General features: G+C 35.3%; 3 protein-coding genes and 1 long non-coding RNA gene across 13 annotated transcripts in view; 2 read left to right on the top strand and 2 right to left on the bottom strand.

The window, feature by feature from the left end:
- Window positions 1–35,689: 35,689 nt before the first annotated feature.
- LOC125650251 (uncharacterized) lies at window positions 35,690–96,129 on the bottom strand. Of its 8 annotated transcripts, XM_056166730.1 has the most exons (16): window positions 95,835–96,129; window positions 95,400–95,461; window positions 82,739–82,938; window positions 77,061–77,103; window positions 71,922–72,135; window positions 71,543–71,626; window positions 67,263–67,372; window positions 66,814–66,938; window positions 60,519–60,662; window positions 49,528–49,689; window positions 41,198–41,362; window positions 40,996–41,072; window positions 40,319–40,466; window positions 39,017–39,936; window positions 37,355–37,390; window positions 35,690–36,700 (listed from the first exon to the last, which is right to left on the bottom strand). In XM_056166730.1, exons 3-16 carry the CDS (start codon window positions 82,926–82,928, stop codon window positions 36,155–36,157), a joined length of 2,964 nt encoding a protein of 987 aa, XP_056022705.1. In that variant the 5' UTR covers window positions 82,929–82,938; window positions 95,400–95,461; window positions 95,835–96,129; the 3' UTR covers window positions 35,690–36,154. The 8 variants fall into 8 exon arrangements, 7 of the variants coding, with proteins under 7 accessions (XP_056022705.1, XP_056022706.1, XP_056022707.1 ...); XM_056166731.1 differs by lacking the exons at window positions 95,400–95,461; window positions 95,835–96,129 and adding an exon at window positions 91,493–91,621; XM_056166732.1 differs by lacking the exons at window positions 95,400–95,461; window positions 95,835–96,129 and adding an exon at window positions 90,312–90,613.
- LOC125650252 (uncharacterized) lies at window positions 64,892–71,652 on the top strand. Of its 2 annotated transcripts, none has more exons than XR_008803415.1 (3): window positions 64,892–65,110; window positions 67,647–67,750; window positions 71,526–71,652. It is a non-coding gene; the product is annotated as an uncharacterized LOC125650252 (long non-coding RNA). The 2 variants fall into 2 exon arrangements; XR_007360951.2 differs by having other exon boundaries at window positions 64,892–65,159.
- Window positions 96,130–109,872: 13,743 nt separating the features above from the next.
- LOC125652796 (ceroid-lipofuscinosis neuronal protein 6 homolog) lies at window positions 109,873–123,342 on the bottom strand. Of its 2 annotated transcripts, XM_048882196.2 has the most exons (8): window positions 123,193–123,342; window positions 117,715–117,759; window positions 114,792–114,894; window positions 114,388–114,486; window positions 114,093–114,281; window positions 113,598–113,653; window positions 113,360–113,488; window positions 109,873–110,848 (listed from the first exon to the last, which is right to left on the bottom strand). In XM_048882196.2, exons 1-8 carry the CDS (start codon window positions 123,258–123,260, stop codon window positions 110,581–110,583), a joined length of 957 nt encoding a protein of 318 aa, XP_048738153.1. In that variant the 5' UTR covers window positions 123,261–123,342; the 3' UTR covers window positions 109,873–110,580. The 2 variants fall into 2 exon arrangements, with proteins under 2 accessions (XP_048738153.1, XP_048738154.1); XM_048882197.2 differs by lacking the exon at window positions 117,715–117,759 and having other exon boundaries at window positions 123,193–123,327.
- A 5,248-nt stretch (window positions 123,343–128,590) lies between these two features.
- Window positions 128,591–144,179, top strand: part of LOC125649655 (thioredoxin domain-containing protein 16-like) — a 36,240-nt gene continuing 20,651 nt past the window's right edge. Inside the window, exons 1-7 of the mRNA XM_048877329.2 lie at window positions 128,591–129,018; window positions 132,643–132,725; window positions 140,942–141,096; window positions 141,948–142,069; window positions 142,813–142,903; window positions 143,290–143,446; window positions 143,906–144,069. Coding sequence (XP_048733286.2) covers window positions 128,838–129,018; window positions 132,643–132,725; window positions 140,942–141,096; window positions 141,948–142,069; window positions 142,813–142,903; window positions 143,290–143,446; window positions 143,906–144,069 — 953 coding nt within the window. The 5' untranslated portion in view covers window positions 128,591–128,837. The remainder of the gene's footprint in view (window positions 129,019–132,642; window positions 132,726–140,941; window positions 141,097–141,947; window positions 142,070–142,812; window positions 142,904–143,289; window positions 143,447–143,905; window positions 144,070–144,179) is intronic.

The following is a 144,179-nucleotide window of genomic DNA, read 5'->3' as shown; positions in this document are numbered from 1 at the left end:
TATATAAAATAATCTGTCATCAGAAATCACAAAAATTAGGATTTTAAAAAGCATATTTTAGACAATATTAAAATTTTATTAGAATAAAAATTTTCATTATTCTTACCCACAGATGGATATGTTAGAAAAAGATAACTTGAATTATCAAATCAAAAGTAGTTTTTGATTCTTTTTCTTTTCTTTTCTTAATAACAATCCGTAATATAAAAGAAATACAGTCAAAATGTAAAATATAGATGCTAGAAAAACAATGGTACTAATTTGAAAATTTCCCCCTTTATTTTTTTTTTTTACCCTAGAAATCAATACCCCTAGCACACGATATTTTCACTGTGCGGAAGTCTTCTACATTAATTTACCGTGTATCATCAGGTGCTTCAAACCATTCTAGCACAAACTTTACCTTTCTATATTTTAGTTATGATTAAACTTTCTTATGTATATTTTAATTTAATTTTTTTTCTTCTAAATTATTCAAAAGGTAACTCATAATATAAATTATTTCCTCAAAAGTGAAAAGTGTATTAATTGTGATAAATAAATTTTGTTTATAAAAAAAAAAAAAAAAAAAAAAAAACAAGTCCTTTACCAATGATCATCTCTAAGATTTTCCTCTTAAAATTACAATAAAAATAAACAATATCAAAATGTGTTGGATCAAAAGATTTCAAACAGCACTCTTGATATAAATTACAAAGACAGCAAAATCACATAATTCACATACAATATTATCGAACACAATTTCTTAATAAAAAATATATGTGACACAAATAATTTACGTAAATATATGCATTTTTCTTTCCAATTAAAACGTGTAATTTATTTTGAAATTATCTTTCATTAAAACTACTGTCATAAAACAATATTCATCTTGGCGAATCAGAAAATCCTACAAGTAATTATAATCTATTTTGTAAACTCTAAAGTTCGATGTACAACAAGTGCGGGGATAGGATAAAAAACATGTCTCATGCCCTCCTTCCAGTTATTAAATTATTACGAGATTCTGTGCTACAAAAATTTGATAAAGAAGCGGTCTTCTAATCAGACCGAGTGCCATATTTGGCCAAGGATAATAATTCGGACGTAAAACGCTGGATTTCTGATTTTATAATATCCCCGCTGTCTTTAGGATCTTAACATCGAATAAAGGAAGATGTTACATTTTGTTCTTAATCTAATATTTTCTCGTCAAAGTTGATATCGTGTTAAACCTGCTTTTTTCGTTTCGAATTCAGCAGCAACAACAATAATAAATAAATAAATAGAATGATTAATTGATAACAAATAAGTAAATAAAAAGCCGACCCTAGTATTTTCTGTTAGATTTAACAAATTTGTTGGGGGGAAATACAACAATTATTGAAATAAATATCTTGAAATTTTAAACAACATTCATATATGAAATGAAAAGAATGAAACATTAGATTATATGTAAATAAATGGGTACCCCAGTGACAGAAAAGTAAAAGACGTATGTTTCTATCCTCGGGATACCCTGTATATTTTTCACTTTTTGATATTTCACGTTTCAGTGTAAAATATCATACAGGTATTATAACATATCTCAAGGAATATTCCAAGGTTAAAAAATATGTATGACTCATCCCGTTTTGGCCGGCAGTGACCGCAATCAGTGCACGATTATCAGGGCCGTAACTGCCGATGAGGCAGACGAGGCAACTGCCTCGTCTGATTTTTTGGCAAAAAAGAAAATAAAATTATATAAATGTTATATTATAGGATATATGTTTAAAATGAAGACAAGCACCTTTGTCTTTGACACCATATTACGATTCTTTACATAGTACAAATGAAACACAAACATGATAAATTGGGATTTAAAAAGTGTCATTTTCAGTCGTAAAGTCAATCGGCGGCCCCCAATCCCCTGCCTCCCCTGATTTAGAACCCTACTTACGGCCCTGATTATGCAACGTTAAATACATATCTAATTTTGAAAAAAAAAAGTAAGGGAACAAGAACACCAACACGCGTGCATCAGCCCGAGGACGCCCGTGACATTGACGCGAATTGCAATCCACATTACCCAACTTTCACATTTGCAGTTGAGAAGAATAAGACAAAACGCATCTGTGTGCTTTTCACATTTCTTGGATCAATAAAAAAAAATAATGAAACATTGTTAACATCATTAGCTACCCAAGACACGTGTTTGCATACCGCTCGTGTGGCCTTCACGTAATTTCGCGGATTTGTGGATTTTTGTTTCCATCCAACACGAACACTGCAGAATTGAAGAGGGGAAACTAGTGACATGTTATCAATTTGTGTAAACCAGATTCTTTTCATTTTGCTTTGGAAAACAACAACATCTCACATTTTTAAACATGGTCTTGCTACTTATTTGCAATAATCTGGGGCAACAACAAACTTTAAGCTAACTATATACATGTAGTTAACGTTTTATAACGAGATTTATTTGGACAAATTGTATTATGATTTTACTTTGCGCTGTTGTCGTTACCGCTATAAGATGGCAAAAAGACATAAATGATTACTCGTAATGATACTTGGAAATAATCAAAAACATGTGTTATCGTCATTTCAATAATATGGCTAAATTTGGCAAGGTACTATATTTTGAAGTCCTTCATTAGCACGGTACATACATTGTTGTTTGAAATGTGATGAGTTTCATAATTACTCCCGATATAATATCAGAAACTTTGATTCAATCATAAATCTTCCGTTAATGAGAGAACTTGTTTTATCTTCGGTGTCATAAATTGACTGCGGGGTATTTTCAAGGACACGTTTAGAATCTTCGAAAAGGCAGTGTCTCATTAAGATGATTTTTCACACCTTTTTGCAAAGTTTTCAAATATCATAACAATGGGTCCGTTAAGAATTAATTACAAGAAAAACATTAACTTAAGGAAAGGTCTTACTTGGGCATTCAATCTGCTATCTGATCTTATGATTTACATGGAGAAAATATTGTTTATGAGAAGGAAAAACAAAATATCGCTGTTTTTAGAACTTATTAAAAACATGTAATTGACGACGAAGCTGGCTGTGACCGTCTGTGTATGTCAGAGAACCCTGCGCCCTGAAAAACCAATTTCCCGCAAAGAAAACAGGAACCGAATTCAAAGTTTAGTCCCCTTTGGAAATGCACACGTTCTGTCATTTTGAAATACAACAATTTTATCTTCAAAATATTGATAGCAATGCACCAATCTGCTTCTTTACCGCCAATTTTTTTCGGAGGCAAGCTTTTGAATCTGCATAGGGATCTAATATTGCTCAGAATTGAATATTATGTCTGTGAACTAAACTTTTACGGAAACAAAAGCCACTGATCCCCTGTATGTGTCAAAAACTGCTCGAAATTCACCATTTTGCTTCATTTAAACTACAAATAACTCTTGGAGCAAGCCCCTAAAGAAGGGTTCATGTCTTTATATTCATATTTTGCGTTCCCAACTCATCCCCACCTTGGTTGTGTCCGCATACCCCACTTGGAAAATCCTGGATCCACCACTGCACGCCCGCGAATGTCATGGATATGACCACGTGTACTAGGAATCCACAGCCATTGAACGTAACAAGGAATTAGTTAAATGTTCCTTGGAGATTCATAATGGCACTTCATGGATTGAGGGGGGGATGCTTTTGTTGTCTCAGATTGATGGCATGGCATTTGCCATTTTAGAATCAAGATGATGTATGCATTCGGTTCTCCCGCATGGGCCAAAGGTATCTTTTACACATCAGGATTTAAGATATGAAAATTAATGTCAAATTAAAATACATATACAACGGATGCACTAGATAGCCAATAAATAACTAAACGGCCAAGAGTCGGCGAATTGTTTTCGTCCTACTGTGATGCCGGTAGCGGTCCAGCTTCGCTTTCTCCGACTTTAGATACATCATCTCTATTTATTACAAATTTATGGGATTAATATCATCATGGAGTGCGATAGCAACTTCTCGCATTTTCCCTCGTGTCGTGCGGACGGCCATTACAGTCAAAGTCTCGCGCGAGGGAATGTAAATTGCGCATGATTTAGTGTGGATTAGTTACCTCCGAAAAAGAAGAGCAATCTTCTTGTCATAAGATCATCATTTTCATTTACCAGGGAAAATCTATTTATATTTTGAGATTCATATCGTAAATCTTTATCACATAAATAGCCCCTGACAACATAATGCTGTAAACTACATTCATCTACATTCTCGCGATAGTTCATGCGATTTGAAAATTAAATCAAAGACTGGTTTGGATGCAGCAATTTGTGTGACGTATGTACATCAATCCTTCAAATGACTGACCGTGATTCGAAATGATGTCTTCCAAGTAGAATTTGATGTCAAAATATATAATATATCACCAGTTTCTACCAAACACCACAGTTAATTACAAGCACGTTTTATAATGTCATATTTTCATGTTTATTTTACACCTTATACCGGGTAGTTCCTGTTGCCACTGACTTACCAAAACGACCCTGGGCCGGTATGATCACCTGAGTCACATATATACTCATGGGTTTGGGACACCAATAGTGTAATACTTTAAACTCCTATTGTAATTTAAACAGTTTTTTATTATGAATAACATAATAAGGATTAGGCAGCAGGCAACGCCTTTATAAACCTTCTCCTATTATGGTCTGCTCTATGACCTTCCATGTATGGTTTGATAAAGTTGGATCAATTACACATGGCAATATTTGCATACTAATTTGGAGGGGGAGAGAAAATGAAATATTTTTCCTATACCTCTGCATTTAAAACTTAAAACGCTGTTGTGGCCACAGTCCAACGCCGGTATCATGGATTATGGAATGTACAAGCGTGAGGATACTTACTTTTTAACTTGCCAGCTTGTGCCCTTGTAGTTCTTGCAAAGATTTAGACGTTATATATATATTCCTTTGTAAAACTTGAAACGGCTTTCGTGGTGACCTGGGAATTGTGTGTTGAGCAACTTAGATTTACACTACATGAGGATGATTGTATATTATTTTGAAAAATTGCACACGGGTTGTTTTTGGGGGAAGATTGAGTGAAAAATTCCCGGGGTCATGGTTTCAAACTTGAAATATACACGAATTTTGCATATTAATTAGACATATTATACCCTTTTGAATCATTGGAAACAAATAAGAGACCCATAGTTCTTATCGGTCCCCCGAAAATCAGTGTTGCATGACACGCAAAAATATTGTACATACACTATAAATTTTGCATGTTGACGGTGCAATGACCTTGATCCCTTGCTTGCGTAAGAGGCGACTAAATGGGACAGTCCTTCGGATGAGACCGCAAAAACCAACACAGCAGGAGTGACACGATAAAGACCCATCCCTGCTCAAAGGCCGTAAGCGCCGACCATAGGCCTAAATTTTGCAGCTCTTCACCGGCAATAGTGACGTCTCCATATGAGTGAAAGATTCTCGAGAGGGACGTTAACAAATTTACATGATCCCATGACCTCGACACACCACCTGGTTAAAATCAATCTTCATGCCTATTATGAACTTCTGATATCCAAACACTATATAGAGTTATGGCCCAGAGAGAAGATGTTTTATTTGCTCATTTGCTGAATTTCCAATATGACTAAATATGCACACAGTTTGTCTGTTACCTAGACGTCCAAAGTAAAGAATTGAATCATTTACAAAGTTTTGATCCGTCCCTCCGTCTCCGAATGACAAGGCCATGAAATTTACACACTAATTCTGCATACTAATTTTAGTAAAAATGAGCCCAATAGTATTTGAGAAGAAGATAAAAATGTTAACGAACGACGATGAATAAAACATATCGCAACAGGGTACTGTTGTTTTGTGTTTCACACAATGTCCTGTACAGATCAGTAGAGAATGACCCCCTCCCCCAACAATTACACAGAAATGATACAAATGAAAAAGCGTTTTCCCCCACGAATGATGAAAACATAACATTTTCGCAAGGCGTGTGCTAATTTTTTTGAACTTTTTGTTTCTTTCAGTAAACATAGAGCGCAGCTAATATTCCTATCACTTAATATGTGTGAACTGGTAAAATAGATTTATGGCATGATTTGTCCAAGCCCGCGCTCGATATGTTTTAGAAGAAAAACGGCGTGAAAGTAGCCATTCTAAACCAAAATACCGTATATGGCGGTAAAACATCATGCTTATGATATCATAATTCTGATTCTATGATATTTAGATCAACTTGAGAATAGCAACTAAGTTCTATAAAGATTCTTGCACAAAATACACTTCATCTCGAAACAAAAGCACGACTCGTAATTTGGATGGGCAAACGGAGCCCTTGTCATTATGAAAATCTCTTGTTTTCTCTTATATTTTGCTGTACGTCTGATGTGCAATTCAATTTTGTGCTATAACGCGGGTTATGAATTTTTTTCCTGCAATGCTTGCTACCTTCATCACCCAATGAAATAACAAAGAAGCATTTTATTGTTTAAATAAATACCAATGCTTTCAAATAATGCCTTGAAAATCAAGATGAACCAATAGCTAGTGTGATCATTAAGGTCATGGGATATCCAAGATTTTGGACACATCAGATGAAGTAGGGTCTTGTGCTTACGTGGGATTTCTAGTATTTGATTAAACAACAATGTAAATCGGTCATTAATACACATGTAAATGAAATGCACCAATATCAAGAATTTTTGAAGGATTTCAATTTTTTGAGTTATGTTTTTCCATTGAATTTTCAAATTACGATTTGTAAATACATGTAATGCAAAAATAAAGGTGGTTTCTTAGGAATCTTTTGTGGTAAATATGGGTTTTTAGCTATATCAAAACATTTACAAATAGTTTTACATAATTCTATAACAATTCTGTTTGGAACACCCGTGTCCTTAACAGAAATACAGAGAATCGGGGCCTCCATGGATAATTCAAAGTTCAAGGATGGTTTTTAAATAATCAGGAGCTAGATATGCGCTTATGAAAAGGTTACACCACAAAATGTGCAAAACGACATGAAGTCATAATAGTGCATAGTTTTAGTGGGTTTTTTCTCTCTTCTCTTCTTTTTTACATTTGATAATTGTATAACGTATTGGAGCCTGTATCAAGGGTAACGCTTTTGTCAAAAATGATCCAAACATCTGTGTAATTTCTGAATATGAAAAATCCCCTTATCATGTAATTCTTGATCAATTGCTGAAAGTTCATGGCAATCATTGCTATCGTATTTTTGTGCTTTCCGAGAGAGGTTAATATGAGCTGAGATACATTTACTTTTTCACAATTATGACCTGAATTTCTCCTGTATTCAAAGGTCCTGAAAATAGTTCATAATGCACAAGGCTGTTGTCACATCTGCGATTACAGAGTCAAGAACCATTAATGTTTTAAGCCCATTTGCTTGTCATAAAAGGATCACAATTAACCTTAAACATTAATAATAACATACTTTTCAAAATCAATACTGGCTCAGAAATGTCAACTTTACAGTTATTTAAAGATGTATATTGTACAAAATATTTATAAATTACTGACACGAAATAACAGAACATTGCATAGTTCGTAGGAACAACGTTCAGAGAAATGACTCCCCATGCAGACTTCATTGATTTGTAAATGCGTGTCCAAACAACCAGTTTGAACAGAAATTTTTAACATTTTCACAGTCTGATAGTTTTCCTGACCACAAACTGAGTTTTCCCTCCAAAAAATGATAATAAAGTGGAACCTGTTTTCTCTATTGCTAAAATTTTTACTCGAAAAATAGTACATAATCTAATATTATGATGATCAAAATGAACAAAGCAGAACGGTTACGACAAAATAATGCAATAATAATACGCAATCTGGACCATAAAACAAGATCATAGGCGAGGTTGAAAGAGGAACACTGATTGGCCTTACGTGACCTTATGAATTTGCCTTGATCTCCGCATGCGCAGTTGCTGGAATTCTTCCTTCTAATTTGACCAAATATGTGACTTATGACGAAGCTTACCTCGTATCGGAAAAGGGATAACTAAATCCGCTTTCTCGGACTCTTTCTCCATTTTCTGGCCAAAGAAAATAATCTCTTTATGATTCTTCATAAGGGATGATTTCATACAGTGGAAAATCCAAACACGATGCTTTTGTCAAATATTCGCTATGCGACAAAGTTTCAGTGGTGGAACAAAAAAAAAACAAAGCGGAGTTTATCGATCGTAACACAGCTTCACAATTAGCCATTGACGATCTAATTCGACAAACGGGCCGCAACCGTAAAGTGGTTTCATATTCATAATGTTTACAAAGTTTAGCACAATATTTCCAGATTTATCGTTTACTGGTTGATCTTGCCCAAAAAAAAACAACAATGCTTCTATATGTCTGTTTGTTCCAGTGAAGGTTTTCCTCGAGTAGGGCATAATTTCCGTCATGTCTGAAAGAAAGGTATGGTGCCATAACAGATTGAATTTCCGTAAATATCTAAGGGAAACAGAGAAACAGCGACAAAATCTTTATCCCTTAGAACCCCGAAGAACAGGAAATTGAACTTCACGCCCCATATGCCTTTGTCAATAAAATTATGATTTTGTGAGAAAACAGCTCTTGAAAAGATAACTCCATTCAATTGAGGATGCTTTTAATATTTTTCCTTTTGTACATGTAAAAATATAGATTACCGTTAAAATAAATTTTATGGTGAAAATGGAGCTTATTGTATGAAACTATAGAAATGTAATCACCGAGAAAACGGAATGACAAAGTTTTGATTTCTTTTAAAAGCCAAATATTGATGTTGAAGAAATTAGCAATTATTGATAAACACTTAATATAAGAGAGTTTACGGGGGTTTAACTTCAATGTCCGTAAATTATCTTGTCCAATTAATGAGATCTCGAAATTACGAACGTATCGTTTCATTTCTATAGCTATGGTTTATGGGGAGAATGATGCCATTTCGAATATAGGAAATTACTAAATAACACGACAGACCCAATAATATGATCATTTGATATTCGTACAAAATGACAGGTTACATAATAATAACGCGATCGTATTTATCAATATAAAGAAATACTTACTAAAATAAAAATTCAAGAGGCAAATTTGATAAGGTTACGTTAGAATTATCCCTTTATTTTACAAAAGAAAAAAATATCAATAGATATATTTTATATGTGTCCGTGAACGGGTACTGCTGTCTGACAAAAGAGACACTTCTCCCGGAAGAGTGGGTATATAATGACATTTCCGGTCAGAGGAAAACCATGATATCATACTTTCCGCCTCTGTAACCGGAAGTTCGGCGATATAGCAAAACTGTTCACCTCGACTGTAACTTCCGGAATGATTTTGTGGATTTTCTTCAGAAAATAATTATTATATAATATCATTATACAGTAAAAGGCTTGTCCGACATCGGAGTGTAATATTCTATTCACTAATTAAGTATTGACTATAGTACTTATGTACTAATGAACATTAAACTCAATCCCTCAGAGCGAGAACTGGGGAGTATTAACAAATTAAAACTCTGTCACTATGATACTCTTTATAGGTTTTTAATTCAGAGCTCAGACCGATTAACCAGCCTCCTAAAATAACAAAATAGATAAAAATAAAATGAAGAATATAAATGATAAACTGATATGTTCAAACGTTAATTACTACTCATTAAAGGATTACCCTTTCAATATTACAAGGGCAAACAACTATTTGTAACTATGGCATGACTATAAACAACTTTCCGATTTCACGTACTTGCCTTACATGTATGTAAGATAAAGTTTCAAACAGATTAAATCATTCATATATATATATATATATATATATATATAGATAAATATATATATATATATATATTGTGTGTGTGTGTGTGTTTTGCCAGCAATATTCTGTTGTGTTATTGAATTTCCTTTTTCTATAACATCATTAACCTTTCAGCTGACATAAATGCCTATATTCTGAGATTTGAATAAATGACTAGGTTGTTCCACTAAGGGAGATATAAAAACAATGGAACGATAGGAGTAATTTCTTATTACAGTTTTAAAAAGTATAATATGTATACATATATATAGATCACGGAATTTATCATAATCTATATCATAATGATTCATTTATATTATTATATTTACATCCACTGTGGGTTTTTTCCTTGAAATTGTTAGCAATTCAAACCGATGGTTATTTCCATTTTTGCACAGGGATTTTTGAGATAACTGAATGAGATCATAATGATTCTTCTATATTGTTATGGAAAGAAGAAGAAAAGAATGCTAATTGTAATGAGAGACGTTTAAGAATTCTGATCCTTGGTTAAAGTCAATGTGAACTTTACAAGGAATAGCATAATTCTACAATTACTCATTTAGAATGATATAAAAGACATTGACAAATAGTCACATTTAAAAATGCCTTTCTTTTTTATTTTTGTAGTCGTAAAATACATACTTCTCTGCCGACTTGAAATAAAATATTAAAAAATCAATAGCCTGTTATTCTCACATTTTGGATTACCACAAATGTTTCCTCTTTCTTTATCTATATGAGAGAGAGAGAGAGAGAGAGAGAGAGAGAGAGAGAGCGAAACCAAATTTCTTAGCTGCATGTGACCATATGTGTATATATATTTTTTTTTTCAAGAACAGTACCATAGTCACAGCAGCCGACAGGACAACAATACAGGACTGTCATAGTCACAGTATCCGACAGAACAACAACACACAACAGTGTCATAGTCACGGTAGCCGAAAGGACAACAACACAGAACAGTGTCATAGTCACGGTATCCGACAGTACAACACAGAACAGTGTCATAGTCACAGCAGCCGACAGTACAACAACACAGAACAGTGCCCTAGTCACAGTAGTCGACAGTACAACACAGAACAATGCCATAGTCACGGGTTCCGACAGTACAACACAGGACAGTGTCATAGTCACGGTAGCCGACAGTACAACAACACAGAACAGTGTCATAGTCACGGTAGCCAACAGTACAACACAGAACAGTGTCATAGTCACAGCAGCCAACAGGACAAGAACAGTGTCATAGTCACAGCAGCCGACAGTACAACACAGAACAGTGTCATAGTCACGGTAGCCGACAGGACAACAACACAGAACAGTGTCATAGTCACAGCAGCCGACAGTACAACACAGAACAGTGTCATAGTCACAGCAGCCGACAGTACAACACAGAACAGTGCCAAAGTCACAGCAGCCGACAGTACAACACAGAACAGTGTCATAGTCACAACAGCCGACAGTACAACACAGAACAGTGCCAAAGTCACAGTAGCCGACAGGAAAACAACACAGGACACTGTCATAGTCACAGCAGCCGACAGTACAACACAGAACAGTGTCATAATCACAGCAGTCGACAGTACAACACAGAACAGTGTCATAGTCACATCAGCCGACAGGACAAGAACAGTGTCATGACAACAACACATGACAGTGTCATAGTCACGGTAGCCGACAGGACAACAAAGAGCAGTGTCATAGTCACAGCAGCCGAGAGTACAACACAGAACAGTGTCATAATCACAGCAGCCGACGGGACAACACAGGACAGTGCCATAGTCACAGCAGCCGACAGGACAACACAGAACAGTGCCATAGTCACAGCAGCCGACAGGACAACAACACAGAACAGTGTCATAGTCACGGTAACCGACAGGACAACAACACAGAACAATGTCATAGTCACGGTAGCCGACAGTACAACACAGAGCAGTGTCATAGTCACAGCAGCCGACAGTACAACACAGAACAGTGTCATAGTCACAGCAGCCGACGGGACAACACAGAACAGTGCCTGGAAGCCTGGCCCTTGAAAGTGGAAGACTGATCACCTTCTGTCCCGCCACATGAGGACGTGTCCAGTTTGGGGATTAAACGTCTGGACCCAGCTGATGACTTGAAAGACCAGTAGCAGGAACATCAAAACTGTTTTCATCATCATCATCATCATCATTGACCAGAGGGAGAATGCTTACAGTCCTTCCTATCGAAGATTTTCTGCATATGAAATGATATTTACTTTTTATTTTTATTTGAATATCCTATCTATAAGCATATGGATGGTTCAATGAATACTTTCTAGCAACTAAATATATTGAAATTGTTTGGCGTAAAAAGAAACGTCACGCCATCAGTTGTGCCTTGCTTTATGCAATGCCGATACTCTGTAATGGCGAAAACCATTCCCTTGCATCAAAGCATTTGAAATTAAAGACATATACATCATTTTAACAAAGTAAATACATACGCTCCAAAATCTTGCCTGTCCACAAAGTTGTCTGATCATCTCTCGTACAATACACATGTGTTGGGGGAGCAGTAGCCGCTTTTTTTGGGACCATCACGTGATCCGTCTTTAACCATGCAGATTGATCTCTCACATGAATTTATTACAACAGTTCGCCACATATACTAACATATTGTGTCTATAATAAATAAAAGGGGGGAAATACATTATATTTTGTCGAGGGGTTCTTTTTCATATCTTCATGAAAAATACAGATTGCAGTTTAATAATATCTGGTTTTTTCTTTGTTCGTGTGTCGAGTATAATAAAGAAAGCTACCCGTATTATTACAGAGTAAAGCTCAGTCTTTTTAACGGTATTTCGTGATACAATATATACACTATAGTCACACTGTGGTCAGATTTCAAATTTACGAAACAAGTCAAATGACTATCTTGAATCATCAATGACTGATTTTTCATGCCACGAAATGAAATCTATGTTTATGATGATGTCTGGGTTTTTTGGTTTTTTTGTTTTGTTTTTTTTTTATAAATTTTATAACAGCGTAACTCTTGAATTAAACAAGACAGATTTGGTAAACTAATAGGTCAAGGTCAAATATTACGCTAAATCAGGTGAAGGCCATCAAATTCGCCACCAATCAGATTGACGAGCCACTATATAGAAATATAAAGGGTATGACTCAGTTTGGTATAGTGTTTCATTTAAACAATAAAATGTCTTTCTTTGTTGTTTCATCAGGTGATGAAGGTAGCTAGCATTGCAGAAAAAATGCATAACCCGCGTAAGCGAGTTACGCAGGTTATGCAATTTTTTTCTACAATGATTGCTACCTTTATCACTCGATGAAACAACAAAGAAAGACATTTCATTGTTTATATTCATATTCTTATGTATTATTTAAAAATATAAACTAGAATTAAGATCTAATGTATCATATGGTTGACCCATTTGGTACGTTAAAGGGAACAGCCAATGCACCATTTGACCTTGATGACACTCCATATTTGGTAATGATTTTGCAAACATGTATTTATTGCATGATGAAAGCAATGTCAGTTTCAAAAGAAATATAAGAGAAGAGATTCAGTGAATGTAGATATATAAAAACATGAATTTTAATGCTTGAACAAACAGAGTATTTTGTGACCAAGTGTTTTGTGACCAAACTATTTCTCCCGGCAACGTAGTGTTTTGTTTGGTTTTTTCTGACAATTTTTGAAAAGTTATCTCAATTGGTATTCGATCTAATATGTCATCTACGTCCACAATTTTTAAAACAGTACAATAACACCAAAATAAATATATCAAGTTATTCCAGTGACCTTGGCTTATTTTATTTAAACTTGACAAATAGTATGAACGAATATCATGGTATAACATATCGTCCTTGTAAGTGTGCACGAAATCAAATCCCCAATGAAAAAAGTAGTTTTTAAGGAATTAACCCTTCAGTGACCTTTGCCTTTTACATTCTTTTTGAATACCAATTAAGACCCACATCTCTATGCAAAGTTTCAGTCCTGAAAGTTTGATAAAAAATGAGTAAGAAATGTAACTTGAAGCTTGCTGACGAATAATTTAGAAATTTCTCTTTCTATGACCTTCAACTGTTAAACCCATGGAACTATATTCCGGTGTTAAATATCTGAACCATGTTGTGGCCCCATCTTGACCCTGGGTCTTTTATCATTAGTGGGGGGGGGGGGGGGGTTGCACTGCATGGGGATTCTTTCACATGGCAGTCGGCACGTAGTCGGCTCGAACACTATGGACGATGAAGTAACTAGCAGTGATCAATCTCATAACTCCTATAAGCAATACAAAAGAGAGAGTTGGGCAAACACGGACCTCTGGATATAGCAGAGGTGGGATCAGGTGCCTAGGAGGAGTAAACATCCCCTGTCGACCGGTCACACCCGCCGTGAGCCCCATATCCCAAACAGGTATATCTTGATCAGGTAAACGGAGTTATTCGTAGTCAAAATCAGTGTGCCAAGAACGGCCTAACAATCGGTGTGAAACACGTCAGACAGCATTTGACCCAATGATAGGTTGTATTGGCAAACTAGATCGTTATGAATTGAAAACACTTTTTAAAAAATATGCCTAAAATTTGCTGTTGTATTCTTTAAAAGATTTTTGAATTTTACCCGAATTACGCAAAACAATACCCTCCCCCACATCAACTGTAAGCGAGCGTTTGTATAAATAAAATCTACAGTCATTGTGAATTAACAATGGAGACAGGATGAAATCTAGTAATGCTCCTGCTGATAAGGTGATCGTTGTGGGTCTCGCCATTCCACACACTTTTTACATGGGACTTTTAAATTCATAAAACTTTTTCATTTGACATTGGTATTTACCCTTTGCCAGGCAATAAAACGATTAGTGACCGTTATTGTAACAATTTGTCATTCGTAATTTCCCGTTGGTTCTTCTATGATACTTAGGTGTGTTGACAAAGAGTTGATAAACTCTAGTTGAACGCCATTTTAGAAATAACACTGAACGACTTATGGCATTATCAATTGACCAGGTATATTGACTGTGTCAAGACACCTTTAACCCCTCTTGATCTTTCGATATGTTCTGAGTGTTCACAAATCTCGCGAGGGTTACGTGGGAAGTACACCAGGTCGCGAGCTGGGCACCACTTCTGACCAGGCAAGTCTAAGTTCAGATGCCTATCAATTTCGTGTTTGTATATACTTATCACTTATTTGATACCTGTTGTTTGATAAGGCAGTGGTTCAAGGCAAATCTCATCGCTCCGGCTGTCCCCTTCCATTGTTAAATACACCTTTAAGTTAACAGGGTTATACTAGGGCACTCTTAAGGTCACGACATTTGGCGTTTAATCTGAAGTTTCACAATAAAAGGGCACCTATAGTTCACCTATCGCCTTCATATCAGATGTACAAGATATTTGAGTTTATCATCTGATTTATTCGAAGCTGTCGTATCTTGATGAAGAAATTTTGCAAATCCGTGAAGACTTGACTTATCATTATAAAATGTCAGCCCGGATGAGAGACGTGTTAAATGTTTGACCACAGAATATACACCGCCCATGCGACATATGTATTGTTGATTTTAACATTTCGTCACCAAAAAAAACATAACGTTACCACTGACCCTTATTTGATCCTGTAAGATGTATATATACAGGCACACACACGCGTGCGCGCGCACACATACATGTATATACACACACAAACATACAATACATGCAGAATATATCAATATAGAAGACTGATGTGATTTCATTGAAGCGCAATAACACGCATCGTAATAGCTAGTGAGTTAAATTTCATTCATAATATTTGAAATTATTCTTCAAAAGGAGAAAATGGTTCAAAAGGTTTGGTCATCAATTTACGACATTGGATCACATCACACTGGTGCGTGTTCTCACTATAATACATGAAGATGTAAATAAATGAAAAAAATTTACATTGTAATATCCAGTATCCTAGAACTATCTGTTCTTAGAACTACCATGGATTCTTTATTCAACGTAATTGGTTGGCTGGCCTTGTGATGTTATTGCTACACAACGAGCCCTATAGTACACTCCATATTCAAAGTTTTTCTGTCCTGGCAAATCATGCTGGAATGTAGCGTTACATCAGAGGATGAGGATGAAATGTATTTGGTGTAATTCTTTTGCTCAATAAATGCTAAAATGATTTACATCAATAGGTTTAAAACTGAGATTCAACAAAGCCGACTCTGTATTGTTTCGTCCCTTTACAGGAACGTTTATTGAGCTTCATAGAGGGTTCACTTTGTAACACGGCGGTCGTGAGTTCAAGCCCCGCTCCTACCATGGCCGCTTCAAACCCAGGGCGTTAAAATGGGTAGTAATTGCTCCTTCGTCCATAGGTGCCTAGGTCAAGGATTTTGCACTACAACCTATATGTAAACAATGGAGGAAATTCGAACCTCGAATAAATATTTCTCTCCGGTGTTTCTTTATACAATTTTTCATGTTTCAGGAAGCTTAAATACACGTGACATTATCACAGAACACTAATTTATCCACGTTTTAAATATATATATAGATAGATAGATAGATAGATAGATAGATAGATAGATAGATATATATATATTATGAATCGGTGGGATAAGACATTTCTTAAAACGTGGATAAATTAGAGTGAAAACTTCTGTATGGGACGTTAAAACAATCAATCTTTCAATCATCCCCCCCCCCTCAATTTGAGATAATCAGATTTCAGATTATATTGACTATTCATGATGAAGGATCATTTTTATGTTGGGTAGTCTTTTTGAGGCAATTGTTTTAAATGTTCATTTTTCATACACTTCAAACATTTACTTTACAACTCATACCATTTTATACAAATGTAGAATTGCATTTATAAAAAAAAAATGATTAATCAGATTGTTAATTATGGCGAATAGTTCGATTTCAACAAATTGACATTAGATTTTCAAATATCATCAATCATACGACGACAAATCTACAAAACTGCAGAAATTTGTGACATTAGGTGACACAAACCAAAATCAAGCGGTCATTGCCAACAGTGTAATCAGCGTCTTTGAATGTCGGTGATCTAACTACAGCGACTCATTCCTGAAAACACATGACCACGTGATGATCTGTGTTACTTCCTGAATTCTGAATATGTGCAGTGTCAAGGCCTTTGACCACATTTCTTCACTATGTAAGGAATAAATATAAATATTGTAAGTACCAAAATCTGATACAGAATGTAGCCTTGGCATATTTCAGTTCCAACACTGTATTGAGATTGAAAAAAATGTATTTATTACTAGTATACAAACCTTATTCTCTATACAATAGAAAATTCATACCAGCTGACCTCATCGTTTCTCTCTTTATCATCTTAAAGTAGCATATAATTTTTTTTATCTGGTTTTATATGGCCATCATTATCCGAAATACTTCCCTTTCTATTGTTTTGGATTCCAATGACGGTGTTTACAAATGAAAACTAAAGGGAAGCATTACCATTCAGATATTCACCGTATAATAGGAGTGGTTGTATCAATAAAAGCCATGGAAAAATTCTAAATGTGCATATGCAAAATTAATAAAGCTACTCAACATATTATAAATGTTTCATTAAAGATCTTTTGAGTAATCATTTTCTGTTTCATAGCCCTGAAAATCATTACTGGGATAAAAAAAAATCCATAGAGATACCAAGCTATCAAAATGAATATTTGTACTATGGCTACCATGAGAGTTTTTTTCACTCTTCGTTTTCCCTTTTTTTTCAAGAAACATACAAGTAATATTTAATCTGTATAAAATTGAAGACCAACCAGGGCCCCGGTATAAACCTATGTAATAAGCGCTAATTTGACCTTGACATTGTGTCCTAACGTCTAACTTCGTCTATCTAAGTATGTGAACACGTTTGACACACTGCTGGATTCACCTTGTATCCATTGAACACGTTAAGATGTTTTGTAAGCAGCAACTATAGAATGAAGATATGCTTTTGACCAAAAAAAAAAAACTGGATGTCGTGGTCTTTGTTTTTGTGTCAAGGTTAATTCAAGGTCATGATCTCTTCATACATGTACCAGAGGACCATGAAATTCCATTAGATCTGACATCAGTTATATATACTAGTGGTTTATTACAAACTACAGATATGTTCTAATTTGCAGTATTACACAGATAAATTGCTGGATCCAGTAAATGTTCTACCAAGCCACTATCTTTGCTCCTCACGAAAATATTAACAGATGTGAAGGAGAAACTTCTAACGTACTGTGCCACTACAGACGCCAGAAACCACTTTTCGTAAATCAAATGTGGATTCTAAAACATTCTAAAGAATTTTTAGTAAATTTGAAATCGCAACGCTTTTCTCAACTCAACAACATCTAAACGTATGGTTTTTCAACACTACACGACCATTCCTCAAGATAGATTAAAAATTAGACTATTTGACATCATAGACAGTTGCTTCTTCCACAAAAATGGAAAACAGTAATATCGGTATCTAGTGATCAGTCATCCAAAAAATTACTTTGTTAAACACCACTCTGATTCCACGCACAAGTACTCTGAAGTTGAAATTAAAAATATGCTGGAGTTCTTCATTGACAATATCTTCGTAGTCTTTGGTGATCCTTTGTTAGCTGACCTATTTTTATATTCTTATGAATCAGAAATTATTCAAAAACTTCTACGTGAGAAGAAAAACTTTTCTTGCTGTGACCTTCAACTCGACATTTAGATATATCGACGACGTATTTTCTCTTAACAATAATAATTTTCATTCACATGTCGATTCGATATATCCCTGTGAACTCGAAATAAAAGACACCGCAGAGTCGTCCACTTCTGCTTCATACTTAGATATTTTATTGAAAGTAAATATTAACGGCAAACTAACAACTCAACTTTATGACAAACGGGATGATTTCAGCTTTTCCATCGTCAACTTCCCATATTTATGTAGCAATATCCCATTGTAACCTGCATGTGGTGTTTATATCTCTCAACTGATCCGATATGCAAGAGCTTGTTCTGCGTATGGTCAGTTTTTAAGTCGAGGCAGGCTACTGACAAACAAGTTGATGGTGCAGGGGTTTTAGTCTCGTCTAAAGTCAGCATTTCGCAAATTATATGGTCGTTATAACGATCTAGTTTGCCAATATAACCTATCACTGGGTCAAATGCTGTCTGACGTGTTTCATGCCGATTGGTAGTCCGTTCTTGGCACACTGATTTTGACTACGGACAACTCCGTGTACCTGATCAAGATATATGGCTCACAGCGGGTGTGACCGGTCTACAGGGAATGCTTACTCCTCCTAGGTGTGACCAGGGGTCCGTGTTTGCCCAAATCTCTATTTTGTATAAATGTTTATAGGAGTTATGTTTGTTATCTTCACCTTTCATATTAACAATAATAATTTTCATTCATATGTCGATTCCATATATCCCTATGAACTCGAAATAAAAGACACTAGAGAGTCGTCCACTTCTCCTAAACAGAGTACGTTAGAGTACACTGGTGAAATTTAATCAAATTTAATAATTTAATGCAATTCAATTGTTTATCTATATGTATACCACTTAAATAAACATTATTATAAAATAACGTTAACATTTCAACATTTATCAAAAGTAGTGGTATTTTGTAGCGATATTTGGTCCAGAAAACAACCATTCTCTCACCAGAGGGCGTGTTACGGAAGCTTCACTTACACTTCTGTCAACGCTTGGAATCACGTGACAATATAATCACATGATATAAAAGGCATTCTCGTTTCCTATCTCTTTAAAAGTTCTGGCAACAGGTGATACGTCAGGCTCTTTTCATTGCCCACTGGCATTATTTTAAGTACATTTTTACCATTTAGCTGTTGGTCTCTTATTTTACACGTTTTATCGTGTTTTTACAGCCTTTCTTACTTTTGATTCCATGTTTACATTAAATCTCCACCACGTGAATGTCCTACTTTCATGCGCATGATACGAAGTAGCTCCAAATTTAGGATCAGAAAACAGCAATTTTAAACAATTTACAGTAAGCTTCAATTTAACTGCACCAAACGTATTTCATAATATGACTAAATATTTAGTCCAAAACATAAATGTTGGATATTAGAAACTTTTTCGAGATTTCTGTAGATTTAGCGTTGACAGGGGTATAGTACGAGTAGCGCACGGAACTCTGGGTAGAGAATGGAAAAAACATAGCATACCGATTCCGTATGCTGCTAGACTTGAATTAAATTATGAAATTTTACTATCGTATTCTAACGTAATCTAGCGTGCTCTGTTTAGTAGGACCGTTGTTACCCTGGTCTGTCCGTCCGTCTTTCACACTTTCTTCTCCCTCAAACTCCTCTTTTATTTTAAGCATGCAGTAACCAATTAATCTTTTGGAATATGATAGGTGGTGTCCTGTAGATGTGCAATAAAGTTTCAGAATTTTCATTTTCACCCGGTAGCCAAATAGGGTTCGAAAAACGATGTTTGGTTTTTTTACAGAAACCAGATTCCCAGAATTTCTCTTACATTTTACACAGTAGCCAAATCATCTTTTGGAAAATGATTGGTGGTGTCCGTTAGATGTTCAATAAGGTTTCAGAATTTTCATTTTCACTCTGGGGTCCAAATGGGAATCGACAACGACATTATTTTCTTTAAAAAAAACAACAACTCCTGGTTCCCAGATCTCCATTTACAATTTACACAGTAGCCAAATCATCCTTTCGAAGGTGATTGATGGTGCACTGTAAATGTGCAATAAGTTTCTGGAATGTTCATTTTCACCCTGGCGGCCAAAACACGATGTTTTCTTTACACACACACACTGGTTCCCAGAACTCTTACATTTTACGCAGTAGCCAAATCATCTTTTGGAAGATGATTGGTGGTGTCCAGTAGATCTGCAATAAGGTTTCAGAATTTTTATTTTCACCCTGGGGGCCAATTGGGGGTTGAAAACGACGTTTTCCGTAGAAAACCCTGGTTCCCAGAACTCTCCTTACGTTGTATGCAATAGCCAAATCATCTTTTGGGAGATGATCGTTGTAGTGTCCTGTAGATGTGCAATAGATTTTCAGAATTTTCCTTTTTACCTTGAGGAGCAAATTGGATGGAAAAACGACGAACAAAAACCTAGTGCTCAGTGCATTGTGTAATATGCAACAATAATATATTTACATTAAGGGTTTGAATCTCAACCATATTTTAACAATAAAAAATGATGGGAGTTGGGATCACCCCGGGCCCATTAGAATACTCAATGCATCTTGGTATATATATGCAGCAGGAATGTATATAGTTTAGGACCATCACCTCAATAGCTTTGCCTAACTTTTGCTGCCCTTCACCGGCTATGGTGACGTCTCCATATGAGTGAAAAATTTTCGAGCGCTAAAATACAACCAACCAACCGTTTTTATACATAGAAAATATGGCTTCCAATGGGAAGAGGGCTATGGAATCCGTATAGGAAGAAATAAATCTACAGCATTTAATTGGGCGTTTTGAGGAAGAGAAAGTTACTATATTGATGATATTAAGTGTTTAACAGACTCGGATGTAGTTTGTCAGGGCGTGTGAACAATAGGGAACTGCTTGCTTCTCAGAGAAAAAGCAAAATACATGCCAACACCAATTTAACCAGAACCAACTGTCTTCTGCAGTTCTACATCACATAATGACAGAGGTCACAGTACCACATCAGATTACTTCCGGTAAATATATACTTTCTTTTACAGTGATGGAATAAAATTATGTATTTATATTGCAAATCACATTTTCCTCTATGAACCAACCAATTTCAGCGCGCGACACAATCCGTTCACATTGACTATGAACGGAAATATGAACTAGCTTAAAGCACGCGACCGAGAGAGCGTAATGGTTTGAAAAAAATAAAACATCTGTTACAAAGATCTCGCAAGTCACACCTTTGGATTAAGATTGTAAACTTACGTGGATTATCATCCCAATCTTGCGATCTCCTACCTCCAAAATACAGTGCACCTTGCAATGATGATAAAAGGCAGGGTGAGACGAAATGTGACGTCATGTCTATGTGTTGACGTACGTCACAATAACTACAGTGACAGAGGCTAGGAGTTCGTTTTATGCAACAAAATAGAAGCAATGTAAACAAACGGTGTTTTAGTAAATGAATATAAATATAAGAAATGAACATCACTTTTGAGCTGTTCACGGTCAATATGAACGGATTTGGATTTGAGGCAAATTCTCTGTGAATCGCTAGCGCGATTCACAGAATTTGCCTCAAATCCAAATCCGTTCATACTGACCGTGAACAGCTCAAAAGTGATGTTCATTTCTTAAGTGAACCCTTTTTGTGTGTAAACACAACTGTGTTCGATGTAACTGCATCACAATATTTAGAGAGATCAGTTGTTTTTTCAATTCAAATATAACATTTTACTTTTAAACTTGGAGTTATCTGCCTAAACGAGATACCGGAAGTGATGTTATTCATGGCCACCAGGACAAACTAGAAAATGAGACCAAAAGTGGTCGCAAAAAACTATCGAATACTCTTTGTTATATGCGTTGATGAGAATTATTTCATGGTGGTGAATCAATGGCATAAATATTGAAATAATAATTACTGGATCAGAAGGAACTTTGGGGACGATAAAAGCAGAATTCTAGAGCTATTGTGAATCGAACTATTCGTGGAAAAAATGTTTCATTCCTTGTGTTATTTATTAGGGGTTGGTGTGGTATACACCCTACTATTATTATCAGTACAGATAAAACCATTGGTTTCTGTGTATGAATACATTGTACTTTGTGTCTCTAGAGAGGGTTCTGAACTTGATGATTAAACTCTATTAAAGTTTCTTCCATATTTGTGTTCCGTGCAACTTTCTACACCGAAGAATACTTTGTGTCAAGTTTAGTTGAAAGAAAATGAACCACTTCTTCAACCCCCCCCCCCCCCCCCCCCCCCCCCCCCATCCGCCAAAGGAACACCAACAAACAGCCACACGTCCTCTCTCATCATGTCAGGAGGTTGCCGATGCAAGCTATTGTAAATGTTGCAAGGTCTCTTGAAACGTTTGTTTGTAAAAGCGACTCCAATATCAGAATAACAAACAAGAAACCGTCATCATGAATCTTCCCTCCTCATGCGATGCACGGTTTTTACGCAAATGACAATTCTTCATCCGTTATATTTACCTTTTAGGCACCTGCGGTGCACAGGTGAAAGCTTCCACTTCTTTCTTTTACCTCAAAACAGGTAAAGCCTTTGTCTATAGTCTACTTCACTTTTCTGACACTAATTTATTACAATTTTATTATTTTTGATTGTACATCCTGTCACCAAAGCAAATACAAACAGCAAATTTGGTCAGATATTAAATTATAGGAAAAATAAGTCTTAAAACCTTTAACGCCATGATGATCTCATCAGTATAAATTAAGGTGTATCAAATGGTCACGACAGTGCAAACACAACGTTAATTTATAATGAATCGTGGGATGGAAGACGTATTTCTAATTATTTACCACAATTTTTCTGTAGTGACAGAATATGCCCTAAACAAGCATATCGTTTGCATTGGCTTCTGCGTTTGTTAGGCCTACGGTTAGGGAGATGTATCAAATAATGCAGATGCAGTCATTTGCAAAGCAAAATGGATTTGAGCTCGTGTTGATACAAAAACTTAAAAATCGACATTCATTGGCCATTTTATCTGAAAGGGGGATGCATTTCAGAAGTAAACTCATATTCAATTTATTATCATTCAATTTAGGGGAAGGGGTGGATATAGAAAAGGAAGGAAGACAAATATTTAGGAACTGTGTTTTGTATTACAACGTTTGCTTGTTGGATTAAAATGTCTTACTTAAACATACGTATACTCCCATATCTACCGGTGGCAAAGCTATACATTCCAATTCATAGTTCATCAAAGTTTTCCAACTATATTTGTATTTTACACATCACTGAAGATTTTTAAGAAATAAATTGCATTTTTGAAAATATTTGAGGGTGTGAATTGTTAGCACTTCGTGAAAAGTATAAAAGTATGTCGACGTGAGGCGTGGCTGTTCATACCCTCATCTTCAGAAATGATTTTTTTTTTTCATATTTACAATATGCTTTCATTTCTGTCCGAATTCCCGGCCGTAAAAATAGACGTACTACATTATGAAGATTCATACCCGCATTGTTTCCAACAGCAAAGCATTCATGATGAAATGGCTATCACTACAATTTGCAGAGATATAAAAGGCAAAAACATTGGAAATGAAAATCTTCAAATAGATCATATTCAAACCTAAACGATGTACAATGTACCACAGTAAAGTACAGCAAAATAAATACCTCTGGAATTTATTTATTTAGAAGAATCAAATCTATCATACACGTTATTGTTTTCAATTTACGTCAACTGATTATTCCTTATCTTATAAATGTACACCGGTATACTAAAAGGAATGGAAACTTCTTGTGAAATACATGTATAACACGGATGTAATTTATGATTTATTGGACGAATGTTGAGTAACTAGATATCGCAACAAAGCTCTCGCAGAGAGGTGTCAAGTCAATCGAAAGGATTACCTCAAATTTCATGAAGAAAAAGGTCGTGAAAAAAAGGTGAAAAGGTTCAATGTGTCCGAGTTCCTAGTGATCCCGGATAAAGCAGACCGAGGTGACAAGTGTGGGGCGACAGGTACCGGGCTATATCGACGTACACTTTGTACAGCAGACCGACACAGAAATGTTCTGAAGCCAGATATGTCTCATTCAACATACGTGCATCTTAATTGCCTTTTAATACATGCAGACGTGACCCCGCAGAACCCACAAATGGATTTTTACAAAATTAAAATATGTAAATTGTGTATCAGTTTTGACAAGATCAATTTATGACGGCTTAAGAAAACTAATTAGTGTACAACAGTGCATAAACACCTCATAAATCAATGGTGATTTTTTGGAGGTTATTTATATGGTAAAATGTGGAGGGAGAGCGTGCATGAGATTTTGGAGGAATTTGTAATGAAACGAAGTTCACATCGATCATTAACTCAAATTTATCCACAACTTACATTAAGCATGTGCATTGGTTAGTCAAATTAAAAAGTGCATTTTCATCTGTACATCTGCTAGGTTCAATCTAAACATTTCAATGTGGTATCCACAGTCTGAAACTAAACATTCATTAAATGCTAATCACGTTATTTGCAAACATTAATGGTCACTAATGCCCATCGTAACTGTTCACAGACCTTTGACACCAAAATTAACATAAGCCTTCAGGTGTCACAGAAAAAGAACACTTTCCAATCTTTTAAACAAATGTCAACTCATAAATGCGAATGGAAAAGTGCTTGAACTTCGACCCAACAGTGGGCAGGGTGGCACTTTCGAACGTCACGTTAACAAGAGAGGGAATTTACGACCGTTTCCGAGTGACCATTCGCAGTCTCAGACTCTGATAATTCTCATAATGAACACACAAAATAAACAATTAATCAAGATAAAACCCACCACGCTCATGATGCTAATTTAATGGAGAAATATTTGCCGCTATTCAGTAGAGTTTTAAAAACTGACCGCTGGTGCCCAGCGTAATAACGGTTGTAATGACGAACATTTGGTGCGACATTTAATGGACGTAATATGCTAAATGGCCAATCTCACAAACTGAATGGTGAGATATGACTCTCTCTCTCTCTCTCTCTTCCTCTCTCTCTCTTTCTCTCTCTGTGGCTGCAATCAAAATTTTATTTTTCCCCTCAAATCATAATTTTCTATCAATTACTGAATAAAAAAGGAAACTTTACGCAGCATGAACTAATCTAAGACTATAACTCCTGAACAAAATATAATGACTTTTCCTGCAAAAAGATCGATGCCGGCAATGATTGAGATTCTTGCAGAACATAACATTTGAAAAGGCAAAAGGGATAACAAAATTTGTTTTTTCTGAGTTATTCTATAATTAGATCTCCAGCTCGCCATCTTCCCATTAGGGTTTCCATGTGAAATATAATTTATTTCATTAATATTTCGTCGTATGTAATGTCGGGGATAATAGAATATACGGAGGCTCTCGGCGGCCGACTGATCGCGAGCCCGACTTTTGTGACATTCTCCTGTTTCCTTTTGAACTACGAAGTCTCCAGGCTTGCACTATGAATAATCAAATTATGCGGATAATTTTCTTTGTCGTGTCGTGTAAAAGCACACACATTTTCACTTTATGAACTAATACATTAAATATTGCGAAACAGATATCAAAAGCAATTTTTCTTTTAAAAAATCATGACAAATCATTGTTCCAAATGTCTACCGCTGCATGGAAGTTAAACACTTTTTATTTTATTACAAGACCTTTTAGAATGTTTAGGAAATGTCACATACAGTTGCAGTTTTTAAACTGGTCAGCCGTACAATTTGAATTTAATCGACTTGACTAAAGCATAATGAGTTCCGCACGGCGAGCGTAAGAAAGCCCGGGATTTGACAAGTTTATTACATGGTTCATGTCAAGAATGATGGTCAATATATGGCAAATTTCAACACCAAGTACCTCATACTGGACACTTTTACTTTATTAAGACTACTATGTAATCAGGAACACGTGACATTTATTACAACACAATGTGGTTACCATCAGACACGATAAGGTATTAATTTGGTTGCTATGGCCTTTTCTATATTCCGAGAAAACAACCTGGTTGTGTGTTTTAATAGTACTTGTAATGAATTGAAAACCATATAAACAAGAAATAAAATTGCAACATCTATTGTACGCCTTTTTAATGGAACACATGTTACCCGACATGCTGTTGCAAGAGAAAAGTATATTTACATCTCCATTTTCGATAAAATTGGACCTTATTACTTATTTGATATACTAACGAATGGCATATTCAGGTAAATTTCATTTTCCGAGTATCTTTCAAAACAATTCGGAACAATATTCACCTAAAAATAAATTTGATATAGTCTTGATATTTCGTGTACTTGTGGGATTTCAACAGACTTGAGGATGAATAAAAATGAAATGAGAATTTATCTTTAAGAAATGTAGAGTATCGTTTGAAATCGTTTCCAAGTGTCGAAACGAATGCATTTAATCTGTGAACATCTTCCCATTTCTTTCTTTTATTATGTATCTTAGGCTGCAATCAAACAAGTGATAAAATATGAATCATGGACTGATCCAACACAATATTTACAAAGTTGAATTAGAGCAATTCATTTGACCAAATTTTTTTACTACGATTGTTAGCTTCAAAGTCGAAGAGATTAGATGCGCTTTTTGTACAAATTTCTTTCTGTCTTGTGTGACCAGCAACTTGTCAAGTTGACCTCATAGATGGGTGACAAAATGTTAAATTCGATAGGCAATAACCCGCATATACTCATACAGTGCAATTATAACCCCAGTTTATAGAAAAAGTTTGACTTTTTGACATTGAATGTTTTGAGGCAAGATGACCCACCGTATCTGAATTTTTATTCTCTCAGTATCTTTATTAAGAAATTTAAAAAGGGCTAAACATTCCATCCGTGATCAGGTGCATACGACAAAAATAATTGTCTATTTAAACCCCTTAGAAAAGAATAGAAAGAAGGAAAAAAATCATCTCTTTAAACTATCTGCTGACAAGCCACACAGAATTCTCAATAATGCGAGGTGTCCGAAGATGTATGGGAAAATTAAAATCTTCCCTTTGAATTTAAGGTCTAAGGTCAACTCCGGCGTATTGGTCAGTCTGATGCATCTGCAGTTCCGGTCAAGAAAAAGTAATTCAGTCGTGAAGTCCGAAATGCCAAGCATCGCTTTGATAACTGTGGGAATATTGCTAAGCAAGTATCAATTGCAAGAACATTTTGAAATTGCGATTAATTCCGAGTCGATATGAATTCTTTCTGGTCAAAAGCAAAACATGTTTGATGTCCTAAGGAATGGATCGAGCTATCAGCGTCTTGAGTGGTTCGTATCAAAGCTAGACTGACAGGCAATCATAATCAATTACTGACCGCGACGTTGAATCCTATTTAATTCCTTCATGCCTGTCAGCTTACATAGGTAAAAAGGTATAAAATAAATGAAATCCCCCTCGTTTTTTAATCGCCACTCTATATATTACATTTCTGTAACCATGGACGTTTACAGGTGTAAAGTGTTGAAGAAATTACACACGCTTTGCATATTTTCAGACCAGTTTTAATATCTAAAAAATCACAAAAGACAATTCACAGAATTCGCTCTCCAACAACTGCATGTATGAGGAAGTCAAATTTATACAAAATTATTTCATTTCATGTTTATTCGCTTCAGGTAAGAAATAAAAATCATTGAACAAAATTGGACAGAAAAATTCAGGCTAAGCTCTGCTCCTATACCTTATCACAAGAAAAGTCTTTCGTGATACTTTCATGTCCTTTATAAGTGTACAGGTACATCATCATAGGTCAGCTATATCGTTACACCTGACATCGGAAGTGTAAGGTCATGACCTGATGTCAGATCTTTTTCTCACCCTTCCAAGCATTGTTGCAGGTTTATTTCAACAGCAATAATCGCCACAATCAAAAAGAATGGCAGGGAGAGAAAATGAGTATTCTTCACTTATTTTTCTGCCTGTAACGCCTTTGGTCATTTTTCGGTGGTCACCAAAAGACTTGGCCCGGCCGAAATGTCAACACAAGGGCAAAGCAAAACAAATGATGCTGGCATAAAGTGCAATTCAATAGTGTGAAATGTGCAAATAAAATGGAACACCCCTTTGTTCGAGCAGATTGTTTGTGGGAATTTTTTTCTACCCGAAGAACGTATGGGTCATGACTCAGAATTAATTGTATAGATCTCGGACTTTGATTATCTTAATGTCGGTAGATTAAAGGCTTAGAAGAGGTCTTAAAACTGCTACGTGTTATCTATGTGGTGCAATTTACATGTATTTAACGGGGAATAAAGTCTCACAGCGCATGCCTCGTAAGAAAGAAGACAGATGACGACAATGTTCGTGTACGGCACTTAAAACAGAAACAAATCAACATAAACTCCCCGTGTCATTAGAACTTTCCCAAAGGAAGCTCTTCCGACAAATTCAAATGAGTTGCAATTCTAAAGTAATCTCTTTAAAATGCAACGCGAAACAACAAAATCGTACTTAAAATACAATATACATACAACAAAGGACGTGATTCGTACCTTATTGTTTAAGACTAGTTGGAAACATGGTTTAAGACTAGTTGGAAACATTATGGTTTAAGACTACATGTAGTTGGAAACATTATGGTTTAAGACTAGGTGGAAATTCAAATGTAGTTTTTAAGGAGGAATAATACGTCTTCATAATGGCCGACTTCCTTTTGAAACTTGAATTAAAATATAAATATCAGCAATACATGTATATGTTCCTGTCGTTCGTGAGTTCGAATCTCGCAGGGATTTTAAAAAACATTCCAGATTACTTTCTTAAATTGCTTCTTTTTTTTCACTTAATGAGGTAAATTTGAAACTGTTCAATGTTCATATTCTTCACTTTTCATGCATATCAAATTTCTCAGGTGTGTTGCAGGCTAGGTTATATAATACAAGATAACACACATGTCCTAAAGACGATATTTACCAGTCCATGTGGAATATTGTAGTACATATTGTACGAGTTTCGACTTTATGCAGCGAGTCACGTGGGTTTGTACGTGTTCACTGCAAATTATACATAATAGTTCTAAAAATTACATTTTCCATAAATGCGAAACAGATCAGGAAGGACGTGTTCTTTCTTTCATACACTCAAGAAAACTGCGCGACAATAAGGCTACTGAAAAGCAGAACACCCCGTTTTAACCTATTCGTTAACGTGTACATGGTTTACTGGTTGAGGTGTACAGGGTGAAGTGATATTTCAGTGTTACTTAGGAGCACTGCAAATATTCAGCCAATGTCATATGGTTTCTAATTCAACTGTCATCATTGCCAATTTTGTCATTTATTCACCTTCATATCTGCTTGAACTCTCTAACCCCCACAAACCCAATCAGATGAACTTTCCTTCTAATCAAAATAAATAATCCGTGGTCAAGATAAGTTTTTGTTCGCTGACCAGCTGAGGTCATAGGTCTTTCGTCCGAAGGTCGAAGGTCTCCGGACAAATGCTGTCGACCCAAGGACCAGCACGCCCCTTGCTGCGAAACTGACCATATGAAACAAGTTTTTATGGTTGAAGTTATTGTGTTTTGTGATGCTCTAGCGGTCATCCATCTTCGATCAAGTCAGTGAGAAAAGACGGCACCAGAACTGGTTACTGCCATATTCTGCATTTTCTCCATCTGCGTCATATCGCACGCGCTCTGGAATGATCTCTTGTCAATGGAGGTCAAAAAAGTCACCACTCAACAATCATTGTCTTAGAAGTGTTTTTCATGTGGCTGGAAAACGATTATAGGCGATGAATAGGCTTGACCGCTGGTCAGCAGTGCCTTTCACCCAGTTTAAACTTCGGTATTACAAACCAGCGATCGTTTTTAACCTTTTTCATTATGTAGGTAACCTCTAAATCTGTCGCACAATTTTTCGGTACATATGGTCAAACTCCTCAACTTCAAACAATTTCCACCTCGTGCAATTTTTCCTACCGACATTATATTGATACAAGCAAATTTCAAACATGACAGATGATTCAAATTTCGTTTGAAATCTCAAGTCTTATAAGTAAAACACATTATTTTCAAAGATAATCGTTCTAAAATTGCTAGAAACCTTGGACATTGACAACTTTTAAAACAATATTTAAAAAATGACTTATTTCACACAAAACGATAAAAATTGATGATTACAAGTTAGTATGCAACAACTTCGTAATGCAAAGAATGGGGGTGGATTGGGTTCTTCCACAACAAATCAAGGTTCTGGGTGGTGAATTAAAGGTCTTCTGCAGGATGGAACTTCGATAAGGAAGTCGTATATTTACATAAAATAAAACTGTTTTTTTATTAGTCCTCTACCGGCGGAGACGAAGACAACTAGCTTGCACTCCGTCTGTTACAACTAAATTTTCAGACTTTTTTCACCATGCTTTTATTTGAGAAGCTGAAATTTGGTATGTGGTTTACGAATGTCCGATTACAGATCAAGTCTTAAGTTTCGTCACAGTGGATTGAGTTTTACAAGATTTAGGGAACTTTGGGCCGAATGTGGTTTTCTGGACATTTTCCTACAATGAATTAACTAAAATCTGAAATCTGATGTGTGGTTATCGAATGAGTTGATACACATTAAATTTTCACTTTGTCACATTTCAATTATTCTAACAAAAATCGTAAAACTTAGTATCATGGTGGACTGAACTAATTCTTGTTTAGTTCTCTGTATATTTCTAATGTGCGAGATCTGTATAATTTAGGGCATACCGATTTGTAATCGAGGTGTGGGATTTGCCGCATCTATTTACCAGAGATCGAAATTAAAAATACTTCAAATAATATTCACTTGCTTCTCCAAAAAGATTTCGACTTTTTACTCAAGCGACCCTCTTTTAAAGTGACACATACACGGGTAGAACACTCCTGAAAATGCTAGAAAAAGGGAAAATACCGAGTTTTATATGCTTCATTGTTCAAAATACTGAAGGCGAGGTTCTTACTAGCACAGCAATAAAATTCGAGGCTGAGGATACGAAGCGTCGCTTGATGCGATAAGAGACATATCCGTGTGTAGAGGATTGATGACCGGTTTTTAATATAAAAATTAAAGAAAATGCAAAAAGCTATACAATTGTAATTTCAGACTAGATATGTAAATGCATACTTCTTGAATTCTATTTTCCTATATTTTTTTTGATAATTTATCTATTCATTATGCATAAACTGTTGACGTAAAAAAAGTCTTTAAAGGCCCCTTTAGAGCTAATGATACTGTTTCTTTACATGTCCGACTTTAAATAAAGAATATTTGATCTGATTTGTAAATATTTACATTTCCAATGTTTTCTCTACAAATTGCTACCACGCTTAATGAAGTATGCACCGGTCGCGACAACTCGGTGGTATTGTGTTCGCTTTGTGACAGAGAGGTCGTGAGTTTGAGCCCCGCTCGTGCCATGCCGCGTCAAACCTAAAAGGTAACCATAGGTACTGATTGCCCCTTTGCAAAAACGCTCGGCAATCACGGGTCTTTTGGATATGACCTTACAAACGGAGGTTCCGTGTCACGGCAGGCGTTGTATTGGCACGTTATAGAACCCGAATAGCTATTGCCTTGAGCACCAACCATAGGTCTAAATTTGTGGTATTTCACATACAGCTGGTGACGTCTCAGCACGAGTGAAAATGTTTCGATGAGACGTAAAACAAATTAATCAGTATTCCAGCGTTAGCCATAGCAGTTCATACCTTCATGTATTTTCAAAAATGAAAGTTATTTCTTTAGGCAGATCAATATGCAGATGACTTGACAAGGGGCTGATGGAGGACATGTATTGCTATGCAATATACTTGATGCTTGTAACTGAATTTACAAAGGAATTGGGCACAAGTTTTTCAAGCTAATTTTACTGGCTACTTTCCTTCAAATATAAGATAATGTGCTTCAATGATTCAAACCTTTACGATTTTCTTAGAAATGGAGTTTGGATTAATACATGCTCAAAAATTATTTCGTTGACATTAAAATGCATAAAAAATTTAACAGCAAACCAAAAAACATTGAAGTTCGTTGACTTTGCACCCCACTTCCCAATGGATACAATAACAGTTATTCAAATGAAGGAGTCAGAGCTAGTAAATACAAACTCCTATAGGAGGCCGCACTTCCGACATATTGTCATTCTTCTTTTTTTAAATTTCCCACTGGAATTGAACTTATGATTCTGACTTTTTACAGCAGTTTTGCGCATAAATATTTAAATTTTCAACCAAGCGTAGTGCGACATCCGATATCTTGAGGCGTGCGATATTTTATTCATTGTAATCAATTTCTCTAATGTTTTAACACCAACTGTTATAGTCAAAATTGTCCTTTTCAAATATCAAATGTACAAAACGGTGTCGTATCGGGCCATTTCAAATTCATTAACTTTTACATCATTTGGCCGACTTTTTAAAAAAACGATTTCATGGAAATATCAAATAACACAATAAATTGATTTCTCTTTCTTTCTTGAAGTTGTTACTATTCTGACACTTCACCATTCCGTATATCTAATGAATTTCTGTAACTGTTTTGCTTCCAGTTAACATTGTCCTTTTGTGACAATTTCGTAATTGAAATGCTTTCACAAAACTTTGATTTTGGTCTTAAATTTTCACATCTGCTAGCACGTTTTCTTTCTTCATGATCACAAAGGAATGGCGTCGATAAAGATCATGGCTTAAAAGCATGGTGGCTGAAGAAATATATATACACATATCCAAGAGTAAATACATCTGTAAAACTGATCACCAGAGGAAGGTGTGTAACGCAGACGATTGGAGCATTCTTGTCACGTGACCGATGTGCGACTCCTGCTAGTGTAAGCCATGGTTAAATCCTTTGCGCAAAGCTGTATTAGGGAACGGCAAACATCGTCTCAATAAACTCGTTATTAAATTTACTGACTGTTTCAAATATTAGCAGTGAACCCCACATAGTAATATAACATTCAAAGGAGGGCAAGTACTGTTTTCCTAAATAAAATTCACATGAAATTGAAACTTTACATACCATCAATATGGTTCGGTTTTAGTATATTCGAGCTCCCAAATCGCAAGCATGCCATCGTGTAACCAACAAAATTCAAGACTTTTGATCCGCGCCACCTTCTGAATGAATCTATGAAATGGAGCAAACGCCCACAATTTGTCCCTGAATTAGTTTAATATCGATACTGATGTTGTCTTATTTCAATATACAATACTAAGCTTTACATTAAAAAAAAACAAAACTCCCCGACATATTATTACCGAGTAGTTATCCAATCGATACGCAACTTTTAAGTCTTGAGGTAGGTGAGGACCTTTTGACTTTTCAACAAATACCTTAACCATCACGTATATTCTGCAAGAGAGCTGAAATCTCTACAACATACCGATAGTTTATCGATATTCTCTGTATGACATAACCTCTGCACAACTCATGTCCAAGACAAGGAAGAGGATGAAGGTCGAGTTTTATGGGCATCAGATTATGATGTTTGTTTTGAATAGAATGTGAATTAATCATCGATTTATTTCAACACCATAACCATGTTATCTTTTTAATAAAACCTCAAAATAGCAACTCTCCTGCAATTGCACTACGAGCAATTCAAACCGCATCTGTTCCGTACCAAGCATGGTCTTTGTTAGCGACTATCCATTTCATAACAATCTTTGGGAAACCTATTCATCCCGTAATTCAATTAAAACCCACTATCTCCAAAATAAAATACAAAAAAAAAAAACAATTAAAAGAAATAATAATGAAATGAAATAAAGAAATTAAAAAAAACAAAACCGTTCAAAAACATGTCGAGAAATAAAAACTGAAAAAGGGTCCATCTGCGTTAATTAAAATCTCTTCAACACGTTATTTAACTATTCTTTAAATAAAAAGGTAATTAATATTTCATCGAATGAACTTTCCACTGGATAGAAGAGATTCTGTTTTGTAAATTACTCTAAAGACGACACAGATGGGATCTTCTTTTACGTTTTCAGTTCCTGGTTTCTAAAGGAAAGTTAATTAACAATTCTTTTTTTTTTTCAATGGCGATTGATTTTTTTCCCCTTCAACAAACCAAAAATATTAATCTCAACTGAAAAGTGAAAATATGAAGAGAAAAAAAAATCCGTAATAGGATTACTGTTCAAAACTTGAATGAAGACTCTCACTCCATAAAGACAAAAGAGAACAGTCAATAGCAATACATCGCGATTCCACTGTAATTATTTTGGTTAAGGCAGTATTATATCCTAAATTCGCCCATCAAGACAATTTTATGATTCGTGCGGTTTGCGGTTGCGGCGAGACACACGCGTATTTTTCTTCGGGAGTTCTTTGTCGTTATTATGCAAGCACGTGGGATTTTGGGTTACGATAATTTTCAAAAAATGTAATTTGCCATATGGCGGTTTTTGTATCCAAAAATATAATGGTTGTCATGATATACGTTCAGGGCATGAAAATTTACAAAAGTGATGAAAGTTTTAGAAAATAATACCAAGAGAAAAGAAACTCATTTTGCTCCCACTAAAAAAATAACTAAAAAATGAAGAAGAAAAAAAATACTACGAGGGGAAACAAAGGAAATGAAGAAGACTATCAAAACCTTTTCTTCTCACTGAAAAACGACATGCTGTTGACGTGGTCTTTAATTTTCCAAGACAAGAACAGGAAAATCTTGGTCGCACTATGTCTCCGAGCATGCAATTAAGATTCAATAGTTGGTATTACTAAATTCTAACATCTTTTACAGACTGCTATTGATCTGATGTTAATTTCGCGGATTGGGGGTATCTTGGAGGTGTCTAGTTTCATCAGACCGGGCCACTGCTTCCTCATTTTCGTTACAGCTACAGACTTAGTATTAGCCGTAATTACGTGCGTAATTGTCATGGTGAAAACACAAGTGACAGAACTCTTTATTTCTTGTGATTTAGAATTTAAAATGAATTTTCCTTTGTTTTGGTTTGAATCACGACTCCAATAGACCAAGAAAAAACACCATGCTAATTCAATTTTCACCATCCTAGAGGAAATCATTCTTTTACCTTGTAGAATATATGCAAGCCACGAAATACTTGAACTCATCATTTAAAAGTTTCTGATGCACATGTACTAGTAATTAACATATACTAGATACACCATATCATTGATTTCAATTTACAAATGAATTTCTAGTATATTGTTCACAGTTTTTCCCTACCTACCCACTTTTAAAAGTCACTTTTGACAAACCTGCTAACTTCATATTAACAATCCGGAAAACACAAACAGAATTCATTTACTTCGTGATATCATTTGACAAACTGAATTTTCAAACTTCCTATCTCGACTTTTAAAGCTCAACTTTTGTAATTATTAAGTAAATGTTAATTGGCATCTCATGAGTGTCATGCTATAACACATAATAAATTAGTGACACAGCCACAACAAATAAGCAGGGGTATTAATTCATAAAGGCAGCAAACCAATACATAAATATATGTAATGTTACACTTTTCGCATTAGATATCAATGCTAAGAAAGCTCAAAAATGGCCTAGTGTTTTATTGGATGACATCAGTGTTAGTTTCTGTAGCTGTTTCTCCAATGGAGGCGAGCGGGTTAACACACATCGACCACAAGCTGAGCGGGTCGACACACACCGAGCGCAAGCTGAGCGGGTCGACACACACCGAGTGCAAGCTGAGCGGGCTCGGACAACCTGTAAAGGACTCCGAGTCGTGCTCTAACTCGACTGGGTTACCGACATTCTTCCGTAATCAGACATGGTCTCTTCGATGCAATAACCATTTTTTGAATCCTCTTCACTCTCTTTTCCATTGGAAGTGACATTTTCACGCAAGTCATTTTCTTTATCATGTCCGTTCATTTTTAATTTCTTTTCAAACTTTGTCCCATCTTTTTTCGAGTCCACTGATATCATTAAATCAGTTTTGCTTTTCATGGCTCCATTTCTCAAGTCCTTCATACGAGCGAGATCGCCCCTGTCTTTCCAAGAGGAAGCGCTCGAAAACATGGCCTGTTTAGGCCCAGTTTCACCTTTAATACAAATGTCCTCAAATTCTTGAGTGAGATTTCCCCTGCTGTCGGGAATACTGACATTTCTGGGTGTCTTAAGACCAAGCTTAGCTTTCTTTTCCTGGAATTTAGTACTGGTTGACGCGGGGTTGTGAACACTAGCATATCGCTCCATCGGGTTCAGTCGCGGAGTAGTATTTTTCTTAGGGGCTCTCAATGGGGCAATGACTGTGTCGTTGCGGGAAATTTGAAGCTATGGACATAAGAAATATAAATTAGGATTATTTCATTGCAGTATTTTGAATACCTATCATTTTTTTTTCATCTGAAAAACTGGTGAAATAAGAGAAAGAAAACTGACTTTCTTCAAGTTACATCAATACCACTTTTCTAAACTCTGCCTAAATAATTTTATGTTTAAAATTTGTGCAATTCATTTTCAAAGAAATCTAGCAACATTCTAAATACACACTATGCTAGAAAACACAAGCTTCACAATAAATCAAAATTTGCAGTGATGATATTGAAAGTGATGCCTCTTTAATCCCAATACTGAAGTCTGGTAACCTCTTATATATCCCTAACTTTAATCAATTAAGGAATATTGAATATACATAAAGTATGAGTAAGAAAATCAGCATAGAATAAAATAGAGAAAAGAGAAATCAAGAAATATTGAAACTACATAATATTTGGTCAGTAAAGTTATGATATACAGTTAAGAATAGTTTAGAAGTCTGTGAAGATGACAAATTACTAAAAATATTATTAAGAGTTATTGAACATATATAGAAAACAAAATACAAAAAAGATAAATAAAACTTATAAAAATAAAGTTTTTTTAAAATAGAGTTTGTTTATTGATTGAAATTTGACAAAGCTAGCTCTACATTTTGGAGGGACAGACCTTCTGCCGCAACAAATATCCAGATATTACTGGCCTCTGTTTCAAATAAATTCAGAAAACTGGTTTAAAAAAAAATAAACATTGCAAAATTCACTGAAATATATAAAAACCACTGGTAATTAATTAGACCCTTTAAATATAAAGCTGATCATTCTCAACTTTTTTCCAAACTTCATTCAGAAAGTGATCCTTGTTCAACAAATCAAACTTACCCTTTTCTCTAAATAAGGAAATGGCATTGACATACATTTGTGTCAAAAATATTTCCTTATCTACTAGCTACAATTTACATATAAGGGAAAAGCAATTTTTGAAAGAAACAAATTATGACATGAAGGAAATAACAAGGCAAGATTTAATCTTATCTCTATATTTTATTTATTTATTTTGGATCTCCTAAGAAACTTGTACACAGCACACATGATCACAAGTTAGAACTGATGCACCATAATGATGTAACCAGAGAAGGATTTAAAAGGGATGGAAATCGAAAAGAAAATTACCCTTTTCATTTTCCTCCAGATCTATTGCGGTAAAATGATTTTTAATCACAATTCTTATGAATAATGAAACCCAAGAGAAACATTTCTAAGGTCTAAAGAAATAGTCTGCAGGTACATATGTTGGTGAGAACCTATCATTGATGTAAAAACAAGAATCTGACAAACACTCCCTGTGAACATGAAAGAATATAATTGTTTAAGTATCTTTCTGTTACAGTTTACACCTGCTCATGGCCATAAACACTGTGCATCCTTATTTCATAAAATGGCACTGACAACATTCGCATGATAAACAGTTGACGAACTCAAAACAAAATGACAGATTATGTAATATTTTATGAAATTGATTAAAAGCTCTTTTCATATAAGGTATACAAGAAGTGTTGCATGATAGATGGAGTATCAGATATGTTAAACTAAATCAATCGCTTGTCAAGTTCTGTGTATATAGTGGGGTATTTCTGTTCATAAACATGAACTCTTTAAAAAAAAAAAGAACAGTCAGATAGATTTCCCTGTGCATATACTATACATATAATTCAGGCATAATTTACTGACTAACTGGTGGAATTGAAAGCAGTATTTAAATTGTCAACTTATAGGATTTGAAGTTAATTACTAACCAGCTATTTGTGTCAACTCCGACTTAAAATACATGTTTGATAGATGATTTTTATGCTTGTGTAAAACTATAAATTGCCCCATTTCATTCACACACACACAAATGTGCAGATATTCTTTATGCAAGTTTTGACATATTTTTCTGAAACAATTTATACTGTGTTGCATGCTACCACAAGAAACACTTTGATGATTGTGCTCAACATACTTCAAGAGGTACAAACCATCTTTATATAAATCAATTAATGCCCAATATTCTATATTTTCCACAAAACTGCATAAACAACCCAAAGGCCCTGATGCTGACATACATGTTTACGTAAATAATCCATGCAACTATTGACCCTTTTTATTTCACAATCCCTGGTTTCCTTTTCACCAGTTGAAAAAGCAACATCTTACCTTCTGTGGGTACTTTCAGTAAGCAGAGAAGACAATGAAATCATTAACTACATTGGCTCTAAAGTCAAGTTGAAGTTTTTTCTCATGTTAAAAATTTATCTACCATCACATTTCAGACAAAAGAAAAAAAACTTACAACAAAATTGGCCTCTGAGGACTTCTTGCTGGGTATGCTTCGACTAGGAGTATTATTTTTAGGAGGTAGTCTGGCAGCCCTTCTGGCTTCTTCCAGAATATCACCATTTCCAAACTGGCGTCCATAATCCCCAAGAGAGCTTTCTATGCTGCGATTCCATTTCGCTGGAGTTCCATCCAAGACATTATCATAGCAATATAAATTCACTACAGCAGTATCACTCATTCGACCAGACCTGGATGCGCCTCGACTAGCATTACAATCTTGGGTAACAGTACGCAACAGGGCATTTCCATTCTGCATACGTCCAAGAAATTCACGTTCACGACTCTCGTTTAATTTATTTATCCAGTATAGTTTTTCACTAGATTTAGATGAGTTCACTGCCCTTGCATACTCCACATCTGTTAAATCAATTTGTCTGCTAGTAAAGCCAGTGTTCTCCCTTGGCAACACAAAATTGTCCGCAGTCGACTTGCTTAACTGTATCACAGTGGTTGAGGGTTGTTTGCACACATTGGACCTCTCTCTGTCTGGCGGGGTTGTAAAATACTTGGGCTGAACACTCGCTTTTGTATGAGGTCTATCGGATCTGAAGCTACCAGAATGAATACTGTTCACAAATCGTGGATCATTAGGAGCCACCTGCAGTGGTTCCAAGTTCACCTGAGGCACATTCTTAACTTTGGCACTGACTGGTTTGGCAAGAACATGTGGTGTCTTAGCACCACTTTGACTCTCGGAGTCCGAGTCACTAAAAGGAATGGGCGAGGTAGCCACATCCACGACGTTGTTGGATGGTCTGGGGACTTGAACCACTATACGAGATTTTGCACTTTCTGGCTTGTCCATCTGTGTTGTATCTACTTTCAGATTATCACTGCTGTCCTCCATTAGAAATGCTGGACTAGGAGCCTCTCCTACAGCGAAACCAATGATAACACAGTGATATGTTATTACTACTACTATTCACTTCCAGAAACTCAATACATATTGAATATTGATGAACTTAACTGTACACACTGATTGATCGACTGAACATACACATTGATTGATTGACTGAACATCTCAATTTCTTTCCACAAATGTATGAAGATATCATTTTTAAAACTTCTGAAAAAAATTGATATGGATCTCCAAAATAATCCAGTACTGCTTATAATTTCATTTAAAACCAGTTATTAATTGATTTTATCTTAAGTAAAAACGAATAACAATTAAGCTTAACAAAGTCGATTTTGCATTTTGGCAGAGAGGTGCGGATTAAACGGTAACTAATCAGAAACACCAGTCCCGACAAACCTTCATTGGAGTAGACGTCTTGCCCCGAGTAGAAGTCAGCAATGCTGATCTTGCTTGTTTCCTTGTTAGCAGTAGGCTCCTTTTTCACCGTTATCTGGGGTAACTCTGAAAAATCTCCCTCACTCTCTGAAGAAGTGTCATGATCCTCCTGCAAATAGTTCTCTCCTTAACACACATTTACAAAATATAAATCTACATATATCTTATCTAACTGGAAGCTTGATCGTAAATAGAATGCTCCTTCAGATTCTGTAATGGCATTATAGGTGAAATGGTCTTAACACATACAGGTAAAATAATAAAAAAAGCTTACTGACCAGGGGCTTTAATACAGGTTACACAACTCATACCATACAGTTGTATTCATTAAGTATTACTGCATGTGAAATTATATACACATTCAGATAATCCTTGCTACTTCATTTTAAACGTTGAATCGGTGACTTAAAGGCTCACACTCTTCACTCCGAGAAGAGCATGAACTGGTTGCTATGATGTGAGGAAATGTCAATATTAACCTGGTCACTTTACAATTTCAACCTTCTCACCTAGAGGTATAATTAATGTTGGGATAACACACATTTGAGTGGGTAGGTGCAGCAGTAGTAGTATTAGCTATATTTATCATGAGGGAGGGAAAAAAATGACACATTTACAGTAAACAAACGTGGACTTACATGAGCACCATTTACTGGAGAAGCCATGGGGGAATCTTGGTCAGCGACTTCTGACGTGTGGAACCGTGTAAGTGGTGCTAAGACAAAATAAAACACGAACAGATCACCGTCATTAGATATAATGAATACGCAATCATACCAGGGAGTTCAAAGAAATCCACTAAAACTAGATATATGAACTCTAAAATAAATGTATCTATACCTGGACGACCAGCAATGGCTGCAGCGTGCCAGGCCCCACAAACCACCTCTCGGATGGGTCTCAGCCCTTTGTTGATGTGAAATGGCAGCCAGAACTTGGAATTGGAAGGCTTGTCAGGCCTAATAACATGGCTGTTCTTTCCCCATACAAAAAGATCACCATTCTCTGCAAAAGAAACCAATGTCTTTTTTGCCCCTTCAAATGATATTATGTTGTCACATTTGGCTTTATCAATCTACAGAAAGGAGATTTTTCATATGGAGTGCTTGCCAACAAAACCTCAATTACTTTTTTTTCCATAAATTACATGCACTTACAGCTGTTTAATGGTGAATTCAACACCCGGTCAAATATTCGAAGGCAATATGCCTTGTGTCTATAACACCTATATAAAATGACAGCATTTGTATTAAGTTCTTAACACCTATTGAAATAAACAAAATTAGAGTTATACATTTTATCAGCATCTCAGGTCTTTGAATAAAGTTCTGTTCTGATCCAATTGATTAAAAAATTGCAAGTTTAAGAAAAATTCAATAAAAGGGTTATTTCAAATCCGTGTGAGCTTTTAATTTTACGGATGAAAGTTGAACAGCCTTTATTCAATAGAACATTTATGTAGTGTGATCATTGAAAGGTGGGGTGCACAAACTAAATAAGATTTCACTTCGTCGTGGAATCAATTTTATCTCAATTCTAAAGGCTTGTGATGATAATCAAATTATTAATCAAAATAGAATAGTGAATGGAAAATTTGGAGTATGAAATCTCAGCCTTTTTTTTTTACAGCCCCCACAATACCATTTAAATCTATAGTCAATGCTTCCCGAATCACACCGAAAACTCGAAACGTGAAGAGCGTCAAAATCGTTACGCCATCCTCTTACGCGGCTCTATTTTATCTGACCACAGAAGAAAGCTTCTGCCATTGTGATTGCAAACACAGAGGATTATTAGTTATATCCGATAGTTTCATCATGATTAATAGTCCTGTCCCAGAGTGCACAACACTCTAGTTGGAAATCTGATGTTCAGTATCTTCAGCCTGGCCAATGTTTTTTTCACTTTGATAAAATCTACCCACTAATTGATAGTAAATGAATTGCTCTCAATTAGCATTGTGGTATGCCATTGATTAGTGATTTCTGGTTTTCTATGCATTTACTTAATGGATGGATGTATAAAAGATAGGGACTAATCAAGTCAGCCTCGGTGATGGTTGGTGATAAACGAGCTGAAATTCACCACCTTATTACGCAGGAAATGGATGATGAAAACAGATGATAGAAAGAAAGAATAAATAAAACCAAATATGCATGAAAAATCTGTTATCAATATTTGTTTACAAATCTATCACGGAATTGCTGTTCACTTTGTACAGCACTCATAAATGACAGATATAAACATGACTATTCAATTATAAAGGGTGGCTCTCTCTTCAACTTTCACATTTTCAATTGTCAAAGCACTAGATACAGAGTTGATTATAATTACTGCAATGTCTTTGCTTTGCTGGGATTACAACAATTGTAATGGATGATATCAAAATAATACTTTTACTTTAACCAAATTTATATCCTTTTGCAATTACCAAATCAAATCAAAGCCAACCATTTTCAATATTTTTCATTAAAAAAATCCAATAATTTGCATTAGATGCTTTGTACATAAAAGGAGGTTCTTTAAAAGGTTTAAGCCCATGTTTATAATTTCAATACTGTTATAATGTGACTGATAAAATCAAAGTAACAATTATCAACTGGGGTTATAGAATCTTTTATAGATTAAAGTGACCTTCCATAACTGAACAAATAGTTTGTTTTTCCTATGTCAGTATCACTTTATTTGACAAACAGAGGTTAGAGTCAAGTCACCCCCTTCAAATAGCAATGCTGAAATCTACTATAGCGCTCTGTAAGGCAGAGGTCTGTCATTCTAATATTGGTAATTTAATCAAACATTGTCTCTTTGGTTGTTGGTTGTTGCTATCCAGCACTGATGATGTTCTAGATAATGACGACAGGGATCAGGCTGTAGCCTAGTAATACCTTGCTACAGTCAATCTCTCAGCTATGAAATATGAGAGAGATCAATGGTCCCATTCACATATCTCATTTTAGTCCAGACCTATTCTTGGTGCAGACTGGAAAAGGTCATAGTAACACATTAATTGTAAGCTTGACTAGAGCAGGCCCTGTCATGGGAATAGTACCCAGTTGTACCGGCCGGTATACACATAATGAAACTAAAATACCATGGGGAAAAACTCGTGTGTAAGATGGCAACTCTGCATGGGTAAAATCTCACAAAATGGTCGCATTCAAATAGCGAGGATGAAGAAGTACGGAATCGTCATTATGGACTTTTATTTCTATTTATGTCGAGAAAAATATTCAAGAATACCTTTCAGATTCAAGTCTTGAACACATATTGCCACCTATCTTTACTTTTGTAATCAGTAGGATGTCAACTGATAGAGTCATTAGATTTAGCCTTCATAAAAATCATGATAAACAGAAAACATCTATACTATTAATTGCACACACTTTATCTTATGACATCAGATGCTTGAAATTGAAATGAGATTGCACAAAACTAAATAAATCTCTGCAAACAAAATCTATGAACATGCATGCAAGCTGTACTCAATCAATTTTCAGTTCCATAAAATTTAATGTGGCCCAAGATTTGGTTTATGCTTTGCTGATGTGTAAACTGGGCCCATGTTTAATAATTTACCAATATATTTGTGTGGTCTGAAATATTTTAAGATCATAGTCATTGCACAACATGAATAAAGACATGTACCTTCTGTGAAACACTCAAAATGAAGTTAATAGATCTACATCAATCGCAACATTGTTCAGCCTTTCCATCAAGTCAACAACAAAAAAACAACCTTAGATGTAATATGTCACCATAATGGACATACTTTGGGTCACATGACAAGAAAAATGGTGTGGCCTGCAGTTTGCACACTGTGTGACATACTCTCCCAAATGTCACCATAAAGTCATGTAACTGGATAGGACTCTACTGAACAAGGATTCACATCATATTTCTTTTAAAAATTTCATCCTATTTCTCATATTCTTGTATATTTGATACCTCTCATTTTCAAATGAAAATTGGCCGATCGGCTTTCGAAAGTGGTTATTTTTTGTTTACAAATTACCATGTGTAAAACTGAAGCAGCTATTTCTATAATTGCATATATGTACTTATATAAAACAAACCATCTTAAGAAATTTGATTTTAAAAAGATGAACAACAAGAGGCCCATGAGCCACATCGCTTACCTGAGTTACCGTGTCCCATTTTTAAAGATTTTACCTATATATTTGCATGCCAAACTTTGATCCCTATTGTGGCCCCAACTTACCCCCTGGGGGCCATGATTTTTATAAACTTGAATCTGCACTATGTCAGAAAGTTTTCATGTAAATGTCAAATTCTTTGGCCAAATGATTCTTAAGAAGATTTTTAAAGATTTACCTACATATTTGTATGTAAAATTTTTATCCCCTGTTGTGTTCCCACCCTTTCCCGGGGGGGGGGGGGGGGGGGGGGGGGGGGCATAATTTTAACAAACTTGAACTGCACTTTGTCAGGAAGCTTTCGTGTAAATGTAAACCTTTCTGGCCCAGTGATCCTTCATCAGAAGATTTTTAAAGAATTTCCCTACATATTTGTATGTAAAACTTGGATCCCCTATTGTGACCCACCCTACCCCTGAGGACCATGATTCTAAAAAAAAACTTGAATCTGCACTATGCCAGCAAGCTTTCATGTAAATGTAAACTTTTCTGGCCCAGTGGTTCTTGAGAAGATTTTTAAAGATTTTCGATATATATTTGTATGTAAAACTTGGATCCCTTATTATGGCCCCATCCTACCCCCAGGGGCCATGATTTTAACAAATTTGAAATTGCACTATGTCAGGAAGCATTTATGTAAATTTGTACTTTCCTGGCCCCGTGGTTCTTGAGAAGAAGATTTTCAAAGATTTTACCCATATATTTGCATGTAAAACTTTGATATCCTATTATGGCCCCAACCTAACCCCAGGGGTCATGGTTTTAACAAACTTGAATCTGCACTATGTCAGGAAGCCTTCATATAAATTTCAGCTCTTCTGGCCTTGTGGTTCTTGAGAAGAAGATTTTTCAATGACCCCACCCTATTTTTACAAATACGATGTTGATATCGACAATAGCATGATGTTATCATGTCGATATTTTCATCTGACAAAGTTATTGTTTACCAAATACAACACTGTTTTCCAGTGACCGAGTACAATGTTGATATTGATGATATTGTTTCCATGTCGTCAATTCTCAATGTAATAATTTACTATATATAAGACTGTTTTCAAGGGCCGTAGCGATGATATAATGTTAGGTTTAGGATTAAGTTTAGGGTTAGATGATATAATGTTAGGTTTAGGGTTAAGTTTAGGGTTAGATGATATAATGTTAGGTTTATGGTTAAGTTTAAGGTTAGATGATATAATGTTAGGTTTAGGGTTAAGTTTAGGGTAAGATGATATAATGTTAAGTTTAGGGTTAGATGATATAATGTTAGGTTTAGGGTTAAGTTTAGGGTTAGATGATATAATGTTAGGTTTAGGGATAGATGATCAAATTTTAGGTTTAGGGTTAAGTTTAGGATTAGATGATATAATGTTAGGTTTAGAGTTAAGTTTAGGGTTAGATGGTATAATGTTAGGTTTAGGGTTAGATGGTATCATGTTAGGTTTAGGGTTAAGTTTAGGGTTAGATGATATAATGTTAGGTTTAGAGTTAAGTTTAGGGTTAGATAATATAATGTTAGGTTTAGAGTTAAGTTTAGGGTTAGATGGTATAATGTTAGGTTTAGGGTTAGATGGTATCATGTTAGGTTTAGGGTTAAGTTTAGGGTTAGATGATATAATGTTAGGTTTAGAGATAAGTTTAGGGTTAGATGGTATAATGTTAGGTTTAGGGTTAGATGGTATCATGTTAGGTTTAGGGTTAGATGGTATCATTTTATGTTTAGAGTTAAGTTTTGGGTTAGATGATATAATGTTAGGTTTAGAGTTAAGTTTAGGGTTAGATGGTATAATGTTAGGTTTAGGGTTAGATGGTATAATGTTAGGTTTAGGGTTAAGTTTAGGGTTAGATGGTATAATGTTAGGTTTAGGGTTAGATGGTATAATGTTAAGTTTAGGGTTAGATAGTATAATGTTAGGTTTAGAGTTAAGTTTAGGGTTAGATGATATAATGTTAGGTTTAGGGTTAAGTTTAGGGTTAGATGATATAATGTTAGGTTTAGAGTTAAGTTTAGGGTTAGATGATATAATGTTAGGTTTAGAGTTAAGTTTAGGGTTAGATGGTATAATGTTAGGTTTAGGGTTAGATGGTATCATGTTAGGTTTAGGGTTAGATGGTATCATTTTATGTTTAGAGTTAAGTTTGGGTTAGATGATATAATGTTAGGTTTAGAGTTAAGTTTAGGGTTAGATGGTATAATGTTAGGTTTAGGGTTAGATGGTATAATGTTAGGTTTAGGGTTAAGTTTAGGGTTAGATGGTATAATGTTAGGTTTAGGGTTAGATGGTATAATGTTAAGTTTAGGGTTAGATGGTATAATGTTAGGTTTAGGGTTAAGTTTAGGGTTAGATGGTATAATGTTAGGTTTAGGGTTAGATGGTATAATGTTAAGTTTAGGGTTAGATGGTATAATGTTAGGTTTAGAGTTAAGTTTAGGGTTAGATGATATAATGTTAGGTTTAGGATTAAGTTTAGGGTTAGATGATATAATGTTAGGTTTAGAGTTAAGTTTAGGGTTAGATGATATAATGTTAGGTTTAGGGTTAAGTTTAGGGTTAGATGATATAATGTTAGGTTTAGGGTTAGATTGTATAATGTTAGGTTTAGGGTTAAGTTTAGGGTTAAATGGTATATCTATAGGGACTGCCTTACCCTAACTGATGGTGCCACATTTATGGGGACCAGCATACTAGAAGTGTTCACTATCAATACGATATCAACTATACAAACCCTTAGGATTACAGCCTTGGTGCAATATCCAGTATTGTTCAAATAATCGATATCATTTCAAAATTGTCGTTATTGTATCTACATTGTGTCTTGGACATAACTCCCCTATTGCAGCCCCACCCTACCCTCAGACACCATGATTTAAACAACTTGAATCTACTCATGTCAGGAAGCTTTCATGTAAATTTCATTTTTCTGACCCTGTGGTTCTTGAAAAGATTTTTCATATGTATCTGCATGTACAATTTTGATCCCCTAATGTAGCCCTACCCTACCCCTGGGGGCCATGATTTGTACAAACTTGAATCTATTCTATATGTCAGGACAGTTTCATATAAATTGTAACTTTTCTGGCCCAGTGATTTTTGAGAAGATGATTTTTAAAGATTTTCCTTATCTATATTTGCATGTAAAACTTTGATCCCCTATTGTGACCCTATCTACCCCCAGGGACAAAGATTTGAACAAACTTGAATCTGCACTGTCAGGAAGCTTTCATGTAAATTTTGGCTTTTCTGGCCCAGTGTTTCTTGAGAAGATTTTTAAATGACCACACCCTATTTTTATCTTTTCTTGATTATTTCCCCTTTAAAGGAGACAGCACCTTTAATTTGAACAGACTTGAATACCTTTCACCCAAAGATGAAGTTTGATCAAATTTGGTGCAGTGGTTATGAAGAAGATGAAATTGTGAAAAGTTTACATACAAATGGACAGACAATCCAAACAAGAGGCCCATGGGCCACATAACTTACCTGAGCCACCTTGGCCTTGCTGTTGTTCAAGGTCACAAGGTCAAACATCAAAGTATAACAAGGTCTTGACATAGAGAATCTATATACATTGTACAATATATGAAAGCCCTAGCTTAAATAGTTCAATAGATATTTTAAAGATTTTTTGATTGAAATTGGCCCAGTTGTTATGGAAAAAAAGATGAAAATGTGGAAAGTTTATGAACAGACAGACTGACTTACAGACGACAGACAAAAGGTGATCAGAAAATTATGTTTATTATTAACATTGCAACCAGTCTGAGACAGGAAATAATGATCACCAAACAAGCCAGTACCCTACAAAAAGTTTGTCACCCGTACAAGTATTATTTAGTTATACCTCTGGCAAGCAGGAGACCATGCAATAATCTCTGTTGATCAGCACTGCCCAGCCTCTGTCAGTAAGGACTAAATTAGCACTGTAGCATCATCCAGTTCCTATCACCTCTATATTAGCACCACCTTGTCCTATCTACACTACATTAGCACTGTACCATCACCCAGCTCCTATCTTTACTATGTTAGCACATGAGCACTGCCTAGTTCTATCTACACTACCTTAGCACTGCCTAGTTCTATCTACACTACATGAGCACTGCCTAGTTCTATCTACACTACATTAGCACATGAGCACTGCCTAGTTCTATCTACACTACATGAGCACTGCCTAGTTCTATCTACACTACATTAGCACATGAGCACTGCCTAGTTCTATCTACACTACAGTAACACATCAGCACTGCCTAGTTCTATCTACACTACATTAGCACTGCCTAGTTCTATCTACACTACTGTAACACATTAGCACTGCCTAGTTCTATCTACACTACATTAGCACTGCCTAGTTCTATCTACACTACTGTAACACATTAGCACTGCCTAGTTCTATCTACACTACATGAGCACTGCCTAGTTCTATCTACACTACATTAGCACTGCCTAGTTCTATCTACACTACTGTAACACATTAGCACTGTCTAGTTCTATCTACACTACATTAGCACTGCCTAGTTCTATTTACACTACATTAGCACTGCCTAGTTCTATCTACACTACAGTAACACTCTAGCACCACCCAGCTCCTAACTATACTATCAAATCAGCACAGTGGCACCATCAATGGTCACAGTAGCTTAGTGGTAGAGTGTTTGCTACATAACCAGAGGATCTTGAGTTTGAGCTCAACTCCTGCCACATCAAACCTAAGACGTAAATATAGGTAGTGATTGCTCCTTCACCAAACACTCAGCATTTAGAAGTGAAAATCACAGGTCTTTCGCATATGGCCTTAAAAAGAAGTACCATGCTGCGGAGGGCATTGGCGAATTGAAGAACTCACTTCTATGCCCCCCCCCCCCCCCCCCCCCCCCCCCCCCCCCGAGTGCTAAACATAGATCTAAATTTGTGGTACTTCACATTGAGCTGGTGAAATCTCAATTCTTGAACATAAAACAACCCACCATGCAGCCAGCTCCTACTTGCCCTACAACATTTGACATTTCTGGTGCCTTACCTGTAAGAGCAGCACTGTAGCTCTCCCCAGCTTCTATCTGCACAACATTATTCTTCAATTTGGAATGTCTTAGTTTCTTTGGAGAACTTTGAAATGTGACAGTGTTGCCTAGTCCTAGCTGTCCATCATAACCACCACCCCAGACATAAACACTCCCAGATCCTGAAAATGAAGAATTTAGTAGGTGTATTGCACAAGTATTAAACAAATCCTGTAACTAAAAGATGGTGAATTCTGACTGACCTGTATCTAGATCTACATGCTTTAGTTACATAAAAGATAAACAGTACATACAGATGTTCATTTAATGGACAAGATCTACAACATTGTACAAAAGTGCCAGGCCATGAAGTATTTCATTTTGATGTTAAATTGCATGACATAGATCGATAAGATTACACAAAAATGGGGTGTAATTACACATGTGTGAAGCTAACAAATACCAATGACTTCGTGTCCAACACGGCTTCTAGATATCAAATTTCACTCACTATTGGAGAAACTCTAACTCCTTGCTGCTTATTGACTGATAACATATATATATATCCACGATGAAATCATACACATTAAGGGAATTAAGAAAATCAGTGCGTCCACAGTTTGACCTCCAAGAGTAGACTATTTCTTTTGATTGTTTAAATGCCGTCTGGTTTAAAAGTCTATCATAAGATCCATCCAAAAGTACACAGAATTAAAATGATGGGATCAGAGATTTTTAAACTTCTCATTAATTTACAGAGAGGTAAAATTACAGGCAGTCGTCGGATTAATTTGCAGATTATCACCCACTCTGGTTTGCCAGAATGTGTAATTATAGCCAAGCAAATCAACCTAAAAAATATAATCCATCCCATTTATTATTCATATTGCAACACAGAAATGATTTTCAAAGGAAGCAATCTTGAAAGAAGTGAATTGGAGCAAACAAAGGTTCTTTTTTTTTTAAATAGCTGAAAATTACATAAAAAATAACCGAAATACAGTTTTCAAGGTTACAAATTAATGGTAGGTGTCCAAGATTGTTGGGTAATTTTTTATTCTGCTTTTTGAGCAGTAGTTGCACATGTTTGATGGTATCTTCATTTGCATTATATCTACATTACCATCAAACAAAGAGACACTATAATAGATTAATTCAATGCTTGAATAACTATTTTTAAAAGGTACAAGAATATTTCTAGAGGTACAGGCACATGAAAGCACTCCACAGTTAGGTAGGGCCCTGAGAATCAATAACATGTCACCAACAGGCAGCATATCAGCCATCTATATCATATATTATAAAGCACATCAATGGTTATTTAAAGCAGTCCGTTAAATAAATTTATCCCTGATCTGTCGTTAATCTACAAATTAACTCAGGTGAGGGACATGGCATGCTCTGTTGTGGATATTGCAAGCGAAAATAAGGGAAATTGTCACAAGTGTTTTAACACAAATATTCCTACTTAAGATCTTCCCATTGTGTGGTGAGGCTCCATTATAAGGTTTGATGGTATTTACCAAGTTATGATGACAATTTTGGATTGTCAATGTGACACCTGGTGGACATTAAAATCCTGATTTAACGCCAATGATCCCTACAACATAACAAAGCCCCTGAAACACGTATTCCAATTATCTGCCCCTCCGATTATTCATTTTATAGATTCGAAACTAAATTATGAACCTGTATTAAATTGGTATTAGAAATGTTCAGGTGTTTCTGCTTCATTAACACCATCATGTACGTATACCGACCAGACTTCATTGTTAGTTGCTATACAGCTTCATAATCAGTTATTCATAGACGCAGCATTTAACGTAATGATTATTCGGTCAAGTAGACGCAATCAAACACACACACAACACAATTTAGACCATCTCACTGAAAACAAATTCTACCCAACGATGCAGGAAAAGAAAAACCACATATGAAAGCTAATATCCAATCTGCTATGTCATGAAAGGACCTATGGGAAATAAATTTTCATAAACTCTAGCCATATGTGTGCAGTACTGAAACTGCATTTATTTTCCCCACCTAAGCGGTAGTCCCCAAATGCCTCGCAGTACCTTTGGGACCATGGTGTCTAAATGTTTCAATTGTTTTCATGATGTAATCTCTGATCTATACTTCTGATAAAGCATGGCTGTTATATGCCAGAGAAACTGACACTATCCCCATAAACATCTTATTTTTTGGCTCATTATTTCAAAGTAATTGGGATCCATTTTTATAGGGAAATAAATGGCATGGCATTATGTAATCAAGTCCTTTTCTCCTATTAGCTAATGGATGGACCTTATCAGAAAGCCCATCCTGCTTTGTGCTTCATGCACGGGAGCCATGGTCTTTATAAAAATTATAAGAATCAAACTATTTTCCCTTATTTTAGGATTAAGCTAGTCCCATGACAACAATATAATAATGAACAAATTTGCAAATTAAATTTGATGGGTGTGAAATTTTTTGCTGTCACATCCTCATCATCTTACTATACACTAATTATATATATTACTACACTAATTATACATATTAATACTCTAATTATACATCTTACTTACAAATCATGATACTCACACACATATAGACACATGATCAATTTTCAAAATCATATATTTGGCAATTTTGCAACACACAAATCTTTATCAAGAATATTTATTACAACCCCCCTACCCCTTGCCCCAAATAAATAGCATACATAAAAATAAAGCAATGAGGAAGACTGTCAATTTCATTTTTATTAAATTGCCTATCAAATGATGGACAGTACTGGACCACAATTGTTTCTGGTAAAATGTCACATTTCTCCAATGTCTGAACATTCTGACCACTTCTAACTGTCAGGATTACTATTCACAAAGACTGCTCTTATGTCCCTCAACAAAAGGAGAGCTTTCTCAATCCTCACAGCATTGTGCCCACCCTTTTCAGGGGATAATTTTCCCACCATCCACACGTAATTTGGCCAGGTCACACAAAGAATGGTGGGAGTGAAGGAGGGAGGGATTGAAACTCCCTCACCGTGCAGTGAAATAATGACGGCGCTGGAAAGAGTCTCGATCGGTGATATATGGAGAAAAATTCTTATAGCAAGCTCCTACAATCAACATTGAAGTTTGAAATCTCACAACATTAATTTAAACAATAAAATGCTTTTTTCAGCTTTCTCCATTTTGGTAATTTCTGTACAATCTATAATTACTACAGTTTAGTGATATTTTCAATGTAAATGCTTCATTGTATGAGAATTAGTCCCCATTTGCAAATTCAGTACATCCAATTAAATTTTCACACTTCACTGATTAGAGCTATATAACTGATATCTAGTCCATAAGCATTGCCATCACTTAAAAAAATTGCATTTCTCAGCATCCATTCAATTCCTTTGGAGACCTAGCTATCAAGGCAAATTATTCTTCAAGATGGTAACAAATAATGAGATACATGTAGACATGAAATTTGTCAAATTCAAGCGGAGTTAAGTCAATAATTTGAACAGTTGTAAACTTAATTGGAAAATGAATTAATATTAATTAGTGATATGAATAAAAAAGTTCTTAAATCTGGTGATTATGATTTTGGGACACCCCCCCCCCCCCCCAAATAGGTGAAAAATTAGCATTCCGCCACCAAAAATACCCTCAACATAAATTGACCCACCCCTATAATCCTGGAATATTTCAGAAATCATACTGACTTTACTGACCACAACATTTTTTCAACATGAGTATTTGAAGGTTTGCATGAATCTTTTGTTAACAACATGTCATGAGTTGCTCTAGATTTTAATTCAAAGTCTTCAATAAAAGAATGATAAAAACCACAATGCTATAAATACAGAGAGCATGAAAATCACGAGGGCCATTTTTGTTATTCATTCCTTCAGAACCTACAATCTGTGCCGTATCAACCCAAGTCTAATGACATTTTTATGTACTCAAATTGTATTACAAGAATAGAAAATGAGCTTCTTGACTTTTTCCATCTCTCCCCATCTGTGTTAATTTTCCCCTTCAAATTGGCAGCTGTTTTGTCGTCATTGCCTAATATGAGCAACGTGAATTTAGCAGCTCAAATGTAAGAAAACTTTAAGTGTCCATTAGAATGACAGTTTGAGCTGTTCAAAACACTGTAATGGTCCCTCGGAAGATTTTCTCTCAAGACAAGGAGGCGAATCTTTCCGAGAAAGCAGTGATTTTATTATCCTGGAGACTGTTAGGAGGGAAACTTGAACACTGCACAGACTTGCCCCAGGGCTAGATAAATCTTGTGTCATAAAGCCAGAAAATTTGAATCCTAACAGGGAGATTATGCTGTCAAGGGCTCTACGGAGACTTCCAGGAGGCTCTACACCCATAGACAATGTATTCTCTACAGAAAGGTTATCCATAGCAGAACAAATATAGCCATTTTTCCTTTTAATTTCTCTGTTCTCCCTAAATGTATACTGCTTTCTCCATCTTGTCTGTTCAATACATGACCATAAAGGAGTAGAAAAATTTAATTGCTTTTCTTGTTAAATTACTCAGGGAAAACAAAATCAGCAAAACTAACAGATATTTTCCAAAAAATTATTGAAATGCATACATTTGTTAATTGAGAAGCTATGAGGCAATATTTGTATACTAAGCAATATTTCCTGCAAGACCATGGCCTTCATAAACCCTGCCTAAAGATTTGGATCCTAATTAAAACTTCTATAAAGTATAATCAAAATCCATTAATTAAGAAATGAGCTTGGGCAAGCAGTATACTATTTTAGGTACATGCATTATTCCTGAATGATCTGAGCCTTGATTGACCATTGGGTTATGTGCAAGATTTACATTTAAGTTTTATCAAAATTCATGGAACAATAAAAAAAAATTAGCTTCTACATAATACAACTTGAATTACCTTGACCTTCGATATGTCAATGTTTTAGGTTGATCAAAATTGAATAAACAATTCAAAAATATATACATGAACTCAGACAGACAGATGGACTATAAGTAGCAACTAAATTCTTCCCATGAGAGTATACAAAACTTAATGGTGATAAATATATTTCTGTGAGATTTTTTTCAGCTTCACATTTCAATTTCCCAGGTTTAATTTTCAAAAAAAAAAGTATTTACTTGAATACAAGAATAGCACACCTGCATTAAGTGAAGGACCAAACATACACTCTACTTAGAGATAATTCAAATTACTGATGGCAAACTGCTCGCTCGTGAAACAGGAAGACCTGGTAAGCATGGATGGCTTCCACACAAAAAAATCTCAGACATGTTAAATTAACCTTTAATTCTCCTTCATTAACAAAGGTGATATAGATGTCAAAAAAGTGCGAAGCTCAACAAAACAGGTCAACACACTTAGGGGTTCTGAAAAGGAAAAGTTTCAAAGAAACTGCTACAAGAATCAGTGTATTAAATCGCAACTTTCCTTGAAAATGTTTACACAAGATATCAATATCTTTCAATCTAATCTGAACTTCAGCTATTACTTATATGATTTCTAATTCCAGTGCATGTAAAATATGTTGAGGAATATTCAGCAGGCTATTGAAATGGTCTTGTTTTTGGGGTGTTTTTTTTTAAGGATTTTTTGTTTGAGTGTTTTTTTGTTGTTGTTTGTGGGTTTTTTTTACCCAGAACTTACTTTTGTTGATGCCTTTTTAAAGCATCTAGTGAAAATTTAAAATTACTGACAGCTTCAGAATTGCAGTAATCACATCTTGTCCTCTTAAGTCATTCCCCAAGAAACATTCAATAATCACGTAGATTCCTGGTATACAGGTTGTACTTCATAAAACAACACTAATTCAATAATAAACCAAGATATTACCCAGAAATAAGATTACCATACATTTGTATACAAATGATTCCAACAGTCAAGTTCAATCCATACATTGTCAATCCTGGGTTAACTTCCAGAATGCATTATTTCCCAAAGGGCCTCAAATTTTGACAGAAACTGTACTTGATCTTCGCACGGGCCATTAACAGGTTTGCCAAGGGTCTATAGGGGTGACTGAAAGTCGGTATACAAACTGACACTTCTTGTGATGCTTAACAAACAGATATAGGATAGAATGCATCAACAATTGAATTAAGTGAACCCAGAGTGTTTGGTATTCAACCTTCGACTTGATCGCTTGCTCCTAAGGTTACATACTCTAACCTTTAGAAACATGGAACTTCCTCGTGAAATCTAGCATTTAAAGAGGTACTGTTCACACATTTTATAGCACCTTTCACTTAATTCTTGCGTTATTCGATTTTCACTTTCAGTATCAGAAACATTTCTCTTACCTAGTATTCCCATTTTGTGCACAAAATATTGATTTCTCATTGCCATAGAAGAGAATGTGAACAATATAGTTCATATTCACAGAAATACAATTTTGCCAAAAAATGGAGAAATAAATTTTGAAGAAAAAAAAAAACACTGGACAGTAGAAAGGCATTGCCACAAGGATAACACAGGTGGACAGATAGATAAACAGGACAAAAACTACATGTCCAAAAATTTTCTTTCAATATACATTTCCATTTCATTTAACGTCCCTCTTGAGAACTAATTACTCATATGGAGATGTCACCATTGCAGGTGAAGGGCTGCAAAATTTAGGCCTATGCTTGGTACTTACGGCCTTTGAGCAGGGAGGGATCTTTATCGTGCCGAACCTGCTGTGACACGGAGCTTCAATTTTTGCGGTCTCATCAGAAGGACCGCCCCATTTATTCAACTCTTACGACTAGCAAGGGGTACTGAGGACCTATTCTAACCCAGATCCACACTCGATCATTTCATTTAAGGTATTCAATGTACAATGAAAGGAAATCAAACGATTTGAATGATTTAAATCAAAATAAATGCATATTGTTAAATAATGATAAAAATGGAGTAGATCAAATTCACATGACTGGTAAATGATTAGAAACTGATCTTTTTGCACTTGAGATTCTTTGGAAGAGTTATCCGCCCTTGGTAAAAATACTAAAAATCCAATATTCTGAATATATGTGAAGAATGATTAATTTCATACAATGAGATCCATAGAAGAACAGACAGACAAATGGACAGAGTTGGATAGAAAGACAAACAGACAGATGGACAAAGAAGTAAATAGGATAGACAAATATTGGTAGATGGACACAGAAGTGGATGGAAAAGCCAACAGATAGACAAAGAAGTAGGATAGACAGATAGATGGACACAGAGAAGTGGGTGGAAAAGCAAACAGACAGATGGAAAGATGTGGATAGAAAGATAGACAGATGTGCAAATGTAAATGGATGGACAAACAGATGGATAGTGGTGACAGACAGACAGACGGACGGGCAGAGAAGTACACTGAAGCAGCGTAAAACAAATGACTATACAATCAACGTCATAAGAAGTTGAACTGTACGAAGTTTCCTTTCTTAAACAAACCATTCCCAACTAATGCATTGAAGTTCATACGAAACTTTTAAAATTCCACTTGATGACAAAAACTAAATTCATCACTGAATCATACTGATAAAATAGTACTAGAATGTAAATAATGAAAGTCAATTTTCCAAAGTGTTGTTTGTATACACTGTTGTTAAAGTTATTGACTTCCAACTGACATATCTTTATATTCACACATTCGATAGTGAGCAACTTTAACTACCCAGTACATGGGTACTTCAGCAGATTTATCATGAGGTCATTTCTTCTAAAATATCTACTGATTTTCATAATTCATTTTAATTCTAAAAACAATTATCGGTAAATAATTTTTCAAAGTTCACAAAATGTACAATAAGTTCTTTCTGCAATTAAAATATCATATCCGCTATAAATATATTGATATACATATAATTTTTGAAAATGTTGTTGATACAATGCTCCCAGTCTATCAAATCGCCCTCTTTGGAGCCTTCAGATTTAGGATAATGAAAGTCTAAAATCTGATGATCCGATACATCTTGGAGGATTAATCAAATCAAAATTCCCCAAATCATCATAGTTTCATTGCCAGAAAACTCTCTCTTCCCAAAACATTGCCATTTTACACACCTCGTTCTTGGTTCCGAGTTTCGTCTCGATCATTTTATTCATACCATATTTGGTACAGAATGTCGGTCAATCATCCCACATACATAACAATCAACCAAAAACAAACGCAACACAAGTAAGAATTTTTCTATCTGACTGGTTTAGCAGTCTGCCGTGTTAAACAGAATTTTTCTATTTGACTGGATTAGCAGTCTGCCCTGTTGATGAATTTTTTGCATCTGACTGGTTTAACAGTTTGTCGCATTGAAAAGGTTAAGAAAGAAGAGATGACACTTGGAAGAAATTGGTGGTAATGGAGAATATTAGCTACAGAGTTACTTTTCTTGAAGTAACATGCCTTGGCAAGCACTAGATATGCATCTGCATTCTCACATATTTAGTTTCAGTTCTGCTCCATAAAATTTAACCTTGTTACATTTCTTTAAAGGACAAACATATATATGATTGTTCTACTTTCACTCCTGTCCACTTCTTTTTATCTCGAAACTAGTTCATAGGTTATGGTGGGCATTTTTAATAGTAATAATTAAGTTTAAATATACCCCAAAACTTCTTGACATCTCTTGATTTGTGTGTCTGGGTAGTGAAATGAGGCAATGGGGATACCCCCCATAAATGGCCTGCTAAAGTGTCAACGGCATATTTTTATCTGACCTAAACAGAAAAAACTTTGTCAGCCGAAAAATGCAGCTCGGCAATCATAAATGTGCATCAGTGGGAGAGATCATTATAGGATTAACCACACTGAACTGTAAACTGTCAAGGGCTGACACGTTATGCAATCTCAAACAATGCCTCCGTAACCCGATGAGGAGGCACCATGCCCGAATCGCCTGGCAGGGCCAACGTTAACAATCCTCAAGCCCTGTCTTTTCCATGTGCACATTAATTCCCCTTCGTAATCTATGACTGAAGATGCGAAAGGCGATATGCAAAAATGCACTTTCTTCAACTACCCCTTTGATCCAATGTTAGTTGTCCATAGTAATTAAAAGCAATTTTTGCTCTTTTAATAATTTTTGCACTGCAGTATCATTGGCTTAGAGTTTTCAATGCTGAATTATAAGTGGCGGTTTTAGATAAGTATAAAATGACATAATTTGGATAGAAATGGGATATGCATATGATACCCATGTTCAGGACAATTACAAAGGCCCAGACTGACACTAGAACCTGAAAAATTGCAGGCCATTAATTTTAATGAGATTCAATACTGACAACTGAGCTGCCAGTTATTTTGGTCTAGAAACTGTACATGTAGAAACACTATGAACTATTGCCGATATATGTAATGCATACAATTTTAATGTAATTGAAACAGCTCAATTACTCATCAAGAAAACAAGAAAGAAGCCTCACATTTCATTGAAATCATCATAATACATTATAAATGTAAGCCATCACTCTCTTCTCTTAAAATTTTTTTTTTTAAAAATTGCATTAAATTTTTTTTTCCAACACCTGCATACTACTTAAGCATATATATACCTTTATCAATGTCTAGGTGAAGTGAAAATTTTCATATTAATGAAAACATTCATCACACAGTAAACCTGGGAGTTGGATGGAATTTTTTCCACATATTTCACAATTTCCCATTTTCAATAAAATTATTTGACCAATGTCCATAAAATTATTTGACCAATGTCCAAAGGAATGTCATTGCGAGTAGTTAAAAATATTAAAAATGTTTTTAGAAGGAGACGCTTGTGCTTAAAAATTTCCAAAGGAATTTCTAATGGCTTCAAGACGGATTTTCATTAGTCATAATCCAGTTAGCAACCATAAACGCTCTCAAGCAGTGGTCAGTTCACTCCGTCTCCCTGCTGCTCTGCACAATATGGGTACACATTAAAGGGGCGTGTCCCAGTGGCGTATGATAAATATCCCTCTAAATTCTCAGGCCATCTATTCCACCTGGCCAGTGTTAAAACAATAGATTTGATGTACATTTCTGTGACCCTCAACAGCCTGTCAGGCTGATTTCATTAGCCTCTGGGATTCCCCTCCGCTCCCCATTATTAGCACCTGATTAACAATGTCTGTTAAAACATTCTCTGCCATGTCATAGACAAGAGCAAGGGAACTGCATGATGGCAACTTCTGAAGACCTTGTCTGGCAGCTTATGAATACATATAAGTAAGAATGAAAAATGAGAAACAAGGGAAATTATGCACCATAAAGACTTTTTATGGTAAGCATAATCACATAAAATTTCTCACCTTTAAGACTGTTATGATCAACACTTTAAGATAATAGTCCTAAATCCTTGACCTCAACATCATTAATAAGTTTCAAATTTTTATTTCTTGACCCTAAAATAATTGAGAGCAAGTTTCATCTGTGGAAAAGTACTTTTAACTGCAAGTCAGACAGATTTTCTAGAAATTTCTTTTATTTCTTCAACAAATGAAAAAGCTGGACATCTTATGACTCATCAATCATGTCACAATATTCTAGATACTTTTAATTATACAGAATGGTCATATCATAATTATAATTCATCTGCCTGTTTTGCTACTACTTCCTCCCTCAGGGTGTGACTGTGGGCTATTCCTCCTGCTACACCCCATCCCCTTCTCAGGGTCAGATGTAGGGCTGTTCCTTCTGCTACACCCCCTCCCCCTTCACTTCTCACCTGCCATGGCCAGGCTGTGGGTTATTCCTCTTGCTACACCCCCTCCCCCTCCACTTCTCAGGGCCAGATGTAGGGCTGCTCCCCCCACTACACCCCCTCCCCCTTCTCACCTGTCAGGGCCAGATGTAGGGCTGTTCCCTCTGATACACCCCCTCCCCCTTCTCACTGTTAGGGCCAGGCTGTGGGCTGCTCCCCCACTACATTCCCTACACTTCTCACCTGTCAGGGCCAGATGTAGGGCTGCTCCCCCCGCTACACCCCTCCCCCTTCTCATTTGTTATAGGGCCAGGCTCTGGGCTGTACTCTCTGCTACACCCCCTCCCCCTTCTCACCTGTCAGGGCCAGGCTGTGGGCTCCTCCTCCTGCTACTTGTATCACTCTCTTCCTTTTGAAGGGTACCTTCTCTGGCGAAATAATATCTTTGTTTTTGCTGCCGCACCCTTTCCCATATCCCCACACGTACACTTCTCCTTCATCTGTTAAAAGAAGCGTAAGGGCCATAAAGCGTCATCTCCTCACATATAACATTTCAAAAGAACAATATTCAATTAGACAATCTTAAATGACCTCATTTAATGACATCTCTGTATTTTATATTTGTTAGTAACACGTAAATGCCATTTCTCCATTTTATGACTTTAAAGAATAAGAAACCTCTTTCCAAATATCTCTACCATAAAACTGTGAGCTACATTATATCTAATTAGTAGCAGTAATTCATATTCCTTACCATTCTATGTTTTAAGAGAGAATTTTTTTTCATGATATATCCAACCTCAACAAATTTTTTATCGATTTAACGAATAAGGATAAATTTATTTGTTTGATGATTTACTGAACCAGTAATTGTCAAATTGAATGACATCTAGTTTTAGCTTTCAGAAAAAGAGGTGATAAAACTACAAAAATCCTTCTAGTTTATTATTCATATGTTGGTATGACACTGATATTGTCCATTTACTTTTGTATACACCTGATTTGCAAATCATATGTATTTGTTTCCCTATATGCTACATCTACATGTAGTTAATGTAATCTTTTCTGAATTTTTTTTCTTTATAAACTGTCTTTACTGTTATGCCCGCTGGGCCTAAAATTGGAATAAACTTATCTTAACTTATTCACTTTAACTTCCGAAAAAGATCATAATTTTAAAAACTGGAATCACTTCGATATTTATACTAAAGTTTATATGCTGTAAATGTTGTTCAACATTTTTTCAAGTTGCAAACCTATACAAACCTACAGTAATGATTAATATTTTCTTTCGAAGGCAATAAATTTTTAGTATCCAAAGAACAACTGGACTATTGTCCGGAGAATTTTTTTCTTATTCTGCAGTTGCTTGCAAATTTTCCAGACACCAGGGTTTTGCATAAAGACAAAGCCTAGTTTCTAATTGAACCATACGGACTATAAATATTGTCTTGCTATGTAAATCCTCCTTTCAAATACTCCCTCATTTGATTAATTACATGGCAATCTATTTTTTTTTTTAAGTTCCAGACTCCAAGTTTGGATGACCTCTGCAACCTGATTTGAATGCCTGTGCTGTCAAGTCGAAAGTCACACCGCCAACCCACATAAATCATACAGTTACACATCTTTCTCATTATTGTCGAAATTGAAATTAACAAACATTAATTTTAATCTTCTTACAAGATATGACCCCTTAATCTTCTAAGCTTAGTCCAGATCTAATTAATAAAGTTTACCTCATGGATTTTTGTTTTTCTTTGATCTCAGGTGATAAATGGGATATGGTGAAAATTATCAACACTTTTTCCTGTGTCATACAAGTATAAAAGGATTATGTAATTTACGAAAATGTTCTCTAGGGTGGAGCAGTATATCTCTAAAGGACAAAATGTACAAAAATAATGCAGAACTTTGACTCATGATGATCTCAAAAGCTTCAAAATACTATGATGTCCAGGATTTGAAAATATGGCACTGTTGAGGAACTATTAGCACACACCACTTAAACCTAAAATTGATGAATTTATAAGCAGATCAGGAATTTCTTAATGATTATCTCACGCTTGCAAAGACAGAAATCAGATATTCAATGTAATTAGTCTTTTTTAAGGCGATAAATCCTGACAATGTAAGACTTCTACGCTTTCCTCGGAATTTTTTTTTAAAGAAATTTGTTTGCACTGTTTCCTTCTCACTTGCTTCTATATACTAATGGCCCTGTAATGAAATCATAGTGCACACAAAAACTTATGATCGGATGACATGTTCTGCGTTCTTCAAACAGATATACATGCATCTCAGCATGAAAACGCATCGCAGGGCTCTTTTTCATACTCTGCTTGATAGGTGATATGATTAAATAACTATGAAAGATGAAAAACTTTGAGTCATCAATAGGGTGTATCAAGATGCAATCTGCTCCTCTGTGCATTAGCCTCACTACATCTTTTAGTAATTCTTAACACCCTTCCTTCTATCTCCTTCATAAAATGTGTGTGTTAACAAGGAAAAAATGTGTAACCTGGAATCCAGGCCCCGGCATGAAATTTGGAGACATTCATGCCACTGTAAATTTCCTTGGTTGGCATTTTTATGAGAAATTGTTCTTTAATTCTTAAAAGGTGCAATATGTTAAGAACGTTCATCAAAATCTGTCTGTAATTTGGAATGAATCAAACCTGTCATGAAAGATTACAATGGCCTGACAATTTCTCGATGGTTGGTTACTCTGTATCTAATGTTTCTACATGGACATTCATTATCGGGAATACATTTAACATCATCGATTTCGAGAGTGTGCATAAATTGGATAAAACAGGAAACATCACGACAGTTATGACAGTCGGAATATAGTACACTTTTAAAAATGTTTGCAAAATCTCACAACTAATTCACAATTAATATCAAGTTCTCAAATCCATTTGAAGACAACGAAAAGGAGTGAAAACACAAAAAGATGCACATTTTAAACATCAAGGTGCATGAATGCATCACAGACCAATTTAAGTCATATTTCTTCCAAAACCCCTTATCTACATAAATAACAAATGTGACCCAAGACAAAGGCTCAATTAACTTCCACATAAATCTAATCATTTAGAAAGCTTCATCAGAACAGAGAAGAAGAAATTACCCAGCACCTGTGACATTTAGCCTTCTTACACCTTGCGGCTAATGGTGGTTTTTGACTTAAAACCTCATTTGCTGGGTCACTCGAAAAAACAAAACTCCCTGCGCCTTTTATTGGTGACATTTTTCATATTTAATGAAGTAATTAATCTTTGTTGGACTTTTTTGCCTTTCGAAGAGATTAGAAAATAACTCTGACTTATCAACTACAGAACTTGTCATGTCCGACTTCACTGTTGGAACTAGGGTTTAGAAGGTGCAGGAAATCTTGATTTAGGAATGATGGCCCTTAATTCCTTTCCTCCATGGAGATTTTTGTTTTTTAAACTCTTGATATATGATAGAGTAACACTTGATGAACTAGATCATTTTAAAAAAAATCATATGGTCGGGGACTAGATTTTGAAAGGAAGAATGTCAAGAGTTGATATGAATTTAATACAGTTCACAACTAGAATGATATGGATGATTATCGTTGATAAAGAAATTTCAATATTCATATTTATATATTATATATATATATATATATATATATATATATATATATATATATATATCCAATGGTTTTGGTTTTGATATCTTTCGAAATGTAATGATAACCATTATATCATAAATGCATTGCAGTTGTGAACAATGCATGTATAAAAATCTTCACACGTCTATTTTAATGGTTGGAAACTCCCAACAGAAATGAAAGTAGAATGTGAGTATAAGAAATTAATCCATGCATGAAAGTATAAACTGTAACACTTCACATCAGCATATTTTTCATGAAGCACTAAGCACTTAATCAAATACGCTGGCCTAGAGCGTTTCAGTTCATACTCTCTTGTATTATAAAAAATGAAATTCATATCTTAAACACACATTCACTTCTTAAACACACACACACACATTTCAAATATATTGAACAATTAATAATTTATTAATACTCATTGAAAATTTGAGTGAAAACATAAATAAAAAGGAAATCACAGTTATTGCCCAGAAATTCTGACAGAGATGAGTATATTTTTCACCATGATACGGGGAAAACACGACTGTAGTGTCAGAGATCACGTTTCTTCACAGGATGGATGAGAAAATAAAAATCATTAGAAGTTCTAAAGGGTTGTGTCAAACTTTGATTTACTTTACAACTGAACACAATTTTCATTTGTAAATAAAAAACTTAACCACATCTACCTGTACGGTTAGAGGCTACAGTTCTAGTGCATGGTTTCTAGTCATTTGATGCTTGGCCTTGCACAAGGAGGTAGTACATGTATATTGGTTTTGTCGATAGAATGTCTCAAAGTAGGAAATTTTACACAAAACCCTTCCACAGTAAATTAAATTTCATCAAACATGCCACTACACATTAGAAACACAAGTTTGTCATTCAGTATAAATGAACTACTAGAAACACAAGTTTGTCATTCAGTATAAATACACTGCTGCTTTACTGTCAGTGATCATCCTGTAAAATTATTTCACTCAGAGGCAGCCAAAAGTAATTTGTACAGAAGTACCTATTACAGCTGAAAGCTAGTCCCCATACTTTATTGCCATTCAGTTGGTTTGCAAAAATGTTCCTCCTTTTGATCCGAAAAGAGGGAGCTCTAACTAGCTGTTACATATACATGTATATTATCAAACAACTCTACGTTTGCTGCAGTCATTTCCCCTTGTTTTTTCGTTTAGCTATTAAGAATCGATCTCCAACAGCATTTTGATGAAAATTTCTCTCTTAACACATGCAATAGCAAATAGCCGCTGGAGATATACTGGTGATATCCTGAACAAGTTGTGGAGATGGGAAACGAATAGACCCTGGGTGAGTTTTTCTGGAGATACCGAAACTTTAACAGATGTAGAATCTAGCTGTGAGTATCCTTCACAATCACTTTTACTTCTCACCCCTCTTTCAATAATCACTAAAATCATGTATTTCTTTAGCAGTTTTCTTACAAAGGACAACAGTTTGCTCAACCATTCAATGCATTGCTGAATTTAGGAAAGTGAATGAAATACAAAGACTTCAACCAAAGAGAACTTTTTACCCCTCAATTAAATAGCAAACTTTATTTTAAGTGAAGGAGCTAAAACATATTTATCAGATTTTCAGTTGTGAAGTATTGCAATTCATCTATTGAATAAAATTAAACTTTACACTGGGGTTAGTTTCACCAAAAAAAAAAAAATATGACAAATCGAAAGTGATATGAAAGACAGGATTTTTTGTAGGTATAATTTCAGTTTGTGAAATATCAAAAAATCCCATTCCACACAATTTACATGTAACTATGTTGTCTTAAATATCCTCGATTTATCTCCAATCCCAAAGTATAATTACCAAACAATTACATGTATATACAAAAAAAAATCTGAAAAGATTTTACACAAAGTATGACAAGAATCGTGATGTAGAGATTCATAATTTGCCATATCGAGAAACAAGAGAAACAAGATGGCTGGAAGGTGTTACATCTCAAGTCTTGGCTCCACTGACATATCTAGAGGTGGGGCCAAGTATACGATACAGAGGTTGAGCGTATTCTGTGTGACCTCTAACACCAACCACACAGTCTGAATCGTAACATATCATAATATGACACTAAAAGAGCAGGACTGGAAGATGAATGAACATGTGTGGCTATGCTGCCTGACAAACGGACTGTCACTGTCTTCTCCATTATATTTTGCCATGCACTAACAATTATCCCCCCCCCTTTTTTCATCAATGTAATTAATAAGTCTCCATGGTAAATAAAACAATCCAAACACCACTGCTTCACATCAAACAGCTATGTATGTATAATTCATTTTGACAGTCAAAGCTCTAAATTTAAATTTCAAACTAGGAAAAACTCATTTAAATTTATAGCCATTAAAGTATTACTGTGATATAAGATTTATAATACTCTTGTACAATGCGGCATGCATTTCCCAGAAAAATCAATTTATTTGCCCAAAATAAAACATTCGCCTGTCCTTTAACAAAGCCAGCATGAGACAAAAAATACCCAAACCCCACATGCACTTCTCCTTCATTAAACTTCTCAAAAAACAAAGACAGTTCTTTTGAAATATAATAAGAGCCTATCGTGTACTAGTGATGTAGAATTATAAATTAGATTTCACACCTCGTATCAGTGACAAGAGAAGAGTCTGGTCCTCGTCATCGTTGGGGTCTGGGGAAAAATAGCACACGATTATATGGTTTTGTGGGATTCTATCTATGTGCTGGGCAGGTCACACCTGCTATGATGTAACACTATCTTGGTTCTGAAAATGACATTCAACCCTCCCCTTGCAACAGATTGTGCATCAGCTGTGTCAAATGCACATTTTGCATGTACTTGCACCATTTTCATTCTAAATATTTTTATATGTAAAGGGAGGTAATTCAAAAAAAGTATGAGGAAGAAAACATTGTACTATACACAGTTCTCTCCTTTTAGTTTTTGAATTGGGCCTAAATTCATGAAGATATAGTACACCTGTAATCAGTGTACCACTTACTGACCAGATACTGACCTGTGATGGCCAGATTGTGGTTGGCTCCCGAGGCCACACATGTGACCGGTCTGGCAATTTCTATTGGGACAGGAATAGTGGCCTCCTCCAGATCTTCCCTCCCAATCTGACCATTATTATTGGACCTAAAAAACCAATCAAAATTGCATGGTAAAAATAACAAAGAAATGTACATGTTAATGTCAATCTGTATCTGTCAAAAAGATAAGGAACAGTAACAGGTTGTTATCCTTACAGATCTTAGTCTCAATACATGAAGCAACACTTCTGAAAAGTCGTAATATTTCCCTGGAGTCATTTTGACATGCAATATTAATTTCTTGCTTAAGAACAGATAGAGCTTTATCTTTTAACATGACTGATAGAAAGCTAAGGTACTCACATGCAGTTAATACATACATATACATGTACAAGCCTATAAACTGTAGATTTTATGTCCAATAACATACCCAACACATGCAATTGTTCCTCCCTGAAATCTGAATACTGAATGCTTTTCTCCACAAGAAATTTGGATGACTGGTTTGTGTACAAGAAACTTTAGAAGATATGGCTTCACCTGAAATTAGTTTAAATCATGATTTAAAATCTTAAGAGAGCATTTTGCTTTTGTTTTTCTTTATAAAATGATAAAAGGGTATTTTTTAAAATCAAATTGGGTTTCTCATCAGTATTTCTTTACGGGAGTGGTTAAGAACTGTACATTGGACAAGGGAATGGTACAATGCATTTTTATCATTAAAGATAGATGACAGAAATTGTTATGAATGTATAGAAAAATTACTAAATTGATCACTTTTAAAACTTATATACATTTTTCAATCACATCCTAGGATCAATGGAATTTTGGGAAGATGCACTTTTAAAACTGATGGACTGTCACAAATAGTGTGACTGGATTTCAAAGCAGTCGATCTACGGAATCTGGTCCATGAATGTAAGTCATTCGTTATGTCACCATACTGAAAAAGTTTGAAAACTGTCAGTCAAATAGTTAAAACAGAAATTAGTTAGCTGTCTTGACGGTCAAAGCAGGCACATTCATTGGGTTATAACGAGACCTTACGCAAGAAAACTCTGTATAAATTAATACCAACTAAGCACTAGTGTATGGGCGAAGTCATCTTGCTCTCACAGATATGCCACACATGGAGACTCTTACGACAATATCACAATCAATGCTTGCATGTTATTTTAAAGGGACTGGTTCACGTTTTTTGAAAGAAATGTTTATCATTTTATATGTTAAAAATTAAAAATATAACTCATTTAATGTTGACAACCAAAATTTGGAACGTCTGAATGCAAGGATAAGAGCAGTATCTTAGCTTTGGTTCTGCGTTATGTAAACAAAGACTCGAATTTTTGTAATTTAAAGCATCTTCATTTTGTACAATCACAAATTTTAACTTTTAAATGATATGTTTTACCTAAAGTATACTTGAAATGTGATATATCTAATAAACTTGGATCAATATCCCTTTATTTTGAAAACTTCGTAAACAATAACACACCTCAATCTTTGTTTTCAAAACAAATAATATACTCTCTATAATGAGCTTCTGTCTTGATGAATAACCTTAATTTTTTTGTGAAACCTTCTAAACATATTATACTATAGATTTTGATCATTTAAAGTGAAAAACAAAATTTGAGGGGAAATCGTGAACCAGTCCCTTTAACACAAGACACTAAAATATGGATTCCTAACAACAACAAAAAAAGAAGCCAAGAGTTGTCAGAGACAACGTAGCTCACCAGGGAGCAGGTCTCATTTTACCCTATCCCCCTTGGTTCAAAAAGATATAGCAGTAGCCAAGGGTTAAAGTGTTTGAAAAGTAAATTAAAGTCCAAGGTCACTAGGTCAACAGTCTTGTGAAAGCCCTGGTCATGAGGAATCTATATGTGAAAAATCAAAGTACTATCCCCCTTGGTTCAAAAGATGAAGCCAAGGTTAAAAGTTTTTCCTTAAAGTGTGATGCTGACACTAGGGTCATGAAAATAGCTCTATGGACATTCATCTTAGCGAACTAAAAAGTACACATATAGCATTGAATCTTTTGCAACCCTTCTATGCTTTAAACAAGTTCGATTTTACACTACATCAAAGTCTAGTCAAATTAATCCGACACACTGTATCACAGTTACTGGGAAGAAATGTCAGATATTTCTTCGTATATTCCTATGTTAAACTGTGCAGTGACCTTGCAGTGGCTTCAGATCAGTCCAGGATTAGAGCATACTTGGAATGTACAATACACAAGGATGCTTGCGTACTATACTGACTACTGTAGAATCATTTGATTTCGTGGAGGCCCAATTTTCGTGGATTTTATTGGTATCCCTGTCCTACAAATTTCAAACAACAAAATACTCAAAATATTCCATGTTTCACTGTACAGAAACCATATCCGTAAAATTACATCCCAACGAAACTGTAAAATCTCCACAATCTACAAAATTACATCCCAACGAAACTGTAAAATCTCCACAATCCACAAAATTACATCCCAACAAAACTGTAAAATCTCCACAATCCACAAAATTACATCCCAACGAAACTGTAAAATCTCCACAATCCATGAAAATTACATTCCAACAAAACTGCAAGATCTCAACAATCCACAAAATTATATCCCAACAAAACTGTAAAATCTCGACAATTCATGAAATTACATCCCAATGAAACTGTAAGATCTCAAAAATCCACAAAATTACATCCCAACAAAACTGTAAAATCTCGACAATTCACGAAAATTGAACTCCATAAATTTAAATGACTCCATAGTAACTAGGCTTCTCGTTGTTGATAAAAGATATAACAAAATATTTTCCTACATGTTCCCTTGTAAAACTTTGAACCCTATTGATGATGAGAAAATATACATCAAACTTTGAACCCCTATTGTGGCCCCGCGCATGCCTCTTGGAGAGAATTTAAACAAAATCTGAATCTATACTACATGACGATGCTTGCTTATTGTTTTGAACAAGACATTGTTGTCCTTGATAGGAAGCTTGAACCCCTATGGAGGCTCACAGTGGTTCCCGGTCTCATGCTTTGTTGTCCTTGCACGTGATGAAAAGATTTTAAAATGACCCCACTCTTTCTCTGTTTCTTTTTTTAATACCTGTATATCCTAACTCTGTCTAGAGTGTTAAATACGATCCCTCAGGTGACTGTTGCAAAAAGATTTCATGTGAAAAAATGACGAGAAACTGCTGTATCAATACAGCACGGGGTTAAGTATACTTCCCCCGTCGTATGCATACTCGGGTTTCTTTAGCTTTTTTTTTGTTTTTTTTTTTTTGGTTGGTTTGTTTTACACCTCTTCAAGATTCACTCATATTGCTATGTCACAAGCTGTGGGTGAAGAGATATAAATAATTTAGACCTCAGGGTCATAGCGGCATGGATTCTTCAGCGTGCCAACACCTGCCATGACACAGGACGTTGGTTTTTAATGTAATTTGAAAGACCAGGACTCTCAGTTCTAAATGCCAAGCACTTGGAGAAGGAGCAGCCACTATCTATATTTACGAACAGTGCTGCACAGACATAATGTAAACAGAATCATGTTTTCCATTTCAAGATTATGCCACCATCATGGCTTTTGATCCAATTTCTTCTTAAGACTGTTTTTATGAAATTTATTTACTTTTATTTTGAATTTTTCAATCATAACAAAAAAAGAGAAATGGTATAGGTAGATGATATAGGTAATTAAAAAAATTTTGAGCAACAGACTGTAAAAACAATCATACTTCAGGCAGCTTTACTGACAGTGAGACAAGAGCCAGCAAGGTCAAGGTCATATGAAAGAAGGCATATAGATGGCATACTCAGGTTTTAACAAGGCCATGTGAAAGATAACATACTCAGGTTTTAACAAGGTCATGTGAAAGATGACATACTCGGGTTTTAACAAGGCCATGTGAAAGATGACATACTCAGGTATAACAAGGTCATGTGAAAGATGACATACTCAGGTTTTAACAAGGTCATGTGAAAGATGACATACTCAGGTTTTAACAAGGTCATGTGAAAGATGACATACTCAGGTTTTAACAAGGTCATGTGAAAGAAGGCATATCAGGTTTTAACAAGGTCGTGTGAAAGATGACATACTCGGGTTTTAACAAGGTCATGTGAAAGATGACATACTCGGGTTTTAACAAGGTCATGTGAAAGATGACATACTCAGGTTTTAACAAGGTCCATATGAATACAAAATTTAAAAAGCTGCAGTTTGAAAACTTTCAGAGAAACTAAACTGTAGATGCAAGTCTTCCTAATATAAAGACATTGCCAATTTATAAACATGAACTGCTTTGTAATCCAGTCCATGGGAAATATATGTCAGAGAAATCTTGAGTTGGTTTTGCAGCAACTTGGTAAACACAAGTACTGTTATAAATGCTGGATTTGTGCACTTGGCATTTCAAACATTGACAGGTGATTTCTGGTGGGAAAACACTAGTAAGAGTATGAAAGTGATGCAAACTCGGGATAATAAATTTACACACCATGCATATAGATTTATATGTATTGTGCAAACTGTGGTTATTCTCATTTCAAAAGCACACAAAAGTACAGAGCTTCCTAATCAAATCAGAGAGCCCCAGATTTCATCACCTAATAAGAATTTCCGACATTTTTTCTTTTAAAAAAAATAAGCAAGAATTTATAGTGTGCTGTTGAAACATTTCAGTGACCACCACTCATCACCATTATTTTCCTGCAATTTTGGGGCGACTTTCTGTTAATATGGAGATTTTCCTGCACTCCATTGATAGCAGGTAAGCGAAATTCCTAATAAAACACACATTCACATTCAGTCACGAACATTTTGTTTAAAACACAAACCCACATAACTTAAATATTAATCTGTAATTCTTGAATAAATAACAGTAATTTCAGATATGTGTTACAGTATTATATTTCTTCCAATTTTTATATGACAATACAAGAAACTCATTTCACTACAATGAACAAGAAATTAGCCATTATGACACATGCAGTACTACTTTTCCTCTAAGAGACTACTGTGGAAGAAAGGTATCAAGAATTCCAATCCCAGTTATTATTAATACACAGAATAGTTTACCTGATTTTCTTTGTAATGTTTTGATCTGTAATCGTAACCGAGTTGCGCATGAAAGTTGTTGCCAAAGCTGAACACGTTCCCATTGGACAACCAGACCATGGAGTGTCTGCCTCCACAGGCTACACCAGCTACCTCGGGAAAAGTCTCGGGGTCATTTTCATAGAGATGAACCAGTTCCGGCTGCCACTGGAGTTCCTTTATATTAGTACCAAGTCTTCAAAAAAAACCAACAAGATGACCTTTTCTCAAAAAAGAATGTATATTTATATCTGAAAAGGATGAGTTAAGGTCAGTCAAACCTGGATGAGTTAAGTGCAGTCAAACCTTGTTATCTCGAACACAATGGTGCTGAGAAAAAACCTTGAGATATTCAAGGGTTCGAAATTCACAAAGAAAATGTAGTTGAGACTTAAATTCCCACACACTTCAACATTTCCATGGTATTTAAGATATCAATGTTCAAGATACCGACATTCAACTGCAAATTCATTTACAAGGTAAATTTACATATCAATTAGGTTAAATACACTCAAAAAAGTTCATTTAAAGCAGATTTTTCAATTTTCAAATTAATTCTGAACACAATTAAATAGTTTCTAGTGTTTTTCACATCTCATTTTGCTTTAATTTAAAACATGATATTTTCTATTAAGCTGTATGTAAATAAAACCATGGCACCAGCCTTGTTTACATAACAAAGAATTGTGAGTGCTCTATCTCACTAGTAACTCAACAACTGACATTCAAAGTTTTGCTGACCATTAGAAATACCTTAGTTAAGCATTGTAAACAATAAAAATATGGAAATTTTAAGTTCAAATTGTGTCCATGCTCCTTTGAAAATATGTACTGTGACGATGTGTTATTCCTCTTCAAAATGAAGGGTCTAAAACTACTGTAATTGCCAACTTTTTTCGCAAGAAAGAAATTTTCGCTAGAATAGCGAGAACCTAATCATCGTGAATATTTCTCACTGCAAAACAGTCCATTAATGTCTCTTGTGTTTGTTTAAGATAATCTCAATCGCAAAAATTAGTCGCCATGACCTAGTTCATCTCTGGTAAATCATGAAATAGACACAAATAGAAGTTGGTTTACACAGTATTCAAAATTCCAGTTTAATTAAAAATACTACAGAATTTGCATTAGAAACCATAAGAAACAAAATTTAAGAAAAACAAATTTCCATCATAGAACCTAGTAGAAATTGCACTAAACACACCAGAAACTGCATCTCATCTTCATTTAATAACGAAAAAGATCTAATAGCTGCCTGCAAAATAACAGCTCCAGATTGACACAAGGAAATTGAATACCCAGTCTGATTCAAAGGAAGATGATTTAGAATCAATATTTTAACTACTCTGTATTTTTTGGTGATATGATATAAACCGAAAATCAAATTAACTTGAGCAAAAAATGTCCTGCATTAATGAGACAGGCCTGAAGCCTGCATCTAGTCTTGCCTCAGCATGTGAGAAATTTCTGACAAGTACTGTGCCAAATTTATAGCTCTCATAATTTTCAACCAGAAATGCACACTATGAAGTGGTCACATGGGAGGCGAGATCTGTCATCAAGACTGAACCTAATCAATTTCATCTCATTTACAGTTATCCGAGGTATCACCTCCCCATGTAAGGGGAGCTGGTGCTGCTTAGTCCTCCCTACAGCAATAATTAGCCTCCTGTGTCATTTGCCGTCACCAAGATTGCGTTAGTGGCCTGACCTGAAAAAGCCCGGTTAGACACTGCAGTTCTCCGGGGACTGTCCTCAATCATGCAACAGAACAGGATTCGTGTGGAAGCGGTCATAAATTTGTACACGTTTTTTGTTTAATGGATACATCTCTATGAACTTGCTGACATTTATAACCTTCTGTTATAAATTGACTTAGCAGTACAGAATATGGATTTGATCAATATTACTTTATGGCCTGAATATACAAATGGTTATCACGGAAACATTATATTTAAGAATTCAAGGCTTCCCTAGAAAACTGCAACCTTTAACAATAGAGTTTTTATCATTAATAAAGGGACTAGGAGACCTATTGCTCACCAGAGATGCGATCAATTTGTTCAGTTTTTACTATTACCACAACACTAATTCCAACAGGTACTGTAAATGTATATTTTTTTCCCACTGGACAATACTTCTGGGAATTTCTGCTGCAGTTATAAAATTTCATGGCAATGTCTGACTTCATGTATATTTCAGATAAAATTAATTCCCACTAGCTCCTAAAGATGGGTCAATTTTAGACCTTTCAACCTATGGTGACTGGTGTTGATAGTTTTCTACATAACCTATCAGTAGAATTCAAACTGCAGATTTTTCTATATGGAAAAAAGCACATTATTATACTGCATGTACCTATTAGAAAATTTACATTTGAAAGACTGCATGGCAAATTTTATCACCAAAAAATAAATAAATGAAAAATAAGAAGTACAAGTACTTGACATCCTCCAAGAAATTTTTTGCTAATGATTTTTTTTTTTTAATTCTCAAGGCATACTAAATCTTTCCTGAATTTACTGTAAGCATATTTCTCACCATGAAACCATAGTATATTACATTTTTTGGTAAACATAATAATCCCCCCCCCCCCCAACTATCTCTTGTTTTTCTTTTTTGCCAAATTATGCAAATTAGTAAGTCTAGAAATTCAGAGAATGCCCAAAAAAGAGAAAAATATGCCATCCTCACATTGCAAAACTGCATCTCTCTAGAATACATCTCTAAAAGAAATATTAGTGTTAAAAATATTTCCAAACATGCTGATGTGTGTCCTGCTAGTGCAACCCTTACCATGTTGGAACTTGAAATTTACCTCGAACTTAATCACATGTTTCATTCCTGAAAATTTTCCAGCAGGATCTGCATAGTTAGTCTTGAAAGATTTCAACTTTATCAGACAGGCATGACCTGGTCTGAAAACCCTCAAAAAGATCAATTTAGTCACTGTTAAAAATGTATGACTCCAAGTGTCAAAAGTTGGGTTTTAATCTGCAATAGAAAAGATTACTGCATCTTTAGAAGACACCATCATTATAAAGGGTGTGATGGAAGATTCAACCACATGGCACGAAACTATAACCCTTGAGACATCCCCGCCATAGCCTCGGAAGACCTCTGCTCACCCAAACTGAATTATCACATGATCTAAACTGACATTTTCAAACACCCGCAGCATGGCAAAGTTGTAAAAACACAATCAAGACAAGAATGAAGGTTTGCATTCATTTTTACCCCTTATATATTTTCATCAGTCCAGCTTTCAGTTGGCAATTATTTTTTAATAAGAGAAGAGCTAAAGGAGACCAACTTGACTTTAGTGCCAGCCCAGATACACAGCTAGGCAATGCATCAGACAAAATAGTTCTGAAATTCATCTCAATGTTGAAGCTATACATTTCATATTACAAAGAATTTTTCTTTCCCCCACAATATTACATTAAGTTGCCTGTCATAAATATGGTATTTGATCCTTTGTCACCAGGCGACAACCTCCTTTGCCTCGGCATTGACCTGGGGTTAATAACTAGATAGCGTTTTGTCATAGACCGTAGTCTGGTAGGAGATTTCAGTAATTGCCCGTTCTTCAAAAATCAGAACTGTATTGTCTTTGGCAATCTTTTAATCAGTAAGTTTTTGCATTGTCTTTGTTTTTCTTGGCATTTCATTAGGAGATGTAATGATTAGGTCTCCAAATCATACCGCATTTAATACTAAGCTATTTCTGACTAGCAATAAAGTTCAAAAGTCTCAACTCTCATTCCAAAAGTCATCAGATTTACAATACAGGACCGCATTAAGGGCAAAGATGCACGTTTCCAGCAGAATTTTCCAGATAATTCTTAAATAATTCTAGAAAAAATCCTGTCTCCATCTGAATAATATGTCTTTGTAAAAATGTGTAAGCTTTTCTGTTGATTACATACATGTAGGTCCTGACTGGACATAGGCCTAGTCATTGGAACAAATTAGTCACCCTGACTGTGAAAAGCTTCTTTAATCCATGAACATTTTATGTAAACATCAATTTAGCAAAAATAATCTATTTTTGCACTTGCATCTATCATCCTTGTATGTTTGAAATGTCAAAACTATATGCAATCTGGATGATTCAGGAAGGGGGGGGGATTGCTTAACTGGTTTTGGTTGCAGACTAAATGGTGATGTACGTATTCCATGTTCCTATTCAAGCTTTTGATTTTGGTGACGATTACCATTATATTTTAAAACTGGTGTAAAGGCTACCACAGAACATTTCTGGAAAGATGCACTGTAATCATGGATGTATGTATGCAATTATGAGTACAAAGACAAAATCTAAAACTCTCAATTATTCCCACGCGGTCAAACCCAAAATCTAAAACTCAATTATTCCCATGCAGTCAAACCCAAAATCTAAAACTTTCGATTATTCCCATGTGGTTCAATTCGAAAATGAAAGTTGATGAAAGGTGTTTAAATAAATTTCTTGGTGACTTTTGGGATAAATTGATGGTTCATTCCTGTCTAGGGAAACATTAAAAAATATGTGAAATATGGGATTTTGTAAAGTACATGATGTATAGGATCCTTAAATTCCTAAGTGCCTGTACTGATGAATGAAAAATGTACAGAATGTTTCTTCAAATATCATACACACTTCTAGAGTGAAATGGAACTTGGGCATTACTTAATATGTAAAATGGTATACCCAGAACTCAATGCTCCATTGCTTTTAGGTATCTAATGGGTCTGTAGCTCAATGCTTACAATTTGAAACAGCACACAAAACACTCCTTGTCAAGTTTTTAAGAAAATAAGAACAACTGTCAGCGATATTTGTACATTATGTAATACTGACAAGGCTACATAAAACTGAAATAGCTAAAAATAGGAAGCATGAAATACTGAGGAATCACTCAAATTCACAGGGAACACTTTTCATGGATTGTCGAAGTTTTATACTTTACATTTACATTTTTGTTGGGTAAGGTGGATACAATTTCTGTACATTGAAACATTATATAAATTGTGTATTTTGTTGTGGTTTGAAATTCGTAAGATGAGGGTACGCATGAAATCCACGAAAGAATCGAGCCCCCACGAAATCTAACGATTCCACAGTACTGTTATACTTACTGTCCACTGTTACCATTTCCCCAGGAATATATTTCATTGTCATCTGAAAATCATAAAACAGAAATAGCAAATTTCATGTCATTTGTGTGGGTCATGTAGAGGTCAAACACAGAATACATTCCACAATATTCTCATCATAAAGACAAGAAATATAGAAAGAAATGAGATTTTGTATGAAAACCTAAATTTTATTACTTTTCAATTTTCTGTTCATTGCCACTGTAAGTGAGTTTTGGGCCTACATCGCAATCAAGACAAAAAAGTCACCGAAATAAAATTTCCATATTTCCCATGTTAAGCCATTGTCAGTAATTTGCAATGGATGAAATTATGAGATTGAATAGGTTATGACTGAAGATTGCTCTCACGGCTGATTATTGCTCATCTTCAGAAATAAGCGATTAATTTCTGTTGTCACATCATGAATAAATCTACAATATCCAGTCATTTTCTGAGCTGTGCCCATAAATGTGAATTGCCACAGTTCACGGAAAATGGCTTTTATGAATGTATCAAAATACCAAAACTCCAACTCTCTATGAATATTTCAAATCTGAAGCTGACACCAGAAATTCCCAGAGATCAATTTTGATGGCCATTTCTATCCCCCGGAATTGCTAAAGGGGAAGGAGGAAAAGAAATGTAAGACCATTTCCAAGATGACATTGCTGTCCCTTAATTGGCAGCCTATACAAGCAGGGTAATTTCTTCCATCATTGCAGTACTTGACCAGATCATGGGAGGTTAAAAATCAAGGGTCCTTTACTGATGTTTACGATGAATTCTTGTATTCTAATTTAATGACAAGCTTTTCTTATAATATCATAATTTGTATAAAACAGCACTACAAAAGAACTTCAGACAAGCATTTGTAAAATCCTATGCCCAAATTGTGACCAAGTCCAATTGTGGCAATTCTTACCTTGAACATAACCTTAAATGTTATCTTCCATATACCCGTGACCTTAATCTTTCTTTCATCTGACCAAGTAAAAAATTGCTATCTTGTACGATTTAACGAACTATGACAATCTAAAAAATTGCAGGCACACCAAAAAATAGTTTTAACCTTCAATTTATCCATTTCCTCACATGTTGGAAGAAAAACCTTACCTGTAAGCTAATTCCTACCATAATATAGGCCTATAATATACACACAATGTTATTCTCAAAATTTACCTCATCATAAAAACAGCAACTACAGAGTTCAAAGACATGACAAAAAATACACAGTATTGGAATGTACATGTCACAACCAACCAACCCCCAAAATCATTCATAGTTTCATTTTATTGAAATTTGAAGACCTTAAAAGGTTTTCCTCTTGGCTTTTATTACTATTTTTTAAAGATTCATTAAACTTTTTTTTAACAAAGTGACTCACATGTCAAAATACACCAACAACAAACAAATAAATGAGAAATGGTCCTGTTTGTTTTCCATTTCTGAAATTTATTGGAGAAAAATATCCCTCTTCTGTCCATAAAAAAGAGAAGAAAGAAATGTGCCAAGCTGGATTACTATCTCGCTGCATCTTTTCTATTAGAGACCCTTTTATTGAAATTGCACAACAGATCCACTTGCCTAATTCAATGTCATATCCCTCAAAAAACTCATTTTTTTCTGTATTGGATTAACAATCAATCTTCTGCAGGGCTGGAAAAAAGTGACAGCTAATTTTGTGCTTTTTCACGAAAAAATTCAAGAGATAACTGCCTGGGACTCCCGTTCATCGAATTTTGTAAAGACAAAGTCCACACTATTTATTTTTATTTTCCACACCAGTGATTTTGTCATGTATTTCTGACAAGGAAATGACCAACGCAAAAAAGGTCATTCTTTATAATTACTTCAGCATTATGCACACGAGAGCTTTCTGAAATTTAAATTATTCGGATACTCCACTTGTAGTGCATACACAACCCATCACCCCATCTGTCATTCTCCGACAACTCTAGCCTCCTCTCCTTGCTCTGTGGCTTGTTCAGCTAATTCTCCCTTAACTCCTTCTAGAGATCTTTTTTAATCTCGAGGTTTAAACCACGAAGGCTTTGTTTTCTCTTCCCCTGAAGACTCTTATAATAGAATTCTGTCGTTTGATGGCACTTGAAACAAATGAAACTAGCATCTTTGTGGTTAAAAAAGGAGAACATTTAATTGAAGTCAATCATTTCCAGACAATATATTATCCTGTGAATGACAGAGCAGAGTGAAAATCAAACCACATACTCTATTAAATAACCTAACAGCTTGTAAAAACCAAAACCAAATAAAGCAAGCTAAAAACCTCAGCCATCTTTGCTCATACTGGGACAAGGCATAACAGTATGGTGCACTGCTAGCGGCTCAAAGAATCATTTGCTTTCCACGGTTGGTCCACTCTGTACAATTCAAACAAACCATCAATTATAACTCGTGTACCTATAGATGCTAAAATACAATCAAACTTGTCTTCCTCCGAATATTGTGTAAGACACATGAAATTTACAGTAGAATTATAAATTCTTTTATAAAAAGATGTGATTGTTAAACACTGATGCCCCCATGTGGCCAAACTCCAAGGTCAAAGTATCAAAAACTTTGGTAGCTAAAGAAAGTTCTTGTCAAAATGAATACACATCTGAAATATGAAGCCCTAGCACTAACCATTCAAAAGTTATAGCCAAGGGCAATATAGACATAGTGCAATATACCATAATATGACCCGTCTACAATGATTAAATAAGTTTGATTATCCTCATCATTTTAGTACTGTTTCCATCTTGTTTAGAGCCTACAAAAGTACTCATGTAAGTTTGAGCTTGACCTTGAAAAATAGGCTTCTTCCTCTAATCATCGGAAACATGCGTACAAAGTTTGATGGCCCTAGCCTTATAAGTACTGTTTTTATCTTACCCACAAAGTGCTGACAGATAGATGCACTGCACCATAATATTGATCTGACATGTCTATGATGAGCATAAAATAAAGCACCACTAGCTGACTCTATTTAAGTTATCTTTATAATATGTGGGCCATTTACTTTTGTAATAACAGTTTGTACACCAATCATTTAATCATCATTGCTGAAGATCCCACATCTCTATCTGTCAAGGATCTGAAATTATACAAGAGTCAAATGTCAAGGTCACTGGAGTCATTCGACCTTGATACTATTTGTAGGCTTCATCATCCAATCACCATTGTTGTGGATCCCATATCTCTTTCACTATAGGTTCTGTAGATGTTCAACTTTTCATGTTCAAGGTCAAAGGCTACAGTCACTTGATCTTGATATTAGTTTGTAGCCTCAGCATCCAATCATTATTGTTAAAAATTCCATGTCTCTATCAGTCCAGATTTGGAAGTTAAACAAGTTTTTATCATTAAGATCAGAGGTCAAGGACACTGGAGTCAAACTTGACATTCATATCCATTTGTAGGTCTCATCAATCATCATTGTTGAAGATGTCATGTCTTTATCAGTCCAGGTTCTAAAGTTGATCAAGGTCAAAGGTCAAATTCAATGAAGTTAGTTGACCTTGATACAAGTTTGTAGCTGCCACATTCCCTTATCTTCCCTGAAAATTCTAAGACTGTATCTATAATGATATTTCTTAAGTAACATCTGTTGAAATTTCCCCATGGAGTTCAATATCAGACCCCACTCTCATTTGATTCCCCTTCAGTCTGAAAACAAAATTATTCCTGCACAACTAGATACATAGAATTGTCACATACTAAGTATTTAAAAATACTTTCATCCACCAGTTATAATGAAAAGCCAGAGACGTTTTTAGGTGCGAGAAAGAAGAAAAAGAAGCAGAAGAAAAAGAACGGATCAAACAAAGGCTCCAGACTTCCATTGGGAAGCTTTAAAACATTACAAACTTGTGATTCTAGAGAACATATTTCATCATTTTTCTTAATATGTGTATATATATCTAATACATTTGTATGTAGGTAAACTTGGGAAAAAACCCTGTTGTCCATATGGCCCTAAACTATAACAAATTTCAATCTTCATTACATAATGACCTTTTCCTGCAGGTTTTAAGGTAGGCTGGTTTTTAAAAAGATTTTCGAGAGAAAAATCTCAACCCATTAACTTCTTCATCAAAGGGAGCAAGGCCTTTAATTTCAACAAACTTGAATACCCTTCATGTAAGGATACTTTGTGCCAAGTTTGGTTGAAATTAGTCTCGTTGTTTTGTTGCTAAAATTGAGAATGTGAAAAGTTGATATCAACAACAACAAAAAACAACACACACCAATAAAAGTTTGCTCAGAAAAGTTTGCTCGAGTCTATGGCTCAATCGATCAGTTGAGCTGAACAACAGGTCATTATCTTCTTGACTGTAAAAACACATGGGATATATATATGATCCTGCTGAGAGTAATTCTATTGAATCAAAATTTAGAGATTAAACTGCAACTCTTCAAAATACAACTACACACCAAAACATCAAAGAAGAACTCAGCACACCAAAACATCAAATGTGAATCCAGAAAGTCGTCGAGTCTAGGAAATTTTCAAATTGTAAGGGCCATTACTTTATTCTGAGGGAAACTTTCACTTCATCTGTAACTTATCAATATACAACTAACAACAAAAATCGGCTCATTGGCAACAGTAAAAGGTCAAGAAAACTGAACTCTATGAATTTTCAAAGTCAAAGAGCCATAACTCTGCCATTTTATCAATCTTGACACTTCATATGTAACTCATTAATATAAAACTACCCACCAAAAGTTTAGTCTGAAAAACTAGGAATGTAAGACGGGCTATACTTCATGCCCTGGAAAGGACATAATGTAACCATGTGTTTTATTGTTCTTCAATCTGGGACATAATTTTTTACCAACATGTGCATCTGTTTCCATCTTGAAAACTTCAAAGTCAAGGCCTTAATATTGCCACATAATGCCTCCTCAGGTTGAAAGTCAGAGCCTTGATACCTCAACGCCTCCTCAGGTTGAAAGACAGGGCCTTGACACCTCAATACCTACTCAGGTTGAAAGTCAAGGCTTTGACATTGCCACATAGTACCTATACTCTTGTTTCTAACAACTTTCTGTTGGGTATATGACAGTCTCAAATTTCTAAGTTTTAAGATATGGCCCTCACAAGAACTTTTCCATTTTCTGCAAGTGACCTTAGCATTGTTCAAATGACCTTGGGCTATAGGATCATGACACAGCTCCAGGTCATAAGCCACCTCTCTGTTAGGTATACAGCTTAGACATGGCAGAGACTCTTACCTATACCACAAACTTTGTTTATGAGGTACAAGTAGGGTTTGGACATGCATGAACTTGTCATACTACCAGCTCGCTCATGCATGTTCATTATCACTCTATATGTGTGACACTGCTATCATTATTCAAGTCTGAATGATAAATATCAACAGCTACTAAAACCTTGCACTCATGAATCACAAAGAATAGGTACACCCATACAGTGTGCTGAATGGAGGGACAGTCAGTCCATCAGTTAAAGACCTGCTAAGCTAGCTCCTATAGCTATAAAAATAACCTCTTGTATTCCTGTTCCATCAACCCATCTCAAAAATTTGAAAAAGCAAGGGGAAAATTTTCAGTTCTGGCGCAAGAGAGATAACTCCAGAACACAAAAATTCACAAGACATTAATACTATGCTGAAAATTTGCGACATGTCTTGCCTTTTTAGGACACTTACTGGTAACTAGAATGGTATGGCTAGCTCCGCAGGCTATCAACTTGGTTGGTACAGTGGGAAATTTCTTCACAAGACCGTCACAAAAAGCCACGTCCTCTTTATGCCCATGACTGTGCTGACCAAATTCTCCACATCCCCAGGAGATCAGGTCTCTGCCTTCGTCTGGGTCGCCTTCCTCATCCCCATTCATCTCCTCCTGACTGAGAAAATCAAAAACTGGATTCATTACACGACTTCAACAGTGAAATTCTGAAACTTATCCACTGAATATAAATGAAATTCACACTCTAAAAAATACAACAACCAGAACCACTGTTTTGAATGCCAGCAAGAGACACGCAAAGAATGAGGGAAAATGTAATTAACAGAAAATTCAATGTTTTGTTGTTGGATATAGAGTTTATTTCACTCATGAGACAAGATTATTATTATTATTTTGTATTTTCACTTGTACTTCACACTCATGAAAACATCAAAACATATCCAGTCTCATTCATGAAATAAATTCTATATCCAATGGAAAAAAAAAAGGCCATTCAATATCTACTTATTCACTTAAGAAGCACAAGACTTATAATTCTTGAGTATTAAATGTATTCATCTATCATATTCAGTTTGTTTCAGGTGTGATGAAAGGTGTTACAATATAGGTAAATTAATTTGTTTAGCATGTCTAACTTTTTCGACCATAAAGGAAACAGGGTGGGGGTTCATTTTATCATTGCAATATTTTCAGTCCTAAACATTTTGCCCAGTTACTAACAAATCAAGCCAATATTGCATTCCTTGAATCTAAATTAGGAATTGATATCAACAGAATTATTATATTGCGAGTGTAACGGCGTTCACACCTGCCACAACAGTCATCATCCATGCCATACTGAAACACAGAAAAATGGCTAAAATACTGTAGATTCCTTATTTTACTCGAGTACTTATTATCATGAAATAAATCATGGACGTCATCATGAGAAAATAAATTCGTGAGTGCTCTGTTGATCCAGTGTTTTTGCATGTATTTTAGCAATATAAAAATAAAAGCGAGAAATATTTTTCACTAATGATGTTTCTCGCGAAATTACGCAATAATAAATTGCTCATGTATATTTAGGAATTTACAGTACTTGCTAGAGAACTGGATGTTCCGGAGATTTCTACCTCTGGACCCCCACCAGGTCACTCATGACAATGATATATAATGACTATTACTATGTAGTCAGGGAAAAACCACTAAGCAATATAAGCTAGAACAAGATAGCTTCTAGGGATCTAGCTTCCTGGATCCCCATCAAAGCATATTAAACCTGCCAAAATTAAGTCTGCACTAATGACACTGAATCTGGAACATTGTTAAGTCAGCTTATTCACTTTTACCACACTTACATTGGAGGAAGAACTGCATACTTTTCCTGCCACAATGGAGGAGACAGGAAGCTAACATCATTATCAAGATCCAGCATATCACTGATTAATTTGAAGATGGATCATTCATTCATCAAATATAAGGCAGTAATATCTTGTTTGATCACAGCTTCAAACATGGATACACAGAGAAGTGAAACTTGTACTAAACACTGCACACTTGTCCTGTCATGGTTTTTTTTTTTTTTTTTTTTTTACACTTTCTGTCTGACTTGTACCATTGTGCTCCGCTTTTGGCACAGGTACCTGAACATGGCAAAAAACAGCATGGTCTTTGTCAAATCGAGTCCTTTTGCTCCCTTGGCCTCCAATCGACAAAATGCCAATTTATTTCAAATATATCACATTTTCCCTTTTAAAATCTGAATGTTGTTCATTGGATTGAGATTAAAGAACCTTCAAAATTTGCATTTCGCTGATGCTTCACACAAACACGTGAAAAATCCAACAGTCCATTTTTTAAAATAGCTAGTTCCACAACAGATTTATTTTCTTCAATTAATGATCTAGTGCTATATCCATGTTGGCAACGACAAAGAAGTGAAAACACAGGTACTTTCTTATAAATTCCTTGTTATCCCAATGCTTATTACCATTTGAAGAGAAGGAGCAACATATCTCTTTTCAAATACACCATGTCTTTTCAATACAATATTACAGACCCTAAAAGAAAAAATATTTGTTTTTCTATAGATCTCCATAACAATCCACCAGGAGAAGAAAAATTTTTCCCCTGATTGTTACCAATCACTTGTTGTTATAAATTTCCACTTAAAGCCAACTTTACAAATATTTCTCTCAGGTGCGTTAGACTAAGAAATCTTTAAGGGCTCTCCATGCTAGAAAAACATGTTTTATCAGCCACTAAGAACAAAAAAGTCGACCCAGACACTTCAGTTCCCTATCTGCAGCTAATGCAAAAGTCTTTAATTAATTTCTTAGACTGGAACTTTGGTCAATATTTTTCATATGAATTGCTCACTTTATTGACATTCAATTTTCACTGGCCACATGCTCTGTAGATAATTCTAAACTTAAAAGTCATTAAATCACTCACTCCATTTGTAAACAGTTTGTCAATAAGTATCAAGAAAATCAAAGCATACACCATTATGCAACACTTTGTATGCTTTTGTATGCCTACTTGCCATGGAAATCAATGCAGATATAAATATCAACAATGATACTCAAACATGCATAACAAGCTTTTATTCCTTCCAAAGTTGGTACTATTGTTTCTAGAAACTTCTAGAAATTCATAATTAAATGTCACCCGTTTTAAGGTGAATAAATACGGTGATCGACTGATTGTATCTTGTTTAACGTCCCTCTCGAGAATTTTTCACTCATGGAGACGTCACCAATACCAGTGTAGGGCTTCAAATTCACGTCTATTTTTGGCACTTACGTCCATTGAGCAGGGAGGGTTCTTTAGCGTGCCACACCTACTGTGACACGAAAAATTCGTTTTTAAGGTCATCTCCAAGGATCTGTGACATTCACACCTGATGTCAAGCATTTGGCAAAGGAACTGACACTACCTGATTTAACGACTTAGGTCTGTCGTGGCCGGGATTTGAACCCAGACCTTCCGCATGCTGGGCGAACGCCCTACCTCTAGACCACAGCAGCAGTTTTAATAGATACTGTGAAATGACCTTCAGTCATTTAGCAGTAACGATTCTTAAACCGTCAATATCTACCTAGATACATAATCTTAACTTTCAAGGTCTCACCTGAAAGACTCCAAACTTTTACTGTCAATATTGAGGGCTTGGAAAAAGATCAGTTTCTACCTTAAACTAACTATTTTAGGTCTGAAGTGACCAAGGCTTGTAGTCTCTTTATAATGAAGAAAGCATGAACTCTATAATAAAGAAAGCATGAATTTTCTATAATAAAGAAAGCATGAATTCTCTATAATGAAGAAAACACAAACTCTATCATGAAGAAAGCATGAACTCTCTATAACATTGAAAGCATGAACTCTCTATCATGAAGAAAGCATAAACTCTCTATAATAAAGAAAGCATGGATTATCTATAATAAAGCATGAACTCTCTATAATAATGAAAGCATGAACTCTCTATAATGAAGAAAGTATGAATTCTCTACAATGAAAGAAGCATGAACTCTCTATAATGAAGATTGAATGCATAATGTTTAATGTCCCGCTTGAGAATATTTTCACTCATATGGAGTCATCATCATTGCCGGTAAAGGGCTGCAAAATTTAGGCATATGCTCGGCGCTTGTGGACTTTGAGCAGGGAGGGATCTTTATCATGCCACACCTGTTGTGACACGGGGCCTCAGTTTTTACGGTCTCATCCGAAGGACCACTTCATTTAGTCACCACTTACAACAAGCAAGGGTTACTGAGGACCTATTCTAACCAGGATTCCCATGGGCATCTATAATGAAGAAAGCATGAAATTTCTACAATGAAAGAAGCATGAACTCTCTATAATAAAGAAAGCATGGATTATCTATAATAATGAAAGCATGAATTCTCTAATAAAGAAAGCATGAATTCTCTATAATGAAGAAAGCATGAATTCTCTCTAATAAAGAAAGCATGAATTCTCTAATAAAGAAAGCATGCACTCGAGCTCTCTATAACGAAAAAAGCATGAAATCTGTATCATGAAGAAAGCATGAACTCTCTATAATAAAGTATGAACTCTCTAAAATGAAGATAGTATGAACTCTCTATAATAAAGTATGAACTCTCTATAATAAAGTATGAACTCTCTATAATAAAGTATGAACTCTCTATAATAAAAAAAGTATAAACTCTCTAAAATGAAGGATGGATGAACTATCTATAATAATGAAATCATAAACGCTCTATAATAAAGAAAGCATGGATTATTTATAATAAAGTATGAACTCTCTATAATAAAGCATGAACTCTCTATAATAATGAAAGCATGAACTCTCTATAATAATGAAAGCATGAACTCTCTATCATAAAGAAAGTGAATTCTCTAAAATATGTACATCATAAGTCAATGTACAAAGCTTGAACAGAAATTAACCCAAACATTGCCCCATAATAACACTAATTTCAATACATAAATTTGATAAATATTTCCAATTACTAAAAAATATTCAATGCCTGGGAAAGTCAAAGACATACTTTGAAAGGTTCCTTTCACTCATCTGTGATTCACAGCACACTACCAGTAAGTACATCAACAGTCCTTACTTAGTGGTGTTTTTTTAACTCACCTATAAATCTGTCGGGGTTTCGAAACATTTTAATTGATTACACCGTAATTCAAAACCCTTTTCCACAGAAAACACTTCAGCAATATGGTTAAAAACCTTCATGTAAACTATTGAAACGTTCAGCTAAGTCAAACATTTAGTCATTGAAATATCAAAATTTGCTCCTCAAATCCTAAATGGTACCATGTGTGTTTGTCAAAATGCTACATACACTATGTAAATCAACTGAAGAACTTTTAAATCTTATGATCAATTTTCTTTGTTCCACTCATAAAATATTTAAATACCCTGAAATTGAGATCATAACTGTTTCCCCCCTTTTTGATTTTGTTAAAAGGTGCATTACACTTATAGATATGCCATGGCATGCTAAACTGGTGATGCATGAAAATTAAAACCCTTTCTGCTGATTATCTCTTTCCAGTCTCATATCAATGGACTTTTAAGCTCTCAATTAAAATGGTTTCATTTTGATTTCTCCTCCCCCAATATTAAATATGAATGAAGTCATTACAGAGATTTAAATTATCAAAGATAAAATTGTGTCGATCTTAAATTGCTCTTTTGTGGAACAGTAAGATACAGATTTATTTTGAGTCTGAATACGAGATTCTCTTTTAATTCTTAGTCATGGCCTGTATAAACAAGCATTCTGTAATTTTTACATCAACCTGCATAGTAATACATATCACTTATACGCCCCTAGATAGAATAATCTACATGTAACTGTGTCTCGGGACAGGCCCTCACAAGGTCCGTAGGACATTATCACTTTAACAATAGAATCTACATGTAACTGTGTCTCGGGACAGGCCCTCACAGGGTCCGTAGGACATTATCACTTTAACAATAGAATCTACGTGTAACTGTATCTCGGGACAGGCCCTCACAGGGTCCGTAGGACATTATCACTTTAACGATAGAACATTCTATCTAACACGCCCCAAGTCATTCACGTAATATTCTGCATGTCATTCACGTAATATTCTGCAGGAATAATCTTATGTCAGCAGTTTACAAATAATCCTGAAGAAAAAAATAGGAAAATGAAATTCATTTCATAATATTTGTATTTTCAATGTTTTTGCCTTTGATATCTTTACAAACTGTAATACAATAATGATATTGTAATAATGCTATAGGCATATCCTAATGAATGTGTTGCAGTTGTAAACTATGCATGTATGAACACAGAACTACATGTTCTTGATAAATATAGAAATTTCAACAAAATGTAGAATATAAGAAATAACACCCTTCATGAAGTACAAGTATGTCAGCATAAAGCGTTGGAGCTCATACCATGTATTTTCAAAACTAAAATTTATTTCTTAATAATCAGGAAGTTACAAAGAACTAGATAGAGTACACAAATTAAGGAATTTCAGTCAACTATGTAACGAAGTCTTACAATTTTTGTCAGACAAAACTTATTCTGTATCTACTCATTCGATAACCACATTTCTAATTTCAGTTTCCTAAGTTAAGCATAGTGTAGAAAAGTCCAGGAAGCTACATTCCACACAAAGTTCCACAAATCTTGTAAAAATCAGTCAACTGTAAAGAGACATTAGAAAATCACACACAAAATTTCAGCTTCTTTCGTCAAAGCATACAGTGTATGGTAGAAAAAGTCTGAAAAATCCAAGACGGGATAGACGCTGTGGAAACCAGCAGTCCCCTTCAACTTTGCCGTGTTGAAAGTTCCTAAACAGCTGTCAATTCTGACACCAAAACCTCTCATACCGCACACAAGCTTAGAATAAGGTACATGTCATGTATATTGTACATCTTTCTTTTATTGCTTATATTGGAACAAGATTTAACATGATTTCTTTTCTGTTACCAATATTAGCAATAAAATTTTTGCAAATTTAGGTTAACCTACTATCACTTCAAAACAGATTTTGTAGACAAAAGCATAGCAGTTGCATGAACTAGGCAAGATGTTTTTAAATGAGAAGCATTATGGATCCATCCAATCATTGCCTATAGTCCTACTGAAAACTTTGTCTCTGGTATTACAGGAAAGTTGAGAATTTGCCTTGAATGAATTACGCTCACGGTATGTATGAAATTATACTAAATGGATGCTTCTGACCACTGCATAAGTCACTAAATAATTATTAATATGTTGAAACTTAACCATGGGGAGATCTCATTGTATCATCAAATATTTATGATGACAGATGTGGGTCCTGCTACTCTCGAGGAGAATACTTAAAAGTTTTTTTTCCCCTTTATTTCCCATGTTAAACTTTGATCCCCTACTGCGTCCCCATTCTAACCCGGAGGCCATGATTTGACCAAAACTAAAAAGTTCATGAAATTCTGATGAGTGGTTTCAGAGGAGTTGCACTGACAAAAACAGGACTGATGGAGGATTAACTGATAAGTTCAAAAGGGACATAACTCCTACACAAAACAACCAAATCAGAATTTCCTGTGAAAATGTACATCACAGTATGTCCATATTTGTTGCACTGATGAAGACAGGATCGACAGACAGGTCAACAACATTAAACCCTCCAAAACTAAGTTTGTTTGAAATTTGCTCTATGATTCTAGAATCATTTAATAACTTTTAAAGTGATGACTTATCAACGATGCTGATTGGTTGAAAAGTTCGTTTGATTTCTCTGTCAAAATTTTGTTTGGAGTTCATCTGCACTAAGCACACGGGACCTACTTTTCTCTGGAATGCGTCTTCCCCGCTCTAATTTTAGCGCTATTTATAGAACGGGATTTTCCACACAAGCATTTATGTAACGGCATGAATTCGTTTGATTTTTGTTTTTCATTGCTATCAAAAATAAGCACAACTAAAGATATGAATAAAATACAAATTAATTTAAAGAAAGAACATACATAAGCGATGACGTGACAGAATAGTCAACTTGATGACGTAGACCACTTACTGGTAGAAGTAGACAGATTACACGAGTTCCCGGTATGAATCGTCTGCTTTACGAGATCGATAACATGACGGAGCAAGTGGCAACTTCTGATCTGGTAAATATTAATGAAATTGAACTGCGTTATATGGGGCCCAGTCAACAAGTGCGTTTTAGATGAAGAGGTGTTGAACTTTTTCCTCGATATTGAAATGGAGCCGAGTCGCATTCCACCGTTCCAACGACACAACCAGTGTTCAACGTCTCCTCCAACACAATGCAGCATAAATCCAGTCACCACTTGTTATCTTCCTTTATATCTAATTCAGCTTTTAACCATTGCACCTTTAATTTGGTGTATAATCCATTTAAATCTGCACAGTAACGGTTCCTGACCTAAACGCACAGCCTTGAGTTTTGTTGTTGATTCATTCTTATATATATGTATTCCTACGCGCCATTTCAAAAACGTTAATTCAAGCTTTTTGATGGAAGAAACTATTTGTTTTTCTATCTTCCGAACATAATTAAATGATAAGAAATAAAACTTATAATTCTTTGTTTGATGCATGTATCAAGCGAAACATTGGACGGAAAACTTTTTCATCAATGCGCTACGCGCATTGATGAAGTTTTCCGTCCAATGTTTCGTTTGATACATGCATCAAACAAAGAATTAAAAGTTTCATTTCTTAAAAAGAAGTCAAAAATGTGTAAAGTTCACAGACAAATGGACAGACGGATACCCCCCAGACAACAGGTGATAAGAAAAGTTCACTTGAGCTTACAACTCAGGTGAGTTAATAAAAATACATCAGATTATTAAGAAATTTGAATTTCAAAGAACAGCAACTTTGTCAAATCAAATTTATAATTTCATTTTCATTGAATATTTTGAGTATTTGAATACTAAGGAACATATTTTGATATGAAAAAAGTCCTATTATAATAATAGTTGCTTTAATACTGCTTTGTTAGTTTGCTAGATGGGTTATAAATAACTTCAACAAGTTCCTCAAGAACGATATAAATGCTCACTTCCTAGGTTAGTGTGTTTCTTCAAACAAATTCTTATTCGAATTTGATCTTTTCCTGTTCTATAAATTTAAAGCAAGGTGATAAGAATGATGCACTAAATCTACCAGACAAATTCATATAATTTCACCAATCCGTAGAGAGCACATGTATTATCAATCCAACTATACCTGTATTCGTTTTTTACAACCAGAGACTGAATGTTTGCAAAAAGAAAAACTTCAAGGTCAAGTAGTGGAGTCTCAATTCGTGGAGATGAACAAGACACATTAAATCACGTCATATATCAGGATATTTTAGGACTCACTGCTTGTCAAATGTCTTCTCTGAGATGAACAATCAATACCTTAAATGGTCCACTTCATACGACAATACTGCATAAATCATTCCAAATATGGAGTATAGGCATTCACATACGGAAGAAATACAAATTTCCAAATAGTGATAACAAGTAACTGATTAAAAAATATGCAATCCATCTTTGAAAAAAAAGAAAATCAATTTTGTTATCAAAGATTAAATTGCATAAATAGGGATGTTGACATACCCAGAATTAGAATCAATATATGTGTATAGAAATTTCAAATAGAAAATCTTTCTCACAAACATTCTAGACTACCTTTTCATTTAACAAAACATATAAATTAGCCAGATTCTAAGGCCCATCTAATGACATCACCTTTTATACAACTAAGTCAAACTTATGCAACCTGTCACTGCAGAGTAAGGGCTTTAGAACGTAAGTCAAAGACAGATATTGAGCCTCTTTTTCACCATTAAACATGTTGTTCAGCTTTTATATATTGAAGAAAGTGTCTCATTAATCAATTCAGAGTTCTTAAAGTAAATGTTTTTTCTATAGGCCTAGAAAAATCCCTTTAATCATCAGGACACCCCACCTTGAATGGACCTTTCAATGTCGGTGCATATTTTTCCACAGGTCAGGTTAACAACTATGAAGAACCCTGGCATGTAGATCCCGGTATTTAGAAACAACCCCCTTCAGACAAAATGCACTGTGTTCTTGGATGAATTAAAATTCCCATGATCGAACCTCCATGAGGCTATAAGTGATCAACATATAAACTTATTGCAAAACATACGAGGTGGCCCAGAATTGAGCAATAAATCCAGCAGCATTGAATATATAGACACAACTGCATTCCGTCCTAAATGAAACTTTCTTATCGAGACCTGATCCCAGCACCCTGATATTTGAAACATTGCTTTTGGTCATTGAGTCTTCTGATCGCTATATAAAATCATTTCTACATCTATTTCAGAATTTTAAAAGTTGTGGGTTTTGTTTCCTCTATATGAAGTATGATGACTGGTCTTCAATTACAAACACAATGCAGTGGCAGATCCAGGGGGAGTTCCGGGGTTCGGAACCCCTCTTTTGTAAGAAAATTTTGCTTAAAAAAGGTAAAAATAACACATGTTGAGGGTGGACCCACCCCCCTTTGAAAATCAAACTTAATGGAAAAATCCCCCTTTCAAAATTCCTGGATACGCCCCTGCAATGTAATATTGTGAAACCCCTGAAAAATGGTCAATTTAACTTGGACCTCACTGACTGACCTTCAATTTTATCTGTCAAATATAGATATAACCTTGACTTATCAGTTCATTGACTGTGAAGAGTCTCTAACTTATTACCAGTTTAAATTATAGAACCCAGAGAGACAGACCAAAAACAATATGCCCTACAATCTTCAATCGTGGAGGCATAAAACTGTTCCATATTTAATAGCATACATTTGTTAGTTACAGTAACTTTTTTCAAATAACACTAGCAGAAAAATTTATAACACATTCTGGTGATTAAATGAATGCAAAATGTCAGCAAAATCAACCAAAACAAGATAAAATGATGGGTTTTTTTAATGAATACAATTCTATCAAAATCTACAGTGTACATTTTAAAATTCTTACTTCTCATACCGATAATAATAACTTATGTACAACTTGAGAATGCATGGACATCAGAATCCCCAATGAACTGGTAATGAAGACCAGCAATCATGAAGTTTAAGTGGCATGAAATGAAATATACAGCATTCGTGATGTTCATCTGTTACAGTCAAAACATCTTACATCTAACGGAGAAACGACCAGAGCTTATCGCTGTGTCTTTTAATTTAATGTATATCATATATACAATAGACACATATAATTTAATGCAGTCTTGTTCATAATGATGAAAACCCTGTTAGCAATTGCAACAGGCTGTCCAGCACTCTCTGACAAAAAATAAGGGCTAATTTTAGGGCTAAAATTACGAAAATTTAGGGCTAAAATTAGGAATTTTGTAATTAAATTAGGGCAGTTTTAGAGATTTAAATGGTCTTACTTTCGCAATTTTGACAATAAAGAAACTCACAAAAAATACTCTCCATGCAGGAAGGGCGTCTTCCAGCTGTTATAGGCCATAACCTTAATGGTCACATCTTTGTCACAAAGTCACAAGCAATAAACAGCTCGACACATGGATTCACTGGTCAAATTTAGTTTGAATGCATTTTAAAAATTGCTAGAATAGAAATATATTGTTAAAAAAATAGGAATTGACAGTGAAAATTAGGGCTTTTTAAGATTTCCCCTTAAATTTAACATTTTTAAGGAACTTTAGCAAAGCGCTAAAAAATAATTAGGATGTTTTAAGAATTTTAGGGCTGCTGGACAGCCTGTTGCAATTAACTTTTTTGCAATAAAGCATGTGTAAATGAGCACGAGAAATGGGGACAGCTTTATTTGTAAACCGAGTTACATAAACACATGCATACACCGTTTTCTTCAAATGGTAACTGCATGTACAAATACGCTTAAATGAGTAAATGTTAACTGTACAAATACGCTTAAATGAGTAAATGTTAACTGTACAAATATGCTTAAATGAGTAAATGTTAACTGTACAAATATGTTTAAATGAGTAAATGTTAACTGTACAAATACGCTTAAATGAGTAAATGTTAACTGTACAAATATGCTTATATGAGTAAATGTTAACTGTACAAATACGCTTATATGAGTAAATGTTAACTGTACAAATACGCTTATATGAGTAAATGTTAACTGTACAAATACGCTTAAATGAGTAAATGTTAACTGTACAAATATGCTTATATGAGTAAATGTTAACTGTACAAATACGCTTAAATGAGTAAATGTTAACTGTACAAATATGCTTATATGAGTAAATGTTAACTGTACAAATACGCTTACATGAGTAAATGTTAACTGTACAAATATGCTTAAATGAGTAAATGTTAACTGTACAAATATGCTTAAATGAGTAAATGTTAACTGTACAAATATGCTTAAATGAGTAAATGTTAACTGTACAAATATGCTTAAATGAGTAAATGTTAACTGTACAAATATGCTTAAATGAGTATACAGATCACATGCATATAGTTGAATTGAATTTTAAAAAGTTGATCTTACATAAATATTTTGCACCTAAAGTGTACGTAAGCTACATGTTGATTGAAATCAGAAACTGCATTTATTGAGGGCCTATTACCCGCTCATTGTTCTGATAAATCAGAAACTGCAGTTATTGTGGGCCTATTACCCGCTAATTGTTCTGATAAATCAGAAACTGCAGTTATTGAGGGCCTATTACTCGCTCATTGTTCTGTGATCAGCTAGATGGATTACAAAAATTTAACTAATAATTATATTTCTCTTGGTTTTAATCTCTTATAGACCTCATACTTTCGTTTTGAAAACATTTTACCGAATTTTTAACATTATAATTCATTAATACAATAAGAGTCAAAGTAAGTGGATTGAAAATCAACTCAGAAATTGGAATTTCAATCCAATGTTTTCAAGGGAGTCTGTGCTGAAAATGTTCCCATCCGTGTGCAGCAGCAAGCTTAGATCTTTTCAATCCGTGCCGAGTTAGCATCCGCGCATTGCATTGTGACGTCAAATGTTTTGTCTGTGACAGACTGCTGTATATTTCATTTCTTGCCACTAATGTACGCTGGTCTTATCATGCACATCTCAACCACATTTTTGACTTCATCAAAATATCAGTCATTTTCTAATAAATAAAAGTTTACATACCTTCCTCCGACGTGCACTGGAGTTAAATATTCTGCATCTTCAATGTATCACCTTGAAGTCCCCTGTTTAGAAATGCACTACATGTTATTCACCTGTTCGAGTAACACCACAAGAGGATAATCCTTCATACATGTAATATTAAAGATAACCGAACAATTCTTATCCAATTATTACTTTCATACACTAATTGACTTATTGAACTTTAAAACCACTTTGCAGATTAAAAATAAACTACAGGGTGCATTTAAATGATTTATTTTAAATACCCTACAGTATAATGAAAGTAAACAAATAGAAAGGAATTTTGATAAATCAATAATCACATGTATATAGTAATTAAAACTTGCCCTTCCAAGAATGTCTAAAGAATTTACTTGGAGCGTCATTCATTGATCCTATTTTACAACTTTTAAAGTACAGCTGTGTTCTCCTTACCTTCAACAAGGTAAATCACCGCAGAGTATACCATGTTTATAAAATCTAATCCAGTTTCCAAAACTCCCAAATTAAAACTCTCCCGATATCAAAACCTCTGTTTGTAAAAAACAAAATCCCATATCTGATATTCGAATCGTGTAGAGATCAAACTTGTAAATTTACTCATAAGATTACAGACATAATCAATTTATTGTCCTTGCCGCCGATTTAACACTGCACTTTAAAGAAATCTTGTTTTTTTCAAAACACACCCTATCGGATATATCCAATTTCCAAGTTCTACTTACAGACTAAACATTCAAAATGGGTTTCTTCCAAAATCAGTCAACTTTTCTTGATCTACCTGATAACATCAATATACTAGTATACTGTAAAAACATAATGCATGAAACTTTAAATCCATGTTTATTTTGGCTTGTTTGGCATGCTCCAGCGTTGGAATTAAACCTAACGGTAGTCAATAAAATCCTGCTACCTGAACTCATTCAATGGATTAATATCGCAATGTCATAAATCTAGTTCCGTCAATTTAAACCTCAGTACTCTGGGTATAGTAACCTGCTGTGGTAACACCATATGATACCTGTAATATATTCATAGAAGTATCTTTCTTTATTTACTTTTACCATAATCTTGTTTTCTTACACCTATCAAAAGGCTGTATACAAGCTGGGCATTTAAGGTCATCCAATGATCTCTTCCAGTCTTCTCTGAGAACATCAAGATTTTTCATGCCATATTCCCTCCAGGCCACAAACCTGAAATGGTAAAATAAATAAAACACAACTGCTGACAGATTAACTGCACGATTCTGTTTTTTCTTCTTCTTTTGTCAACTCCAATCAGAAGAATTAAGTGGATTGTCTGCAATAAAAATTCACTCTGAGCATCACAATATCCTTCTTTTCAATTGGTAAGGTTTTTTACCCATGTAATTTTTAAGACCATTTTCAAAAGCAAATACGGTCTAAAAATGCAAGTGCTGTTGCCATAATTAAATACTTACATTTCCAACGTTTTTGTCTTCAATATCTTAACAAATTGTAATGTCAGATAGTCATTTCCTCATGAATGTGTTGCAGTTGTAAATATGTTCATGAATCTTGATAAATATAGTATGCCTAATTTAACGATTGTTCAATTCTGACAGAAATGAAAGCAGAATGTAAATTTAAGAATTTCAAATAAATTTCATTTTTGTAAATACATGAGAGTACGTACTTTTGAAGAAGCACTAGTTCAATAATGCGCTTTATGAAGTATACCAACATGAAATACTGTAGTTTATATACCCTCAAGTACAGTAGTTTTAAAAACAAAGTCATTTCTTAAGGGAAACTGAAATTCATAATGCATCCCAATAAAATCAATAAACTGTGCTGCAAGAAGATTTGCTATGTCAATTTTTTAAATTTTTTTTTTTTTATAAATAGTCTACATCTAGTTTCTGGTCAAAGGAAACACCAATGCCAATTACTGTTACATTTAGGAAAAGTTGTGAATGTGGTGCTTTTCTGGCACACTGTGTGCCACTAGCGGCATTAGCTGCACACCTTAGTCTGGCAAACAGCTCTGGCACATTGATTTGTTTGCCACAAACTTGTGGCACATTTGCAGCAAACTTTGCATTTTGGTAAGGGAATACAATTGTGCACTCCATTCAACTAATTTTAAAGGATTGATAATTAACTTTTCTAGGTATTACCAAAGCATGGCTTAAAGCCGATAGATACCTGCATGTTTCTTAAAATTTCTCAAGTCCCCCATCATTCAATAGCATCAGCAGCAAGAGAAGAACCAGTATTTTGGTTTGTCATGAGAAAACCTTTAATTCATTGGTGTTTTCATTTAATAAATTAGGATTTTTTGATTTGGAATGAAGAATCTGCCTGCCCAAAAAATATTCCAATGACCCAATGACCTTCAAATGGATCAGATTCATTTTATTTATCAAAATAAAATTCACTTCTTAAATTAATTTTCTCATTTTCTACTCTAGCACATCCAAACCAGATTGAATTGGAAAGTTTCTAGGATAATCCCATGTACGAATGAAAAGGTGAGATATTGGTTGAAAACCAAACAGAAATAATGAAAGAAAAACAAAATCAAATAAGAAAAGTTATAGTTTTATTTCACTTTTATCTGATACAGTGTGAGACATACACATATCATCGATCTATAACAATTATTTCAAAACACTTTCATACCCAGACCAGTCCGACGCTTTCTATTAAACCCCATTTTTAAAAAGTGTTAACGTTTACTTAGCCGAGACTTGCCAACACTTTATGTATGAAGATTTCCACCATAAAAATCTTCTTTGCATCTAGGACTGGCCCTATTACCTCCATATACATTAAGCAGTCACAACACACAACTGCAGATTTAAAAAATTTTGGCCAAGTTTCATATGAATTTAAGTTCATTTATAACAGTGTTTAAAATTAACCATACACCAATAGACCGAGTCTATGTCAAATGACACCAGTCTATGCCAATTGTAATTGGGATAGACCAAATTGTCTATGTCAATTTTCTAGGTTTAAATTAAAGCAATAGAGTTATCCAAAAAGTCGATGTCCGATAAACTTTATGAGGAAAGGAGGATATTGTTAAGGAAATGGAAAGAAAATATGCTTTCTAAGTACGTTAGAAGTAAATAGCAATGTTTTAAATTTGTGTTATTTTTTTTTCAATGTTGCAGTCTATGCCAATACGGAAGTTCCGGGTTCCCCAAGAGTTATTTCCCTTTGTCGAACTCTTCCGTAAATTATGACGTAAAATATGATGACAGTGGGTACATTTGCTAATTACTATCATTGTATTATTTCTTATAAGATGATATCCAGAGTTTCTGAGACCACCCTATCTCAGGGAAAAGGCAACTTTAGTGAGTTTATGAGTATTGGATAACAAAATGGCTCAAACAAATTTTGTTAATTGCCATCTTTCTTTGATAAAAGATAGAAGAGGAAATGAATAATGATTCAATAGCCAATTTGATGATCTTATTCAAACAAATTATGCTTGATATGGCCAGAATATGCATACCAGTGATTGATATAAACAAAAGTTACGTTTTTATTACATTAATCGTACGTAATCGTTATGTACAATGCCAGTCTACGTTATAATGTATACATTGTGTACCCACCATACGTCATAAAATGCGAAAGAGTTCGACAAAGGGAAATAACTTTTGGGTAACTCGGAACTTGCGTATTCGATGAGGTCTGTCATCTTGTTTTGGCATAGACCCGTGGTCTATACCAAGTTTTAAACCAATTTCGAACAGTTATAACTGAAGAAAATTTTAGCAATATTTTTGCTGTTTATTTTGTTACAAGATTCAGGGGCGGATTCAGGAATTTTTTTTAGGGGGGGGGGGGTCAACCATTAATTTTGGATTTCAAGGGGGGGGGGGGGATCCTGAAAATGTGTTATTTTTACCTTTTTTAGCAAAATTTTCTGACCAAAAGGGGGAGCTGACCCCAACCCCCTCTGGATCTGCCACTGAGATTTCAAATCGTTCTAACATTGGTACAATTGTGCAAATATGCAAAAACATTCACAAGTACCTATTTCTGAAGAATATTTGTAAATAGGAATATTTGTCTTTGTATAAAAGTATAGTTGCTAAAATCCATTTTTAGTTTACAGCAGATACACAGTATTCTATATACTATGTACTGTGTTAATTAACATCAAGGATTTTATTTGCTACTGTAGCATTCAGATATGACATACATGTAAACATTGTGGTGCGCATGAAACACTCTAATGTATAAATTCTACACCATTACAATACTTACAGAGTCCATATTGTCAACATTGTCCAAAATATTGTACACAAAGACAAATACTGGTACGAAGTTTTAATGATCTACAATTACAATTACCTTCAAACTATCTTTAGAACTTATTTTGTATGGTGACAATAATCTCAGTTATAACCAAAATGTTACAATTTTCAAAATTGTACATGAATTTATTTTATCTACAAATAGATTTGTTTAATATCTTAAAATCTTTCATTTTCAAACCACAGAACCAACTTGTTTATATCTTTTTCCTGTAAACTTCTATATCCATACCTAAATTATATTTGTCAGTCATACATCAAGCTGTAAATTATCGTAGAAATGGAAACTGTTAAACATATCAATGTATTTTAAAATATTATATTGCTTCATTATCATTATATAATAACTATATCTGTATGACCTTGACCATGTATTTGTATGGAGGGGGCTTATATAGGCAATGCCTGTTGTCCAATGCTTTTATGTATTATACATGATAAAATATTGTTTAAATTAAAAAAAAAATTGTCATCCTCACACTACTTACCTAAATATTCACATTTCATATATATACAGGGTGTTCTGTAACTAATAATACTTATATAGTAAATAGGGAATAACTTTCTTCTCAATTGTTGCAAACTGAGTTTTACCAGCACAACATTTTAGCGAACCGGTAAAATGGATGTTAATTTGCAACTGTTAAATCAGCATTAACGGTCACAAATAAGAAATGAAAGGATAGTTATTGCCATTCTAATGCAGTTTATGCATTTTGCTTGATGTTTACATCTTATTTTGTTAACTTTTACCTATTCATTTAATAAAATTTGTTATAAACTATTTACTTTTAATGTTCTGTATTTGCTGCATCATTTTATTATATTTAAAATTCTTTGGGGCCTCGGTGGCCAAGTGGTTAGGGCATCGTGCTCAAAATCACACGGCCTCTCACCTCTGGTCGTCATGGGTTCGAATCCCGCTCGCGCCGGTAAGTGAGAGTTTCCCAGTTTACTTTCGGAAGATCAGTGGTCTCTTCCCAGGTACATTGTATCTGGGTTCTCTCTTCCACCAATAAAAACTGGGCGCCACCAGATAACTGAAAAATTGTTGAGTGTGGCGGAAAACATCAATCAATCAACCAATGTTTTCAGCTTCGATATCTTTGTCCGCATCTTATTGTTTTAAACATATGCAATTCAACAACTTATAAAGAATTATGATGTATTGTATATTATATATTCAACCTAAACTACTGTTTAAGCATGTAAACTTAATCACGAAGTAGTTTATAATGAAAAACGTTCAGTGTGTATTGAATGTCTTTATTTAATCAATGTGACAGAGAAAATTCGGTTGCAGCTGAAACTCTCAACGTGCTTTCCTTTCCGCCCAGAGAGTCTTGCAATGCATTTTCTAAGTTCGTCTCTAAGCGCAGTGAGGTCTACGAACCGTAATCCGCCATCGTTACTAAATATTCAACAACTTTCTAATCTAAACATGTCCTTCCGACGCTCTCTTAAACTTGAGGTTAGAAACGCCTTGGACGTTAACGGATCGTGCGCCACCTGTAATCAAGGGAGAGTAATTTGAAGTTTTATTTGCCATTGAAATGATAGCCATTTCGTCATGAATGTGAATGAAGTGTGTATGAATTTTGAAGAATATATTAACTGTATGATTATTTCAACAGCTGGGAATATTTCGACAGAAATAAAATAAAATGTAAAAAATAAATTTCATCTGTGAAAATACACAAGAGCAGGAATAGCAATGCTTCATGCCAGCATACTTTTCACGAGGCACTAACACACTCAATGCTTCATGCCAGCATACTTTTCACAAGGCACTAACACACTCAATGCTTCATGCCAGCATACTTTTCACGAGGCACTAACACACTCAATGCTTCATGCCAGCATACTTTTCACGAGGCACTAACACACTCAATGCTTCATGCCAGCATACTTTTCACGAGGCACTAACACACTCCATGAAGTATGCTGGCGCAAAGCTACACAGTTCATTCCCATATGTATTTTCGAAAACGAAATTTATTTCTTAATTCATGACGCATAATGGAAAACTTTCCGTCTCGTTAATGCTTATTTAATAGCCTCGCATATGGCATTCACGTCATATTAGCCAATCAAAATGCAAATTACAAAACAGTTGGGTTAGAATTAACATATTACATACTAGTGTATACTTCTGGGAAGAGAAGTGGACAGGCATAGCCTGGATGTAGGCATAGCCTGAATGTATAGGCATAGCCTGGATGTAGGCATAGCCTGGATGTAAGCTATACCTGTCCACTTCTCTAAGGAGCGAGATCAAAAGATAAATGTCGAATAAAAATCTACATTCAAATAGTTAAGGGGAGGGGGGATAAAATTCCCCATAAGTCTCTCTGTCATCCAGCATCAATTACCCTTTAGTGGAAAAAGAAAAAAAGACCAAGTGACTGTTAAAAACCACATAATAATATTATATTTAAATGAACATTAAAAGTCATTTAATATTTTTAATGTGCACTTTCATTTCTGAATAAACAGTAGAAAAGGTATGCAGAGTGTTACCTATAATCATATACTTGTTAATCGATTAGTTTCAACATTTATCATCTTCAGTTTTAAAGGGGGGTGGGGGGTCTTGGTGAAAACTATGTGAATTTAGTTGGGTTTTTTTTGTCAGACATTGAATCATTGAATCTGAATCTACCTGTACATGTATGATGTAGTTAACTCATCTCAGAAATAGAATAATTGAGATCTTTTCCATCTTTTCAACAGGTCCAGTCCAAAGACTATTTCTACCTACGTAGGTACTTATAGCTACCTTGGTATTTAAACCTACTCCAGGTAGCTATTTTTACCTACTTTTTCCTTTACTTGCATTTCGTGACCAAACGCAGGAACGGCGCAATATGGCGTGTACCAAATTTCTTGATTCACTTACACTGACGATGAATACCACAAAAATATTGGACAAAAATGATTACTTTCTAATTTTTCAAATTTGCATCAATAACAACACCCAGTTCCATTTTCTATGAGTTAATTTAGGATCAAATTTAAGCTACGTGAGAAAAAGTGTAGAATGTCTAACAAATCTGTATTAATTCTAAAGTTTACCTTCATGCAGTTTTACATTAAAGGTTTTTGGGGCGAATTTTCATGCATTTTCTCTGCATTCTCCACCCTCGTAAAGTATTCAAATTTACACTCTTGAATTTTGCACGTGCACAACATGATACATGAAACGACTGACCTGTTTAAAAGATGCGCTTTAAGGTATTCCATGTATAATGAAAGGATAATGAACAGTTTTGAAGGATTTAGATCAACATAAATGTTTATTGTTAAATAATGATGAAAGTGAAGCAGATGAAATTCACATGACTGGTAAATGATTAGAAGCTGACCTATTTGCACTTAAGACTTTTTGGAAGAGTTGTCTGCCCTTTGTAAAATCAAGAAAAATCTAATTTTCTAAAAATGTGTGTGGTCAATGATTAATTTTATTTCATATTTTCACTAAGAGAAAGTGTTTGTAACTTTCTACCAAGAGATTTGTGTGAAAATATAATTTCTTTTTAAAATATTGTAATAAAACATGCATTTCCCATATACTTCAATGTTAAATCCTAGGTGAAATAAATCAAGCAGTAAACAAAATTTTGAAAATTCCTACGGTGGATTATTTTTATTTGATGAACCCTTCAAAATGATACCATGATTACAAAAATTCCACCATCCATTTATTAGATATGAAATATGGTCATTACACATTGAATACCTTAATCATTATTTATTTATATTTTCAAAAACAGGTAAAAGTAGGTAGAAGTAGCTACTTTAAGTAGGTTTAAATACCTATGTAGCTATTAATAGCTACGTAGGTAGAAATAGTCTTTGAACTGGACCTGTTCAATGACAGTTTGATAAGCTCTGTGCAGTTCGAATTTCGTAAGCAGATTAAAGGTCCAATTTCAATTATCTTGGTAATAAGAGTTTTGGAAAATTTACATACCTATGTAGGTAACTCAAATATAAACGTCCTAGTAAGGTGGTGATCAGCGATATTTATAGTCGTGTGGATTTCTCTCTGGTGAGCTGAATCGATTGGTCATGTAGGGTTATTCGTAAACGGGTCATTTGTAACTAAGCACATTTCAAAACTTGTGAGAAAGTTCTTTAAAAACAGAGACTTAAGTATAACCAAATCCACAACTAGGCCTAGCCTAAATCGAAATTGTGGACCTTCCTTTGACAGTTGCTGAGCATGTTTTCCCGCGAAAGATATATAAACACCTTCAAATGACGTAAACCTTAATATTACGCAAGTAAGTCGATCTATATCCTATTCGCACATTCAGTTAAAAGTATATGATTCTCGTAAAGTTATCGATTCTCAGTACTTTTAGGTCAAATTGATCAAAGTAATATAACAGCATATAGTTCAGTTGTACATATGTAGGCAGAAAAGTTCACTCAACTGATTCGATACACAAGAGCTTGTTCTGCGTATGACAAATAAGTTAATGTTACAGGGTTTTCAACCACGGGTGCTTGTTTTCATAAACTTGGCAAGCTATATTATATAATAACATTATATAGTATAGCTTGCCAAGTTTTTGACACAAGCGCCTGTGGTTTCAATCAATCTCCCATGCAGAGTTGTCGTCCGTTGCTCTCTCAGAGCTGATGGTAGAAAATGGGGTTTCTATACGTAGTCTCGTTTAAAGTCAGCATTTCGCAAATAAATTCTATGGTCGTTATAATAATCTAGTTTGCCAATGCAACCTGTCATTGCCGGGGTCAAATGCTGTCTGGCGTGTTTCATATCAATCATCAATATATTGGGCCGTTCTTTACACATTGAATTTGACTACGGATTACTCCGTTTACCTGGTTAAGATATAGGGCTCACGGTGGGTGTGACTGGTCGACGGTGACTGCTTACTCCTCCTAGACACCTCTCTGGTATGTCCAGGAGTCAGTGTGTGCCCTACTCTTAATTTTGTATTCTCTTTAAGAGTTACGAGAGTGATCACTGTTGGTATTCTTCACCTTTTCATTCTGAAATTAATTATCAAGGGTATTCATTGGAATTCATGTGTGGTTCCATGGATATCAAGGGAGATAACGACGATTTGTCATAATACTGTATCACAGGTGTTTTATGTTATTACCCAATGTAAACCGCGAAACAAACTGGCAGACGCTCGAGAAATACTGGCGTGTAGAATCGGGAGATGGGGGCTGCCTCCCACCACTTGTTTTGACAGTGATCATTCTCTGGTATTTTCATATGCAAATAAAGATATATTGGGTGACCTTCAACCCACCCCCTATTTTCTTACATTTAGGACATGTACATGTAGTAGTGAATGAAAAGAATGTACGGTTGAAAGTTATGAATTGAACCCATGCAGCAAAGGATTAATCCCCCCCCCCCCCCTCCTTTCCACATTTAGGATTTTGGAGATCGGGCTAAAACCTTTTTTCTTGCATATTAAGAATTTTAGACAAGTCATCTCCCAACTTCACCTCCGACTGCCCCCCCCCCCCCCCCCCCAAAAAAAACCGATGCTACGTGTCTAGAATACGTGCGTTGCATAAACATTATAGGTATTCTATATGTAAGTAAGTAGCTATAACCAATACATTATTGGGTTAGGCTGGGGTGGGGGTTTTTTTTGTTAACAATTGTCGCTATTCAAATATGATTCTTTAGTGTCAAAATTTTACGAGCATAGAATTTAGGACTTTTGGGGCTGTAGCATAACAAATATGATTTGTTCAGTTTACAGTGACTCATTTAAATGAATCAAAGCTCCAGGGAGGGGCTTTTTAGCAGAGAGAGAGAGAGAGAGAGAGAGAGAGAGAGAGAGAGAGAGAGAGAGAGAGAGAGGTATAATGTAGAGAGAATGGTATAATGTATGGTGTAATGTCTCTGCTTTTTGGCGAAAAGAAAATAAAGAAAAGCGAAGATTTTATCAATATAATAACAAAGAGTTGTTGTGGTTATAAGCACACCTAATCAACGATGGCATGCTCCTTAATTGTATTCACGTGCTTTTTGGTCAGCAAGTTGAAACATCCGTGGAAGCTTTCGTAAGGGTTAATGTACGAGTATCGCTCCATTCCTTAAAAGTAATGGGCCGAGGCCCCGAAGGGGAATGGAGTGATACGAGTACATTGACCCACTTAAAATCCACCTTTCCAGCTACTGTAATGTAATGTAAACATTAATATAATAAAAACTAAACTTTGTGCATTTTAACTTTGTGCATTTTAATCATGTCTTTCGTTTTTCATTCTTTTGTTGCATGCATTTAAATCTACTTGTATAAAGGTTGACCTACTTTCCGAACACTCCATTCCTGAAAAATAATGGAGTGTTCGAACAAAAGAATGACGTCATAGGTGGATTTTAATTCGACGTAATACGCAGGTAAATCAAGCAGCAATTTTCATCATACGTCACTTTAGAATATACATAAATCGACCAGTGATTGACAAAGTATCACTTATACAAAGTGCGTCTCCAGAAGAGTCCGATTTAACGCGGAATAAAATATTTTGTAAAGGAAGTTTCTTTCCAGTTGTTAAATGATAGCAAAACGTATACTTTTGATTATTCTAATGACTGATGTCTTCTACACAACCGCAGACGTAAAGTTCATGAAATGTTCTGAACCAAGTTATTAGAAAGAGTTGATGGGTTGTATACATGCCATTCCTAGTTTTAAAAGTTATATCTTTCAAAGTTTATGAGATATCTTATATCCTTTATATAAGATACATGCATCTTTAAAAAATATATCTTATATTTTTTTCTTCATAAAATATCTCATTAAATCTTATATAGTATATAAGATATCTCATAAACGTTTTAAGATATCTCATAAACTCTATGCTATATCTTATTAACGTTTTTGATGCAAGACTTTTATAACGTTATGAGATATATTATAAACTTGATAAGATACCTTAAAAACTTTATAAAGTATCATATGAATTTACTTTTATAAGATATCTTATAAAACATATTAGATATCTTAAGTTTATGAGATATCTTATGAAAATCCATTTATGCGATATATTATAAAATATATAAGATATCTTATAAAGTTTATGAGATATCTTATAAATCATAAAATATCTTATGTTTTATAAGATATCCTATAGAAATAATTTATAAGATATCGATATCTTCAATTTCTTAAAAGATATCTCATAAACGTTATAAGATAGCTAGTTTAATATACAAGATATCTTATAAAGTTTATGAGATATCTTATATATAGTTTATAGGATATCTTATACATTTTATGAGATATCTTACATAAACTGTAAATTATATGAGATATCTTATAAAATTTATTAGATATCTTATCAAAAATAGGAGATATCTCATAAATTATATCAGATATCTTTATATAAAGAGAAATAAATACAAATATGGCGTCCCATAGCTGTCAACGTCATTTCGTATCTTACAACACAGTATTTTAAAAAAAAGCTTTTAGCGTTTCTTATCACTTTTTGTTCGGCGCCCGTCTGTCCGTTCGTAAACGTTTTATATTTTTGACAGTTCAGTCAGGGGGTCAAAGTTTTCAATGGGGTATATAGGATAAATCTTTTAGAAATCTTCTCGGGAACAGGGCCATGATCACTCATTATCATAGTCATATGCAAGTATCTCAATGTAGTGAAGATTCAAATTTGTTCAAAGTGTGGTCCGCAGGCGTAGGACCATAGGCGATCAAAGTTTTACATGGTAGGTATAAAGAAAAAAATCTTCAAAGATTTTCTCAATAACAGTTGGGCCGTGAATACTCTTATATGCAAATATCCCCAGGTAGCGCGAATTGAAGTTTGTTCAAATCATGACCCACAGGGGTGTGATGGGGTCACCATAGGGAATTAAAGTTTTGTATGGGAAAATATAAGGCAACATATTCTCAAGAACAACAGGACCATGATTAGTCATATTAACATGCAAGCTTCTTTAGATAGTACAAATTCAAGTTTCTTCAATTCATAGTCCCCAGACGTAGGGTGGGGCCATAATTAGAGAAAGTTTGATATGGGAATTCAAACAAATTCTTTTCAAGAGTAGCAGATTTAAGACCACACTAAATCATATCCAAATGCAAATTTTTATGTAGATTCCCAATGGGGGAGACCTTACATTTCATACCACGAGTTTTTACCCTGTGACCCTATGTGCTAGGTTGGAACCACAATAATGAATATGGGGTAAAAATATTTCATGGGATTGTACATAGATTGCTAAACATTTTTTTTAAAATCGCAATAGCTGAACAACAGATGGGACGAGCGATGTAGCCCATGGGTCACTTGTTCAATTTAGATGTACATGAAAATATTGATGCTAGTTTTCAACTAGACTATTTCACTTCCAGCAAACTAAAGCACGTTCGGATGAACTATGATTTTACTTTTGTGACTATAGTTGGCACGCGGAGTCAACCGTAATAGCGGTTCGACGATATATCCACTTTTGTAGTCATCGAAATAGTGAGCTTTATTACAGCCGTGGATATATCTTGTGTTAAAGGGAATAGCAATAAATCAATCATGTATTATTTAGCAGTTGTAACTTCTAAGGACTGTTTCAATGATGATTGTTGCACGACGGTTATAGTTAACTTTATCAGACGGTTAATTTCCCACTAACTCTTACATTTATATAGCGTTAACTCGTCAGTTAAACTTAACTCATCTTCGTGACCCAGGAACTGAGGTAATTACGGCAATGATTGTCGTGACCCAGGAACTGAGGTCATTACAGCAATGATTGTCGTGACCCAGGAACTGAGGTCATTACGGCAATGATAGTCGTGACCCAGGAACTGAGGTCATTACAGCAATGATTGTCGTGACCCAGGAACTGAGGTCATTACGGCAATGATAGTCGTGACCCAGGAACTGAGGTCATTACGGCAATGATAGTCGTGACCCAGGAACTGAGGTAATTACAGCAATGATAGTCGTGACCCAGGAACTGAGGTCATTACGGCAATGATAGTCGTGACCCAGGAACTGAGGTCATTACAGCAATGATAGTCGTGACCCAGGATCTGGAGTAATTACAGCAATGATAGTCGTGACCCAGGATCTGGAGTAATTACAGCAATGATAGTCGTGATCCAGGAACTGAGGTAATTACAGCAATGATAGTCGTGACCCAGGAACTGTGGTAATTACAGCAATGATAGTCGTGACCCAGGAACTGGGGTAATTACAGCAATGATAGTCGTGACCCAGGAACTGGGGTAATTACAGCAATGATAGTCGTGACCCAGGAACTGTGGTAATTACAGCAATGATTGTCGTGACGCAGGAACTGAGGTAATTACAGCAATGATAGTCGTGACCCAGGAACTGTGGTAATTACAGCAATGATAGTCGTGACCCAGGAACTGTGGTAATTACAGCAATGATTGTCGTGACCCAGGAACTGAGGTAATTACAGCAATGATAGTCGTGATCCAGGATCTGGGGTAATTACAGCAATGATAGTCGTGACGCAGGAACTGAGGTAATTACAGCAATGATTGTCGTGACGCAGGAACTGGGGTAATTACAGCAATGATAGTCGTGACCCAGGAACTGGGGTAATTACAGCAATGATAGTCGTGACCCAGGATCTGGAGTAATTAGAGCAATGATAGTCGTAACCCAGGATCTGGGGTAATTACATCAATGATAGTCGTGACGCAGGAACTGAGGTAATTACAGCAATGATTGTCGTGACGCAGGAACTGGGGTAATTACAGCAATGATAGTCGTGACCCAGGAACTGGGGTAATTACAGCAATGATAGTCGTGACCCAGGATCTGGAGTAATTACAGCAATGATAGTCGTGACCCAGGATCTGGAGTAATTACAGCAATGATAGTCGTAACCCAGGATCTGGGGTAATTATAGCAATGATAGTCGTGACCCAGGAACCGGGGTAATTACAGCAATGATTGTCGTGACCCAGGAAAGCTATAAAGAACTACAGTGTATATTACAGCTATGAATTACCGATATCAGCTTGAAATTCAACGAAATTTCAATTCATGCACAATGACAATAGTGACCTCGTCCCTCCCATTTCTCTACCATACCCTCCCTCCCCCTCTCTCTTTCTCCTATCCCTAACTCTCCTTTCTTTCTTTCTTGCCTTTTACCATATATCAGAAGAATTTTGAAATGTTCTCATCATCTCTTTGAATAAAATTCGTCAGGATGGTGTTAATATGCAAACATAATTCAATGTTGAAAGACAATGAACAGAATGTTAACCAATGATACAGAATGTTAACCAATGAACAGAATTTTAACCAATGATACAATGCTTTATTATATACCCATCAATGTATCGTTCTTTGATACTGTGGATTTCACAGCGTGTGATCCGGTTTTCCGGATCACCACACTGTGGTTTTCTGATTCCGTATCAGTATCCTCTGAAACTGATGCCGTCACAATGACGTCACAATGCAACAACGCAACGTTATTTGTGGAAAATATTGACCACGTCACAAAACAAAAAAGTATATCTGCGTACACAAAATATAATTTCACTGTATGTCTGTATTTTTTGAGAATTTGGATTACATTTAGCATCTTATAAATGCGGACTTAAAATACATAGGGGTATATAATAAATTTATCATTACTACAGTAACTTGATCCGAAGAGTTGGATCAAGTTGACAGGCGTTGACAGTTGGATCAAGTTGACTGCCTCGTTGACAGGCGCGGATCATCAGACCAAACTCGACGCTTCGCGTCTCGTGTGATCTGATGATCCGCGCCTGTCAACTCGACGTGATCCGACCCTTCGGATCAAGTTACTGTAGTAATAATATATATATACATACAGAATGTGTGAGTTAACAATGCTGTGTATCACTGTTTAAGGTACAGCGTGTAATAAGACCATGGTTCGGGTATATATAGCAGTCCCGGGTATTTCACACGCAGAGCCTCATCGTTCCATAAATATATCACCCACACCAACACCAACAGGAGGGTCAGAGCGAAGGAGTACAACAGGAAGCGTCCGTTAATGTCCAGCTGCGAGTTCTGCTTCCTCCTCTTGTACACCATCAGCCCTATCATGGCGACGAATGTAATGAAATACACAGAAAATATCTGTCCTTCTGTCACTAAATACCTGACAAAGAAATAAAGCAAAAAGAACAATTATTAATTAATGTGTGGCGAATGAGTAATGTACATGTACTAGTATTTGAAATCATATATTAATGTTTCTAGGGAAGGAAAGATGGAGAAATCTAATGAGACGCGATGACCGTAAGTGAATATTTTAAGTTTCAGTCCATCCTTCACGATAGTTTGAAATGGCCTTTGATATGACCCGGTTACACAAAATTTGAGAAACGGGTTAAAAATATATTAAAACGTTGGTCTAGGAAAGGAGCCCAGTTTTGTTAGTTTGTTGGTTTTTTTTAAATAAATGTTGGACATGTCTTGCATAAACATTCAGGAAATAAAAAAGTTACGAACATTGTTTATTCACTGATTAATGCTGGCAGTGAAAAAATGATAAATCATTCGTTGATTGCGATCCAAGGTGTTATCTTTCCTACTCAAAAGTGGAATGCAATACCATACACAAAGTACCTTTCCTTCCATTATCAAGGAAGCAGACCATTCTCATGAAAACTGGACAAAACAAACTGATACTATCTCAAACTAGAGGCCAGTGTAAATTCCATCTGAAGTGCTTTAAAAAGGTTGTGGCTAAAGATTAGGTCATCATCTAGACCCCAAATCTTCTCATGACACATTGCAGTCAGTATACAGAAAACAGCATTCAGCGGAAGCAGTGCTGCTTTAGGTTTCTCATACTGCAGACGAGCTGCTGGACAGTGGTTCGTCTGCTGCACTGGTGCTTGTAAATCTGTCTGCTACATCTGACGTCATTGATCACTAGATTTTACTGCCTAGACTAACAACGACCCACGCGTTCACAGACACCCACATAGCGTCTCGTAGTAGGTCGGTTCTTATCTGTCGTCAAAGTGTTTCTATCTGTTCTTCTATATCGACTATACGTATTGTATTCTCTGGTGTTCCACAAAGATAAGTGCATGCTAGGGCCTATACTGTACAGTCTCTTCTTGAAACCATTAGGATTACCTGTCGTAGACATGACATGAACTACCAATGCTATGCAGACCACAAAGTTACTCTGTAAGTAGGCCATTAGAATGCTGCAGTAGTTACTTTGCCATGATAGAAGTATGCATCGAAGAAGTCAGTTCATGGATGTCTTCATGCCTTCTAAAACTTAACCTAGACATAATTGAATTTATCATCTTCTCCTTGAAACAGAATACAAGTACTGTAAAAATTCCATCAATCTAGCTTCTGAGTCGGAGATAGCAACACCACTGGACCATCATATGTTGAGAAGCTTGGCTCCTACTTTGATTATCATCTCAGACTTGAAAACCAATTGTCTTCTATTGTGAAAGCATCTTATTTTTATATTAACAGCACTGATCTACACGAAACTCTCCGCATAACCACCGAAGTCTGCTAAACCTCTTGTCATAGCCATTGCACTTGTACATGTAAAATCACAACTCGATTATGCAAACTTCTTCCTATTCGGATTGAACAAAACCACCATGAATCGTCTACAGAATGTGCAAAACACAGCGGCTCAAATCAACGCCTGACCATGTTACACGTGCGTGTAAGCACCTACCCTGGCTCCTAGTGCAACTTATGGTACACACTATATAAGATCTCAGGGCGACTTCGGTTCTTACCCGAGTAACGAACTCGGGCTACCAGAGTTGCAATCGAACGGAGTGTGGTAGCAATGTCAGCAATATGTCGGTCTTGTAATGATACTGCGCATGTGTCAGTTTTCAAACGATGAATACTGTACATGGGAGAGAAAAAAGAACATTGGAACCTTACTAACTCGGGCACGAACCGAAGTAGCCCTATATGTGTTTTGAGGGATTTTGCTCCGGTGTATTTCCGGGAATTTGGTTAACACTCATACACCAACAAGATACCTCATATTTCGTCTGGAGGCACCAAAACTCCACACGAATACCTATGGAGAGCGCACGTTCAGTCTGCAGCTAATCTTTGGAATAACCTTCCGATACACACAAAAACTGCTAAAAGTTTACCTCTTTTGAAAAAAAAATGTTGAAAATTAATTTTTTGGGCTTCCATTTCCTGATTTTTAATTCCATTTTAACTATATATTTTTTATTAAATTCTTTAAAATGGACATTATTTTATCCAACAAATTATTGTATTTCTTCATCCTGTAAAGCGTTTGAGGGTAATTAATCTGATATTAGATGGTACATGTATATACTGATGTTTTTTATATCATATCGTTATCATTCAAAATTTAACCAAATGGGGGTGGGAGGTTGCAATTCCCGTGACCCTCTTTCCAGGCCCATCAAAGGAGCGGACCCAGACATTTTAAAAGGGGGATCCATGTTTGAACCTTTTCTGCCCAAGAGTGGAGGTTGACGACCAAAATGGCAAAATCGAACTATTTTGTTTAAAATGTTTGACCAAAAAGGGAGGGGTTATAGTCCTTATTAACCCCTCTCTAGATCCGCCACTGCAACAATGAGTTTAGTTTGTGATGATCATGTACCCCCAGTAAAAGTATGCTTACCAGTAGTAAAAACTACTCAGAATTGTTAGGATCCACCAAGAAAACGTGGGGCGGACAAGGTCCACTGATTGGTAACTCAGAAAACACCCAGTATAGTAAAGAAAAAGACTGATGAAAAACGGTATGTACCTGAAAAGAATGCAATCGTTAGTCTCTGCAGGATTTACATTCATCTGTCATCACAAAGCCAACATTTCTCTTTAAGGAATCAGATTATTTTAATTCACACTACACATACCACATCAAATGACCTATGACTTCGTCGTAGTTGTACAAAAGAACAAATGAATCTACCTGGAAACAGAAAAGGGTATAAACTAGTTTTTCAGAGTTGCTACAAAAAGTGATACAATCGTAAGTGTAAACTGTTGAATGCTCGTAATTTCGTTTTACAGACTTCATTTCTGTCCCACTGGAGATTTTGATCTAATTTTTTGCAATAATTGCATACTTCAGCGTAATGTTCACCTTTTTCACAACATTAAATCCAAAATGGTATTGGAGCACGCAAGCGCATGACCTTGGAAGTCCCACCCCAAAATGTATCCATTTTTTCACAGTTGAGGAATACATGTATGTTCTAATTTCTTCAAAAATCGTTATTTTTACAATTCAAAAGGAAAAACAAAACCCCCCAAAAATTTAGCCATTTCAAAAAGATAGCAAATTTCAAAGATACCTCGCCCATGCTTATAGTAATACATTGCAATGGACGAAATACGCATGTGCTTACAAGACCACGTGGTTGCAGTGATTGCATCATTGGATTGTCTCGGACGGACAGATGGAGTTTATAGCCAAGTTTGACAAGTCGGTGGTTTACAGAATCTCCTACAAGATGTATGCTGGCTCCCATAACGAAAGTGATTACACAGAGGCTTCTAAATGTTGAGGAAGTTTTGGTATGGCTTCGCTCAAAAAGCTGGAAAAAATTCAAACCTATTACAATGTACACCTTTCTTAGTACAACCTATAGTAGAATTTGCTTTAAGCACTACATGCAGATATTATTCAGTGTGTATGTTTACCTTCAGGATGCAGAACGGGGTGATTAAGTTATATATCATGTGAAAGTAATCTCCGACACTAGGGAGGTACATAGGGAAGAGCTCCTCAGGAATCATGAGCTGAAATATTCCAAAAACAGCGTTCTTAACTGAAATATTCCAAAAACAGCCTTCTTAACTGAAATATTCCAAAAACAACGGCGTTCGTAACTGAAATATTCCAAATACCACGGCATTTATAGCCGAAATATTCCAAAGACCACGGCATTCAATTTATAGTTTTTTATGCGAAATATCTTAAATCCACACTAGATTACTACGCATTAACTATTGTCGTATAAACTTCGCAGTCATTTAAAAACTTTATAATGGAGCAAAGGGGTCCACCTCCCCAGCAAAATATACATGCACAGAAAGTACTTTACAGCAGCTATAGGTCTCCCGAAGTCAAAGATCCAGTTCTGCGCAGTCATGAGGAGCCAAATATCCCAATGAAACCCTTCTACAGAACGCCGGGGCTTCATATCACTGAAATAGAGAAATCGGGAATCGGTTTAATGTCGGATTTAGCATCACTGGTACATGAACTTTTCTTTCGTCGAAAGGGTTTAATAGTACAGTTACATAAATCGAATGCGTTTGGAACCCATGCTCTCGCACACCGTCAACGTTGGTTCTTTATGGACTCCTATTGCTGCCATATGCCCCACTGTACAATCGTGCCGATGGCACGATGGCAATGGTACGATGATACGATGGCGATGATACGATGTCAATAATACGATGACACAATGCTACCATCGTACCATTGGCATCAAACCATCGCCCACTTTGTAATATGTGTATTTAAGCATGTGTGCATGAACAGGCAAAGGTTTGAAAGGAGGAATGAAAATAACAAACAGTGATCAATCTCATAACTCCTTTAAGGAATACAAAATAGAGAATGGGGCAAACACTGACCCTGGACATACCAGAGGTGGGATCAGGTGACTAGGAGGAGTAAGCATCCCCATAAAGTAAGATGAACATGAATGTGTTCGCGTATTATTTTCGAACCAAAACGAATCATGTAATAGAAAGAAAGCATGAAAGCTTACGTATCACATATCTTAATATTTAACACACTTGTGAAACTTCATCGCCATCTTGTTTCGCACGAGTTGTTTGATTAGCACGGTCTATTTAGCGAGGTGCATCGTTGCAAACCACGGGTAAAACATACAACCCTATCCATCTGTACCGGGTAGGGGGAGCGGAGTAGACTCCGAACCGTGGCTTGAAACGGTGAGCGATGAGGTTATGTATTCTCAAATCTTGAACATGTCTCCGTATTCAGTTCACCTTGTTTTGAATCGTGTCAAGAACAGAGGTTCCGAACGCGCTCCTAGTTGTCTAAAAAAAACAAAAAAAAACAAAAAAAAACCAACTTTACCCACACCCATTCTCTCACCAGAGGGCGCGTTACGCAAGCTTCACTAGTAGAGAATGACCCACACCATGACAACACAAACTAAACACCAGAACCGTCAAAGACGGTGCCGGGACAGAGTAAAATATCCTCGAATTACCTGTGTAATCCACTACATGTACGTCATATACTCTCTCTATACGGTATTAAACCTAAATTATTTCTTAAGGTTGATCAATCCTCATGTGATGTCATAGGTTTTTGACAAAATCTTAATAAATTAAACTTTGCGCATTATAGAAATATATCTTTCTGAAGAATTTTATTCACTGAATATAATAAAAAATCTGGTAAACTATTATTACTGAAAAGGTTTTTAATTTTCATAAATAATCAATTATTTATGATTTAGAAAATGTTGTCAAGGGCAATAACTCCTATGCTGGAATTTCCTCTACTGGATGTCTATTATACATTGGTTTCCCTAATGTCCACAATTAATCTATACATATTTATGAATTAGCAGTTTTTTAAAACTGTTGATATTTAAATTTTATCTTTTCAACAAGTTTTTATCTATTTTTATTATTCTGTTTAACGAAAATGAGTGATTTTCTGATGTTGATGTATGCTTCTGTTTTTGTATGTCTGACATCTTTAAAAAGGTGGCAACATATACATTTTCTTTGGTTATTAATTAAATTAAAGTATATTGAGTGGAAATTGATAAAGTTTTTCCACTTTTAACTATTAATATTGATAAGTCACATGAGAATGGAGCTACCTTAAATTTTCTTTCAAAATATAAAGAATAATTCTACTGCAGCTGAATTAGTTTTAAAAAGTTACAAATTTTCCTAATATTACATGTCTGCAAGCATTTGTATTTGAAAGAAATGGTGCAAAGAGACACCCCCTAACTTTGTTTGTTGATGATGTTAGTATTGTGTTGTATTGTTTTGTATAGTATTGTTTATTGGCCTTACAGCTCATCAGCATAATACATATCAAATTACAAAGTATAAACACATAAACTGTATACAATATGAAAAGTGGAGTGAATGTTAAAAGATGGACATACATAAAATTAATGAGTTATAAGTAAAGTCTACATAACATATATTTTAGATGATACATCTTTAGTTTGACTAAATCGTACGAGTAAAACACTTTTTAAAAAAAGTACCAATATTACAGAGTTGTTTTCTATTTTGAATTGACATCAGTTGTACCAGTTCAAACATATAAGCACGGGACCAATAATACTTTTTAATATAAATACAATATGATAAGGATATTAGTAACACGGGTACTTGACGTCTGGGTCCACACTCGCTTTGACCCCCCCCCCCCCCCCCACTCCCTCTTTTAATTCGTAGAACAAATTTCCTGTAAATTTATGTTCTATGTCTATTGTATCCATTTTTCCGATGCATTTCGCGTTTATTAAAAGTGCAAATCGGCATTGGGAATTGAGTTACATCAAATAATGGAATCCATGAATTTAAAGGAAATATTTCTTGGTAGTTTTGTTTTGCGCATTAAAAAAAGGGGGAGGGGGTCAAAGCGAGCCTGGATCAAACATAAAATGCCTGTGTTACTAACATCATCAACAAAGGTAGTAAGTATCTTACTATATCCATTTCATGAATAATCATCTACGGGTATTTAGTCAGTATCGATGTACTGGAGTTCAAAGAACAGTAAATGTACAGGGGTTACAATAGCACCCAAGATATAACAAAAACCATAACACATGCAGCATAAATCAATGATCTCCAGAATTTGTTGAATTTATTTGATATTGATGCTGAGTCGTATCTAGCGTCTATTTACCAGAAATGAGATCAATATCCGTGATTTAGATTGTTTAAATATTTGAGTGTGCATTTATCGTCATGCAGTTATATAACCGTAACCACCAACTGTTACATTACCACGCATCCGATAACTGAGCATCGCTGTAGGCGGTAACAGGTGCGCTGGAAAATTGTAAAATATACATATTATGTGTACAATATTAACAAGTGCTTACAAAGCACACCTAGCGTATAACACTACAAGTGCACGTGCCTTGTTAACTGAACAGTAGTTGACACTATCCACGTGTAATAGCGGTGTTATCTTATCTGTCGATTCTCCGGAAGTAATTAGTTCGTGGTTATGTACATAACACCTGTACATTAATCTCCCGAATTTGTTATTTTATGTGTGTAGATACATAGTCGTTCATATACAGTCAGCAAATAGCTCGTCATAGCAAATGTTACATGTAATATGTGTGAACCTGACTTAAAATGAAGATCAATCACTTCTACCCTATTCTACGGGAAATAATTTTTAAATTTCACGAGAGGTCCACGGGCCACATCGCTCACCTGAGTAACCTTGGCCCGTGTTTAAAGATTTTCCCTATATATTCGCATGTAAAACTTTGATCCATATTGTGGTCCCAACCTAATCTCGGTTGAGATTCAGCTCGGCTGAATATTTGGACTGACGCTTTCACCGAATCTCGGAGCAGTCCTTCATAATTCATGTCTGGAAATTTACTTTCAGCTTCGACCGGTTCAAGCAATTAATGTGCACTTAGGTGACACTGCTGTTCGCTTCAAATAAGTGATTTGACTATCAAACTAACCCTCTATCACTATTAATTTTGCATTGCTTACCGTCTAGGTATAAAAACCCCAAAATGAAAATGCCCCCCCCCCCACCTTAAATCCACCACTGATGTCAGGAAGCTTTCTTATAAATGTAAATTTCTCAGGCTTAATGGTTCTTGAGAAGGAAATATTTAAAGAATTTTCCTATATATTCACATGTAAAACTTTGATCCCCTATCGTGGCCCAATCCTACCCCTGAGGGCCATGATTTGAACAAACTTGAATCTGCACTGTGTCAGGAAGCTTTCATGTAAATGTTAACTTTTCTGGCCAAGTGGTTCCTGAGAAGAAGAGTTTCCCTGTAGAGTGTATATATATTTATATGTAAAACTTTTATTCCCTATTGAGGCCCCACCCTTCCCCCGAGGGCCATGATTTGAACAAACTTGCATCTGCACTATGTCAGGAAGCTTTCATGTAAATTCGTACTTTCCTGGCCCAGTGGTTCTTGAGAAGATTTCCTTATATATTCCCATGTAAAACTTTGATCCCCTATTTTAGCCCCAATCTACCCCTGGGTGTCATGGTTTTAACAAACTTGAATCTGCACTTTGTCAGAAAGTTTTCATGTAAATTTCAGCTCTTACGGTCTATTGGTTCTTGAGAAGATTTTTAAATGACCCCACCCTATTTTTGCATTTTTTGTGATTATCTCCCATTTCAAGGGGGTATGGCCCTTCATTTGAACAAACTTGAAAGCCCTTCACACATGCAAGGATGCGTTTTGTCAAGTTTGGTTGAAATGGGCCCAGTGGTTCTGGAGAACAAGTCGAAAATGTGAAAAGTTTACAGATAGACGGCGGACAACAGATGATCAGAAAAGCTCAGGTGAGCTTTAAGCTCAGTTGAGCTAATAAGGGAAAAAGAATGACCAGATGGAACATGGACATTATATATATATATATATATATATAAAAGCACTAAAGTTCCATCAACACCCGATACCTCAGAGTGTCGGATCCACAACATGGATACAAGGTCAAATACAAAAAATTATACAAAGCACTAAAATGACCAACGACATGAACAACGAGATTGTCAAATTTTTGGGACGCCCCGTCCCTTCTTCAGGACAAACGAAAAGAATTACATAATGTGGTCAATATCAACAGAGCATAATAACAAAAACTACATATAAATACAACATATAAATACATCTAGCACACTAGCGTCCCGAAAATTTGACAATCTCGTTGTTCGTGTCGTTGGTCATTTTAGTGCTTTGTATATATATATATATATATATATATATATATATATATATATATATATATATATATTAGATGGTCACAATTCAATTATATTGCATAGAGGAAGGATTTTTTTAATGCATGTTTGAATTGTTCAAGAATTGAAAGAATGGTATATTTAATTCAAATGAATTTAGGAACAAGTTTTGAATTTAGTGCATTAGTTATGTTATAATTATTGATATCATATACTGTAAATAAAACTTGATTATTAGGAAGTCACTTGAAGCTACAAATTAAATGTTCCTTATATAACGTAAATGATTTCGCTCCGCATTGAAAATTAGATAATGTCAGATTTTATGAACGCAATCGTAATCCGTCATGCCGAATAGTTGACCAAAAGCAAAATGAACGGCCGTTCATGATTTAAAAATTTGAAACTCAATATTGCGAATGTGTTTATAATGGTAGTTTTTGTCCAGTGCGACAATTCAAGGACAAATAATGAATACACGTGGTTTCTTCTTGTCAAACGCAATAATCGAAAACATAATTTATGCACTATATGGGTGACAAACAGAAAAACTGTTATATTATAAACAGTGGCCTGATTTCTTGGGCATTGCCAGGTAGATTACAACCTAATTTCGGTGAAAATCTTTTAACTTAAGTTATAAGGCGCAAACTTCTCAGAACACTCCTGGACCATTAGATATCTGACTTAATTATTGGATAGTTAATTTTCGACTTATTACGTACTTTCAAGAAATGTCATCACAAAACATGTTCAACCAACATTAAAAAAACAATTTTTTTGTGTTTATCCATGCGTCAGTATGATCAGTATTTATTACAAAAAGTCGTTACAGTGACTTCTATAATCATCGAAAATATATTAGATGAATATCCTATTATTACCAAAATCATCAATGTGTCAGATTGGTCTCGGGAGGAAGGTGTCCTTCGTTGAATGAGACGTGTATAAGTAATATAATTATAAATCTTCATAAATGATAAAAATGGGCCTAGTCAAAACTATTATAAGTTTTTGTTGATTATTTGTGAACCAATCACAACTTCTCGTGATTTTCGGCTTACCGAGAAGGCCCAAGAGTGTGCGATTGGTTGTAGTCCTAAGCGTTTATGATGTTGCATCGTTCTGGGCGCTTCATTCCTGAAATTTCCATACGGTTAATTCAAGACTAAAATCACGGATTGAAGAAACGAACAGATATATTTAATTTATTCAACAATTATCAAAATTTATTTCTGTAAGATCAAAATCAAGCATCGATAAACAACGGATTTACTTCATATCGTATTATCTTAAGTTTTCAGGAAAAAAATGAAAACTGTCTTAGATCGGCTAAAGCGTGTCCGCCACTTTACTCTCATTTTTGCTATTTCAGGGTATACTTAATCGAAAACGAAACTAGGATTTTAATTAATTTCACGATATTTACTAATCAAGTAAGATTCTATTATATGTTACGGACTTCACCTCACATAAACAATATTAAAGGTGCAAGCGGTAACTCTGGAGCAAGCGTCTCGGAGTTTATTAGCATTTATTAATTTTACGTCTCATTTAAGATGTAGAGACGTTGTAGTTTTAGGTGAAGTGCCTCATATCTATATCTGATGCTCACGGCAGCATCAGTTCTGGTCAAAGCTTTCCGTGACACGAGATCGACGTTTTAAGGTATTCAATGTTAATGAACGATTTTGAAGGATTTAAATTAAAATAATTGTGTATTATTTAATAACGATGAAAGTGAAGTAGATGAAATTCATATGACTGTTAAATGATTAGAAGCTGACCTTTTTGCACTTGGAAATTTCTTGAAGAGTTATATGCCCCTTAAGAGAAAGTGTATGTAACTTTCTACCAAGAAATTTGTATGAAAATGTAATTTCTTTTTAAAATATTTCGATAAAACATGCTCTTTCCATAGACTCTAGGTGAAACAAGAGGTACTGTGAGCAATGCTCACTAAGAATACCCCCCCCCCACCCCGCTTACCCCAATCTCCCAAAGGGTGTTGTTAATAGGTATAAATTACCTCTTTCCTGAGTGTAAAAATATGGTATGCCTTTGTAGAAGAAAATGGAAGATATAGTCCGAACACAAATCCATGGCATAAACCTATAATTTTGACCTTGAGATCAAAGGTCAAGGTCATAAAGAGGCCATGAATGTACATGACACATAGTCTCATGGTGATACACCCATGTCTTATGGTATGACTATGTCAAAACCCTATAATCAATTTTGACCTTGAGGTCAAAGTTCAAGGTCATATAGAGGTCATGAAGGTACTCGACACATCGCCTCATGGTGATACACTCATGTGTCAAATATGGTATGCCTATGTCAAAGAACAAAGAAGTCATGGCCCTGACACGAATTTATTGTAAAAAAAAAACACTTTAATTTTGACCTTGAGGTCAAGGTCATATGGATGTCATGAAGGTACATGACACATCATCTCATGGTGATACACTCATGTGTCAAGTATGGTATGCCTATGTCAAAGAATAAAGAAGTTATGGCCCGGACACGAATTTATTGTAAAAAAAACCCTTTAATTTTGACCTTGAGGTCAAGGTCATATGGAGGTCATGAAGGTACATGACACATCGTCTCATGATGATACACTCTTCTCATGTGTCAAACATGGTATGCCTATGTCAAAGAACAAAGAAGTTATGGCCCGGACACGAATCCATTATTTAAAAAAACCCTTTAATTTTGACCTTGAGGTCAAGGTCATATAGAGGTCATGAAGGTACTCGATACATCGTCTTATGGTGATCCACCTGTGTGCCAAATATGGTATACCTACCTAAGTCAAAGAACAAAGAAGTTATGGCCCGAACACGAATCTGCACAGACAGACAGACGGACAGACAGTGATTCCTATATACTCCCAGAACTTCGTTCGGGGGGGGGGGGGGGGGTATAATAAATCAAACAGTAAATAAAATTTCGAAAATTCCTATGGTGAATTATTTTATGAACCTTCCAAAATTATACCATGATTACAAAAATCCCACCATCCATTTACTAGATATGAAATATGGTCATTACATTGAATACCTTAGATATATATATATGAAAGACCGGTGACTTTCACTTCCAAAGGAACACTTACTTATATACTACTTAAGTTAAATGTCATAGGTTTGATGGGATCGAGAATCCAACCTAGAACTTCACAAGCGTGCGCCCTAACCACTAGGTTTCCGCAACAATTAAGCATATCTAATAATCCTTTTGAATTGTTGACAGTATAGTTTTCTGGCTTAGTGAACATAACACTTATAACATACTGGTCAGTAAATGCCACGTATGTCGGTTTGCGGATGTTTAATATTTATCCGTCACTCTTATGGACTTGTTGTGAATTTTATATGTAATGAAAATCTCTTGTCATTAATAGTAACATCACCTTAAATCCCAAATCTTCGCATTTCCCGCCATGGTTTGTTTGTAAACACACAACCCCCTAACACCCACCCCCCTCCCAGTATCTATCCCACCCCGATACTCACCGCGTGTCTTCGATCGTCAGTCCCTCCGGGTCATCATTCCGCCCTCTACGACGGATGCCGTTTTCCATAATTCCCAAATATTCTTGTGATTTTAACCTCAACTCCACATCGTCTGAAGTTCAGAGTACTCTGTAATCGCCGTTATATTTACTCACGTTGATAGTGCTATCGTGGCCCGCTGCCCTCTTTTTGATATTTGACAATGTGAAAGGTGCTAACGTTTACCGTATTCCCTCTGAAATGTCAGCGGGATTTAATGTCGGAAAATGTCGTGCAACCTGACACAAGGACATTTCTTTTTGATATTGAAAACTTTGATGAGTAAATAATGAGCATTATGAATTTAGTCAGTTAGATACACCGGACTGCTGGCTACTAAGTCAAGGACTCGTGCAGTCTTGATATATTTCACTACATTCTGTACATGTTACAGATTTTACATGAGAGGACGTTCAGTTTGTCGTCATAATTCACCACAAGAGATTGATGCATGTATAATGTATGATGACTTGTTTGTATGCATGCATGTATAGATCTTGAGTGTTGATGTGAATAGGATAAAGTACATTTTTTCTTTTAAATAGATATTTCAGCCGATTTTTAAAAAAGGTTAATGATCACTAGGAACGCTCCACCTTCCAGGAACTACGATCCGCGCCCTTCTTCCATTTATTTGTTTGTTTGAGATCCTGTCGAGAATTTTTCACTCAATCATATTGAATTGAATTGAATTGAATATTGAGACGTCACTAGTTGTAGGTACAGAACCTGTGACGTATAGTTCACCAATCGGTATGCGAACCTACTGAGCTACTCGGCTAGGTATTTAAATTGAAAAGGATTTTCCCCCTCCATGTTTTTAAAGGAAGTCAGCCATATTGACGATGTGGAGTACATCCTTAACGTGCCAACGCTTTTCACGAAACGAGACCTCCGCTTTTAAGGTCATATCCGAAAGACTCGTGATTCTCACTTCTCAGTGCCAAGCGTTTGGCGGAGGAGCAATCACTACCTATGTTTACGTCTGCATGGTTTGACGCTGTCATGGCACGAGCGGGGTTTTGAACGCACGACCTCCCGGTTACAAAGCAAACACTCAACCACTGAGCCACCGTGATCGGTACCCTCCTTCGACAGAAGACTCGGCGCCGGGATCGAAAATCAACGAATCCGCCCCCGGTTGCGAAGCTCTAGGCTGCCACGAGCGGTCGTGTTAATAAGAAGCGTAAGTATGTACAGCGGCACAGTGAGTCGTAAGCAGTGGTGCTGAGAGTTTGAAGGTCATCTCCAAGGACCCGTGACATTCACACCTGATGCCGAGCGTTTGGCGATGGAACTGTCACTACCTGTTTTAATGACTTCGGTTTGTCGCAGCCGAGATTCGAACCCTGGTCTTCCGCATGTGGGGCGAACGCTCTCACCTCTCGGCCACCGCGTCGGCACTATGAGTAAAAAGTGACGCTGTGAGTGATATGTGAGTAGTGACGCTGTGAGTTGTGTGTAAGTAGTGACGCTGTGAGTCGTTAAATAACGACGCTGTGAGTTGTATGTAAGTAGTGACGCTGTGAGTTGTATGTAAGTAGTGACGCTGTGAGTTGTGTGTAAGTAGTGGAGCTGTGAGTCGTTTGTAAATAATGACGCTGTGAGTTGTATGTAAGTAGTGACGCTGTGAGTCGTTAAATAACGACGCTGTGAGTTGTATGTAAGTAGTGACGCTGTGAGTCGTTAAATAACGACGCTGTGAGTTGTATGTAAGTAGTGACGCTGTGAGTTGTATGTAAGTAGTGACGCTGTGAGTTGTGTGTAAGTAGTGGAGCTGTGAGTCGTTTGTAAATAACGACGCTGTGAGTTGTGTGTAAATTTTGACACTGTGAGTTGTGTGTAAGTTTTGACGCTGTGAGCTGTAAGTAGTGGCACTGTGAGCTATAAGTAGTGACACTGTGAGCTGTAAGTAGTGGCACTATGAGCTGTAAGTAGTGACACTGTGAGCTGTAAGTAGTGGCACTATGAGCTGTAAGTAGTGGCACTATGAGCTGTAAGTAGTGACACTGTGAGCTGTAAGTAGTGACACTGTGAGCTGTAAGTAGTTCCGCTGTAAGTATGGCGCTGTGAGCTGTAAGTAGTAGAGCTGTAGGTAGTGGCACTGTGAGCTGTAAGTTGTAGCGCTGTGAGCTGTAAGTAGTGGCGCTGTGAGCTGTAAGTTGTAGCACTGTGAGCTGTAAGTAGTGGCGCTGTGAGCTGTAAGTAGTGGTGCTGTGAGCTGTAAGTTGTAGCGCTGTAAGTAGTGGCACTATGAGCTGTAAGTAGTGGCACTATGAGCTGTAAGTAGTGGCGCTGTGAGCTGTAAGTAGTGGTGCTGTGAGCTGTAAGTAGTGGTGCTGTGAGCTGTAAGTTGTAGCGCTGTAAGTAGTGGCGCTGTGAGCTGTAAGTAGTGGTGCTGTGAGCTGTAAGTAGTGGTGCTGTGAGCTGTAAGTTGTAGCGCTGTAAGTAGTGGCGCTGTGAGCTGTAAGTAGTGGTGCTGTGAGCTGTAAGTAGTGGCGCTGTGAGCTGTAAGTTGTAGCACTGTGAGCTGTAAGTAGTGGTGCTGTGAGCTGTAAGTAGGTGAGCTGTAAGTAGTGGTGCTGTGAGTAGTGGCGCTGTGAGCTGTAAGTAGTGGCACTGTGAGCTGTAAGTTGTAGCGCTGTGAGCTGTAAGTACTGAGTAGTGGCGCTGAGCCAAATGTAAGTTGTGACGCTTAAGCGCTTTGAGCTGCAAGTATGTAATGGCTAAATGCATCCGATCTAAGACGTAAACATAGGTAGTGATTGCTCGCTCCGTTACCAAATGCCCGGCTTTTTGAAGTGAGAGTCATGTCTTTTTCGAATGTGAACTTGAAAACTGAAGTCCCATCTCACGACAGGCATTGGCATGATAAAGAACCCTCACTGCTACGGCCCTGAGCGCTATACATAGGTCAAAATATGTGACACTTCGTGTTCAGCTGCTGACGTCTCAATCTGAGTGAAAAAAAATCTCGAAGAGTACTTTAAAACAAACTAACAACCAAAAAAATCTTAAAACCTAAATTGTTTTAATGCCTTAGAACTAAATAATTTAAACTTGAAATTAGAAAAAGACAAGAAACAAACAAACAAAAAATGAATTATAAAAGGAAAAGAAAAACAAAAACGTGCAATTTCGTATATTTTAAGAAATTGTTCAAACATGTCAAAATTTCAATTCGATTTTGCCAAGAACAAAAGCCATGAATAGCTAAATAGAGCCCTGCAGTTTTGAGTAAAATAAAGATTTGAGATCGAAAAGGGTCATAATATGCGCACTTTGAAAAGTCATCATGGACAAAAATGTAGATAATGATTTTAATAACCCAGATCATGTCTATCTCGATATTAGTGTCGGTTTTTACATATACATGTTTCAGTTTCACAGGAAATCACTGAAAATTCCAACCTTTTTCATTTTTTGGCCAAAAATTTACAAATTCGAAGTATATATTGCTTCAGAAATTATAGAGCGTACACTTGCCTACCTCTCAAGCTTGTATATATTTTATTCACCTGTATCAGTGCAAATTCGACATAGAAATGGTACATAGGCAAACGCATGTTCCATAAACCAGTAAATACTAGATTTTTGCTTGTACAATACTCTGAATTGTATTGTGTGCAAATGCTATACAGTTGTTAATCTTTTTTTTCTTATATACACGTAAACCCCAAATTACATTACATATGTTATACAATTTTGTACATGTACATATCCTGTTCGGTCATTAGGGAGAGGGCTCATATTTAAGCTTAAGCCTGCTACCCAATCCAATCAAATTATTGAATAAATATTGTTTTTAAAAAAAATTAAAAATATTTTCAAAGCAAAATGCATGTAAAATAAAAAAAGAGATATATTTTACTGAATCCCCAAATTTGCTCGGCGTAATTCGGGTGACTAGAAAGCACCCCCCCCCCCCCCCCCCCACACACACACACACACACAATACACACACCTCTTCATGAAAGATTGTGACATGTTGGCTAAGGTGAAGTATTTTGAACACTGGCAAATTTCATGTCGAAATTGGAACACATTTTTCTGCTTTAAATATCAAAAAAGAGTTCAGCATGCATAATGATATTCGTTTTGTTTTTGTGAAAATACATATTGTAACTACAATAGGTTTATGGTATGATGCAATAATAAAGAATTTTCTGAGCAGAGGGAATATGACAGTTTATTATTTGCATTCACTCTTTATTTACAATTTTTTTTTAAAAATGATCAAAAGAACTCATCTCTTAAGGATCCACGAAAAAACTTAGTTTTGAGCTGGATTTCAGAACACAAGCGAGGGAAAATGTCGAATTACAACAGTGTATGACTCCGGGTTTTTCTCTCCAAGGATCACTCAATACCAGACACAAAGCAAAAGATCCCCTATTGACAAAGTACATTTGTACATGTTTCGTTATTTTTACATACAAAGTTAGTTCTTTTCACATAGAAAGAAAGATGCATGTATATTTGCTGACCCCCCCCAACCTTTTTTTTTAGCGGCAGTGAACGTGGGTACTGGAAATGTAGGATGTAAGCTTGAACGGATGAATGGAACCCAAGCAGTGAAGAACCACCCCCTTAATGAAAGGGCAAAACTATCGCATAGTTTTCTTTACTTTTCACTTGTCAATAATTTTCAGACTATTCTGAACATCAACGTTTCCTTTCCGTTGGTCCCCCTATAGACCATGCTACCTGCCGACCGTGTATTATTTTTTTTTAGGTGGGGGGTCTTTATCACGAAATCTATGTAAACGCTTATACATAAATGTATATCATAAACGAAGCTCGACATTAAAATAAACAATTAAATACGAATATAGAACATATTTTATTTTCAAATCAAGGGCCCTCAAGAGACAGCATGAAAATATATACAAATACTGTACATATACATATACAAGTAAAGAAAGAAGTGACTATATAACACATAGTTACATGCAAATACAGTGTCCTATATTGTTCAAAGTAATTTTTCCAGTTATATTTAGAATAGATGGTTCTTCCGAACATTATATGTAAATGAATTTTTGTTCATCATTAAGTTTAGTAAAATTTTAATTGTTTTTTCTATAGCACCACAAAAAGATATAATTTTTTTTTACCAATCTCAGAAAAAGGCCAACCTCCTCCTATATCCGCACAGGTCTACAGCATAAGCAAACGAATGAACATATCTTCTGGGACATATTTATTTAAACTGGGGAGAAGATGAATTAAATAAAATACAGCTTGAGGACAGGGCCCCTAACACTCCATGGTCTTTAAGAAGGGGAGATCTAATTAGAATAAAATTCATTGATCCGTCCGCTAAGTATATTTTCTGTATATTGATTTCACATTCGACATATCAGTACGTTCATAAAGGCATACCTTATTTGCATCGGGTTCGAAATTTCACATCGAAGTGAAAGTAGTAAATGGCCTAGTTAGGCCAGTATAAGTAGGCCTATATATAGGTTTCAGTTACACAAGACAGTGCACTGGATGTGTACCTGAATATATTTTATTCCTTTTTCTTATTGGTTTTGTCTTTCTTTCTAAATTTGTTGAAACAGTATTAGAAACAGAGCTCAGAAAGACTTCCTTTCACAATGAGGACGCTTGTAAAAATTTTAATCGCACACCTGTCAATTTTTGTATTTTTATTATGTGATACGGACGCAGCAGGGTTTACCGTTGATCAGTTTAAACATGCCAAATTAGTAGAAAAGGACGATCTTCCAGGATTCAAGCAAAGTGAAACCATCAGAGTTCTGTATTATTTTCACGTAGGTAAGTAACAATTAATGTACACATGGGGAAAAAATAAATCACGTAGTGCACTTTTTGACGGTAAAAATAAAAATATCAAATTCCCTTATAAAGCCACCAGAAAAGATCGTGTATAAAATAGAACGTTACTTTTTCTTGACAGAAATTAGGATTTGAATTGAAGAATTGCTACAGTAGTAAGTTGGTTAAAAGCTCTTCAGAGGTTGTGTTGATTTCTGGAATGTATTACAGTGTCGACTTTAGATAAAATTTACTTACTTATTTTACTTATTCAGAGTATTAAAATATATCAAGTAAGTGGATATTTCATTTTTAAGTCTTGCATTTGAAAATATCTACTGTGTATTATGCCATTCTTTTCTGGTGGCTTTAATTTTTTAATCATACCTAATTTAGATTTACTGGGAATTTGATTGGGATGTGTGTTAAATCATTAATTTAATAGTAACTTTAACTTGTAATGTAGGTCAGTAGATGTACTAGATCCACGGCATGTACCATGGGTATTTTAGGTTGATTCCCAATATGTTCAGCTTTTTGTGAAGTTCTAGTGATCGAGTGGTACGTTGTACACAGGTTGCATTGAACATATGTTGTCATGGTTGAGGAAAAATTTGATCAGATAACTTTTGTTTGCATATAGATGAATGATATAGTATTAGGTAGTTTTAGATTTTTTTCACGGATAAAATTACTTAGTCATACATTTGTAAATACAAAATTCATTTGAATATGATGTGCTGGCACAATGAAATGATATAAAATATCTTCCTTTTTTTAGACATTATATTTTTTATTAAATTTTCCAACATCAGTTACACATGTACGCATATTATCAACCTTGCACACTTCTACGCATCCAGACACAGACGGAAGTTATTAAAACTGTTTGCCTGTGTATATGCAAGGAAAAGAATAGATGGAGACAAAGAAACTTAATTGTTAGTTCACCCGAGCTGAAAGCTCAAGTGAGCTTTTCTGATCACCCGTTGTCCACCTGTCTGTAAACTTTTCACATTTTTGACTTCTCTAGAACTTCTGAGCCAATTTCAACCAAACTTGCCAAAAATCATCCTTGGGTGAAGGACTTTCAAGTTTGTTCTAATGAAGGGTCATGTCCCCTTCAAAGGGGAGATAATCACAAAAATGCAAAAATATGGTGGGGTCATTTAAAAATCTTCTCAAGAACCACTGGGCCATAAGAGCTGAAATTTACATGAAAGCTTACTGACATGGTGCAAATTCAAGGTTGTTAAAATCATGGCAGTGGGGGGGGGGGGGGGGTAGGTTGGTGCCACAACATGAGATCAAAGTTTTACATAGATATATGTAGGGAAAATCTTTAAAAATCTTCTCAAAGCTTCCTGAGATAGTGCAGATTCAAGTTTGTTAAAATCATGCCCCCCCCCCCCCCCCCCAGGAGGGGGGGGGGGGGGGGGTAGGGGGGGGCACAATAGGGATCAAAGTTTTAGATGTGAATATGTATATAGGATGATATAGAATATCTACAAATATGATTCATTGAAATGATATAGAAAATCTACTGTTTTACAGAACAATTTAGCCCTGGTGTCATAACTGGTGTAATAATTAAATATATGCTAGACACAAACAGATTGAGTATGAACTCGACTAGTTTCTTTACTTCTTCAGGAGTACATTACATTTTTAAAACTATATATAAAGCACTGAAAATGACCAATGACATGGAACAACATGAAATGGTCAAATTTTCAGGACAACTGTTCCTTCATCGGGATGACAGAATATTTACATAGAAATGAAAACTAAGATGAATAAGAAAAAACAAATGCAAACTAGCACTAAAACTAAACTACATTGGCTGAGGAAAAACCAATTGTCTACATATTGACATGACATAACAGAGAACAGGTTAATTAATCAGTATAATTTAGGATTTATTAACTTGTTCTTGTGATGGGTCATTATAAGTTTTTCTTACCTGGAGGTGTGAAGCTTCAGTACTAGTGTAGAGCTGTGGTGAAAAAAGAAAATATGAAAGATAGATAAATAAAGTGACAAAGACAAAAAATACTGGTGTTGAAGTATATTAATAATTAAAGTGTAAAGAAATAATTAGAAGACTAAGTATAGATGTTATAAAATAAAGAAATAATCAATTAATAAGATATGAATTAGGAAAATATGGAAAGATTGATTGCTAATGCTGGTGCTGTTACAGAAAGTGGATGATGAATAGGAAAGCATAAAAGAGAGAGAACGATTCTGAGTAATGACTAGGGGAAGCAAGGCCATATTCAGTCTGGTGATGCAAACTCAATGACTACATTTCTGTAACCATCAGAGACATCTTTGTCCCCAAGGAACTGTGTGATGTAGGTCTGCTGTAGTAATTTGTAGATTGTACTTCCTCTCTACGGCATTCATTTCTCAGGATTTCCGGGAAAAGGACTTTTGCACAGTGTGACATCTTTGAGATATGTCAAATGATGAAAATTTAATTTGTTTGTACATCTTTATATAGGCAACTGACCTCTTATTGGTTGAATTCAAGTTTACTTTGGAAAAAAATCTGTGTTTTATCTATTCTCCTGTTAATAGTATGACGTGTATTATCATAATGAATTATCACGCTTCATAATTGTACTTCGAAAATCTTTACATAAGGAATATTAATCATTTAGCTTGTATTATTAGGTACACTATCCGTAATATCAGGTGTGGTAACCTATAATTTGCAGAGGATTTTTAATCATTTGATGGATGCAAACTGTGCTGAACACTCAAGCTGTCATGCCAATTAACGTAACTCAGGTACCTCACAGAGAGTGCGGATTAGTAAGCATCCAGTTTTAACGGTTGTGAATAGCCGCGAGCAGGAATGTGTGAAAATTAGGTATATTTAGCAGAGTGGAAATTTGACTGTACTTTTAGATACACCATATAGAATTATGGTTGGGGACCTTAAAGACATTCAGTCCTCATTACCCTTTGCTTGTCATAAGAGGCGACTAAATGTGACTCCTTCAGATGAGACTGCAAAAATCAAGGCCCCACATCACAGCAGGTGTGGCACGATAAATATCCCTCCCTGCTCACAAGCCGTAAGCGCCAAGCATAGGCCTAAATTTTGCAGCCCTTTATCGGCAGTGTTGACGTCTCCATATGAGTGAAAAATTCTCGAGAGGGACGTTAAACAATATACAATCAACCAACCAACCATTCTGACATCAGTGTATTAGAGATAGCTCATATATGAGATACTAATATTCATCTGTATTGATGGGAAAGTGACACTAGTTTGTCTATAAAGTTTATTAAGAAGAACATAGCATACAATCATCTGAAGTTAAGCTGAATTGTGGGAAAGTTCACATCAACTGAAGAAAAATCATGTTTTAGTTTAGTCTTGAAAAGTGCAAACACGACAAAAATCATAGAACATTATAAGTGCTTTGAAATAGAAAAATAAGATAATTAGTGGCAGCACACTATTATGTTATTACTAACAAAACATTGGGTAATTAATAAAGATAAAGTTTAGATTTGTATATGTGTACTACACACAGACAGGTGAGGTGTAAATAAGGTATGTTACATTTTTATTCTTTTGTTGTTGAGAGATTTTTATTATAATTTCAGATAACCCCCGACACAGAGGTTTTTATTTTGAATATGATAAATCGGCAGAATATCTTGGGTTGTACAACATAAAGCTGGGAGTGGTAAGTTTATTATATCAAATATTCAAATGATGTTGTAAGATACTTTTAGGGCAAATTAAACAACATGGGTTAGGAATTCGTTAAAAAATTTCTTTTGGAAAATTTGGGGTGTGTTAATTGCTTCTAAACTGTGTCTCTGTCCTTGTGAGATCAGTAAATTTGTCTAAACTGTGTCTCTGTCCTTGAGAGATCAGTAAATATGTCTAGACTCAGCAAGATGAAGGGCCTGTTGAATTCCTGTCACAAAAAGACAGCACATTTACCATTTTAACTTAATTTAAAAAATTGGAAAATATTGTAATACATTTCAAATGAACCAAGTAAAATTAATGTTGGCACTATATGATGCTACCTGTGGAATGCAAATGTATATCTCAAAGTGTGTTGTACGTGCAGTGAATGCCAAAGTGGTAAATTTAATGATGATGATATTCAAAAAGTAATTTGTGGTGTTTTTGGGGTTTTTTTGCTTGCATGTTTCTCATTTTGTACTTTCCACATGGTCTCCGTATTTCAGTTGGATGAAGACCCAGTTTTAGGTCACCTTATTGAAGTTTACCTGGATGAAGATAAAAATAACGTCCTGGTTCATTGTCTTTCGTCATGAAGTAGGTCACCGTCAAGCCATTCAGACACATTATTGAATATTTCACATTAATTGTACACCTCATATTTCAGGATGAAAAGTTGCGATATAAGTCAGTAACAGTGGTCTACAGTTGGAACTTTTGGGGCCATGTTGATCCCTTACTTTTCCAAGTCTATGGGCCCACATTGAGATCTATGTGCCCATATTATGTTGCTTAAAAATTTCCAGATATTACCTTAAAAATGGAGGCCCATGTCACCTTAGGTTATAGCATAATTAGAACCCTCACTGCACATGCTACAGTGGTAAGTAAACGTCACATATGTGGCACTTCACCTACAGTTGGTGTCGTCTCTACTTGGGTGAAAAATTCTCAGATGGGACGCAAAACAACTAACAAACAAAACTTTCATTTTCAATCTCTGTCATGCTCTCCCACAATTCCACATCGTTCTCAATCTCTGTCATGTTCTCCCACAATTCCACATCGTTCTCAGTCTCTGTCATGTTCTCCCACAATTCCACATCGTTCTCAATCTCTGTCATGTTCTCCCACAATTCCACATCGTTCTCAATCTATGTCATGTTCTCCCACAATTCCACATCGTTCTCAATCTTTGTCATGTTCGTCCACAATTCCACATCGTTCTCAATCTATGTCATGTTCTCCCACAATTCCACATCGTTCTCAATCTTTGTCATGTTCGTCCACAATTCCACATCGTTCTCAATCTCTATCATGCTTTCCCACAATTCCACATCATTCTTAATCTCTGTCATATTCTCCCACAATTCCACATCGTTCTCAATCTCTGTCATGCTCTCCCACAATTCCACATCATTCTCAATCTGTCATGTTCTCCCACAATTCCACATCGTTCTCAATCTATGTCATGTTCTCCCACAATTCCACATCGTTCTCAATCTCTGTCATGCTTTCCCACAATTCCACATCGTTGTCAATGACACCCAGTCCATTCTCAGTCATGCTCTCCCACAATTTTCAGCATCTCTTTTCTGTGGCTTTGAGGTGCCTTTCATAAACTGCCAAATTTTGTTTTCATGATTGGTTTGTAAATTGTTTTATGAAATTGTGAAAGTAATATAAAATCAGAACAAAACATTGAAATATGTTGGGGGGGGGGGGGGGGGGGGAGTTGTTCACCATGTTGGCAACCTGGTTTTTGATACTTTATTTTCTGCGTTAATCTCATTCATTTTAGATGAGGTGAACAGGTTTGTTCCTTAGTTCAGCTATATGGCTTGATAAGGCTAATTTAGTAAGAAATGAATATTTTTATATGGACCTTATGAGTTGAATTATGAGTTTTACTAAATTAATATCTATCACCATATACAACAATATTACAACATACTGCCCTTAAGAAGAAGTTTGGCAAAGTGCGTCTTAAAAATAGAAGTCATTGTTGAAAGTTTTGAGTGTTTCCAGGCAATATCAAATGTTATTATACCTGTATTATTAATTTTCTGTTTGGAAGCCTTTAGAATTCAATAATGACTCAAAAATGTACTGTTTACTGTAATAATGACCTCCAAATCACTGCATGTACATAATATTGACCAGTCATAATTATTAATGACGGCTGAATTTGATTGCTTTTAAATTTATTAGAATGACGACATCATAAAAGTAATGATTATTTCGAGTGAATCAAACCCCAATCTTAGGTGGACTTCTGATAGACAAGTTCTGTTCCTTTGCTCCTTTGTTTATTATATGCAGAAATTATGTCATCATTTTTAGTGCACAATTTACATTATGCCTGGATCTCTATTGTAACCAACTAAGTAGGACTGAGATAGTTTGAAGATCATTATTTGTATTGTTACAGAGGTAGGACTTATATCAGACATAGAATTATACTGATTTTTGCAATAAACCAGCTGTCTGGTTTTTTTTAAAGACAAAAAAGATCATTTGAATTATCTTTGAAATTTTAAATTCGGTGCACAATCCCACATCCATGCATCCATGGTAGAGCTTGTAGCCTACTTCTTGAAATGATTGACGCAACACACAAAGAGTATTAAAAAATCTAAATGCATTTTACAAATGCAGGATATATATCAGATTGAGGTTTATTTCTATATCAGTATAATAAAACAATTGATCACCAGTTCAACATAGGAAAATGAGAACCCTTGACCTGGTCCATGAGGTGACTTGACCTGACTGTGGCCACTGCTTTTTAAAAATTTCATTGGCTAGTTGTTTAGCTCAGTGGGTGAATGTGTAATCGATGGCTTGTGATTTCAAATCTGAAAGAGTCTTAATTTTTTTCTTGAGTACGTTCTACTTTAAAATACATTTTTGCACTAAATAAAGTAAATTTTAAAAGTTTTCAATTCAAGAAGTATTGGTGAACACATATGCCACTTTCCATTCAAAACAGTTTTCTCTGGTGTTAAATACCTTCTTATTAAGTTAATACTGGTGTGATATACCTTCTTAATACTATAGTGTGATATACCTCCTTATTACTACTGTGATATACCTCCTTAATATTAGTGTGATATACCTCCTTAATATTAGTGTGATATACCTCCTTAAAGACTGAGAAAATAAGCACCGCCTTCAAATTTACCTGGTCTGTGAACGCTTGTCAATCAGGAGAAATTAACTTCAGATTGGATGCTAGAAATTGATGGACATTTAATTACTAGTCTTTGTGTATACCTTATCTATCTTAACTGGTGATTGAGTCGTCCGTGCAATCTTTTGATGCTTACCACATAAACCTGCTCAATAGGGAAACAGTTTTGGCTTTTTCATGTAGTGATAGTCACACAATAATAGTAGTAAATTTTGCATACGATTACATAAATTATAATAGAATATAATAGGTTGTCGAGTTTTAATTTTTACGTTTGATTCATAATTTAAGTCTAGATTTAATCATCAATGTTTCGATTAACCTGCACAAGAAAAATGACTACCATGAATTTTTCAATCTTACAAAAACGTACAGGTAATGCAGGTAACACAGATAACATCCTGTGTATTTGGGACGGTATATACAAGTTTACAGGGCTTTCTCAGGCTCGGGGCTTCACACCTGCCTTAAATTAGCCTCTCACTTAACTTACCTGAGGAAAACTGACCGGTTGAAAACCTCGGCCTTTAATACTGGTGTGATGTACCTCCCTAATACTGGTGTGATATAACTCGTGATATACATCCTTAATACTGGTGTACATGACATACCTCTTTAATACTAGGGTGATATACCTCCTTAATACTGGTGTGATATACCTCCTTAATACTGGTGTGATATACATCCTTAATACTGGTGTGATGTACCTCCCTATTAATAATCATGGAGAATTTTTTGGAAAGTGCAAAAAAAAAAATTTATTGAAAAATTCTACAATTTTATGCAGTGTTATTGATAAAATCATTCAAAACGCATGTGTGAGTCACTTAAACTCAATTAACACAGAGTTATTAGTCACTTTGTTGTTACCATGGTAACAAGGACAAAGTCCTTGAAAAAACAGTGAAATATACCTCTTTAAAGTCCAAAATAAATACAATTAAGATAATAAGATGCATATTTTTTTAATTTAAGGTAAATGAAAAAGGCTTATATAAAATTTTGTTGAAATAAAAAATTTAAATATCTCAGCAAAAAAAATAGTTGCCATGGCAACCAACATACCTTGCATTGTATAGTCAAAAATTCAATAAAACAATACATTTTTGAGCTAACTTTTTTCAGAAACGCAACACAATCATGCAAGGTCTTTTATATAGAAAGAAATAACAAATGTTAGATTTTTATTCAAAAAAATAAAATCAGTTAAACAACTTTTAGTTTTTTGTTACTGACCTGACCAAAACACCATTTTTTTCATGTTCAGCTATATTTTCAAAAATTTATCTTATTACTAGGCTAATGATCTAATTTAGGTCAAGAACGTTTGCGTTCTGGGTGCATCAATTACTTTCTAAGGACATGCTAAATTCTATTGAAACTTGTAAATGACCTTGTCCTACAATCTCAAGGTCACATACATTAACCAATGCCCTTCATATTTAATCAGTTGACCTAAACTGCATTTTGATTTAATTTAAACATGTATATATCTTTATCTACCAACAAACCTGTGTATTTTTTTAAAAAAAATCACATATTGCTGTGGTTTAATACATTATAGTTTATATATATATATTATTATATATATATATATATATATATATATATATATTATTTTATATATATATATATATAGAGAGAGAGAGAGAGAGAGAGAGAGAGAGAGAGAGAGTCCCACACATATATTAATTAAGTTTGTTTGATGGATGCTTGCAGTGCATTACTACATGAATCAATTATAACTTCCTTATGATTGGGAAGATAAATTGAATAGAGCTATGCAAAGTTGATATAGAATAAAGAAATATCAGGAAATAGATATAAATATCAGGAAATAGATATAAATATCAGGAAAGTTAAATGAACCACAAGATTATATTTTCAAAACTTTACAAATTTATTTTTCAAACTCATGTGTAGATAAACACAATGCTACTTTATGAATAATACTCTTAAAAAGTATCAACTTTGGGAAAATGTACATAACAAGGTCATAGAACATAATTAAAATCACCAGGTTCGTTAAGTTTACTGTTGGGGGGCGGGGGTCTGCCATTTGATACATACATGTAAGATGTTGGAATAAGTATAGGCCTCAAGTATTTCTATATCGAAATCTCTATGAAAGAGTATTGTTTTTACATTTGAAATATGAATGTGGTCTAAAATATATGAATTACAAAATTTGTAATTGGAAAATGTGTGTACTATACTCATAGCCTAATGATGGGATATTTGTTAGAGGATCTACCAACAAAATACCCCCCCCCCCCTTCTACCTTCTCATCAGAACAACAATCCACATCGTTACGTATACATTATTTTGAAAAATGAATTGCATTATAATAAAAATTACATTGACCATTTGATAGAAGATAAATTATTTCATTGAGAATGAAATACTTTGAATACACAAAAAGTGTGTCACAATGCATGTTGAGTATGACGCAATATGAGGTGAAAGTGTGACGTCAGCATTGATGGTGAGTGAAGCTCGCGTCGTGAAGCAACGTGACGATCGAGCTCGCTCCAATGATTACACATATGAGTCACGTGATTTGCTCTTTATCAGTTGAAAGAAGATGAGTATCACCCATAATGCTTCTGGAAAAATGTCACCGTCACTGCGGTATACTTCATTGACAATCCCGTAATTAAATCAATTAGAATGTTTAGAAAGTACCATAAACGTTTTTAAATTCCAGACAAGATTTCTCATAGCTTCAAACGTTTTGTGTTTGCTTGGTTTAAAAGAAGAAGAAAATTGCAGCTAATATGACGTCACGATGTAACTGTTTACATCCACCGCATGATATTTCCCGCGTTAAATAAAGAGGCGGATAAAATGTCTATAAGTCGTGTTGCAAGATGTTAATGGGCTTCGCTCGTCTCAACGGTCACACTGTACAACATATTATTACTGATTCAGCATGAGTGTAGAAAATATATGATTTAGATATTTCTATTAGGCGGATCTTTGGGTTTTTTTTTAAAAAGAAACAAGTGTTCTACAATAGAAATACTTGGAATCTTATTTACCGGTGTTTACTATTAATTTACTAGATCTTTCTGTCATTGAGACAGTTTGTATGAATTTGGAATGATGACATGGATTCTAACTTCACTATTAACTAACATATAAAATTTGATTTACAGAAAATTAGGCAAATCTCTACATCACCTTTCAAATTTCCTGTTAAATGAATTCCTTAATGACCATCCAGAATTTTTTATGTTGTCTGCTAAGTGATATTCATTCATTTCTTCCTTTAATTCTAGAGAGTTCACATCAAGGGGAGTAATAATTGCATGTGTAAAATAGTAGGCACTAGTGTAGAGTTTTGAGGGGTTTTACAAAAAAGGGTAAATTGTTTAACTGTTTTTATTCACTATATTGGTAGTATAAATAGCTGTCTTAAAAACGGCATGTAGAATTAATGTCAGCCCTGCTGCGTTTCAGAGAAAATAGTGTCTGAAAAGAAGTCATAAATGCTCTTTTTTACCGTAATTTATGACTTATTTTTAAGAATAAGCAAGAAAATACACATTTTTTCAATCACAAGTACAATAATCTAAGTGCTTTCACTGTACAATTGTTGGGAAATTGTTTTATTAGAAATAGTTGTGAAAAGATGAAAAAATCAACATCTAATGATTTAACTGTGGGTACGGTCCGTTGCCATGGAAACATGATGCATGGTTCCAGTAATTTTCACTTTTTTAACATTTACTATCACCATACACAAAAGTGTGAGAGTTTCGTTCAGATTTGTGATTTTTTGCACTTTCCACTTTTTTAAAGACAATTCTCAATGGTTACTGACAGTTTCTCTTTAAAAATACACACCAGAAAAGCTAAATTTGTATACTGTTTTATGCTCCATATGAGAATGTTCCACTGTGTAGAGATGTCACCAGCTGTAGGTGAAGTACCAGAAATGTTTACCCACGTATGACGCTTATTGCCGTAGCAGCGAGGGTTCATTAGGGTTCATTATCATATCAAAGCCTAATGTGACAAAGAACCTCCATTTTCAAAGTCATTTTCCAAAGACCTGTACGTGACAGGTTTTATTTTATTGATTATACTATTAAAACCATAGCTTAATTCAATATATGTCCAAACATTTCCTGCATTTCCACTACATGTATACCATTAATCAAGATATATCATGTCATGTTCCTGTAATAAAATTCTTATATTTGCTTTCCACTGCAAACAAAGGCATGTAACTGGCTACATCTCAATGATGTTTAGTTATTTTTATACCCCCCGAATGAAGTTCTGGGGGGTATATAGGAATCACTCTGTCTGTCTGTCCGTCCGTCTGTGCAGATTCGTGTCCGGGCCATAACTTCTTTGTTCTTTGACTTAGGCATACCATATTTGGCACACAGGTAGATCACCATGATACAATGTGTTGAGTACCTTCATGATCTCTCTATGACCTTGACCCTTGACCTCAAGGTCAAAATTAAAGGTTTTTTACAATGGATTCATGTCCGGGCCATAACGTCTTTGTTCTTTGACATACGCATATCATATTTGACACATGAATGTATCACCATGAGATGATGTGTCGAGTACCTTCATGACCTCAATCTGACCTTGAACTTTGACCTCAAGGTCAAAATTGAGTATAGGGTTTTGACATAGTCATACCATAAGACATGGGTGTATCACCATGAGACTATGTGTCATGTACATTCATGACCTCTTTATGACCTTGACCTTTGATCTCAAGGTCAAAATTATAGGTTTATGCCATGGATTTGTGTTCGGACTATACATTGTATCTTCCATTTTCTTCTACAAAGGCAAACCATATTTTTACACTCAGGAAAGAGGTAATTTATACCTATTAACAACACCCTTTGGGAGATTGGGGTAAGCGGGGGTATTCTTAGTGAGCATTGCTCACAGTACATCTTGTTAAGACTTATGTATATTAATGTTACATAGAGTAGCAATAGATATACAGAATAGATATGAGGTTTTTCATTGGTAGGTAAATTGCCAAGATCCGTCAAACTCTGATGTTGACAAATGCATGCAAGATGGAACAGCAGGTTTTGTTTACACGTATAACCATGGAAACGAACTGTTGGCCCTGGAAATTGAAACCATGTTTGATGTAAATTCAATTATGTCAAATATTTTGCAGTAAGTATGAATAAGCAGTCACTAAATTTTATCACTTTATCTTCATACTGAAAGGTAGTAAAGTTTGTGGTTGAATTGAAGTGTCCCCTCTTTTAGGGAAAGTGGGGAATATTTCATTTTTGTTGGTCTGTCGCTGTCTGTACGTATCGCAGGTTTCTGGTTTTTAAAAGTTCTTATCATGAAAGCTCACATGAAAAGCTGCCATGACTTGAAGAAGACCCTTGCTGTTTTTATGAAGGTCACCAGCCACAGGAATGATACCTCGATTAGACAAATATTCTTTGAGCTTTAGCAATTAAGACTTCATTCAAGGAGTCTCCGTGTGTTAAGAATGACCGCTATTCTTTTTAAGGTCAAAAGTTCAACGTCACATTTTTTATTGAAAGAAATGGTGTGACAGTTTCCTGATTATATCACAAATGCTATTTGAGCTGTGGTAACAAAACTCCAAATGAAGGGTCTCCATGACGTAAGGATATACTGTACACCTTTTGTTTTTGAGGTCACAAGTTTAAAGGTCGGGGTAAATATGAAAATGTGTCATATATTGTTCGTAAAAATTGTGAGCTTCATTAATTTTTTGAGATTATACACAATCATATAAAATTACATAACTAAATTCTTCTTATTCACATTAAAATCACAAATTGATCAACATAAAGCATAAAATAAATTGCAAACGAAGATTTTGGTTTTAGTCGTATGTTCTTTTGTAAAACGTGGCCCAGTTTTGTAAATACCCAGGTCACTTTACGAGTACTTATCACTAATCTGAAGTCTGGACGTAAATCCTACCTTTACACATACAAACTTCAGTAAATACAATTATGCCCGGGATTTTCTTATGACAGATTAGCCCTCCTCAGAGATGTTCCAATATTACAGACGGAAACTGAGAGGGAGAATTTTGTAAACAAACACAAGGGGACCAACGATATCATCTTTTCCTTCCAGAAAGCCATTGGAACTTATGGTAATTGGCCTATATTTTTCACAATAGTTTTATAGTAATTTCCCCAGAATATAGGGGTGCGCAGTAGATTGCAATCTTCGTTTCATGACATCAGTACTACGAATACATAAAACGTTTACAGGACCTAATTGTAACCAAGTTTCCGTTTGAGAAATATTTCATCTGACAATTTTAAAATATGTAATGTAATTTCATATTTTGCAAACAATATAGGGTCATTATCGACCAAAAACTTTTAGCATTTGTAGATATGACAACATTCCTGAGTATATCAGCGTTTCTTTATTATATTTATGTGCATACAACAACCAAAGTGTAACTTAATTAATCTCTGATGTCACTTCCTGGGGTGTGAAAACGCATGCTTATTGTTCTCTTTTCTCATCACAGAAAATGTACTTCAAAATTTCTTCACTTTAACTACCCAGTTCTGTTCACTATTCATGATACACATACAATTAATGAAATCTTCACTTTAACTACCCAGTTCTGTTCACTATTCATGATACACGTACAATTAATGAAAGCATAGGACAACTAATGATAAACATGCCCCAAATTACAGTGTAAGGGAAGTAACTGTAAATATGTAGGACATTCAATTTATTGTTTCAAAGCTTTTGATTAGATCTTTGTTCTTTTGAGTACAATTGTATTGATAGAAATATTTGTGGTAAATAGATAGAAAAAGATTCTTTCAAAATCCCAGTATACTTTACTAATTGTTTAGTGTCTATTATCAGAACACCGAATTTTCATGGAGGTTGCCTATGCATTCCATCACAAGTTCAAGTTTGCTATCAGCACATCAACCACGGCAGTGACTGGTCTCGTGTAAGTGTGGACTCTGATATTGACTGCTTGCCAGGAAGTCAACAATTAAATTGTATGATTAACAGTGTAACAACTAGCACTCCCCCACCACCCACTAATGTTTACTTTGTGTTCATGAAACGTAACTTTGAAAAATATATATTGTAGTTGATCAAGTGGTAAATCTCTTCAAGAGGTAAAGCCCAGCATACAAAGATATGTCCAGTTAATTTTTAATGCAAAATATTGCAATAAAGCTAACGTTTTATAATAGTCCAACGATGAAATGGTTTGATTGGCTACATGTACTATAATAGAAATCTGATAAAGTTTTTTAACAGTCTAACGATGAAATGGTTTGATTGGCTACATGTACTATAAAGAAAATCTGATATGTTTTTGTGTAGATCCTCCCCAGAGACTGTAGAGGATGCCAAAGTGTGGTTCCTGATGTGTAGCCAAGTTTCCCACAAAGGGGATGATTGTTTCGTGAAGATGTACGATGAAAAGATGGATTTATCCACCTTGGCCACCTTTATGAGAAGACTGGACTCGCCACCTAATGTTAGTTTCTCTTTGTATCTTAAAAACAGTTATATAGAATTTTGACATGACTGCATACGTATAACTTTATGCCCACTTCCTGCAGAATTTTACACGAGGACTAGATGAGGAGTCACGTTGCTACCTCTCGAACCATTTTGCACAGCTGTCGCATGAACTAGCAGGAAATAACTTGTAAAATTGTCAGTGTGAAGAGCACTGGGTATAATGATTTATGAAGCATATTGAAAATAGATTTTATCCAAGATTATTTGAAATTTCATAAATAAACAACAAAGATTGAAGAGTAAACCCAAATAGAACATTTTCCATCTTTTAAATCTTCTCACCCGTGAAAAACAATGATGTGGGGCATATAGGAACCACCAAGTTGTTCATTTGCCCCTCAGTATGTCAGTGTGCAGTTCCATTTTGTCGTTGGGCTATATCTTGTCAGCTTAGAAATTGTAATATTTTCAGTTTGACATCCCTGGTAATGGCACCACCCATCCATACACATCTGACCTTGACCTTCACTTGGTGTTCCTGTTCTACAGGGAACCCACCAAAGAAAATGTCCAGGAAATGGTCCGTTTGATTGGAAGACAGTTCCATGGAACGGCTGGATTTGTCACGGTTGACTTGTGAGTGCAACCACTGTGGGCAAGTGGAGATTGCTTTTGTCTGTCTGTCTGTATGTCAGAGAGCTACAGATCTGCAGCTACAATTCACTGTGAAATGATGATAAAAGCAA

The sequence above is a fragment of the Ostrea edulis genome, chromosome 5 (genome assembly GCF_947568905.1).
Source record: "Ostrea edulis chromosome 5, xbOstEdul1.1, whole genome shotgun sequence".
Taxonomy (NCBI): Eukaryota; Metazoa; Mollusca; class Bivalvia; order Ostreida; family Ostreidae; genus Ostrea; species Ostrea edulis.
The sequence above is the reverse complement of the archived record's forward strand: the minus strand, read 5'-3'. Positions and strand labels throughout refer to the sequence as shown.

Excerpts from the sequence above, each read along its gene's own strand:
- LOC125650251 (XM_056166728.1), bottom strand. The coding sequence starts at position 84,198 with ATGCTGGATCTTGATAATGATGTTAGCTTCCTGTCTCCTCCATTGTGG. Across the intron at positions 67,373-71,542 it reads AAAATTGCAGGAAAATAATG|GTGAAGCCATATCTTCTAAA; the intron begins GTGATGAGTGGT and ends AACTAATTTCAG. Across the intron at positions 37,391-39,016 it reads CCTCAGAGGCCAATTTTGTT|AGGCCAGTAATATCTGGATA; the intron begins GTAAGTTTTTTT and ends TATTTGAAACAG.
- LOC125652796 (XM_048882196.2), bottom strand. The coding sequence starts at position 123,260 with ATGGAAAACGGCATCCGTCGTAGAGGGCGGAATGATGACCCGGAGGGA. Across the intron at positions 114,895-117,714 it reads GCTCAGTTATCGGATGCGTG|TGATATGAAGCCCCGGCGTT; the intron begins GTAATGTAACAG and ends TCTCTATTTCAG. Across the intron at positions 110,849-113,359 it reads CTGAGTAGTTTTTACTACTG|GTATTTAGTGACAGAAGGAC; the intron begins GTAAGCATACTT and ends TTTCTTTGTCAG.